This window comes from Carcharhinus amblyrhynchos, chromosome 1, assembly GCF_965287045.1.
Source record: "Carcharhinus amblyrhynchos chromosome 1, sCarAmb.v2.hapA, whole genome shotgun sequence".
Lineage (NCBI taxonomy): Eukaryota > Metazoa > Chordata > Chondrichthyes > Carcharhiniformes > Carcharhinidae > Carcharhinus > Carcharhinus amblyrhynchos.
In genome coordinates, this window is record NC_137324.1 from 113,610,286 (window position 1) to 113,753,274 (window position 142,989).

Below are 142,989 nucleotides of genomic sequence, written 5' to 3' on the forward strand. Positions count from 1 at the left end.
AGCATATGGCTCCAAGGTACATGCCGTCCTCCACCAGATAACAGGGACAGAGCTGCACAATATACGGGATCCCTCATGGAGGTAATATGCAACCAAATAGAGCCTAATTCATCATCCAAGGACCTCTAAGCAATGAAAGAATAACACAGGAAAGGGGGAACAAACACCAGGATACTGCCATCGGTACAAGATGTGGCTCTCGTACAGGATCCAGTAAGCAAAGGATTCATATAACTCACATAGCTATGCAACACAACCAACCTTCCTCCTCTCCAGTCATGCCAGAAGCACTGATCAGGCCCCTCTCATCACCCAAAAATTTAAACCATTTTCCACCACAGAAACCCTATCCACAAGGGGAAGAATCGTAGGGTAACTTGGGGAGAGAAACAACTCTCCTCCTCCCAACAAGATAAGGGAAACACTCTCGGATTAACTATAACAAATAAGCCAAAATCAAAATGCCAAACAGAAAGGAGCATCAGGATTATCCAATAGATGCCAGATGTGGTCTTTCAGTAAAAACTTTCACAGGAAAGATACCAGGAATAGCAGCACAACCTCACAAGAAACCATATACTGTGCCCTCCCCCAAGAGTGGCCAACTGTCAAGAAGTTCGACAGTCAGGAAGTCTCCGTGTAAGACCACTTAGAACGGGTGACCTACTCCTCCAACCAGCCTAATCCCCAAAGATAAATTCCCAACAACGCTGAACCAAAGCACCCAGACTCTCACTCAGGCCCTGCAACTAACAGGCTACTACATCCCCAGGAGAACCCAAGTCTCAAGAAGGGGAGCAGTCCAGAAATCCCAAAAAGGGGACTTCTCAGGTGAGGGCAACCAACTCGCCCTCCTAACATGCCCCCCACCTGCCACTAATGCTCTAACCTGCTAATAACACACCGGAATAAGGACCAACAAATTAAAAATACTCAAAACAATCTATCCCTAGGCATCCCAGACACGCTATTGAAGCCCTGCCATCAGTGGGATTTGAGCCATTTCCCTTCATCAGAGAAACTCTAACAGGATAACATGCCCATTGTGGATTCCGTGAGCCAATTAATCAAGTGACTACTGTCACTACCCTCACAGCCAAGTCAAAGTAGAAGACCAAGAATAGATAACCATGCCCAGGCGTGCACCAGAACATAACTCCCCACTCCAACAACACCAGAGATGCCAACAACAAAAAGTACCCATCTTTTCCAGGATACATGATATTTCTGTACCGTATTAGGAAACCAGCTCAAAATACTCTATAACCACAAAACAACTGAAACACAAAATGAATGTCCGTAAATTCCGCGAGGACTCATAGGCCCCTAATCACTCCCTCCATATTAAACCACTTGCCCACGTCCCTGCAATGATGCTACTCAACCATAATTGTAACAAAGGATATTAGGTGAAAAAATCCATCAATGTCTGCCAGGATTATAAAATGAGAAAATGGATAAAATTCACACAGCTCTGGTAAATGGATGTCCCTGAGTTCACCAGGATATCAGGATAATAAATGAAAATTCACTACCATGCTCACTCACAGGATTGCCCCTATCAATGTGATAAATCATGAAATGGGATCAATTAAGAGATGAATTTACGGGGATTACATTTAAGGATTACTCTAAACAGGAATACAGGCAAAATTTACCTTAAAGGTCAGTTACAGGATTGCCCCCATCAATAGGAAAAAGCACAGTACAGGATCAACACCAGGATATAATTATAGAGGGTACAACCTTTGATTAATGAATCCTGATTTTCACAAGATGACAAGTGACAGATTTCTTTGTTCATATATCATACATCCACGTCAGGATAAAAGACAATAACGTAAAATCACAATGGAACGAAGTTCAAGATTAATGATGAACTGCAAAATATTATAACCATTCACAGAGTTTGAAAAGGTCAAAGCTATGCCAGGATTGTTAAGCAACATCCAGGATCCATCCAAAGTTTCACCTAAGCTTTTGCACTTCCAGCATGTTGTCGTCCCAAAGCCCTGGTAAAGAGAAACCTAGGCCCTGGTAGAAGGAAAAGACTGTCATGTCCGGCCACCTCCTGCATATCTCAATTCACAGCGGTCAGGACAATGTTAGACCAGTGGTTGAAGCCTTTGACCTACTCCAGGGCTCAAAGATCAGATGCAATGTGCTCCATCGAACTCGCAAAACCCAGCTTTTAAATTGCAATTGTGAAAGCTTAGCCTCCCGTTCTCAAATTTGACTGGGGATTTATCCCTAGCTTCCCTTGGGGAAACTGGGTGCACAGATACTCTTTCTCCTCGAAACAGCCAGGATGTTCGACATAGCATGTAGTAGGATTTCCAAGGACTGACAGTAAGCTTCCACCAAGGAAACTGCCCTCTCAACTGTCAGGATTCTTTCTTTGCTTCATCCATTCTCTTTAGGATATCTTGCAGTTCATCAATGTGAGCACCAATATTCTGTGCCAGGGAGCCGAGATCACCATCCACAACTTCACTCACAACGGCGGTCATCATCTCGATGCCTATGGCATTGCTGAAGCGTAGGCCCACTCACCAATGAAACTGCCATTGTGAACTGGACCTCACCCTGCCCAACTGTAACCACCTCAATCAAACAAGCATTGTGAACTGGACCTCACCCTGGCCATCTCTAACCACTTCAATCAAACAAGCATTTTCTCGAGTTAACTTGACTCCCTGTCACTAAACTTTAGTCAGGTCTTCCAAGGACATACCATAGATTATATACATATGAGGAAATAATTATGGGTGCTACATCAGGATAAATAAAAGGATTGAAGATGAGTGGCATCAAAGCTTGTGAAAACACAGCCCCTCCTGTGCTTGCATTGCGTGACTCCTGAGATAAAATGAGTTTAAACTATACATAATGTAATGCTTGCATTAGGGGCGAGTAAAAAGACATGCTGGGATGGGTTAGTTGAAGCATCAATTCAAATAGCAAGTAAATAGTGCATCCTATCCAATAACATTACGCTGAATATATATTAACAATTTTCATCAAATTCAACAATGTATTGTTGCATAGTTTCATTCATGAACAAATTAAATCAAACCTTGGATCTCACTATTTTGGATAAATTAACTTAGTTTTAACTTGGTGTGACGATGCCGGCAATGGATTTTTAACTTGGTGTTTAGTGACAGAATCTTTTAATATTTTAAGCAGATGGTGTGTTTGTTTGCATGCTTAAGATGAACAAAAAATAGAAGCAGGAGTAAGCCACCAGGCCCTTCAAGCCTGCCATTCAATACCGATCATGGCTGATCTGTGCTGGTCTCCAGTCCTTCTCTGTGCCATTTCCCCATAGCCTTGTCTCTATTCCTCAATTTATCAAATATTTATCCATCTCCACCTTGAATACCCAGCCTTCATCACCCTTAGAGGTAGAGAATTCCAGAGATTCACCACGCTCTGTGAGAAGAAATTTCTACTCAGCTGTTTTAATTTCATTCAATGGATGTGGGCATTGCTGGCAGGGCCATTTATTGCCCATCCTTGAGGGCAGTTGAGAGTCAACCACATTGCTGTGGGTCTGGAATCACAGTTGGCCAGACCAGATAAAGATGGCAGATTTTCTTCCTTCAGGGACATTAATGAACTGGCCCTTTATCTTGTAGTTAAATCTTATAGCTAAAGTCATGACAAACCACAGCATAATAAAATGTGTTCAAAGACAATATCCCCCTCTTAAAATTCTAACTGTGCCTGTACCTTCTGGAAGGGTAACCTGAAAACTACTTTATTGGAAAGGAATCAGTTAATACATTCTTGGTAATTTTTTGCACACATCAAAATTCCACATTACAGTATACTTCACATGATGTGCATGGTCAACTTTTACAAGCAGCAACTTGTGTATCAGGCTGTTCAGTGAATGTTTTCAGTGTTTCACAGAAAAACAAAAGCCGAATTAAGGGATAGTGAAGAAAGGCCTTGTTAAAGAGAATGATGTGTGTGCTCATCAAAGCCAATGGGATGTCGATATAGAATCATAGACTTGTTACAATACAGATGGGAGCTATTTGGCTCAACATATCTGTCCAGCTTTGAGCAAGGGAACCTCGGCTAGTGCCACTTCCCTGTCCTTTCCCTGTAGCCCTGCAAATTTATTCTCTTGTGTTTATTCAATTCCTGTTTGAAAGCCCCCAAATTGGATCTGTTGCCATCAAACTCTTGGACAGTACATTTCAGATCATAATCATAACCACTCAAAGTAACATCTTTTCCTCATTACTATTGGTTGTTTTGCCATTCACCTTAAGTCAGAAATGGGGAGTTTTTCTTTCTGCTGTATGTAGAACCCTCTTGATTTGAACGCTTGTATCAAATCTCCTCTCAATCATCTCTAGTGAGAGCAGCCTTAGATTCTCTAACCTATCCACTTCACTGAACTCCTTCATCCCTGGAACCATTCAAATAAATCATGTCTGCACTTTCTCTGAAATCTTCACATCCTTCTAAATGTGCAGTGCCCACAATTGGACACATAGTCTAGTTGAGCTCGAACAGGAGTTTTATACAAGTTCATCAAAATGTCCTTGCTCCATTCCTATATTTATAAAGGAGAACAAACTTTCTCACATTACCCTTCAATGATTTATCTATCCCAGGTCTCTTTCCATTAGCATTTAGCAACAGAATTTTTTAAAAATCCATTTGTTCCTGAGATGTGGGGTTTGGTAGCCAGGCCAGCATTCACGGTCCATTTACTTGTCCTTGAGAAGGTGGTGGCGAACTGATTTCTTGAACCATTACATGTGGTGTAGGTATGCTTGCAGTGCTGTTAAGGAGGTCCAGGAATTTGAACCACTGACAGTGAGGAATGGAGATTTAGTTCTAAGTCAGGCTTGTGCGTGGCTTGAAAGGGAGCTTGCAGTTGATGTTGCCATGCATCTGTTGCCCTTGTCCTTCTAGAGGATAGTGGTTGTGGGTTTGGAAAGTGCTGTGTGAGAAGGTGCTCTTGTTGAGTACCTGCAGTGCATTTTGTAGATGATTGCCAGTGTGGTAGTCCGTTAGTTCTAGGGAGTTGGTGTTTAGGATGCCAACACGTAGGCTGCTTTTTCCTGGATGTTGTCAAACTTCTTGAGTATTATTGGAGCTGCACTCATCCAGCCAAGGAGAAATTATTTATCACACTCTTGGCTTGTGCTATTTATATTATAGACATGATCTTGGGAGGGTCAGGACATGAGTTACTTGCTGCAGGATTCCTAGCATCTGACCTCTTGTAGACACAGTAGTTATATGGCTAGTTTAGTTTCTGGTCAGTGGTAATCCCCAAAATGTTGGGGGTTACAAACTGAGTGATGTAATGCCATTGAATATAAGAGGCAATGATTATATTCCCTCTTGTTGCAAATGGTCATTGCCTGACACTTGAATAGTGTGTGAATATTACTTGCCAATTGTCAGTTCAAGTCTGGATGTTGCCCAGGTCTTTTGCATTTGGACATGGACTGCTTCAGTATGTGAGGAGTTGCATATAGTGCTGGACAATGTGCAATAATCAGTTTTGCTCAGGGCTCTTTGACGACATATTCTGCCAAATGTTGCTTTGGTGTCAAGGGCAGCCAGTCTCAACATTAAGAATTCTACAGGACAAGGGCAAAGTAGTTGAACATTCAACTGACAGAACAAGATAGGTATAGAATAAGTCTAAGCCTAGTTAGACAGTAAGCATGTCCAAAGAGACATGGCTAGAGTAGATCACTGAAATAGAAGTGGCAGAACACTGGAGGGATTAAGTGAGCAGGATGATCTTAGTTCATTGCAGTGGGAAAGGACTGGGAATTTGGGAGGTGAAGTATGGATGAAGACTTGGACTGATACTCTGAATAACTTGTGGTTTGAAGGGAGAAGACCGATTAATGGAAAATTTTATCTTAAGTGATAAAAGTGTGAAATCATTGGCTCACTTCAGTCTTAGGTTACAGACCGATTATCAATTTGTATATCAGTAAAAGGTATACAAATAAGGAAGTGCACAAAGAGGAGCTCTACGCTGAAGAGTCTGAGCCCCACAGTCCGAGTCACCTTACAGAAAGCCTTTCGTGCTTTTTTGCTTGGAGGTGTTTTCTGTATGGGTTCCTGCTGCACATCTCACACTTCCTTCGCTTGCCCAGAAACACTTTGTCGTCAGCTGGGGTAGAGATCCCTTCATGGAGGTCCCTTGAAAGAGTCGTCCTCCCCCTGAACATTGAGGACTTGGGGTGGAAAGTGTTGCAAGTTACAGTCCCATACAACTGTAGATTGCATTAGTTCACAAACTCCGAAGGAGCCTGCCTTTGACCATGCCTATGTAGTTTGTTGTAGACTGCATCCCTTTTTTAGTTTCTTAAAAAACATTTTGTTAGTTTTGTTGGCACTTCAGCTCCAAACTTAGCCCTGTTCAGACCCTACATGCATGGTGGGCACCACAGGGACTGGAGTGCCTTAGTGACCCTTTAATCACATTTTGATTTGATGTTTTAAGTTTCATTTGTGATTGTTGTGTTTGATAGTATATCTTTAAAGGGCTGTCCTGTGTTTTGTCCCTCAGTTTATTTGATTTTAATTAATTATTTGATTTGCCAGCAAAATAGGGAGAGGGGTACTACCATTAACAGTGAATATTTGGCAGAAAACAAACCTTGAATCAGTATTAAAGGTGTTCCTTTGCTTAATGTTAGGCCACAATCCTTTTCTGACACATACATAAACATAGAGGACTGCAGCCCCTGCCATTGTTGTTCTCCTCTCCATTGCCCAACCACCTATGGTCTCAAGTCATTTAGGCCCCATACTCTAAAATTCCTTTGCTAAAACCTATCCTTTCATCTATTAAACTGCTCCTTAAAATCCATCTCTAATGAAGTTTTTTCATCAATATTTCTAATATCTGCCTTTTTTGTCTTACTTTTGCTTTGGGAAGTTTTGAAAGCTACTTGGTAAATGTGAGTTGTTGCTATGGAGGACTTCAGTACAAAAACTAATCCAATTTGTTGGTCAAAGGCTCAATTGCAGCAGCATATAAATAATTGGGTTGAGAATTGATTAGCAGACAGGAAACAGAAGGAATAAATGGGTCTTTTTCAGTGGCAGGCAGTGACTATAAGAGGGGTTCCTTTATGGATCACTCTTTAGGTCCCAGCTGTTCACAATACACCAGCGATTTGGATAAGGAACCAAATGTAGTATTTCCAAGTTGGTTGACAACACCAGCATTGAATACAGGAGTTAGAACATCTTGTTGAAGTTGTACAAGACATTGGTAAGATCGTACTTGGAATACTGTGTGCAATTCTGATCCCCCTATTAAACTAGGAAGAGTGCAGAAAAGATTTACTAGGATGCTACCAGGACTTAATGGTTTGAGTTATAAGGAGATGCTGAATAGACTGGGACTTTTTTCTCTGGTCTGTAGGGATGACCTTATAGAGGTCTCTAAAATAATGAGGGGCATAGACAAGGTAGAGGAGTCTAAAACTAGAGGGCATAGGCTTAAGGTGAGAAGGGAGAGATACAAAAGTATCCAGAGGGGCAATTCTTTCACACACAGGGTGGTGTCTGGAACAAGCTGCCAGAAGTAATAGTAGAGGCAGATCCAATTTTATCTTGAGAAAACATTTAGATAGTTACATGAGTACGATGGGTATAGAGGGATATGGGCCAAATTTGAGCTATTAGTTTAGGGGTTTTTAAAAAAAAAAGGGTGGCATTGGACAAGTTGGACCAAAGGGCTGGTTTCCATGCCGTAAACCTCTATGACTGTATGGTGGGGAGGATGACAAGAGGCTTAAGGTGGCTAGAACAAGGAGTCAGTCTCAGAAAAAGAGGTAGTCCATTGAGGACTGAGATGGAGAGAAACTTTTTCACTCTGACCTGTGGACTTATCTACCACAGAAGGCTGTGCAGGCCAAGACCCTAAAATTGGAATTATAGAAACCCTGTAGTGCTGAAGAGGCCATTCAGAGTCTGCACTGACTGTGGCAGTATCTTAGCCAGGAACCCCTGCCCCTGCCCCCGCCTCATTATTGCACACCTTTCCCATGGCTAATGCATCTAGCCTACACGAGGGGCATTTAACATAGCCAATCTACCTAACCTGCGCATCTTTTGGACTGGGAGGAAACCAGAACACCCAGAGGAAACCCATGCAGGCACAGGGAGAAGGTGCAAATTTCACACAGTCACCAAAGGCCTGAATTGAACCCAGGTACTTGGAGCTGTGGAGCAGCAGTGCTAGCCACTATGTCACCCATCTAGAAAATATTTCTAGATTAATAAAGGATAGTTTTCTAGACTCAAAGTGGGGACATAGATGATTATTCATGATCATACAGAATGGCAGAGCAAGCTCAAAGGTCAAAATGACCTATTGCTACCCTTATTTTCAATGAATGAATAGCAGTTCATAGCAGAAATCGATTTTGGATTTTTATTTAAAAATATAAAATGTATCTGAACTAAATCATTAAGTTAAACCCCTAATAATTTTGTGTAACTTATAATTCAGTTACTTTATCTTTCCAGGCATTTGTTCCACGTGTATTTGTGATGTATTTGATCGGTGCAGTAGCTTTCTTTCTCTACATCACAAAAATTCCAGAAAGATATTTTCCAGGTGAGCATTCAGCTTGCAGAGGCTAAAGTTTGATTTTTCAATCACAATTAACATGAAAGCTAGCTACATAACCAGTCTCAGGCTGTGATTTGTTACAATATAACATCCTATACAAACTTTTAACACAATGTGATACTTAAAAGTTTCAGCCTCCCAAATTAGTCTAATATGTGAAAGAGAGTGATGTGTTAGAATTATAATAAACCGAATCAAAATACTAGTGTCAGATCCAAAAAACAGCAAGACTGCACATCCAGGAGTAATTAGTTTATTTATTTTGAGGATATTTTGGCATTCCTTTTACCCTTTCGCTTTGAACTATTTTCTTGATCTACTCTCCCTATTCAAAAGTTTAAAATAGTTTACCCAGTTGATAGGTTTAGTTTAAGACCTTCCTTGAAAGAGCATTTAAAAACAGAACAATTAGTATATTTACAATTTTTATGATTAAACACTTCAACATCCTAATACTACTTTGATCTAGTGATGCAGGCTATAAAATTTTGTCCCCATTGTAATATTCTTTGAATGGTGGAGCATAAATTAATATTTCTATATTTTACAGGGCAGCTCAACTACCTCGGTTCCAGCCACCAGTGCTGGCATATCCTTGTTGTACTGATGTTTTATTGGTGGCACCAAACTGGAGTCTACATCACACAGTACAGACACAACCAACCCTGTTCTCAACTAATGAATACCTAACTGCTACATAACTGTCTTGTAATTCGGTGAACAATTTCCTTAGAAGTGCCTGTTAAAGAATCTGTAGTACTGCACTAAGAAGGCTATGGGCAGGGGAACGACAAGTGTGTTAAAATTCTACTGCTGAATTTATTTGTTTATTAATCTGTATATATACAGACATTTTTGTTTAAAGAGAGCAGTCAGTTTCCAGACGTGTAATTACACACTGCAGATATTTTCCCGTAGCTTTTTTTAAAGATGTTTGAGGTATTTATATAAAGAGTTTACACTTTAATGTGTAATAGTCATCCTTTAAATAACATGTTCCTTATCCTGTTAGTAACATATTGTGGAACTTGAGACTCGAGTGATAAATGTCACATACTGGTCTCACTTAAGAACCTGCAACGGTGAACTGGGTGAGATTGCTATAATGATAATGAATCAAGTTATGCACATGCAGATTTGCATCGGCCAGATGCTGAAATCTCAAATGTTAGTGAGTGGATGGTCTTTTAACCTTGGCTCTGTGCTGTATTACACCTTTTACTGCCCCTGATTGCAAGCCCAAGTAGTCTTAAGACCATCTCCTAGGGAGTCACCTCACTCCATCACTACATTGTACATTTGCATTTGTTCTCCAGAAATAGAGGAAAAAATGTTTTTCTTTCCAATCTATGTACACTTGAGTTTGCTATTATTCTAAGTCCTATTCCTTCATGGACTGGAAGACAGATAAAAGGAGGGCAGAGTGTGTGCTGAAATTAAACTATAACATGTAATTAACTAGCCCAATATTAAAGTGCCCCCATAAAAATAAAATCAGGAGAGAATTGACAACTGTTTTATCTCCTTATCTAGACAATATCCTCCAGATCTATATTTAGGGATAGGATAGACAGAATTTAAACATGTGGCATTTAATCTTCATGAATACAAACAGCCATTTCTAAAATGTTTGATAAATCTACCTACACTTAATAGAAAGTGACATTAAATGAATTTTCATTTACTGAAGGATTCAACATTGATCAGGTTGTATCGATTACTGGGTTTGAAGACCACTGTCCTGATAGTGTAGCAAATGATCAGTTTTCTGAGTACCTTAAAAGTTGTCACATTGGTGACCAATTGGTCAGGTTGACCATTTCTCTGACGGGAATTGATATTTATTGTGGGAAGAGGGAGAACGTGTATTACTTCTACCTCGATAAGCTAGAGAGCAAGCAGGCAGCTAGATTTTCTTGTCAAAGTTCTCTGCTAAACAGCATATTAGAACAGATCAAGTGTAACTGATGGATAAAAGATTCTAGTAAATGTGAAAAGGGAAAAAAATAGTTCTATAAAAAATCCTGTTTGGTATTTGAACTAATTCTTCAAAGGTTGGAACAAGTACTCTGAGCAACACCAATACGTAATTTTTTATAAATCTGTGCTCCCTTCCCAGAACATCACAGGGTATAATAATCTAAGCTGATCCTTTGATACAAAATTAGTGGAGGGCTAAGTGCAATGTTTTTTGTGTTTTGTGCAAAGAAAATTTCTTATCTACCAGTAGAACCTGTGCTGTTTGAATATGATGGTACTTAGTGTAATTACATTTGATTCACACTTGTTTTTTTATTCATTTTTACTACTTGCCCTTAAAAGGACAAGCTAGTCCTGTGATGCAATGCTAAAGCTGTGTGCATTTAACAGACTGGAAAAGATTGTATAAATCCTGAAATTGTAAATTTATTTTTTAAAGGGATGTGGTTAGGAAGAATGAAGTTATTGAAGTTCAATATGACAAACTATATGGAGCTTTGTTCATTTTTCCCAGTGTTATAAATAAAAACATTTTCCAACACAATTGTTATTTCAGTATCTGCTTAATTACACGAGGTGCATTGAAAATTAATCTTGGGAGGTAGTAATGAAGCAAAACAGTGGGGATTTTTTTTCAAAAATCTCACCAAGGCCCATTTGCAGAATGCAAACATGTAAAAGAATAGATCAGGAAAATCCAAAATAATTGGGCAACAAAGCTCATTTTTAAAGTTTGTAAATTATGCAAGGAAGGTGGCACTAAGTGAAATAATTAACTTACAAAACAATCTCAAAAATATAAACCTTACCCAATTTTCCTTTTGGCTTCAATTGGAAATTGTTAGAATCCGTCATCAAGGAGGAAATAGCGAGGCATCTTGAGAGGAATTGCTTGACAGAGCAGACGCAGCACGGTTTCGTTAAAGGGAAGTCGTGTCTGACAAATTTACTGGAGTTCTATGAGGATGTGTCTAGGGCGGTGGATAGAGGAGAGCCGGTGGATGTGGTCTTTCTGGATTTTCAGAAGGCGTTTGACAAGGTACCTCACAGGAGGTTATTGCAGAAGGTCAGGGGACAGGGAGTTGGGGGTAGGGTGTTAGCGTGGATAGAGGATTGGTTGTCAAATAGGAGGCAGAGAGTGAGGGTCAATGGGTGCTATTCGAATTGGCGGATGGTGACTAGTGGAGTGCCTCAGGGGTCGGTGCTGAAGCCTCAGCTATTTACCATTCATATAGATGATCTGGAGGAGGAAACCGAGTGTATGGTGTCGAAATTTGCTGATGACACCAAGATTGGAGGAAAGGCAAATTGTGTGGAGAGTCTACAGAAGGATCTAGATAGGCTGGGCGAACGGGCCAGGAAATGGCAAATGGAATTTAATGTTGGCAAGTGAGAGGTGGTCCACTTTGGTAGGAATAATGGTAGGAAGGATTATCACTTACATGGCGACCTAGGGGTCCTTGTGCATGAGTCGCAAAAACCCAGCTTGCAGGTGCAGCAGGTGATCAGGAAGGTGAATGGGATGCTGGCCTTCATAGCGAGGGGGATTGAATATAAAAGTAGGGAGGTCTTGCTGCAGCTGTATAGGGCATTGGTGAGGCTGCAGCTGGAGTACTGTGTGCAGTTTTGGGCGCCATACTTACGCAAGGATATTTTGGCCTTGGAGGGAGTGCAGAGGAGGTTTACTAGGCTGATGCCGGAGTTGAGGGGGTTGAGCTATGAGGAGAGGCTGAATAAACTAGGCTTGTACTCGTTAGAGTTTAGAAGAATGAGGGGAGATCTCATTGAGACGTATATGATGATGAATGGGATGGATAGGATAGAGGTGGAGAGACTCTTCCTGCTCAGAAAGGATAATAGGACTAGGGGGCACAGCCTCAAGATAAAGGGGGGGCGGTTTAGAACGGAGTTGAGGAGGAACTTCTTCACTCAAAGGGTGGTGAATCTCTGGAATTTTCTGCCCGTTGAAGTGGTGGAGGCTACCTCGCTAAATATTTTTAAGACGCGGGTTGATGGATTTTTGATAAGAGAGGGGATTAAGGGTTATGGGGAGAGGGCGGGAATGTGGAACTGAGCCACGACAGATCAGCCATGATCTTATTGATTGGCGGGGCAGGCTCGAAGGGCTAGATGGCCTACTCCTGCTCCTATTTCTTATGTTCTTATGAAAGGGAAAGTCGTGCAGAATAGGAAATACTAAAAAATTGTTTTAAAAAAAGCAAACAAAACATTATAAAGACGTTGGCCTGAATTTTAGACTCCCCCCTGGCAAGTTTACAGACATAAAATATCATAGTTAGGCTTTCTGCTGTGTTCCTTTCCACTGCAACCTCAGCAATTTTAAGCTGGGGCAGGCAAGGTCTTAGAAGCCAATTACTTAAGGGACGTTTAACATCCAGCTGACAGGAGGAATTTTTTTTACTTTATTCCAATCCAATCAAATCACAGCCATTCAGAGTCATAACAAGTTGAGACATTCCCGATCCAAGCTGACAAGACAGGGCGCTCACCTCCTGTCTTGGGCTTGATCTACATGATCCAAGCTGATTGGAGTAGGTGTAGCTCCCCCTCCAAGGCTTGATCTTATTTGCATCTTAGCCAAAAGGCTGAAATGCCACTTGAAAAAATTGCTTCAAAATGAAGCTGAAATGTAACCTAATAACTTCAACCAAGTGCAGCATGTCGACACTACACTTGATCTTAGCCAAAAGGCCAATAAACTGACAGGAGGTATTCCTGAGGATGTCAAAAGCCCAAAAATTATCAGCTTCAGGATTTGGGCAGGGAAGTCAGTGTGCACCTCTGGCTACCCACTCTAAGGGGCTTCTGATAAAGGACCTCCTCATCTGAAAGCCCCAAAATTCATAGGCACCAGCAACGAGAAAGCTGCTGGCCAAGCAGATTGGTGAGCAGCTCTATAACGTGGGACCCCCTCCTGAGGGCAGAAGCCCTGTCTGCGGTCAATTAACACAATGGCAGGATCCTTGCTGACTCTGGATGGCAGGTCAGGAAATACCACCATTCCAAAAGTAAGGGAACAAACAAGGGTTAGCAAAGAGGCATGCACTAAGCACACAGCAAAAAGGATGAGAAATGTGGAGTGATTGAGAAAGAAATCAAAAACAATTAGGAAGACAAATATAAAATATTTTACAGGCACATCAAAAAAAGGCTGTGATAGGAATAAAATTAAGGGATATAACACAACAGGTAATGATAGATGGCAGAAATATTAAATAATTATTTGGCTTCCATATTTACCAGGGAGATTGAATGACAAGAGGAGTAAAGTAAGTGCATTTAAAACAAAAACAAACTACATCTCAAAGATGGTAAAGCTCTGGTCTGGGTGGACTGCATCTAAGGAAGAAATAGCAGAGGCATTACTAATTGTATTCATGTTGTTTGAAAAATGCTGACTGATGGATAGTTATGTAATTCCAATTGGGTCAGAAATATCCAGGGAATTATAGACCAGTCAGTTTAACATAACCACCCGAGTGACAGAAGGGGGAAGTGGTGTTCCACAAAGGTTAGTGCTGGGACCACTGCTCTACACAATTTATATAAACCTTCGTTCAAACATGGACAAAAGAGCTGAATTCCAGAGGTGAGGTGAGAGTGACAAGCTTTACATCAAGGCCACATTCAACCAAGTGTGGCATCAAGGAGCCCTAGCAAAACTGGAATCAACGGGTGTCAGGGCAAACTCTCCCCTGGTTGGAGTCATACCTGGTACATAGGAAAATGGTTGTGGAGGGTCAGTCATTTCAGAACCATAGAACCCTACAGTGCAGAAAGAGGCCCTTTGGCCCATCAAGTCTGCACTGAACACAATCCCTACCTATTATACCCACTAATCTCTCTAATCTCCGCTACCATGGACACTAAGGGGCAATTTCTTAGCATAGCCAATCTAACCTGCACATCTTTGGACTGTGGGAGGAAACCGAAGCACCTGGAGGAAACAAGGAGAATGTGCAAACTCCACACACACAGTGACCCGAGCCGAGAATCGAACCACTGTGCTACCGTGCCGCCCATGACATCTTTGCAGGAGTCCCTCAAGGTAGTGTCCTAGGCCCAACAATCTTCAGCTGTTTCAATGACTTTCCCTCCATCATAAGGTCAGAAGTGGAGTGTTCGCTGATGATTGCACAATGTTCAGCACCATTTGCAACTCCTCAGATACTGAAACAGTCCATGTTCCAATACAACATGATCTGGACAATATCCAGGTTTGGGCTGACAAGTGCCACACAAATACCAAGCAATGACCATCACCAGTAAGAGACATTCTAACCACCACCTCTTAACATTCAATGGTCTAACCATCACTGAATCCCCCACTAACAACATCCTTGGGGTTACCATTGACCAGAAACTCAACTGGACTCACCACATAAATACAGTTGCTACAAGAGCAAATCAGAGGCTAGGAATACTGCAGCAAGTAACTCACCTCCTGACTCCCCAGAACCTATCATCTACAATGCACATGTCAGGTGTATGCTGGAATACTCCCCACTTGCCTGGATGGGTGCAGCTCCAACAACTCAAGGAGCTTGACACCATCCAGGACAAAGCAGCCCACTTTATTGGCATCTGCAAAGCATCAAACCCTCCATCACCGACACTCAGTAGCAGCAGTGTGTCTATCTACAAGATTCACCGCAGCAATTCACCTTATACAGCACCTTCCAAACCCACAACCACTTCCATCTACAAGGACAAGGGCAGCAGATAAATGGGAACACCACCACCTGCAAGTTCCCGTCCAAGCCACTCACCATTCTGACTTGGAGTCGCTGGGTCAAAATGCTGGAATTCCCTCCCTAACGGCATTGTGGATCAACCCACAGCACTGCAGCAATTCAAGAAGACACCTCACCACTACTACCTTACGGGCAACTAGGGATGGGCAATAAGTGAATAAAAATAAACATTTCAATTCTGGAATCCTAAACAACTTTCTAAATTTGCAGATTACAACAAATTGGGGAAAAAAAAAATTGTAACAAATTACAGGAAGACATTAATAGGCCTGCAGATGGACAGATAAAAAATTGCAAACAAGGTTCAGCACAGGTAAATGTGAGGTAGAATTTGTTGGCAAGATAAAAAGTAGGGTGGTCACTTATATGGAAGGTGCAAGTGTAGGTGGGCTACAGCACAAAGGGACAATGCACCAATCTCAAAGTTCGGTCACATTAGCAAAGTCATTAAAAAACACAAGCACTAGACTTTATTTCTTGGAGCACAGAATTGAAAAGTAAGGATATTATGCTAAGCGTGAATCAAACCTTGCACTGCGTGTAGTTTTGGTTGCGTTAATAAAAGACATCAAGGGACTGCAAAGGGTGCAGAGAAGACTTACAAAGATGACACCAGAAAAGCATGATTATACAAATCAGGAAATATTTTGAAAATTGAATCTCTTTTCTCTTGAAAAAGGATTGAGGTGTGACTTAATAGAGGTCTTTAAAACTACAGAAGGTGGATTCCTCTTTTGGAGAGGCCATCAATATAAGATATTCACCAATAAATCCAATAAGGAATTCAGAAGAAATTTCCTCACCCAAATAGTGGTGTGTGTAACGTGTGTGTGTGTGCGTGTAGGGAGTGATTGAAAGAAATAAAATAAATGCATTTAAAATCTAGACAAGCATTTACGAGAAGGTTATCATGTTAAATTGTATCATGAGAAAATATGGTACAAGGTTTGACTGGAATATAGACACCAGAATGGACAGGACATGTGGCCTATTTCTGTGCTGCATATCTTCATATATACTTTGTATATAACAGCTGATAGATTACTATCCCTTTTGTGCCATCAGTTAAATTTCACTCCTGTTATTGTTCATTGGGCTTACAAGAAATTATGTTTGAAACAATTAAAGATTTCATTTCTGTGCAGGAACTAGGAGAGAGATTAAGCTGTACCAATACAGCTACTGCATTTGGTGGAATCAGGGAGATAAAGGAGGGAATGCAATGGTGTACAGTCTGAAATAAGTTAGCTCTACAATGGAATAATCTGCAATTATAGATGGAATTTAACGTGTGGAGGTGGCCAGTTTTCAGCATTGGACTGAGGTAAACACAGTAAGAAGTCTCACAACACCACGTTAAAGTCCAAATAAGCCTGTTGGACTTCACAGTAAGAAGTCTCACAACACCAGGTTGAAGTCCAGCAGGTTTATTTGGACTTTAACCTGGTGGTGGGAGACTTATTACTGTGTTAAGACATTAGTTAACAGAAAAAAATGCCCATCAACTATTATCCTCAGCACAGCAATTTGAAAAGTGATGAAATAGTCATGGGAATCTCAGCTGTGACTTAGAGGTTTGCATGCCTCAAAGAAGTGGGGGTTTCATGGCTACTGTGGGATATCAAACTGCTAAAGTGAGTATTCTTCAGGTGATACTCCTTTTTAAATATCTTAAGTTCCTGGATAAGAATTTTCATTTATCGTATACTTGTGTGGAATGAATATTCCGCTCATCTCCATTTCTAATGTTGAAGACAACATTCATATCCCCAAATGACTGTGCTTGGTATAAAATTTCCAGAAGTGCTTGTATAGAACTCTTGTGATAGCATCCCCACCTCTGGGCCTTAGGCTCTAGCCTCAAGTGCCATTTCAGGACATGATGGCAATGGAAGGTGTGTTCTTAACATGGCCAAACAGATTGATTATCAGCCTGCAAATCCTCCACTACACCAGAGGGGAGGCAGCAAGAGCAGGAGAGTTTCCTAGTCAGCCATCCCACAGAAGCAATGACAAATCACCACAGTACCTTCGTGCTTCACCAGACATAATCATAGATAAATCCAATGGAAGTTCATGTTTTTACAGTCCTCTTAAGGCATGCTATCTGGAAGATGAGTGTGTCAGGTTAAAAAATAATTCCAATTTTTCAATACAGTTATTATTTGCCATGAATGAAGAAATTGTTACATGTTAGAAAAATGATCATTATCTTTTGATTTCTATGAGGAATAGCATCTATATCAATTTAAAAAACCATTCTAATTTTTCAATATTGTTACTCTTTACTGAGAGCTAATAAATTGTAACATGTTAGAAATGTGACCACTATCATTTGTCTTCTATGTTCTTTGGCAAAATATTGTGGGTTTCTACATGTAACTGTTAGTTGGCTTCTCCAGATGAACATCAGGAAGTCTCCTCTGCTAGGAGACACATCAATACTTTTACTTTATTCCTAAAGGAGATGCAGAATGAAATTCAACATCGTGGGATGCAAATAAAAAAGGCAGTTGGATTGAGATGTTTGACACAACAGTAAAGACAGATGGAGTCTAATGAATAACCAATGTTACTGCTCATTTTGCAGACTATAAGTTGAATTTCATGATTATTTTTGCCTTCTTTACTTGATTCTCAAAACTTCACAATCACAACGGTGTCTTGAACTAAATAAAACTTACTTGCTTTCCTTAATACAAGTGAATCATTCAATCCATCATAATCATAACTTCAAGTGGAATTTATTGCTTCGTTGAAAAGCAAGTATCAATGAATATAAACAAAGGGAGTGTGGGAAACCAATCCCTCCAATCGTATCATTAAAATGAAGACTGAAAAACTGAAATTTGCAAAGAAAATAGTAAATATCAGAGCTCCCTATGTGTTAAAACAGTGGAAACAAAACCACTAAGCAGATTGTGATCAATATAAAATGACAGGTTTAACAAATCATAATTAAACTATTAATACAAAAAAGGAGACTTGCTCACTTTCAAGTCCAAGTCTGAAAAGTGCACTTTAACTGTATCACAGCAATAAAAATAGACTATGTGCTGGATATTTGATTTCCATTCACACAAAAGCAGCCTGGCTGAACACAAGCATTAAAACACAATTATATCACAAATAATACAGGGGCATTTCAACTCCAGCTTTAAGCATGAAAGTGTTGGCTTTTTAACTGAGACTGAATATTATGATCACTTGACCAATAACAAAACACATGGTTTGATAGTCAGAGGATTATGGGCAAATTCTACGAAGGAATTAATTCTTAAACCTTCCACCTCAGAAAAAGCAAATTACATAATTTACACAATCAAATCTAGTTCCACAGTTTGAAGATATCAAATCCCTTTCTAATGCCAATCTCAAATATTAATGGGTAGTTCTGCAAGTTCACATTGTTTTACAAATAAATCATTTTCACTTCCACTAAAATTTTCCAAGTTAATAAAAATAATCAGGACTTGTTGCAGCAAGTCATAGATTCTGTAAATGTGAAATCGAGAATGAAATGAATCAAATGCAGTCTATTTCCAGATACTGAGAAAAAATATTTTTAAGGAAAGTGTATCAGCTGGGATTTCCCCCTCTACAATGGCTCAGAGGTATTGCGCAGCATGGGGAAGCAGCCCAGTTCATAAGGCCTTGTGGTGGCAAATGAGCTTTGAACAAAGTAGATATGGAGTCTGTTCTATTGGAAGACTACTTATTTTTACTGTTTGGAAGGAAATGGTGCTGCACCAAATGGATCAAAGTCACCATGTTGCTGTGTCACACTATGTAATACTAGTTCAGTGAAGGGCACTGCACCAAAATCATCAGTTTTTAGCCCATCTCCTGTATGAAATGCCCCATGTACAGATGCTGGTCTGGATCTGTTGGCAACTGGATTGTGATCTCCTCGAAATTCACTTAAGCCTTGATATTGAGTGTTCTTTAGAAGCTCTTGTGGATGAAATGGCTTTGCACCAAATGGATCAAGCAGGCTTTCATCTGTAGGCAATGACTGGCATTTCTCCTTTCCATCAGGAAGCACCACACCAATATTCTCCTTAGAGTCAGAGATGTTAAGGAGCTCATTGCTACTTTGTGAATCACGCCTCCCTACTTTTTTATGCCTGCGTACCCGTTCTGGAGTTCTATAGATAGGTTTGGAAGATTTTCTTGTGGTTGTCGGTGTGCCATGATGGCGCTTGCCATTGCCACCTGAAGACTCTTGTTTAGTGCGCCGCTGTCGAGATGAAAGTTTCTGTAAACTGCGCTGCTTCATCTTGTGCTGTTGACTAGCTGTAATCTCTTCAAAAGGGACATGTCCAAACACATCCTCTTTGCTTTCCTTTCTGTACTGCATAGTCTGAAGTGGCTGGAATGGAGTGGAACCAAACATGTCCACATCATTTGGTGAAATAGGTGGTGTTTGTGTGAGAGTACCCTCACCATACTGAGCTGTCTGAGGTAATTTCTTAGTAAAAGGTGCATTACTGAATACATCAAACTCTTCAGGTTCCTTAAGGGTGACCGATTTGAAGGATGCCTTCTGAAAACTCTCTCTATTTTCCACTCTATTGCTGAGTTGTGCATGCTGATGCAACCCAACAAATGGCACAGCACCAAATATATCCACTTCATCCTGTAATGTTTTACTCCCTTTGACTCGAGGTGAATCCGGAGGGGTGATGAGCGCTGTTGCTGATTCTGCACTTGCAATGCTTTCAGCATCAGCACTGTACTCTAAACCTGGTTCTTTTATAGTATACACCTCTTTATTTTGTTCATAGTCTGAATCAGAGCTGTGCTTTTCTTCCTCATCTACTTCAGCTTCTTCATCAGAATCCATTAACAGAGGTCTCTGTCCAAAATTTTCTGCTTCTACATCAATGAATTCACCTTGTTCACTGTGGAACTCCTCCTCCTCCTGTTCCTCTTCTTCACTGCTCTGAGGAGTAGGTGGGTCAGACTCAAAATCACTGTCTGAGTCTTCTCCATTTTTCTGCTGCATGATTAAATTTGGGTCATTTCTTCTTCCTCCTTTGCTTTGGTCACTGAGTTGAAGAATGATATGACCTTGTTCATCAGCTTTAAATCCGCTCTCCAAAGGAATATTTGAAATTGTTGCATTTTCTTCACTTTTTCCATCTGATCCTAAGCAAGAATAAAAACAGAATCACAAAAAAAATTTTAAAACTGAAAAATTAGAAAAAAATTGATTGAAAACATCAAGATCACTAGTTTAAAAAAAAGTATTTCTATTTCTGGTAACAAAATTAAAATCCAGCTCAGTCAAAATAATTATTTTCCAACTGAAAGCTGTAAAGAAGCTGCTGAAAATGAGATTGGGCAGTTTTAGTCCTGTTTCTAGTGGACAAACTGGTCTTAATTTAGGAATTTTACAGAGGGACTAATTGAGATTCATTTGAAAATACAAAAATAAATTATAAGCAACCATAACATTTCCTTGCTTAGTCCGCAAACATGGAACTTCCTGTTCCTTGCTATTTTAACTCAGCATCTTGCTCTCATGCCCAAATATCTGGCATTAGTCTGTTGTAATATTCCAGGTGAAATAGCTCATCTTCCAATAAAGGCACATTACAGCCCTCAGGACTCAATATTGAAATCAACAACTTTAGACTGTGACCTTTTTCCTCCATCTTAACTCCCTTTTTTATATCCTATACATTTTTGTCTCAATGTAAAAACGCTCCTTTCTCCTCTCTGACCGGTCATTATCTCTCGCTCTTAAGATTGCAACAAAAGTAGAGCAATCTCCTCCAACCATAGTATGATATCCAACAGATTGTTCCCCTCTGTTCTGAAGAGCCAAATGGGCTTGAAACATTAATGCTGATTGCTCATCCTACAGATGCTGCCAGACCTGAGTTTCGTCATCCTAATGTTTGTTTGACATTTACTAACATTGACTATTTAGAAGTGAACAGTTTTCATATGCAATTTGCCAGTGCCTCCAAGCTCATTTCAGTTTCCACATTCAAGCTAAAATATCTGCACTCCTCATCACCTACTTTTTTTAAACTCTAGGCTGGAGGAGATCACAGAGATAGAAAATGGGCAAGGTAATTAAGGAATTTGAAGGTAGAAATGAAAATCTTCGAATAGCTTCCCTAGGACAAAGAGCACCACTGAAGCCTGGCGAGAATATAAAAGAATGAGTATGTGGCCCTCAGTGCAAATGTGGCCATGAGTCTCAGTAGACTGAATGACTTATATAGTAGGAACATGCAAGCCAATGGGGAGAAACAGTAAAGAGATCCAAACATGTAACAATACAGATTCAAGCTTCCAGAGAAAAGCGGGAAGAGGTACGACAGAAAATGGTGATTCTGGAGTGAAGGAAAGTGGTGTTAATGATGGATACTGGTATGGAAAGTAAACTTAACAGGAATATGCCAAGGTTATATATCCCTGGGCTAAACCCAAGATGGTAACAATGAACAAATATGCACTTGAAGCCAATGGCATATTGTTTGCAGAAACAGGGAATGCTTTTGGCTTTGCTGACAATAAAAGATACAAGAGTTTTGGCTCATCTGGGATTTCATGGCAAATCAGCAAAACATTTTTGAAGGGTAGGTTGATGACAACAATTTTGAAATATGTAGTGGCTGTCAAAGAATGGGAACAGAAAGAAAGCCTACAATTAGACAACGCTTTTCAGACCACAGCTTGTGCTTTTGCAGCCAATTACTCGAGTGTAGTCACTGTAGCAACATACGAAATATGGCAGCCAATTTGTACAGAGCAATGTTCTAGAAATAGTAATAAGATATTTATCAGGTTTTTTTGTGGCGTGTATGGGGTGTCAAGGAGGGGTGGAGGAACATGTCACGTCCTTTCAGGGTGGTTTGTCCACCCTTTGGCCCCAACTGACACTCAGCTCTCAGCTGTGGATCCCTGCAGCTGTTAGTATGCGACAGTGGTCATACCCTGGACAAGGCGGCTAAACCAAGTGAGGGTAGCCAACGGGTCTCAACCCTCGGTGAGATAGGGAGATGTCTATCCCAGCATGTGAAGACAGGCTCCGGCAGATTGAGCGGACGAGACCAATGGAAGGTCCAATGGTCAAGAAGGCAGTCTCTGCAAGAGTTGCCGAACGCGAAGAGCAGGACAAGACACTGAAGACGTCCTGGTCATCCACTGTGCCTAGTCCCACCTTTAGCCGTCTTGGCTCTCGTCTTGCCACTGGATCTAGATGGGATTTGGGAAGAGAGTGAGAGGCTGACACTGCGCAACTCTCCCTCACTTCAATCCAAATCAAGTGCTCAACTCGACACCATCATCATCATCATGTGACCTGTTCAACCATTGAAGTCCTGTGGCGATGGGCAAGTGACAAAGCAGCAGGTGTGCTGGGAGCTGTAGTCATGGACCTGCACACAGGCGGCTCAGGTCTAATGGTCATTTTCCGCTGACCAAAGCAGCAGTGAAACTCGGTGTCTACCTGGGCGACTGAGCAGTCCTCTTCAGGAATGCACTGCTCACCTCTGTAGAATGAATAAGGGGCTAGAAAATGTGCCCTAAACACTGCCTGCATTACTACACCCTGGCCATTTACCACAGCTGGCAGGGATCCCATCTTGCAGTCGAACAAACAAAGTAAAACACAAGGTGACACCACTCACCATTGGCACTTAGAACATGCGCATGCTTTTGGACAACCCTACAGCAGGCAGACCAAAGAGAAGAACAGCCTTAGTTGCCACAGAGCTCGCAAGGTACAACACTGACATTGCAGCCAAGTGAAACTCGTCTTTCCAACATAGGTCAGTTGACTGAAACTGGAGGTGGATACACTTTTTTCTGGACTGGCCACGGCAGCGACGAGCGTCGTAATGCTGAAGTTGGATTCGCCATCTGAAGTCACCTTGTTCGTAAACCTGATTGTCTGCTCAAGGGTGTGAACAACCGGCTTATGACATTACAGCTTCTGTTGCAGAACAGAAGTCAAGCCACCCTGATCAGCACCTATGCCCTAAAATGAACAACCCAGACAAGATGAAAGACAAGTTCTACAAAGAACTAAACACCCTACTATCAGCAGTGAGCAGTACCGACAAGCTGATCTTGCTTGGCGATTTCAATGCAAGAGTAGGGTATGACTCTGCAATCTGGCAGGGAGGAATGAAGTGGGCAAGTGTAACAGTAATGGTCCACTCTTAATGAAGACTGTGCAGCACACGACCTCCTCATCACCAACACAACCTTCCATCTGCCTACCCGTAACAAGACCTCTTAGATGCACCCCCGCTTTAAGCATTGGCATCTTATCGACTATGTCATTGACAGGAGAAAAGACAGGCAGGATGTCAGAGTGACCAAGGCCATGTGTGGTGCTGGCTGCTGGACAGATCACAGGCTCATTGTCTCCAAAATGAGGCTCAGCATCAGACCCAAGAGGCGACCACAAGGAAGGAAGCAAGGTTATGAAAAGAATCAACGTGGCCAAGCTAAAGAATCCCAGCACAGCTTCAACACTGGCTGAAGACTTAGAAATCAAGCTTGCTGGCATACACCTCGCAGGAAGTGCTGACGACAACTGGGAATGCTTCAGGGATGTTATCCATACATCTGCATTGAAGATGCTCGAGCCATCTACCTGCAAGTAGTATGACTGGTTCAATGAGAATGATGAGGAGATATAGGCTCTACTTGTTGAAAAGCACCGTCTTCATCGGGCCCGTCAGAATGACCCATCATCAGCTGCCAAGAAAAATGCTTTTACCAGTGCTCGCAGGACAGTCCAGAATAAACTGCGTAAAATGCAGGATGCCTGGCTGAGCTCCAAGGCAGATGAAATACAGGGATACGCTGACAGAAATGACTTGAAACGGTTTTATGAAGCCCTCAACACTCTTTATGGACCTCAGTCTCATGGGAGCTCCCCGCTTCTGAGTACAGATGGTACAACTCTCATTACAGAGGGCTCAGATCCTGCAGAGATGGGCTGACCACTTTGAAGCCGTCCTCAGCCAGCCGTCATCTATTAACGATGAGGCAATAGACAGGATTCCCCAGGTTGATATCAACAGCGCCATGGATGACCCACTGGTAGTAGCTGAAGTCACGGAAGCTGTCAGCCAGCTATCCAATGGCAAAGCCCCAGGGGCAGATGCCATACCCTGCAGAGATCTACAAAGCTGCTGTCCTGTACTTATCAAGAAGCTTAGCGAGTTGTTCCAGTCCTTTGGAAGCAAGGATCCACACCTCAGGAACTTAAAGATGCTTCCATTGTACACCTCTACAAGAGGCAGGGCAATCGGCAAGTATGCAACAAACACTGAGGAATCTCGCTGCTCTCCATCACAGGAAAAACCCTCGCAAGATCCTGCTAAATCGTCTGGTCAATCATCTGGAACTGGGCCTGCTTCCAGAATCACAGTGTAGCTTCCGCAAAGAATGTGGGACTATTGACATGATTTTTGCTGGGCGCCAAGTCCCATTTTTTTGCTTAGAGAATGAAGCAAGAGATTGCAAAGCATCATCTGAAAAGTAGCAATGGCCACCAAAAACAAAGTAGTAGTTATCCTTTTCTCTTATTTGTTGAAGCTCCTTGCTACTGAATTTCCTCTAGAGCAACAGTGATTGCACTTAAAAAGGCATCCACTGATTGCAATGTACTTTTAGGAATGACATGAGGAGAAATTTTTCAAAGGGTTGTGAATCTTTGGAAAATGATTGAAAGTTTATTTTCCCAACAGTCTGATTTATCCACATGATGAGTACATGAGCATACCAAGTAATTTTAGAGGCTCATTGCAATATTGCATTCCTACAGATGGAAGATCTTTGCAATAATATAAATCAGCCATATGGAAGGAGATAGAACTATATTTTCACTGTACAAACAAAAAGCATACACAAATTTTACAATCCACTTCCTACAAATTCCTCACCACCAGGAACAATTATAGATAAGTATACCATCCACCCCCCAATCCACTAGATGCTCACGCAGAGTGCAACTTCTTGGCAACAACCCATGCCCACCAAGTTGTCGATAAAATTATTTCAGCGAGTATACATCCTGAAGCATTACTTTTCAAACATGCATCAAATTATAATCTTGAACTCAACATGGTCTGACAACTACTAATCCATTTGAAAACATAAATCTGTATAAATCACTGTAAAAGAAATATGTATTTTAATATCTTCTGCAAATGCACAAAGCAGGATTATTACAAAATTTCAATCATGTACAATTTAAGAACAATTATTCATCTTGAACAGTGGGAAATGAGAACATCTTTAATCATGAATGATGATCCAAATGTTTTTTTAAAAATATATTTTTATGTTCTCTTCCTATATAGCAGATTAAAACTGATGAATGTGTTGTAACTTGTAATTACAAGCCTTCTGCTGATTTATCAGCAGGAATATTTGGACAAGCAACTTTGAGCTATATTTGAATTGGAAACATACTGTCAAGGTCAATCCAAAGCTTTTTCCACATGTTTCTTAGGAGGATTACCATATTGGTGAAAATGGGTTCCCTCAGTCTATTCTACTGTTATACTTTGAAGGTAAAAAGGCAGTAGCTGCTCAACAATGCAATTTCAAAAGACATTGAAAAAAATTGAAAGCCTTCTCTTATTCTCATTTCCTGCATGAACAAAATTAGGAAGCAATTAACACTAGTTAAAATGTATTGAAATCTGTTTTGAATTCAACACTTTTCATTGTATACTAATACATTTGAGGTTATTTTCATTGGAGAGAAGAAGGTTACGAGATGACCTAATTGAGGCATACAAGATGATCAAAGGAATGGATAGGGTGGACAGTGAGAGCCTTTTACCTCGGATGGTGATGGCTAACACAAGGGGACGTAGCTTTAAATTAAGGGGTGGTAATTATAGGACGGATGTCAGAGGTAGGTTCTTTACTCAGAGGGTAGTAAGGGCATGGAATGCCCTGCCTGCAGCAGTTGTGGACTCACCAACTTTAAGGGCATTCAAATGGTCAGTGGAATAGTTTATGTTTATGATTTTTTCTTTATGATAAGTATATTGAATAGTTTAGGTTAGAGGGTCCACTGGTCGGCGCAACATTGAGGGCCGAAGGGCCTGTACTGCGCTGTAATGTTCTATGTTCTATGTGACAATAATAAATCAAACAAAGAAATTCAAATAAATATTGAATCAAAGCAAAACAGTATGGAAATAGACTATCAAAAGATGAAATTAGATCTCACATCTGATCACGCTATTCATATTCTTGTTAATACAGAAAGTAGAAATAATGTTTTTAGGACAAAGAAAACAAGCACACTTTTCTTTTTAACCCAAGAACGATAGAATAATCAAGGGTGGCATGGTGGCACAGAGATTAGCATTGCTGCCTCACAGTGACAGGGGCCTAAGTTTGATTCTGGCCTTGTTTGACTGTGTAGAGTTTGCACATTTTACTTGTGTCTGCATGGGTTTCCTCTGGATGTTCAGTTTCCTCCCACAGTGCAAAGGTGTGCAGGGTTGATGGACTGGTCATGCTAAATTGCAATTAGTGTCCAAAGATGTGTAGGTAAGAGGGGATTAGCAATGTAAATACACCTTATTCAGATATCTTGAAGGTATGGGTAAAATGTCAACTAGCCACTTTCCCAAAAAAAAGATATTAACTATTAGGGAAATAAGCTGCAGTTTTAAGCATTATCCCAAAATACTTGCAAACATTTTTATTTTTCATAGAATCCTCACAATGCAGGAGGCCATTCAGTCCGTTGAGTCTACACTGACCACAATCCCTCCCAGTTCCAATCCCCACAACCCTATTCAGTTACTCTACTAACCCCCTGACATTCGGGTCAATTAAGCATGGCCAATCAACCTAACCTGCACGTCTTTGAAACTCTCCAGTGATTTCAACTTCCAAATGACCATTTCTTCAAACAACCGTTGTAGGAAATTATTTTAACAACCCAAAAATTCTCAAATGTGCTCCTCTGCAAATCAAAATCTTACCGATCTTTGTCCTATCTACTGCACTGGTGGCACTGTTTCCAATGCTGCAGAGGTCTGTGCTATATGAATATTGTGATTTATTTACACAATTTACAAAGAAATGCAATCCTTCATCAATTTAACTGTCTAAAGGAAGAAACACTTCAATCTATACTCACTATATTCTGTATCTGCCTGTACATGAAAGACTTGTTAAAGACTTAATAGAAAATATTCAAATAAAGACCCCTACCCTCCAAGTGAATACTAAAATCATCTGGATCTGAAGTAACACTGGTAAACTGTCATGTTGTCCCATACCAATTGCAATGTGGGGCCATATAAAAGTAATTGCTTATGCCTAAGTTCTCAGACAAGAAATTCTATTTGTATCTGTGCCATACAATCACTGAAGGGCAATAATAATATTGAGCTAGGAAATCTGTGAAGATGTAATCTTCACAGATTGTGAAGACAGGTTAACAATCAAATACTGCAGAGAGGTTGAGGATAAAAAGGAAAGGATAAGTAATAAGAAATAAGTATCAGGGTTAATCTGTCTCAGAAAGGCTTTGGTGAACTAATACTGAGATGTACAAATAGCATACATCAGTTAAGAACATGTCAACAGTATTTTTTTTAGAAACCAAAACTTTCAGGAACATTCATTTAAGGTTGAGCAGAATTACTGCAGACTTTCTAAAGTATTGACAATTATACTTCCCAAAATGCACACTATTTTGAAACAGTGAAGCTTTTCATTGCATACAGGTTAGTTGGATGTCAACAAAGAGGAGCAAAAATATGTAGCTCTGAATGACCCTTGTGTACCAGAGGGTATACAAGGAAAATAGCAATTCAAAAAATTATTTCTGAGGCAATGTCCAAGATAATGTTCTACAGCCCGAAGGATAAAACTATACACTATCTGAGTATGCAGACTTAGGGAATATAACAGGGAATATAAAGATTGCAATCTTGAATTGACTTAGTAGAATTTTCATTCTGTCATCTTCAGGATGAGAAGGAAACTCCATAATTTTCCACATGCTTAACAACCATAGTTTTACTTAGGAATTTTACCACCACTTCAAAACAGTCCATAATCATAATCACATACACCCTCTAGGAAGTTCAGACTTACCTGTTTCAGAAACAAATGGAATAGAGCCAAATAAGTCTTCCTTAACTGGAGTCTGTGGAAAAGAACGTGGCTCAATCTCTGTCTCTATGGATGTTCTCCTCTGTTCTGGTTTACCTTTGTGAAAGAAAGAAGACATTTCCTATCTGAAAGCAACACCCAACTTTGTATAGTGAACTGGGAGTACATATAGTGGTAGGAAAAATCACTGCATATTTAAATATCGCACAAGGTTGAAAAAAAGACGTCATTAATTTTAAAATTCTCTATCACTGAGCATGCAGCACTAATTAGCTGATACCGAACTAATCAACTGAATCAGCATTATTTAAAAACTAAATACGTGTAGATGTGTACATTCGCACCAAAATCTTTTGTTGATGGAAATATGACTGAAAATCTTTCCTCTAGCTTTCAGGCCAGAAACAGCAGATCTTCAATACTAGCAGCAACAGAAAAATAAAAGGTGCTGCCAACTCAAATGATTTTGCAACTTCCTTCACCATTCTAAAATTGGAAGGACAGCAATATAGTGCAATTTACATTCAAAAAAAATAAAATTACAACAATTTTCCACTTTAATCAAAGCACATCAATATACAGGAATTTTACAGGGATGATTTCCATGATTTTTTTTCCCCTAGGTAACTCCTTTTTCCCTTTGCACAGAGTTCAAGTGTCAGGACCTATTTTACTGCACCTGTGCCCCTTTACATTTCTCCAAGTTTCCCTGAGGCAGGCAGGTTTGGGTCAACAACTACTGCAATTGAATTGAAACAGATGGGTGCATTCTTGGCAGCCACCTCATCATCTTGAGATATTGCTGGTTGAGCACCTCAGTACAACGGGGCATGGGGGAAAGAGATCAAACATACAGCTCTGCTTTAATTTCCTGCCTGCACTTAGCCCTGCTGGAGGGTACAGCTGCACTGGTATTGCTTCAGAACCACTTTCATGACTTGGCACAGGAAATATCAATTCTCCAGTATAGTAATGGGTTCAAAGAAAGGCCCCAGGGAAAAAAAAGTATTTTCTTTTCCCCAAACTAGTGATCTGATCCGTCAAGGAAAAATAATGAACAGAGCTTAATTAATTCAGGTAATGCTACTTCGACATGGTTCAGTAAAATTAGGACCAAAAAGATGTCCAATCTTACCAAATCTGTCCAGACTTTGCACCATTCTGATGCCAATGCAAGTATAGTTCTCATTTGAAACAGTCATAACACCACTGTAATATTATTACTGACCAAAGTGTGGATCAATGTCAAATTCATTAAACAGAATATATCATAGACAGTGCTTTTGTTTTTAAATGTACTAGTGCACAGACAAGAAACTGTGTTAAGACTGCAAAGTATATTTTACTTGAGATTGAGTCACTTTCAAGTATATTTAAAAGATGAGGTGTAAACATTTTTCTTTGTATATTTAAGCTTTTTTCCTTGCATTATTTCAAATGGAAATTCAAACCATTTGCTAACTTCAGCAACATGTGATTTTATATTTTCATTGTACAAGTAGTGTTCGTTAATTACTATCCTTCTGGCCTTAAAATCAACTTTTTTAGAACAGCAATTTTACATGTGGGAATGGATAAAAGGGAAGCAGAAAAAGGAAACATGCATGGATCATTACCACTCGTACATGATCTAAGCTGATCAAATTCCCTATCAAGAAGCTCTTCCTCAGTTAACTTTGAGAAGTTGTCCTCTCCAAATGGATTCCATCCAGACATGTCAGGAGGGTTACTGATATTCTGTGGAGGATATCTGGGAAAACCATCCAATTCTAAAGATGTTGGTCTGTAAAGTGAAAAGAAATTACCTCTTCATCATAAACAAAGCAATATTGGACATCTTATGTGAACACTATATCTAACAAAGATGCAACAAATACTGAAAATTAAAATTTATATTTAATCAATCATAAAACAGGCAGAATTTTCCCCAGAAAGTTTCTAATTGTTATAACAGTGAGAAAACAGGAGTTTTTCACGCTAGTCTCTTAGGCGTGCTCTGCCTTGCAATCTTTTGACACTTAGTGCAATGAAAGCAACTCCATGTGAATCACACCATCATGGAGGCTCCAGGCACCTGACTCATCCAAAGTGGCCACAACCATGTGCCATTAACAAGGGAAGCTGCATTTAGACATTAATGATGTACGCACAGTCATGCTGGCTTTAGTGGAGAGGAATTAAACAGAAGGTGCATCAGAATTTAAATAAACCTCAATTATTAAAAGTACACAACATCAGGATAAAAAAAACTTAAATAATTCTATTCAGCGGAAGATGCATTTGTCAATTGCAATTTACACTTAGTTCAAACAGTTTCTTCATTTTTACAGCAAAATTAGACTGTAATATTCTAAAACTCATGCACTGATGGTGCTCTTCAAATCCTTTACGTTTTCCTTCTACAATACTGACCTAACTGATTTGTTGGTAGTTTCCATTGTCAGTCCAACCGACTGCACCGAGTTAGTGCCAGTAACCACAAAAGCCACACCATATGAGACATCACTATGGTGGCCAGAAGATTGATGGGATGTTGGAGACGTTGGAGATACAAATGCCATTGAAGTGGTTTGGCATTCATGTGTAGAGTGTGGAAAGTGTAGATGCTGGGGTACAGCAACTTGAGATTGTGTAAAAGCCTGCTGGATATAAACAGAAACACTGGTTAGATACATTTAAATGTATCTATAGTCAAACAAAAAGTACATTAATCTTTGGAATATTTTATCTTATTCAAAATAACATTTTTTTTTAAGGTCAATAACTCAGTAATAGTTACACCTTGAAATTTGCAATAAATCACAAAAAGCTTCAGGGCACGGCTGAGAAAACTGGTGGAAGTTGCAAGGGATAGCAAGGTGACCAAGAAGTCAGTCACCAAGAGGCAGTTTTTGAGAAGAAATATAACAAGATTTTCAGAAAATATTTCCGGACTTCAGGAGTATGAAAACTGAAGTTACTGTCACTCTTGGTGGAGCATGACAGGCTGTAAGCAGCATGCTAATTGTGAACATAAGACTGGAGAAGGGTGCAGAGATGAAGTCCTAAAATGTTGTAAAGGCCACTTTACCCATCAAGCTTGTCATCTCTGCAGTACATAATTTCACTCACCTTTGTTTTCAAAACTGCATCCCAAACTAAAACAACCGACGTCATCACTGCTGTCAATAGGTTAGTCAAGTCCTAACATTTCAAGTGGTTTAGTATTTTGTCCAAAAAATACTAGTGAAGAACCATACAATACTTTGCCACATTAAAGGCACTATATAAATACAAGTTGCTTTGAATTGATACAACAGAATAAAAATGATGAGAATCATCACAAGAATTAAGGGGAAGTTAATTTTTTTTTACACAAAGCTAATTAAAGGTTGCTTGCATTGATTCTGTGCTCCTACAGAGGATATGCTATTGATGCCCTCAGAATGCAATCAATTAGAAATCACAGAACAAACAAGAACTTTTATTCAGTTTTGTTAGAAAAACCTTTGAAAAAAAATTACACCTTAGTTGAATGGGATATAATTGGGTTTTCTAATGGTATACCAAGTTGATATACTGCTAAACAAACTTAATGGCATTAAAAAAGAATAATTTTATATTGGCTAAATGTTAATTTTTAAAGAACATTTGAAAATTTAGATATATTTTAGAAGTTTGTGATATTTTAGCTTCTTTCTTAATCCTAAATGTACATCCCAATCAATTACCTCATTATCTGTAAAATTTAAAACAAAAAGTAAAGATATTCAATGGTTTTTATATTCTGCTTTGCCAGTTGTGGAAGTACTCCAATGTGACTAGCCACTTAGTCAGATGGAAACAGCATTATCAGACACCTGGAGATCCTATTCATTTGGTGTCAAATTCAAATTGATGTCAGAAGAGTGAAGTCCACACCATGGAGATCACTAGATCTTAATTTTTTTTAAAAGAAGTCAGCAGTGGGCATTGTTGTTTGCTGCTGACATCTATGTTACAATGGATTTGAATGAATATTTGAAAAATAAAAATACAAAATGATATAGGGAAAGAACAAATTGCTCAATTTTACAGATGATACCAAACTGGGTTTGAGAGAAAAATTGGAGAAGACAGATCAGCAATCAGGATGAGGTAAGAGAGATAATTAAGTGGATAGAATTGCAGATGAAAGTTAATTCAGATGATTGTAAAGTTGAAGACCAAAGGAAGATATGATTAACATTAAGGATAAAATATGTATATTAAATGAGCACAAAATAATTGATGCTTAATATTAATAAATAACGCAGAGCACCAACCAATAAAGCAAATAAAATGATAGTAGGAAATGCAAGAAATACTCAGTTCAGGCAGCATTTGGTGTCACAGAAACAGTTATGTTTCAGATCGATGATCTCTTATCAAAAGTCAATCTGAAATATTAGCTCTTTTCCTCTTTTCACAGACAATATCTGGCCTGTTGAGTATTTCCAACACTTTATTTTTATTTCAGATTTCTAGCATGTTTATTTTGAAACCAATTGATCAAAACTATATAGAATATTACAATACATTATGGTTATGCATCAGAGTTCCTTAGGGTAGTTTATCTTCTAGTTGTATTAGTATGTGTCTCTTGCCTCCCAAATGCAACCCTCACCCTAAAAGAATGATTTCTTACCACAGCAGAGTACTGAGGCGTTTGTTGCTGTTGATAATACATTGGTTGCATCAGTAATTGTTGCTGTTGTAATTGCTGCTGTGTTGATTGCTGCAAAGCCTGTGAATACTGTCAAAGGTTTGAAAATAAATGTATAGAGCTGCAAAGAGCCATCATCACTGCTCTTTACTGAAACCATAAATACAACAATGGACTCAGCAGCTTAAGTATTACAAATCACACCTTAATGTAAGGCACAAAAAAGTAGTCATACTCATCAGAAAGTAAAAGCACACCCGCATTTATGACCAAATCTACCATCACTTCACTGGCATGTGTTAAGTTCTCTTGTGAAGCAGAATTTTAAAAAAGAATGTCAAAGGGAGTTTTTTTCCCCCCCCATCAGCAGAGAAAATAAAAGTGCCCCTCTTGGAATCATAGGAATAGTATTAGATCCTGATAGCAATATCCAACCACCTATGCCTTCAGACTTTGAAGAAAGCAAGCCATTAATATATTGCCAAAACTCATGTCAGTTATTCATGGACTGGTGAATGATAACGCTCTCAATGATCGTGAAATTAACAGATTTCTCTCAGGCTAAACCTGAAAAGAAAACATTACTTTAGATTCACCAAAATAATTGCAGGCTGTAGCACAATTAGTAAGCGACTAAATATGGACACTATAGAACAATGGCTTGGACACAAGTTCAGTTGCAAGTAAGAAAATCTTTGAAGAGAAAATGAATAAACCAACCAACAATGTAGGAATTTGCAAAAACATGTACATTCAGCATGCAGGAACTTAATCCTTTCAGCATCAACTGCTATTTTCAAGATTACATGAGTTAGACTGTTTGTTGAACCAGTGTCCCAGTGTTCTGCAGTGATATTTACACCCTAATATGTGGTGTAGCATGGAAATTATCTTTGAAGGTGATTAACAAATAATTAAACTTATCATTTAGAAAATGTTGTATTTAAATCTTTGATGACTACTACCTTCTGTGTCGGATTATTAACTATTTGTTGCTGCTGTTGCGACTGTTGAAGTTGATGTTTCAAGTCTCCCTGTTGTATCTGCTGCAGGACTCTATGCTGCTGTTGATTGGTCCCCTGAGCCATATGAATTAAATGTCCATTTTCAGCTAGTACAGCAACTGTGAGAGCGTACAAATTAATTATAAGTTAACAAAATCAAAGTGATAGATCATAAAGTTTTTTTTTTGAATTTCTGCAAAGAAATAACAGTGGATTTATTAACCAAATATGTATTGCAAAATGGCCAAATGTACTCACTGATTTTTTTTGGATACTTGCAATGCTTTGCATTCATCAAACATGGTGAGAGAGATTTTATGAATCAGCTACAAAACATTGCATTTTATATTGAACAACAACTTGCTTTCAGTTAATCCTTTCGTGACTAAAGTAGAATCAGCTATCAAATTAAGTAACAACTGATAAATTCAATGTTATACATTTATTCAATTCTACTTCACCATTGTGTTAGGAAAACAAAAGGCAGTTTCAAGAAATTTATAAGAACATAAGAAATAGGAGCAGGAGTAGGCCATCTAGCCCTTCGAGCCTGCCCCGCCATTCAATAAGATCATGGCTGATCTGAAGTGGATCAGTTCCACTTTCCCGCCATCTCCCCATAACCCTTAATTCCCCTGTCTATTAAAAACCTATCTACCCATGACTTAAATATATTTAGCGAGGTAGCCTCCACCACTTCAACCGGCAGAGAATTCCAGAGATTCACCACCCTTTGAGTGAAGAAGTTCCTCCTCAACTCTGATCTAATTTATATTTGTATTGACAAATATTAGAAATAAGGTATAATTTCTGTGCAAGGGTAAACCTATGGTTAGATTCCTGATTGACAAAGGTATTTATACATGCAAGGGTTTTGGTTTCAATTGAAACTGTGCTTACAGAGGTTACAGGGTGAAGAATAAATAAAAGCTAGCAGAAGCATGAGGTCATTGTTTAACAACCAGGTACCCTTTTAAACTAGAAAGGTTTTTTGCGTTTAATTTTAGCTGAATTCATTGGCAGTTGGTTTGAAAGGCTTGATGGGGAACATCCGTCTCAGCTTTGCTAGAAGAAAACCATACCATGGACACAAGAACACAAGAAATAGGAGTAGGCCATCAGGCCATTCAACACGATCATAGTTGATCTATTCCTGTCTCAACTACTTTTCTGTATCATTTCCCCATAGCCCTCTATTCATCAATCAAATATTTATCCACCTCCATGTTAACTATTTCTAATGGTCCAGCCTCCATCACCGCTTGGTTTTAAGTTCTTAAAGTTCATTAATTAGTGTCACAAGTAGGTTTACATTAACACTGCAATGAAGTTACTGTGAAAATCCCCTAGGTGACCACACTCCAGAGCCTGTTCAGGTATATTGACAGAGAATTTGGCCAATGCACCTACTTGTCAGTCCCCAAAGTCTTTTGGACTTTTTGGGACTGACAAATTCCAGATATTCACCACCCTCTGCAAGAAGAAATTTCTATGCATCTCAATTTTAAATGACAAGCCCTTTATCCTGTAGCTATGCCCCTCATCTGAGACTTTCCCATTAGTGAAAACACCTCACCATCAACCCTCCCAGGATCTTACATGTTTGAATAAGGTCACCCTTCACGCCTCAAAGGAATTAGCCTGGTGAATGTCCTTTGGACTGCCTTCAATGTTAGTTTTTTTTTTAGGCAAAGCAACCAAACTCATACACAGTATTCCAGGTGAAGTCTTACCAACATCCTGTCCAACTGCAACAAAACCTTCCTATTTTTAAATTCCAACCCCTTTGCAATAAAGGCATATTGCTGTTTGCCTTCTTCACTATTTGTTGGACCAGCCTGCTAGCTTTTTGTGATTCATGCACATATGGATCCCTCTGTACTTCACCTGCAGCCTCTCTCCATTTAGATAATAATCTGTCTTTCATTCCTCCTACCGAAGTGCATGATCTCATACATCCCCACATTAAACTCCATTTGCCAAGTTTTCGCCCAGACACCCAATTCAGCAATATCCCACTGCAGAATCACAATATTTTCATCACAACATACCCTTCCATCTCTCTTTGGATCTTGGGCAAATTTGAAAACCTTACGTTCTGTTCCTTTCTCCAGGTCTTCACCGTAAATAGGTAACATTTGCAGGCCAACAACTGATCCCTGCAGTACTCCATTAGTTATATCTTTCAACTCTGATAAGGATCCATTTATTTAAAAACTCTTTTCTACATGAGAGATTGATCAATAAGCTGAACTCCCCCACCTCCAACTTGAATATCCTAATTTTCCAAGCAACTGAACCCTCATCCCCACTCTTCAATCTCTGCTGCGCTCCTTGTGCTCTTTTCCCCTATGTAATCACCAGTCTCCTCATGCTCTTTTATCTTGTCTCTGCCACTTTCCGAACGCTCTTTTATGGTAAGTGTCAAGAAAGCTAAAGTCCAGCTAGTTAAACCAAAGCAATGAAAGGAAGCTTCCAAGAAGCCTGCAGTTAAAGGTACTGGGACAGAGAATGGTTCAGTAAAGACTGGCAGACCTGAGAAGAAAGCTGAGAAGTCAGAAAGAGCTCAGACATCGTTTTCCGGTTTGGGAGATATTATTATAGTTTGGGATTCATATTTGAAATAATCATGATAATCAGTGTCTGGAGCTCTGAGTTGGTGCAAGTCTTTGAAGGAGGTGTAAAACCTAAAACTGAAACTTTGATGGGAGCAGTGGAGAGAAAGAATTGTCTAAAAAAAAAAGAATTGTTTTTGAAAGTGGAATTTGAAATCACTTGTGTGGTAGCTGGAGTTCAGTGAGACAAGGTGATTCATGGTATAAGAATCATATGGGGGGGACTTTGAATCACAGTGACTACCTCTGAACTTTCTCCTCAAAGCAGTAGAACCAACTTGGCAGTGCAAATCTGTGCCCAGGGCAGTGCCAGGTCATGTCCCTCTCACCCACGGGCTATCCTCATCTTTATGTCCGCAATGGGATCCCCATGACTGATTCATATCTGAGTGAAACCGTTGATGACATACTGTCGCGGTTTGAATGTACAGCAGGGGGTCAATATCTGGTGGAGGTGGGGGGGTATTTAATATTTAACTATATTAAAATGAATGTAAATCAGGTTTACATCCGTTGCTGGCATGAACACGAATACGTTGCTGACAAAAATCAGAAGTTGCGATCTCGCCATTGAGATCCATGACTTCTGGGGTTTCACCGAATCTTGAGCTCCCGCCACCATTCCAGCGGACAGTGAATGCAGGCTCGAGACCACCCCCGATATCTCTAAATAGTGAGATTAATAGCAAAAAAGAATATGTGAAGGAAGCAAAGAAACTTTTTTCTTCACCCGAAACATTTTTGACTAATGGGAGGGTAAATCCCAGTGGATTAACTTTTGTATAAACTTTACGCTTGGTAAAAACTGGACAGATTACTAGACCCCTAACATCACACCCATCTGCGGCTCTGAAAACATTTTTTTTGACTTCTTGTTTATGAGATTAAATCTGTTGATGTGAAAATAAATTCAGGTAACATCAAGTATCTGGCCCCAAAGTGCACAATCATTTCATCATGATCTCACAGCAATTTTGGCAGGAGTCTTATGGTGGGGTCTGAGATAAACCAGCTGTGAAGAGACATATTGACTCAAAACGTCAACTCTGTTTCTCTTTCCACAGATGTTGTCAAACCTGCTAAATTTATATAGCATTTCTGTTTTTAATTTCAGAATAACCAAGTTTTGGCCTTCAGTCAGAAGCTGGGGTTTTCTGGCTCTGCCATGGCAGGTGCAATGAGGCAGCCCAAAAATCTGGGAAGATTCCACCCAGCAAATCAGATTACCCCATTACATGTGTCCAGTTTGTAAGATGAGGCAGTGTCTTCCCGCATTCTGAGGCCCTGTTTTTTCAGCCCTCGTTGGGATCCAGAATAGGCCAGGTTAGATTAGAAGGTACCATAATGGCAGGGGTGAAAATGGAGCTCACCTAGGAGGTCCAGGAACATGCTAAGACTACGTCTTATATTTTTTAAATGGTCCGTTATAGAAGAGATTTCAGGCATAGCTCTCAGCTTCTTCAGTTTGTAAGGATCCTGAATGTGCCTCCAACAGCCACTTGGCATTGCAAGACAAATTTGGGAACCTTCCTTGCCCGCAAAACGCCCAAGGTCAGAAGCAGAGGCATATCTAGAAGCTCAGGATGTGTTCCCATGTGATTTTCAGAAGCCTTGTCAATTATGGTTGGCTTCATTTACCAAAGGTCATTAATTTGTCTAATTTATAGATATGCCATATTGCCTTCCTAGACATAATACAAATCTCCACAAGGCCTCACTGGATTTAAACCATAAGACAAATTTCCTCAGAATAGTGTCTTCCCTCCAGGAATGTAAATCATGCATCTTCACTGGAGTGCCAAAATAATAAAATGTATATGTGCCATAGAACCAGAGGCAAAATATTCACAAATAAAAAAATCCATGCTACTTCCAATTACGAGTCACCAAATTTGTTAAAATTGGAATCTAATTTTTCAGTTACCTTTTTGTCCAGGATTTCCACAACCAGTTGTGATTACCCTTTTCACTGGAGTTACTGTGTTCTGAATTGGTAAAACACCTGTATTTACAGCACTGGTGTTAGCTTTTGGTCTTCTTCTTGGGGCTATTGATGTCTCCGTTGGTCCTACTGCCTCACTTAACCTGTGGAAATTAATATTATGGATACAAATAAGCTTCTAGTTATGAACTGTTTTCAGAATTTTTTGAAACCCAAGAGAATCAGCTTTCAAAACAAGTTTAGCAAATAATAAATCCCCAACTGATCAGAACTTGCACTAACAATATGTTTGAAAAACTTACTGCGTGCAAAGAACACAATTAGAAGTTCAACTAAGCTAGTACAAGCTTCTATTAAATGCCTGTACAGTTCTCGTTATGATCTCAATAAGTGTTGGGCGGACTTGAAACGGGAAGAGTTTCAGACCTCTCTTTTGGGTATGTTTACTCCCCTTGCCCTCGGCTTTCAATTCCACCAGAGAGGCCAAGTCAACTGCTCCCCATTCATGGGGAGGATGTCTATTCCTCACCGGTGAGAACCTTTTCTGGCGAGGTCATAAAGGCAGCGAGCTCGGATTTAGCACCAGGCTTGCTAAGCAGATGTTAAACAGCATTTAAATAAATTTAAATACATTAACCAGCCTCTCACCCATTTCCAGCGAGAATTTGACTGTGCCGGAAATCCAACGTTCGTAAAGTGGCGCCAGTTACGCTAATCGTTTTACGCCCCACTTTACCACTACAGTGCGCCCGAAAACGGGTGCAATGGGGTGATAAAATCGCTCAAGTGGTTTTTTTTTCAGGAACACAGAGAAAGCCACAATGTTCACAGCTTGAATCAAAAGAATTTTATTACACAAAATCAAGAACATGAATATTCATTACTACACTCTGTCTTAAATAGTAATGTTAATTGTATTAAAAGCACAACAAATACAATTATTTGCTCTCTAAACCCAATTTTCCTTTTGTACTCAGACTTGCATCCCAATAAACTCAAGGCAGATACTTATTTGGAATTGGAAGATTAACCACCTTGCCTGATTACACTTCAAAAAGTACACAAGTATTCAATTTTCTTGGACTTCCACTTATTTCTGACAAGGTTTCCCCTTCATATCTCCTCCAACTGTCCTTTTGTTGCAGACTCCCAATTCAACATCTCCATGGTGAGCAGCCCCACATCAAGAAAGCACTGCCGGGCTCATTAACCGGGGAGAGTGGGATTTCATCCCTTCAACAGGGCTGAAATCTCACCCTCTGGAGCTGCCAACCAATCTGGTTGGTTGGGACCTCGAATGGTTCCAGTAGTATCAGGAAGGCATTAGCATCAGCTGTGGGGACTGCAGCTAAAGTAGGAACCCAAGGCCTTGGATCCCCAAATCAGGTAAATCTAGGGCTTTGTAACAGAAGAACAGGGGCAGTTGTGGTGGGAAAAGAGGGTGGGTTTAAGAGAGGGAATGGCCACTTTAATCTGTTGAGGTTAAAAATCGGATTTCTGGCCCACGCTGCTGTTCCTTCCCACATATGCCTCCATCTCTTCAATCTCTCCCCCACCCACCCTCTGCTATCTTTTGTTCCCCCCTTCCAGCTCTTTCACCCTCCCCAATCTATATGCCCTCACCCTACCCTGTTCTCTCTCAGTCACACCTCCGCACATGTCTGGAGGCAAGAAGGGAATAGATACAGTGTCAGCAGCAGATGAACTGAGACAGGGGACATTATAGAAGTACAAATTTGTGGTCTTAGTGATGGTGTAAATATGCAGTTGGGAAGCTCATCCTGGAGTTACATAGAACACCAAAATTGTTAACAGTCTGGCAAACACATCATGGCATGGAAAGAGTATTAGATCGAAAGACTTGATAACAAGCCCAACAGAACCTTAACCAGTCATTTTAATATGGCTGGAAGGCTGTCAAATTCTGCGCCTAAACACTGTGTTATGGGAATGAATTCCAGGACAAGAAGAAATTTGTTGAACAACACAAAGAAAATAGGTAACAACAAATAATAATTTCATAGTTTTTACTTCACAACTAGCTATAATTCAAGATGACCTATACACATTAAAGTCAAAGTCAACTTCTTTTGAAAATATATTCATGTTCAAAACATGGGACTGGAATTAATTTGCTGATAGGTCTGTTTTTCACCATTTATCTTTCCCCAACACAATGCAAATTTCCACTTGGGTAGCAAGCCACAAGTTCCCTGACATTTGAACTGTAGGCAATTTGTGTATATTGGATACTCCACAGTAATTTTCATCATAAACGGATTATTAAAATACAACCTTCACATACTCAAACTGCTAGGATGGACAAAAATTGCATATAATCAAGACACCATAACTATCATCTGTAACGCAAGTAAGAGATTGAATGTATCCTCATTGCCCCAACTTATCGTAAAAGTGAATCTGATTAAACTGTTATAAATACCGATGAGATCAGGAATCTTTTCAGCTGTTGACAGTCCTGAATGATTTACCAAGATTACCTTGCTTTTGTTTGACTCTTCTTGGCAGCTGCCTCACTGACAGTCATGGGTTCAGGAAGTACAGTTGGGATAGGAACATTCTACAAAACAGAATTACAAAACATTTAATAACAAACTTTTCTTAAAGTCCTTTTGAGCCACAAAAAGCAATGTAGCATTCTGTTAATGATACAGGAGAGCATGAGTGAAAACACTCAAGGAGATTGGAGGTGCCTATTGCAATTAATAAAGAATTGAGTGCAAGAATGTAGCGAATGGTAGCACCCAAGGATCTGTACGGAAATCTCAGCTTTTCATTACATTGTATCAGCACTTAATTGAAGGAATAGCAACTAGCATACTGTAAGTATGCTGATAATACTAAGTTAGGTGGCACAGTAGTGTAGATGAGAAGAGAAAGTCGCAAATGAAGTTGCAAGCAGTTGGAGCTTAGTAAGGGGGAAAAAGTGTGAAGTCATCCATTCTGGACCAAAGGAAGGTAAATTGAGTAGTTTCTAAATGGTGAGATGCTAGAAACAGTGGAGGGGCACAGATTTAGGGAAATACAAAAAAAAAATTTAAAGGCTAACGTAATGTTATTATTTATCATGAGGCGGTTGTAAAATAAAAGGAATGGAGGATAAACTACAGTTGTAAAAAACTTTGACTATTCTGCATCTGGTGCAGTACATTTAGTTCTGGGTTTCAAACCTCAAAAAGAATAGGCCAGCCTTAGAGAGAGTGCAATGCAGATTCACCAGAATAATACTGAAGCTAAAAGAAATAAATTAAAAGCGGATTCAGATGTAATGGCTGAGAGTGCTTCTTCACATGCAGTGAAAGTTTGAAAGTCTCTCCTTTTCACAGTCATTCCCACACCCAAAAAAGCCCTTCAATTTCAAAACTGAGATTTTTGCTCAGGCAGTTGGATAAATTAGTTAAAATACAGGTCAGCCATTATCTGAGTGAATGGCAGAGTAGACTTGACAAATTGAGTCCTCTTTTTAGGTTCCCAAATGTGAAAGCTTTGGCCCATGATGCACTCTGAAAGGCTTAAGGGTAAAATTCTCTAGTCCCTTTGTCAATGCTGGACAGAGATGTTCTGGGCAACTCTGGGATAAATCCACCACTTGGGAAGGTATACTGTTGACAGAAAGTCCTAGCTTCAACCCCTTCAAGCCTTTGGCTGCAGTCACAATTTCAATATTGGGACTTTTGAATGTAGATGAGCAGCCTGAATCCATTCTGAAGAGTGAGCAGGTAGTAAAGGAAAATTTTTTTAGTGCAGTGAGTCAGGAGATTCAAGCAGTGTCCAATGCACGGGATCTGCGCTGGTGCCCTGACCCGATAGCATCTCCCAGTGCCAGATTTCCAGGGGCGTCAGACTGGGGGAGAGCCGTATGAATTATTCAAATCCCCATTTTGATATAATTTAAATACAGTTAGCGGAGTCCCGGGCCTGCTAGCCTCTTTCCCAATACTCCCCAGCCCACCAGGAGTATTTCATTCCAGCAGGGTTGACTTTCGGAAAATTGGCAGCCCGACCCCGCTAGAGTGGAGGAGGGAAATCGCACCCCCCGCCCCCCAAGAGCACCAGGTGCCAGGGTGCCCCCTTGGCATTAGCAACTTAACTGTGGCAGCCTGGGCTCCCTAGCACTGCCCAAGGGGCAAATTGACAATGACCAGGGCACCTTGGCACTGCCCATCAGGCAACGGACAGTGCCATAGGGGTCAGGCCTCCAGAGGTGATCTGTGGGGATAGAGGGTCCTGCTGCCACTCTACAGAGAAGATCTGTGGGGGTGGAAGTCCAGCAATTGGGGTGGGGGCAGGGAATCCACATTTGGCCCTTGCATGCATAGGCGGCCAGCTATCAGGCCACTGGGCCATGGGTGGGGTGCAGGGATCATGGGGCTGGCCAGCCATTGAGCTGGCCAGCAATCTCAGCACTGACAGATTAGCGCATGCGCAGTGAGCCGCTCAACACTAAGCTGCCAGCCTCTCCAGTGCGTCTATGTCCCATCCACTGAATTTCAGTATGATTCACACTGAGGTAATCTATAGCGCACAAAAGTGTGGGAGATTCACAATTTAACCAGCTGGTAAACTTTCAAATAAACAATGTTTGTTCAGGTAATGGCATGTAGACAAAAGACAAACCACATTTTTAAATCAACTGTCAACGAATGAATACACCATAAAAAAAAACATACACTTACATATATATTTGGCAGGGGACATTCCTTTCCAGCCAATTTAAAAGCAAAATTTGAAACTTGGTAAATGTCAGGTCTATTGTCTGGAGCTGGTTCAAGCATGTAGCCTTTAAATACAAAAGACAATTTTAAAAATGTACAAATGAAATGCATAGAATAATAATTTAGAGTATTAATACTTCTGCAACAAATCTTCCGTTATACACCTGACAAATAAAAATGGAGAAAGTTTGTGCTTTAAACAACAATTTAATGCAAACTACAGATTTGTAAAACACTGCTTCAAAAGAAATGGCAATCAAATGGCAAAATGTACCAGTCAGGTCAATTTTGCAGATTCTAAACAAGCACAAAAGCCAAAACCTAATCAAGATCTTAATTTTTTTACATTCTTTGCACAGTGTTTTTGTTGCATACTTTGCAATGTTTCTAGTAATATTTTATCAGATACATCTTTGCAATTTATAATCTCACGTGTGACTTTTCTAACTCAAATTTACTATTTGAAAGATCTCATCTTGAACGGACAGAAAAAAAACATGTTCTCACGATCCTTAATTGTTTTTAAACTTTTCTCTGGATAGTTAAGTAAAAATACAAATTTGTGCTCCTTGTACTGTCCTTCACTTACAAGTGCTGGGTAGTCTCTGAGTATTCCTGCTTGAAAACTTTTTCAGTACAAGTTGGAACTATTATCATTTCTATTCGCCACAGTCAAATGGCAGTAATGATACTTAGCCACTCATGATTTTCAGTGCTTGAAATAGACCATTATATTTTGGTTCTGAGAGTATTACACCTAAACTCTTTGTCATGTATTACATCATTGTTCTTTAATGATGTACAACTCAGCATGAATGGAACATTAAGCAGGAGGGTGGGAGTTGGGGGGAGATACTTTTGCACATAATTGAGTAGTGTATCTTTGTACATTTAAATGCATGTTGGTTCCATTTCAATTTGTCAGAAAAGCATGCATTTTTCTAACAACATACTAGATTTCAGTTTCTTTGGGTACGTTTTCTCAAACTGGGCCAAGCTCTGCCCAGTTCAGAAAAACGTCAATGGGAAAAGCGTGTGAATAATTGATTTCTAAAATATCAGTGTGTTTAAAACCACACTAACGCAATTATTTGGAGCCCACAGCAACTTTCTAAAAAAAATTGGTGTACATACGTATTAGGCAGTGCAATTTCTGAGAATATTTCGAGCTGTCAGGCACAGTAAAGCTTCCATCACAGATTGCAACTTGACTCTCTCCAAAGGGTAGAGTGAAGAAACAAAGTTTGTACAGCAGACATCCAAGAGCCTAAACAAAGTAATTGGCTATTTTAAGCAGATATTTTTGATCAAATGCTTTTTAAATAAAATTCAACAATCAATGCAAATTCAACAGGAAACTATTATACTGCTATAATAAAAGATTTTATGTAAAACTTCTGCATCAAATTAGTTTACAGCTCATTAATTCATGGCAAACCACAGATTCACTACCTTGGGAGGAGGGGAGAGAGAGACTAGAATAGCATTTTTAATTAGATCTGAAACAAAAGGTGATAAAATAAAATTGTGTATCATAGATATCTAATGGTTCAACAATCCTTTCACATGTAAAGATGATTTGCCATTAACCAAAATTTTAAACAACAGCAAACTGATAAACAAAAGTATACTAAAGGATTGCTGGATTTTATTTGTTTCCTTCATCTTAGCCACAGGCCAACCACAATTGGCAAAACACCCATTATCTCAACTTACTTTCAGAGAAGAAAAGCATTTTTATTCACTTACAAGTATTTACTTGCTTTTGTTTTTAAGAGGAGAGACAGCTTACATGCATATGTAAACCCAGTAACCTCCCTCAATAGAAAAGCAATCAGTTGGCTTCTCTACCACAAACACGCAAGTCGTTATTGGAGATGTATCGTTCAACGATTGTATAAAAGCGAATGACTAGAACATTGTAATGGCATAACAATTTTAATTTGACATATTGCCAATGTAAAGACATTTGCTACAAAGCAAGGATCTGCTTAAATCTTTTGCTAAGACTGCTTCTTTTGAAGATGGTTAAGTATTCTATACATTCTTAAAAAATATTAGCTGGTACTTTCCAATTGTTCAAGCCAGTGGAATTCTTTGGTCCCACCAGAAGCGCATGCCCACCCTCAGGTTTTCTGGCTTCAATAGGAAATCCTATTAACAGCAGCGGGATCAGAGAGAATCCCACCACCAGCAAATGGCACACCACCGAGAAACAAGTAGCTGGAAAGCCTGGAGAAACCCACCCATTGTTTCCACTCATGTTCATTTTTAAAAGAAAATCTGATGACAGAATGTTACTTGCTAAATTGCTGAAAATGTTGAACAGTTCTTCAAGCTGAAGAAATCTTCTGTGAAGCACGCATAGGAAAATAAATATCCAATTCTGAAAGCAATTAAGTGTAAAAGTTTAACCTTACTCCATTTCAAATATGAGGCCTAAGTTTGTATTATAGAAATAAATTGCCATACAGGAATTAGATACGCATGATCCAACATGAATTGTCCTTGGTTTAGATAATTACAGAACAAGTGCTGTAGTCTGAACAAAAATAATTCAGGTAACAGATTTTATTTTGTGCTAATAATTATAATTAATAAAAGGTAAATGCTAAATGCAGTTCCCATAATGCAGGAAATTTAAAACAAAAAATTCAGTTAAGAGTCAATGAACAGTTACAAGCATCTATTGCTAGAAGTGCCAAACAGATGAACCAGCCTGGCTACTTCCTCAAGTCCCTAACATCGTAGATGTCAACCTTCAGCCAATTTGATCTATTTGACTGATATCAAGAAATGGCTGAGCGAAGAATATGGGCCCTGACAATGTCCACTTATGCTCCAGAACTAGCCACACCTAGCTTCCAATACAACTATTACACTTGCATCCAACTGACGAAAAATAAAACTCGAAACATTAACTCTGGTCTAGTTCCACAGATACAGTCAGACTTGAGATTTTCCAGCATTTTCTGTTTTCGGTTCAGGTTCCAGTATGCACAGTAATTTGCTTTCATGACAATATGGAATATTGCCCAAGTATATCCTGTGCATCAAAAGTTGAACAAATCCAAACCAGCCAATTAATTATCGCTCCACTGGTCTACTCTCAATCATCAATAAAGTGATGGAAGATGTCGCTGATAACAGAAAGGCGATACTTATAATTTGCTCACTGATGCTTAATTTAGGCTCCATCAGAACCACAACTTTGAAATTTGTTTGAATAGCTATACCATTACTTATTTGTCCCAGAGATGACAGATTTCAAACAAAAGAATGATTGGCAACTTCTGAAAAAAAGATTGTCATTGGAAGAGATATAATTTAAGCTGATTCTCATAAATATAAAGAAAATGATGGAAGCTACCCAAAATTTTTAAAAATGTATTCCAGGTGAGAGGCACTCCTTATTGAAGCTAAGTTTTACAAATCTGCCGTTATCAAGAATTGTGTCAGGTACTAGAAATCTGCCAGCTTGCATTAAAAAATTGTCTCCAAAAGCATGTGATCAACAAAATATCGTAGTATCTTTGAGCAAACTGTGAAGCAGATCCCAACATTACAAAGATTTAATTCACAAAAAAAAAACAATTCTGCGATTTATTTTGTTAAAAAAAAATCATTTAATTAGGTAACATTCATATCATCACAACACCTCTACAGTTTTAATTCTGAGCATGTATTTGTGGTTGATCACAAGAAGGGACAGACATAAGGGCAGGAGCATGAAAGTAAGAAAATTAAAAGAAAGTAGAGAGAAGAAAAAGAATGAGAAGGACAGAAACAGAAAAAAGGGAGGCAAACAGAAATTGGACAGAAGATAGAACATGTATTTTTGTCTGTAATGCCAAAGAAATTAACTAGTTTAGCATCAAACCATTTTGATCTGACACTGACTTGGTGTTAGAATTGCACACTAGTTATGAAAGTTGCTTGCAACTCTGCAATATGCAAATTACTAGATGAAAAAACATTGTACCACTTGGGGGCAGTGCTGATCTTTGTAAATAACAAAGCACATTTGTGCCAAAAAGTGGAATGGGATACTCAAAAAAGTATCTCATCTTCAGCTAAAAAAAAGTTTTCACATAGAATAACTAGTGAGCACTTAAGCATTACATTCCCCACATGTGCCACAAAATAGTACATACAACACTTATGCCAGCTGGTTCTATTATACTTCTCCAATGCGTTAACCAGAGTAGCAGTGAGCACCAGCTTGTTGTTTCCATTAACGACGGTGAGATGCCAGCACTGGACTGGGGTAAACACAGTAAACTGGCTTTCAAAAGCTAGTGGCTTTTGCTACCAAATAAACCTGTTGGACTTTAACCTGGTGTTGTGAGACTTCTTACTGTTTCCGTTACCACCAGATCATACTTCTCTCCAGACTCCTCCATCCTCACCCTGAACTCACTCACATTTTTCCTCAGAAACTTGAGCTTGGAGAGAACCCAAGACCAATTTCCTGCTCTGAGCAACTTCTGTCCACCAAACAACTGATCCCCTAGTTTTCCTTCTTGGCAAAATGGCCTGTTTTCAACTACACAAGCTGCAACTGCTAGGGTGCAGCACCTTGTTCACAATTGTCTTACAAAACCAAGTACTTCTGAAGTCCTGAGATATGTTGAAAGTTTTGCTCACCCATATATCAGCCTTTGTCGTGATTGAGTTTCCTCCATAAAGATTAATCATTTCAGGGGCTCTGTAGGACAACGTTGTATACCTAAAAAGAAAAACTCAAATGTTCACTTCTGTGCAATCCTGTCCAACTGTATTTTTGTGACAGTTCATTTAAACAGTTGTTAAATTTGTTGCATTTGTATCAGTTACATCATCAAAACTTAGGCCAAACCACTTTCAGCTGCTTCATCAATGACCTTCTGTCCATCATAAGGTCAGGAGGAGGATGTTTACTGACGATTGCACCATTCACAACTCCTCGGATACTGAAGCAATCTGTGTCCAAAAGCAGCAAGACCTGGACAATTTTCAGGCTTGGGCTCAAGAGTGGCAAGTAACATTTGCACCACACAAGTGTCAGGCAATGATCATCTCCAAGAATCTAATCATCACCCCTTTACATTCAATAGCATAACCATTGCTTAATCCCCCACTATCAACATCGTGGGAGTTACCATTTACCAGAAGTGGCAATGGACTAACCACATAAATGGTTACGAGATCAGGTCAGAGGCCACATCCCACCGCTCCCCCCCCCCCGCCCCCCCCCCAAAAAAGCTTGCCGCCATCTACATAAGTCAGGGCTGTGATGGAATACTCTGCACTTGCCAGAATGAGTGTAGCTCCAATAACATTCAAGATCCTTGACATCATCCAGGAATAAGCAGACCACTTGATGGGCACCCCCATCCACAAACGTTCACTCCCTCCACCACCAACTTAGTGGCAGCAGTGTGTACCTTCAAGGCCCAATGCAGGAACTCATTAAGGCTCCCTCGACAGCACCTTCTATATCAACGATGACTACCATATAGGATAGCAGATACATGGGAACACCACCTCCTGGAAGTTCCCCACCAAGTCACTCAACATCCTGATATGGAAATATATTGCTGTTCCTTCACTGTTGAAGAGTCAAAAATCTGTGAATGTAGGCTGTAGGAGTCCAAGAAAGCAGTTCACAATCATTTCTCAAGGACAATTAGAGATGGATAACAAATGCTTGCCTAACCAATGACAGCCACATCCCATGAATGAATAATAAAAATAATGCACTTATTAAAAGAATATAATTAATATGGTTCATTCAAGAATAGTTTCTTTCGAGAAAGTAGCACAAAAGTGACAAAGAAAATGTTTAGGGCTTTGGACCACGTAGAGAAAACTCCAGTTGATTCAGAAATAATTCTAATCCCTAAATACCATTAGAATAAAAGCGAAATGCTGAAGATGTTGGAAATCTGAAATATAAACAGAAAATACAGGAAAAGCGGGTCTAGTGGCATCTTTGGAGCGAGAAACAAAGTTAACATTTTGAGTCCGTGTGACTGTTCTTTCAAGGTGAAGAGGTGTAGAAGTATGATAGATTATATAGTTGGAAAGGGAGGGTGCAGCAGAATAGAAGATTAGGGGTAGGTGGGAGCTAAGGAAAGATTGACAAAGATGCCATGGACACAAGACAAAGGGAGTATTAATGGTAGTATTAAAGACTAAAGAAGATACTGATTGTGGTAGAAAAGGTAAGGCAGCAGAACGCGCTAACACTGAACAAAGCTCAGTGAAAGCAAAACTAAAGAACACATCTCAGTTCTCACTTCTTAGGGCAAAAGTCCTTGCCCCACTTAATGGATCATTTCACCTGCCTCCGGTCATCTTTTCCTTCCACCTAGATTCCTCCCTCTGGCCCCCCATCTGCTCCTGACCTTTCCACTGAGAGAGGAAGCGAGTTCAGTGGGCAGGAACAAATTATTATGATGGATCTACCACGGAATTGCTCTTTGTGGATTTTGGGGAAGAGACAGAAGTGGGTCATGTGGGGTTGGGGAATTATGAGGTTGGAGAAGTAGGAGGTTGGAAGCTGTGAAAGGAAAATCTCCAGGGGAGATGAGGTCAGTGACAATCTTGAAAACAATGGTTTGACGTTCGGTGACAGTTAAGGGGGAGGTAGGTGAAAGTGTCTCAGAGTTGCCGCTCAACCTCTGCAAGATAAAGATCAGTAGTCAGTAGATCTGTTAACAAAGTCAAGGTTGGACTTGTGAGAATGAAGTGCAGCAAGTTCAGAAGGAGATAGGTTGGAGTGGGTAAGGAACAAAGAAATCAGGATGGCGGAGGTCAAAGCAACCGTTCTCAATAAAAAGGGCAAGGGCAGTAGGAAGGGGTCCAGGTATAGGGAGGAAACAAAAGGCGGGTGAATGGATCCACTGAATGAGGGAGGACTCCTGTTAAAAGATGAGCACAGAGATTAAGAGAGTTCTGCAACAAGGGTTAAATTATGCATATTAATTAGCAATATCGCATCTACAACTTTACTTTGTGTCACTACTGCTATCAAATGAGTGAATATTGGTGGATAAGAAAATCCAAAACTGATAACTTGATATTAGAGTTGTTACATTCGCAGCTGATGTTACTATTTGACTGTACGATTCCAGACAGGAACCTTAGCTCAAACGACTAACTTTTACTTTTTGTTTTAAGAAAATCTGAATGAACACAGTCACAGGACTGCCAATTAGCTTTTAAACAACAGAAAAATTAATACAATACTCCTCCACTCCTTCTTACCTTCACAAATGTACACTGATGTAAAGGGTAACATGGGTACAAACTATATTTTATGTTATAATGATCTTAATAAACACACAGACCCTTTAAGCCCATAGGCTAACTGAGGTTAGACAACCGAGGGAGATATGTCATTCAATCAATCTTTTGTGGGTTTCTCATCAAATTCCCCTCAGATAATGGTCATGCAAGTGATTCCAAACTCCACTGAAAAAATATGCTTTCATACAATGCTTTCCTTCTGCTATTTCAGCAAGGATCTGCCTCCACATTTCCCAACTCTCCCTTCAGTATTCTTTTGTCTTGGATTGCCATATGCATCCAAACCTCTACACAAAAACTTAGGTATTTAGTCCTCAACAGAATAGAATTGTTTCCAAAGGCTGGAGATATGGACAACATACTTTATGCCTTACAACAGCTTCCAATCTCTAGTTGTTCTCCAGCTAATGTCACTATCTGGCCTTTCCAGCTCTGCCTTTAACTTCAGTTGCCAATACCCAGTTCCAAATCTTGTTCCTCCAACTTCAAACTCCCAGGAAACTTCTCTTCATTCTCTAGTTGCCAGAACTAATTGTCCTTTTATTCCTCTGGAGCTTATTTTCATGCCTTTACTCCATTTGTAGAGCTTCCTTGCACATAGCAGAGCTGAGAGCTGTTCATTCTCTAGCTTTGTAGCTCCAACCACTGATTTGGGAATTTTAAATTGAACCAATGTATTTTCCACTTAAGATACCTCTGGTTGCTATGCAACATCTCATTCTTTCTTCAAGACTGCATTTACTTTTCACATTGTAAACTCTCTTTTCAGCACAATAGAAACATTTTGACTTAAAACCAAAAACTCCTATACATGCAAACACCTTTGTCTAACATGAATCATACATTTTCCTACACAGAAAAATTAAATTAAACCCACTTAAATCTAAACTGGATTTATAACATCCATCAACACAAATATATATCACTTTACAATCCCTCTCCTTTCTGATCGGGTTACACAAACATTTACTGGCATTTTCTTCAAGCACCACCTCCTGATAAAAACCTTGTCAAATTTTGACCTTTGTTTCGGTCCTCCCAAATATCTGGCCTGACCTTTCTTGGAGTGGCACTCAGAGTCAGACTGCCACCCTGTTCCTAGTTTCTTACTTCAAATTCAGTTGATTCTTTCTCATCTAATCTTCTGACTCTGGCCAGGCAAGAAAGATGTAGGGCAATGTGCTCCTGCAGCCCTCAGTCCAGGGTTAGATTTTCTGATAAGGAAGCCACACCCCTTTTTTAAAAATAAACAGCAATAGCTGCCATGAAGCAGGTATATTTAAAAGTCTAGACACTTTCAGAAGCCATGGAGAAGGTAGATTTGTAAAGTAAAAAGCTGGAAAGGGCAGGAGGTGGTCATGGTGGTGGTGGTGTCAACCATGGGGGAAGACAGAGGAGGCTCAATACTACAGTTAGTAGTGGTTTAATTCTAACTTTTCCTGGGTAATTATTACTATAAGACAGTTGGCACCATCCAAAGTTTAATGCACACTTCCAGATGGTTCCAATTGCAGGCCTATTGTCCAATGGAAGTTTTAATCGAGTAAAATAATTTTCTGGGCAATTGCCCAGAAATCTGGGACTTCAGGATCAGTTCGCAGAGTAGTTTTCTGGGTATTCCCAGTTACAATGCCCTGGGGCCTGGAGATTACAGATCTACATTTGTCAGAAAATGGGTGACCAGTTTTTAGACCACTGTCCAACTTCTGCTCAAATGTATGTCCCAATGGAGATCAGAATTGTGCCAAAATTATCCATGCAAAATTCACTAATTCCTTGGCAGTATAGCACTAGCAATGTAGCAACAAAATTGTTTGAGAAATTGTTAATTATTTGTTAATAACACACGGTGCAAGTTGTTTTTGAAAACAATAAAACGTGAAGAGTTCAAATGCAGTACCTACATTTTCGGAAGTCTCCCGCAGCTAAAACATATACTTATTTTAGCCATGCGAAAATTTATAGTTATTTGCAGTATCAATGCTTTTCCACTAAACATCATTTATACGTGTTCTATATTTATGGTACATAATGCCCAGTGACAACATTTGTTGAAAAAGTAAATAGTTTAAGATGATGGTTTCAAACATTTTAATCCTTGCAGCAAAGAATGAATAGTTCAAAATTACCAAGGTTTTTCATTTAGTCAACATGATTATGGCAAGATGGGATATTACATACACCAAGTATATGTAAGCTGGAACTGATGAACCAAAGGAGATGCTCCACACAGATTTTCCACTCCTCAAAAAATTCACTCAAAAATGCTTCAGGGCTATCAGTTAAGTATAAATTATGTTTTCCAGACTGATACCATATATACTAATGTAAAAGTCAATCTCATTTAAAAATAAAACCTATGACTTTTGGTCTAAAGCAATTTTTCATATAACTCGTGTAAAAGATGACCTTAGTTTTACAGGAATCAAACTGCATTGTGATTAATTACTTATCAGTAATTATTGCTGTTAATTAATCTAAAGGCACAAGCAGAAACCTTTAGATTTTCCCTCCACCAACTTTAAAGGCAATCTCCTAGCCAATCAACAAGTTGTGTACTGCATGATCTATTACAATGGTTTCAAGAAAAAGTAACAAGTACACAACTTAATTTAAACTGGAGCAAAAAAGTTGCAGTATGGATCAATAGTCACATTATTGCATACAAAACAATCCAACTTTAAGCACTCAAGAGAAATTAAGACATAGCACTTCAGAATTCAAGGCCAGTTCCAGGCACTAGATTTGTGAAAATTACAAAGAAAAATGTTTGCTCATTTAGGTATTGTTCATATCCTATTTGTCAATGATATAGAAAGCGATGTAAAATCAACCAACATTAACATGGCAAGTTAATGTTGTTCAGCCTTTGCATGTGTATATAAATAAACCTCTCAAAGGAAGTATCCAAAAGATAGGGACAATTAGATGCTGGAAGGTAAGATATCATTCAATAAAGGCAGAAATGCAAGAAATTACCCCAGCAACCATGTACCAATAGATCATGAAAATGTGGAAAGAATTTGATCCCAATATTGCTCATTTCTAAAATCTGGAATATCAAATGCACTCAATGATAACATGGACAATTACTTCAGGGACAATGATACTGGAGTTAGCAGTATCTGCCTACAATGATTATGAAGATGACAAGGAAGATCCTTATGATAACATTACATAATCAAGGCTGTTTGGATGAATTGTCAGGGAATTCAGATAGTGATCAGCTTGATTTCAAAGGATTTTAATGTGAAGTGTTAGAACATAAGAACATAAGAAATAGGAGCAGGAGTAGGCCATCTGGCCCTTCGAGCCTGCCCCGCCATTCAATAAGATCATGGCTGATCTGTCGTGGCTCAGTTCCACTTTCCCGCCTTCTCCCCATAACCCTTAATCCCCTCTCTTATCAAAAACCCATCAACCCGCTTCTTAAAAATATTTAGCGAGGCAGCCTCCACCACTTCAACGGGCAGAGAATTCCAGAGATTCACCACCCTTTGAGTGAAGAAGTTCCTCCTCAACTCCGTTCTAAACCGCCCCCCCTTTATCTTGAGGCTGTGCCCCCTAGTCCTACTGTCTTTTTTGAGCGGGAAGAGTCTCTCCACCTCTATCATCATCTATCCTATTCATCCCATTCACAGTGTTAGCTGTATTTATATTTTTTCAGATTAAATGTATATTGCCTGTGATTTTATTAAAATAAAATAAATATTGGCACATTTGCAGAAATTCCTTAATGTTGTTGATTTTTACTTTCGAGCCAAAATCAAGTATGCATGTTGATCCCTCAAAAAATATTAACTGTCTAAAATATTTTGGATGAAAATAAAATGGTCTCAAAAATTTGACTTTTCCATGAGTATTTCCATGTTATTACTATGCAAAACTACTTTGTTCATAGAGAAAGTGAACAGTTATTTAAGAAGGTATTCCCGCATCTTTCCTCAGGCCAAGGAAAGTGCTAAGTTGATGCAATTTGCACAGTTCACATTGTAAAATCATTAGAAGTGTACAAAGTCAACTTTGGCATCTAAACTAAGAACAAGTAGAGTTAAAAATGATATATATGTAGGCAGTCAAAAACAAATTACTGGTAACAGTGTTATGCTAAGAGTGTTGGAATGTTACTAAATTGAAAAACAATGTGCAAAGATTGTACAGACAAAATAAATGGAGCAATGACATAGGAAGATAACTGTGGAAGCTAGCTGCAAGAGGAGCAAAGGACAAGAATATCTGGATTCAGTCATCCTTACTTTGATCAACAGCAAAATACTATGGCAGCTTTCAGAATACTGAAAAATCAACCACAAATAAAACTTTCAAATAAGAATTCAACAAAACATCTTACTTCTTGATTTCATCCTCCACAGAACTGACACCATGTACTTGAGGATTGAGAATTTTGTGAGTTGCACTTCCAAAATCACACAGTACATAGTTTCCATTATCATTTAACAAAATATTTTCAACCTAAAAAATAAGATTGAAAGACAAGAAACTATTACAAAGTGACCACTGTTATTACAAGTAAATGTAATTCAAAGAGACAAACTGACAAGACCAGCTCAATTGTCAAAATGGATCTACCTTGTACTATTATAACATGAAAATATCTTCTTTCTATCTCCTATAACTTAGTGCAGATTGACAGGATAATTGTACAGCCAACATTCAAAACATAGCAGATGGATTAGAACTTTGCACTATTATCTGTGAAACTCAATAGTATTGCAAAAATATACAACAAATACTTCTACTTCACAATGATTCTTACCTTGAGATCCCTATGAATAATTGGGGTTTTGCACTGATGCAGCCTTGCAACTGCCTCACAGGTATCACAGAAAATTTGCAGAACTTCTATTTCAGAAAAACCTGTCTGTAGCCTCTGGTTCATTTTATTCACCACTTGTCCCGCTGTCAAATAAAGACCATGAAATGGTTTCTGCTTATGCTAAAACTAGTAGTTCCAATTTCAGAACAAAGAATCAAACATGTATACATGTAACGCACATAACTGCAGCATGGAAAGCTCTTTAGATGACCAAAAATTGCTGCATGGTAGTTGAATTTTAATTATTTAAGCACATCGATTATCATGTAAAATTCCTTTGCACTGAAGTCATAAGTTGGGAAATTTTCCCAATTCTGAAATGCTTGATTCTGACACCAGAATGAACTAAACTGGAAAGTATTTAATTTCCAATACTGGCACACTTTACTGAGCACAAGATTGCAATAAAATGGTAGTGTTTACTTAAGTGTCAAGGGCTGTATTTTACACAAAAAACATTATTTCTGTCCCAACTTCATTGAGCTTGTACAGTTCTCTAGCTTGTAGGTCCAAGCTAGTTAGGAGGTCTGACAATTCATCAAGTTTGAACATTAGTTTAAAAAAAAGTCAGTACATTAATTTGATGTTTACTTGCACTATTAAAAGTAGTGGCAACCCAAACAAAAATCCATGAGATTCTTAGGTTGTGGAGTCACATGGTTTCATGAGGTAGTTCAGTTCAAAGGGCACACCTAAAGTAACTGAAGAAAAATATAGTGAAACTCATAATTTGAGTGCATCATGAAGCTATTTCACAGACAGGCAGCTTAATAACTGCAAAATTCTGCAAATGCTGAAAATCTGAAAAACAGAAAATGCTGGATGAATTCAGCAGGTCTGGCCACACCTATGGACAGAAACAGAATGAGTGTTTTGAGTCTAAGAGAGCCTTCTGCAGAACTTAAAATAACACACTTACCTCGACAATATTCCATTAAAATAAGCACTTCCCAAACATTATCACTGATTGACGTAATGCCACAATCCAAGTAACCGACAATATTTTTATGCCCTGAGAGTTCTTTCTGAAAGAAAAACATAATAGGGTTAGTTACAGAAACATATTGGACCGTAACTTCCTTGGACTGACAATCAATGTCTGATTGCTACACCGGTGGGGCACAAGTCTGGGTCTTTACTATAGTTATTCAATATGGTAACCAAGAAGTTACAAGAAGTTTTAACTATCATCAGCTTTTCTAGGTAACCACATAGCTGAAACAATACAATGTTTGTGATTTAAACTGTATTTTCAGCTGGTTCCTAGCACAAAGTAATTGCCGAGAACTCTGCATTTCTGGGCAACTGCCATGCAAGTTGTTACCTGGGAAGTTGGGGGGCTGCCCAAAAAAAGCTTGTGCTTCTTTTGGGTAGCCCCCTCCACTCAAATTACACACTGGAAAGCTCAGAAGTTACAGACCATTGTATAGTGTTCATCCATGTTAATCATAGAGTCATAGATGTTTATAGCATAGAAACAGGCCCTTCGGCCCAACTTGTCCATGCTGCCCTTTCTTTTTTTTAAATCTTATATGCCAGTGGTTAATACTTTTTGCAGTACACACGGGCAAGCATAACAGATTAATATTCTTCTCATGACAACTGACACCATGGCTCAAAATCTAGCATAAAATGATAAGCTAACCTTTCTTTGATCTGTTTAAAGCTCTTTAATAAGGTCAGTTTGGCTACACTAACTCTGCCTATTAGTGACCACAGCATTACATGCTAATAATCTCATTTAAAGACTTAAAATGGTAAATGTGATAAATGAAAAATACCATAATAGTGCCAAAAGAAATACTATTTAAAATTGGAATGGATAACACGGTACTTCACCTTACATATGTTCAGTGCTAGATTTGATTGTATATTTTACACTGAAAAAATGTCAAAGGTATTCCATTCTCCAGCAATGTGACTCAAATTTTAGAGTGCTAAAGTAAACAAAAAATATGAATTTGAAATTTAGTACAGCACTACATCGGCACAGAAATCAATGAAGTGACAAATTGGATTTTTTTCTTCACTGTTCAAATAATCTTATTTTTGTGTGTGACTTGTATTACTGGAAATACAAATTGAAAAAGCATCATCATGGGATAATTGGTCAGCTCCAATGGTTTAACACCTTGCATTGCATTAAAATTCCAGCAACCTCTTAGCCTATGGGTAACGTACAGTGTGTAAGAGATAAAGTTCTGATATATTTTGGCAATCTCTTGTCTGTTAAATAGGGACAAGCTAAAGTGAATTTGTCCTCTTGATCATTGGATTAGAATAAAAACATTACACAAATGAGTGAATTTGACACTGGAGAAATTTATGAAGTATGCACTTATTTGATCCGATTCCAGAACCAGAGGTAACTACATGAGACTCAGATCCTACTCTGAAACTGGCCCATTTTAACACATTAGAATGTGAGACTGAGCTCATTGTCTCTAACACCTAAAATCTGGTTTTGTGTTAGAGAACGACAATGAAAATGTAGCCCAAAGGCAGGCTATTTAGCCCAACAAACCTATGGCAGTGTTTCTGCTTCACACAGCCCTTCTATTTCATTTTACCCTAGCAACAAATGCTTCTATTCTTTTTCCCCTCCTATGCTCACCAACTTCCCTAACTGCATTTATTCTATTCGCCTTAACCACTCCCTTTGGCAGCAAGTTCCACATTCTAATCAGTTTCTCAATAAAGAGGCTTCATCTGTCAGTTAAATAAGAGGGGATGGCTCAGGAACTTCAGCTATCATGACATAGACAATCCAATGAGGCACCTTAAAAGAATGGCAGGCTGGGCATTAGATCTGTTCTATAAAAGGAACCTATGGACTCGAAACATTAACTCTGTTTCTTGCGACAGACCTGCTAAGTTTATCCAGAATTTTCTGTTTTATTGCAGATTTCCAGCATCCACAGTATTTTCCTTTCATTACATCTGTCAGTTCTGATCAGTCTTCTGCCCTGGACACTTCTGTATCCATTGAAGTTTAGAAGAGTGAGAGATGATCTTATTGAAATATATAAAATCTTGTGGGGGACTTTACAGGGTGGATGCTGAAAAGATATTTTCCCTTATGGGAGAGACTGGAATTAGAAAGCACAGTTTACAAAGGGGTCTCCTTTTACAACAGAGATGTTGAGAATGAAGTAAGCCAAATGTCTGTGGAAAAAAACTTGGTTAAGAGTGACCATTGTATAGTAAGGTTTAGATTACTAACAGAGAAATGCAAGGAACAATCTAGAGTAGAATGTCTTAATTGGAAGGGGGATTTATGTCAATGATTCAGGAAGTGATCTAGCCAGGTTAAAATAAAACTAAAGATTGACAGGAAAAATTGTAACAGAATAATGAGTGAACTTTAAAGAAATGTTTCTAGCAATACTAGGCAATTTCCAAGAGGAGTGAAAGATAAGAGGACCAAAATCAGGGCTCTCTGGATGAAGATGATGATAAAAAATTTGAACAAACAAAAAAAAGTATGATGCACATTGGGTGAATTAGTCAAGTGAGACCCAAACCAAATGCAGTTACTTGTGTGGGGAAGTCAAAAGGAAAATAAGATTTCCCAAGAGAGAACATGAAAACAGAAAAGCAGTTAACATAAAAAAGAATTTGAAAATCTTCTAGCAGCATGTAAATACTAAGACAGTGAGAGGTGAGGTGAGGCTAATTAGGGACAAATAAAGTTGATAACTATGCAGAGGTGTAGGAGAGGACACAGAGTCAAAATAGACATATTGAGAACCAAGTTAATTCAGGAGATCCACCACAAAAGGTACATTATGACTGATAATTGAATTGCTTTTTGGATGAAATGACAAAAAAAATTATGGTGAAGATATGGATGTTGTCTATGTAGAATTTAAGAAAGTGTTCAACTAAGGATCATATAAAAGGTTGGTTAACAAAACTGAAGGATTTGGAATAGGAGGGTTAGTGGCAACTTCAAATTAAAAAATTGCTTAAGGATAGAAAACAGCAGTCCAGTAAATGTTTGTTTTCAAATGTCGGATGGTAGGCAGTGATGTTTCCCATGCTTAGAGATAAACGATTTGGACACTGGAATAGAGTAAAATTTTCAACATTTGCAGATGATACCAAAATCGGAGGTGTAGCAGACAGTAAGAATGAAAGCAACTGACTGCAATAGGACACAAAATGGCTAGCAGAGTAGGGAGATAACTGGCAGGTGGAATTTAATATAGACAAGTGTGAGGTGAAGCACTTTGGCAGAAGGGATAAGGAGGTAAGAAAAACAAAGGCAAAGTTCTAAAGAACTTGCAAGGACAAATTGACCTGGGGGTTCATGTGCATAGACCTTTGAAGATGGTAGGACAGAGAGGTTAGCAAATAAAATGGGATCTGGATTTCAGGGGTGAAGGTATGGCCCAGGACTCCCCCAAAAAAATTCTAAGTGCGGAATCTGCGTAAAAGCTGGAGTAACTCCCGCTGTCCTTTAAGCAGGATTTTAAAAATGAATGCCCCACACATTATGTGCAGAGTGTCTCAGGGAGATTCATACTGAAAATCGAGGGATTGGGACAATTCCCGCTGAAGAGGCTAGCAGCATAGAGCCGAGCAGACACTGCATACGCGCCGACCTGTCATGGCAGAGATTGGCACATGTGCAGTAGATCCACAAGTTGGCCTCCTGATAGCTGGACAGCTCAATCATGGCCAGCTCTGCTACCCGCCTCCCCCCGCCTAAATTGCTGCAGCTCCAAACCTCCAGCTCCCAAATCTCTCTGGGCCAACTGATGATATTAAAGTTAAGATTTTAATATTCAAATCAGGTCCACACCAGAACTCTTCCATTTGTCAAAAATGGAAACTATGGTGTCCAGCAGGGAGCCCGCTAAATGGCCTCCGCTGATGTCTCCCAGCCCAGAGAATCACCCCCATGGAGTACAAGAAATTTAAGCCCCCAAAAGAGAAAATGCTGGAAAATTTCAGCAGGTCTGGCAGCATCTATAAGGAGAGAAAAGAGCTGATGTTGTGTCCAGGCGACCCTTTGTCAAAGCTCCCTTGTGCTATGTCAAAGCACACTTATGCCACACTTGTATGAAGCTCTGGTTAGGCCTGGAGTAATGTATCCAGTTCTGGTCTCCACATTTAAGGAAGGGTGTGAAGGTCCTTTAAGAGTGCACGGGGGATTTACCAGAATGGTTCCAGAGATGAAAGATTTTAGCTACAAGGTTAGTTTGGAAAAGCTGAGGTTTTTCTGCTTAGAGCACAAGATTCAGGGGAGATTGAATAGTGGTGTACATGTTAAAAGACACAGAGCAAAGCTGTTTTCGTTAGCTGGTGGTACAAGGATCAGGAGACGCAGATTTACTGTTTTGAGTAATAAATGCAAGGGTGATGTGAAGAAGAGCTTTTTACCCAGCAAGTAGAAATGACCTGAAATTCTGCCTACAAGGATGGCAAAAGAGACTATAAGTGGGATTTTTGGGCTACACTTGCCCCAAGACCAGAAAATCCCATCCAACATCAACAAACCTTCCCATGGTCCACCTCTTGCCTGCTACAATTCCAGGTGGAACAGGAAAATTCACTCCATGAATAATTTCTAAAGGAAATTGCTTGAGGAACTGAGGGAAGTATCTCGATAGGGCTGTAGGTATAGTTCAGGGGAATGGGACTGAGTGGCAGAGGGCCATTACGGATTTGATTAACTGAATTTCCTTCAACTGCATCATAATGACCAAGACTCCAACAAAGATTTGATTAGTTTCATTTTAAAATTCTGCTCATTAACCTTGATACCAAAATTTTACTAAGAATCTCATAAAAAGTCTAAAGAGATTTTGTAAAAATGGAGATTTGAAAGTAGCCTTCTAGAATTCATTACACATTACATTTCTAATTCACAATTTATGAACATGAATCAAAATCTGCTTACCATAATAGTAACTTCCCTTTTGCAGATGTTCAGGTCATGTGCATCATTAACATACATGCGTTTCAGGGCGCAGCGTACTCCATTGTGAGTTCGAGCCAAGAATACCAAGGAGAATCCACCTATAACATTTTTTAAAATTGTAATGCAACTCAAAGCAATTCTAAAAAAAAAAGCACCTCACGCATTGCACAAATTTAAAAATTCTAACTCTAGTGTTCTGCTTTGATAACATCCACATAGGACCTAGGGGCTGGAGTAGGCAATTCAGCTCCTTGAGCCTGCTCTGCCACTCAATGAGATCATAGCTGATTTGGTTGTGGTCTCAATTCTACTTTCCTGTCTCTGACCTCTATACCAGCCACTCCCCCCACCCCTGCAAATCCCTAAACTTCCTGTCCACCAAAAGTCTGCTCAACTCTCCCCTAAATGCATTCAATGATCCAGCCTGCACTGCTATCTGGGGTACAGAACTCCACATACAAACAATTGGAGAAAAAAAATTCTAACCTCAGTCTTAAAAGGGATCTCATTCTTAAACTGTGTCTCCTAGATCTAGTTTCTCCCAAAAGGGGAGCATCCACATACTGATCTACCCTATCAAATCCCCTCAGGATCTTATATGTTTCAATAAGATCACTCTTTATTCTAAATTCCAATGGGTATGTGTCCAACCTGTTTAACCTTTCTTCATGGGGTAAACTCTTTATCCCAGGAGCCAGTCCGGTGAACCTCCTCTGATCTGCTTCTAATGCAATTACACATTTTTTTCAAATGAGAAAATCAAAACTCTACACAACTCTAGATGTGGTCTCACAAATGCCCGACAGCTACAAAAATGACTAAAAAAAGCAGAAAGTATTCCAAAAGGCTAGCTGACAGTAATATAAAGCAGATAGTAAGAATTGCCACATGTATTTAAATGGAAAATGATCAACCATAAAAGCTACTGTGTGTCGGCTGGGGAATTGATAATGGAAAACAAGGAAATGGCAGAGGCAAACAGATATTTTTAATCTGCGTTATTTGAGAAGCTTTAGAAATCTTCAAAGTTACCTGAAAATCAAAAAGCAAGAGAGAAGAAAAAACAATCATGACAGAAAAGATGCTGGGAAGGCCAAAAAGTCTGCATCCTAGGATAGTAAACATCTATATAGGGGATTCATTGTTTTAATTGCTTTTATTACTTTGCTTTACATAAAATTCAGAAAAATGAATAATAGAATCCATGAGCTTCTTTATCCAGGTTTATTAGAATTAGTAAAAACTTGGTCTACAATAGAAACAGTAGCTCCACAATTTTTCAGTTATTTTTCAAACAAGAAATACCTTGGATTTAAATAGGCTGAAACAGGTGGAGAGGTTAAAGATGGAATTCCAGAACTTGGTAGCTGAAGACAGGCTACAAATGGTTGACCAAAGGAAATTTTCAAGCGGCTAGAATTGGAGGACACTTTCAAAAGTTTATTATGGAGTTTTTCTTTCAGGATATATAATAAAAGCAGTCTGAATTCAAGTCTACAGCCTTAGCATGGGCTAGCGCTAAGTTTTGTTCTCATGTGGAGAGTCATAAGTTTAAGATAACTGCTCATATACCGACTGGGCCAAACAATTTGTGAGTTGCAATTTTCATGTAATTTCTATGGAACAATAGACCTCAATGATGGTCATACATTGGAGGATTCTTGGGGGGAAACAATATTCACGCAAGGGAATTTGAATAGAAATCAAGGATTGGTCAGTCATGCCTTTACTAACTAAGTCCTGAGCATAGCTGTTAGTCTGGACCTGCATACCGTCAATATAAGTAACCCTCTTAATGTCATCCTTGTCAATGTATCCATCACAGACATAAGCATTCACATGCATTGGTCGAAGTCACTGCCAAAAAACCTCTTCTCATCATATGAACGTCTTCCTGTGTGCAGAGTAGCACTGTGCAATCATTGCATAAAGTGAGATAGCCAAAAGAGATCTAGCAGCCTAAAATTACAATGGCAGATTTAGATGAGAACAAAATGAGGAGGCTTAGGTGGAGCATGAAGATCAGCCTAGGTTGATCAGGCTGAATACCCTATTTCTATGATCTGGCAAATGTTAACTACTTATAAAGTTACTCCCACCAGTATTTTCTGACCCTTGCCAGCTCCAATCGAACCTACTTCGTCATTCTTCCTCATGAAGGCCCTTATATCATCCTTTATTACCAAGGCTATCCCTACTCTAACATTTTGCTTGTCTTTTCAAAATGTTGTGTCCCCAAGAATATTTATTTCTTATGTAAACATACCTCTGTAATGGATGAGACCTAAACATACCTTTATTTGGACCACTAGTTTATCTTTCTCATCGCAGATGTTTCACGCATTCAAATAAAGAGCCTTTAATTTCATTTTGTTTACTACTATCCACAGATGGACCTTACAGATGTACATTTACTGTTAAAATCACTGTCCCTTCCTATCTCATACTGCTCATCTTTATCCACATCACCATACTGTTGTGTGACCTGGCCTTTTCTCAATCATCCCTCACCTGACCCCTCATCCATTAGTTTAAGGTACTATCCTAATTACACGATTCACCACAATTCCAGTCGTCCTCAACTTAAGTGAAGCCCAACTCAACAGAACATTTCTCTTCTCCAGAATACAGATGCCCCACAAATCCAAATTCCTCCATCTAACACAACTCTGAACCACATGTTTAATTCTCTAATCTGCTTGATTTTATGCCATTTGTAATGTGGCTCAGTAACAATCCAGGCAGGATTATCTTTGATGTTTTGCTTTAGATCTTCACTCCAACATTCCTCAGCAAAACATCTTTTCTAGTTCTACCTATATCAATCATTGGTTCAGTCGTGGACCACAACAACTGGAACCTCCTTCGTCAAGCTAATCTCCAGCAACAAGATATCCTTCATTCTCATACCAAGCAGTCAACATGACCTTCAGAGCTCCCAGTTAAGGCTGCAAAGAACAGTATTTATCCCCCAACTACGCTGTCCCCTACCGCTAATAATTGCCTTTTTATTTCCCCACTTGAATGGCATCCTGCATCAAATGCTTTGCTCTTCCACCCTGCGGTCTTTCTCATTCATGCAGGTAGCAAGAATCTCATTCATACCTACTGGTCAAGTCAATTGTTGAAGTACCTTGATCACCATCTGTTCGATCCCTTTAGCTCTCTGGCTCATTCAAATCGCCCCCTTACTACTGACCAATTTATTCTACTAAGGAGAAGGGGATGACTACCTCCTGTACAAAGTGTCCAGGTAATTCTCCTGCTCTTTGATGCTCCCTATTATCAGTAGCTCAGAGCTAAAATTGCTCAATCCACTGATATGCTTGTCCAGAATGGGAATGCATTCCACATGTTGCAGTCATAGACAGAGATAACTTCCACTGCCAGGCAATTTCTGTTAAACTAGTTTCTTAACATGCTTGCAGTTTTAAAGTTTTAAGTCAGAGGCTGTTCATCTAAGTTATAGCTTGCAGAAAAATCCACACTATCAAATACCTGACTTAGCACTTTTTCCTCCTCACATGCAAACTTCATTTCATTTTGTGCTTCCCTGAATTTTAATATCCCCAAAAATTACACTTTGTTACATGCCCCAATAATTTCTTGTTTACAGCATTGTCCAGAAATTACTATTGCAAAATGGGCCCATCAGCTCCCCCCACCAGCATTCGCTGACCCTTGCTTTTCCTAATCTTGATCTCCTCTAAAGATTATAACTCATGGTCTTCTGCCAAAATCTTTTCGCTATTGTCGGTTATGTCATTCTTTACTGTTGGGTATGATGACAGTAGTGCAATTGATATAGATATACACATATTCACGCATCATTTGTTTGAACAGAGGGGAGTACGGTAGGATGAGAGAAGAATTGGCGAATGTTGACTGGGGGAGCGCGTTGGAAAGTAGGTCTGCTGAGGAGCAGTGGAGGATCTTTAAGGAGATCTTTCTTGGTGCTCAGCAGAAATTTATTCCGATGATTAAAAAGGACCGTAGGAGGAGAGGTAATAAGCCGTGGATAACGAAGGAGGTGAAGGAAAGTGTTAAATTAAAAGCGGAGGCGTTTAGAGTAGCTAAGAGTAGTGGGCAAGAAGAGGATTGGGAGAGGTTTAAATGTCAACAAAGATTGACAAAGAAGTTGATAAAAGAAGGGTAGGAGAAACTATGAAGCTGGGCTAGCGCTTAATATAAAAAAGGATAGCAAGAGTTTTTATAAATATATAAAAAGGAAGAGGCTGGCTAGGGTGAAAGTTGGACCCTTAGAGGATGAGAGGGGGGACTTAGTGGTAGGGGATGGGGAAATGGCTGAGGTCTTGAATAACTTTTTTGTTTCAGTCTTCACGGAGGAGGACGTGAATAATTTGCCGGGTGTTAGCGATGGAAAGGTGGTAGGACTGGAGGGAGAGGCGGTGCTCGGCAGACTGGAGGGACTGATTGTGGACAAGTCCCCAGGACCGGATGGAATGCATCTGAGGGTTCTGAAAGAAATGGCAGAGGTGATAGTGGATGCCTTGGTGGTTATTTTCCAAACGTCGCTGGATTCCAGGGAAGTGCCGGAAGATTGGAAAACGGCTAACGTTACGCCGTTGTTTAAGAAGGGTGCCAGGCAAAAGGCAGGGAATTATAGGCCGGTTAGTTTAACGTCTGTTGTAGGTAAAATGTTAGAACCCGTCATTAAGGAGGAAATAGCGAGGCATCTTGAGGGGAATTGCTTGATAGAGCACGGTTTCGTTAAGGGGAAGTTGTGTCTGACAAATTTATTGGGGTTCTATGAGGATGTGTCTAGGGCGGTGGAAAGAGGAGAACGGTGGATGTGTCTTTCTTGATTTTCAGAAGGCGTTTGACAATGTACCTCACAAGAGGTTATTGCAGAAGGTAAGGGGGCATGGAGTTGGGGGTAGGGTGTTAGCGTGGATAGAGGATTGGTTGTCAAATAGGAGGCAGAGAGTGGGGGTCAATGGGTGCTATTCGGATTGGCGGTCGATGACTAGTGGAGTGCCCCAGGGTTCGGTGCTGGGGCCTCAGCTATTTACCATTTATACAGATGATCTGGAGGAGGGAACCGAGTGTATGGTGTCGAAATTTGCTGATGGCACCAAGATTGGTGGAATGGCAAATTGCGCGGAGGGTGTGGAGAGTCTGCAGAAGGATCTAGATAGGCTGGGTGAATGGGCCAGGAACTAGCAAATGGAATTTAATGTTGGCAAGTGCGAGGTGGTCCACTTTGGTAGGAATAATGGTAGGAAGGACTATTACTTACGTGGCGAAAAACTGCAGCAGGCGACGGTGCAGAGGGACCTCGGGGTCCTTGTGCATGAGTCACAAAAACCCAGCTTGCAGGTGCAGCAGGTGGTCAGGAAGGTGAATGGGATGCTGGCCTTCATAGCGAGGGGGATTGAATATAAAAGTAGGGAGGTCTTGCTGCAGCTGTATAGGGCATTGGTGAGGCCGCAGCTGGAGTACTGTGTGCAGTTCTGGGCGCCGCACTTATGCAAGGATATTTTGGCCTTGGACGGAGTGCAGAGGAGGTTTACTAGGCTGATAACGGAGTTGAGGGGGTTGAGCTATGAGGAGAGGCTGAATAAACTAGGCTTGTACTCGTTAGAGTTTAGAAGAATGAGGGGAGATCTCATTGAGACGTATAAGATGATGAATGGGATGGATAGGATAGAGGTGGAGAGGCTCTTCCCGCTCAGAAAGGACAGTAGGACTAGGGGGCACAGCCTCAAGATAAAGGGGGGGCGGTTTAGAACGGAGTTGAGGAGGAACTTCTTCACTCAAAGGGTGGTGAATCTCTGGAATTCTCTGCCCGTTGAAGTGGTGGAGGCTGCCTCGCTAAATATTTTTAAGACGCGGGTTGATGGGTTTTTGATAAGCAAGGGGATTAAGGGTTATAGGGAGAGGGCGGGGATGTGGAACTGAGCCACGACAGATCAGCCATGATCTTATTGAATGGCAGGGCAGGCTCGCGGGCTAGATGGCTTACTCCTGCTCCTATTTCTTATGTTTTGTTCGTGTTTGAGGGGAATGTTTAAAAATCAACTTTATTCTACAGACAGTATGTCTTTACGGAATGCAGCTCAAATTTTGGGAGAGCAGGATAATTACTCATTTTAGTCTTGCAAGCTTTTAATTAGAGCTAATGGACTTTTGTTTACTTAAGTTCTTCTGGGATTTCTGATCAGATGATTAACAGGGTCACGTCATAATGTGGTTTACGTGCAGGGCTGGGTTCGCAGCAGAAAAAAAAATTTCAGAGAGTGGCTAGTTGCAGCTGAAGCTGGGTTGAAGTTAGAAGGATTTTGCTGGTTTCTGGAACTTTATCTTTTGCTGAAAGAAAGTACACCTGGGTTTGTTTGCTGTACTTATTTAAAAGTAGATTTGATTTATGCATGAATGTGGCTTATTTGGAACTGGAAGAGTCATAAGCTAGAAAGTAGAATTGTTTTCTTTCACGTTTAAGTACTGTTCAACTGTTAATGGTTAAGTGGCTTCATTTGGTAGAGTGATATTTAAACTGTGTCATTAAATAAAGTTTGTTTTGCTATAAAAGATCCATACTTTGTCAATGGAATCACTCCTGGAGAGAAGCATCCTAGCCTCACATTATGCCAAAAAGAAAAATTGCTGGGGTCCAGTCTAGCTTCCTAATGTAACTTGGGTTCTGGTCTAGCACCCTAACACAGGGCTATCCCTCCACTTTTCCTATTCTGTTTGTCTTTTCAAAATGTTGTGTACCCTAGAATATTTATTTTGGAACCTTAATACACTCAAACACGTCTCTGGAATGGCAATTTTAGTTCCATCTATCTTATTGAGGATGTTTTGCACATTCAGCTTAAAAAGAAATTGATTTTACTGCCAGTATCCTGGAACTCACTCCCAAACAGCGTTGTAGGTGTACTGCAGTGAGTCAAGAAGGCAGTTCACCACCACCTTAAAGAATGAATATTAAATGCCAGCCTAGCCAGCAATGCCAACACCTCACAAATGCATTTTTAAAAACATGGACCTTACTTGCTGATTTCATTAACAAGGCTGTTAAACCCTCCAACATTTCCTGATTTTCCACTCAGCTTATCTTTACTCATTGTTACACTTTTCCATTGTCTGAACATGTTTCTTTGAATCTCAATCTCCTTGCACCCCAACCACTGTCAACCCACATCCTCACCGTCCTCCCACCTGCCCCCTAACACTGGTCCCAGTGACACATTTCTTGCCAGTTTAATCTATTCCCTTTCTTAAAATCCCATCATTTTAGTCAATTTTCCACCATTTCTATTCAAATAACTAGCCTTTAATTTTTATTGCTTTTATTATTCTCTGCTTGAACCTTATTCACTGATGCACTGTTACCACTAAATTATCCCTTTTTGCAAAACTTGCTAATCTTTATCTAAATCTCTTTGGATTTCTAAATTTTCCCATACTTGAATCTTCCATTACTTAATGCCATCAATAGCTCTAGTATTCAATTTATCAGGACTCCAATCGTCGTTGGTCTGCTTCACTCTATGTTAATTTACTCATGGTTCAGGCAGGAATTCGGAGATCACCATCTCTGAAGCTCTGCTCATCAGGAGAGAACTGATTGGTTAATTTGCTTGGTGAATTTTGGCCACAGTGGCCATGCACCAGAAGCATGCAAATTCTTGCATTTCCTCTAGAGCACATTTGGATATTTCACTGAGAGGCATAAGAGGACACTGACAATAAGGTCACCATCAACTGAGATGTTATGAAAACAAGGAATTCAGAGAAAATAATTTCCTTGCTAGGTCTATTCCAGATTGACAGCCAACATTCCTTGCTTAGGATCTGCAACATATACTAGAGATGCAAGAGATGGGGATTGTTAGGGAGATTACACAGTGTTTCAAACTATGAGGGATATTGATAATGTTAAATAAAGAGAAGGAATCTCGTACTAGTACAAGACACTGATTAAAAAAAATTGGCAAAAGGAAACCGGGGGGCGGGACAGTGGGAGTAAGAGGAGGAAAACAAGTTATGATGATCCAGAATTCACTGCTTGAACGCCTCTCTTGCTCTTTTCAGGTACCATGTCTTCAGAGTGTTGGTGACAGTGGACCTCCATGTTAATCTAGAGGAGTGAATCATCTTCATAATGGAAGCCAAACCAACAGTAACCTTCAAAAAGGAATTGATTATATGAACACATAGCTGCAAAACCTGGCTACAGTGAAAATTAGCATTTTCCTAATGCAAAAGTATTGCTTTATATTCCCATCCAGGAAATTCCACCCTTCCATGCCCAAACCATTCCCTTTGTCGGTCTCATATCATCACCATCCCACCTGTTGTGCCTTTGCTATCCCTGTCTCACACACTTTCCATCCTTTTCAAAGTAGTTTCCACTCCAAACCACCAAAGCACACTCTCCAACAAGGGTAACTTTGTTGTTAAGCTTCCCTTACAATCCATTTCTTCCATCAACACTCTTCACCCCAACCCTGCCATTAACTGGCTCTCCCATGCCATTCCCCAAATCCAGCCCAGGTAACTTTTTAGGATCCTCTTGCCCTTGCTTCTTTATTCCCATTACACAAACGTCCTGTGTTGCAACCTGGCATCTCTACTAATCCACCCGCACTTGCATTCCCCAATCTCAGCTAGGGCAATTCGTGGACTCCTCTTTTCACTGATGGTGCCTTTCCTCCTCTTCTCTCCTCAGCACAGCCCCACACCTGTTATTGCCAACAATTATGGCAGGGCCACATGCCTCACAAACTGCAGCTGACACCACTTCAGGAGGAGCTATGCCTTAAAGTAGCAACCACTTGCTAAAGATTACAGAAAGGTAGGGTTTTTTGAGGTGTCAGAGAGCTTGTGAATAGGCACAGCTTATCTAATCTCCAAGCCTACACCGATCGGACTCCATTTGCGAAAGGAGGAGGAAAGGGGACGGGGAGAGGGAATAACCAAATGGGAGAGTCATATCAGATGGGCTCCGGCCTTTTCCAGCTATAGAAGCTTCAACAGTGACTGGGGAACCAGGTTCGAATCCTGTCCAGCCAGTCAGACGAGAGACCTTAAAATCACTAAACAACAAACATTAGGCTGGATTCACAATGTCTGAATTTAGCTACTTTGTGACCATACTGCCTCATATGCTTTAGTCCTTCAAATCAACCCACTGACCAATCAGAAAGATACAAAAACTGAATTACTCTTATAGATACTTTGAAAAAGAAAAGTGCACAAAGCTATAACGAAACAGCGATGAGAGAGAGATTAATTGGATAGACATGTAAGATTGTATTGACAAAAGCAGTTTTCATTACTGACAATATGCTATCAATGCCAGTTTCTGCTGTTGACAAGGTATTTCAGGTAGTGGTTTCTCAGTCTAATGCCATATCCAAAACATAAGCCCAAATCTCACATTGTTAACAACACAATGCAGTCGTCCAGCAGTGTTAATAGTCACTGTGGTATCACTGATGTTAGAGATCAAGTGAATTGTTAAGAATCATGCATAAAAGCAAAATAGATCTAGTTCCTGAAATGTTCAATTCTGTTCTGCAAAGTATCTTTGTAACCTTTTTAGATTGACGTTGTTTTGTTATTCCGATTTTCTACCCCTTCTCCTTCAACTGAAGAGCAATTCTTTACTTGTAAGTTTGGACATTGCGTGCTTGCAGGAGGTACAACAGGAAAGCTGAGTTCTGATCTACGTACACATACGTAAGCACAAATATATCCACATATGCTTCGATAGCAGTTAGGTCGATAATGGTCGGCAACAGGAGATCTGGGTGAAATTTTGAAACCTCATCCCTAACTGCCTCAGCTAACATTCCTGTCTGTTTCATTTGTGTTCAAAATGGTTGTCACAGGGATAACATTAGCCAGACTAGCTTTTACTAATAATGGAAGTTGTTCGTTAACGTAGTAAAACTTGATGAGGCAGTCACACTGGTTTACACATGCCCTGAGCTCAAATATATTAATTTTAGATTATTTGAACAAAAGCAAAATTATTGAATGGTGAAAATTAAGAAATGTGAATTCACAAAAACAAAAATTACTCGGCATCTAGCAGAATAAAAATTAATATGGATTTTGAAGACTTACACTGCTTACTCCTCTCAAATTTATAACAAAAAAAAAGGAATAGGCCATTAAACGTGCTTGGCATTCAAGATGATCATGGTTGATCTTCCATCTCAGCTATACCTTCTTGTACACATGCTACCCAAAAATCTATCTCAGCCTTGAATATACTCAGCAACCCAGTATCGAAGCTAACCAAGGTCTTACGTGTTGTAGCAAGACTTCTTTACTCTTGTACTGCAACACAACTGTAATAATATTGCATTACATTTTGAATGACTGCTATTTGAATACATTTTATCACCAATTTTTGAAACAACTTGACTATTCTAACATCACTCTGTATCCTTTATATAGAAAAATTGATTTTTTGCTTTATTTTGTATAGTCAGTTCATTAAAGAGGAAGTACTACATTGCCAGAAGTGCAGACTTTTGGGCAAGGTAAAATGAAGTCATCTACCCTTTCAGTTAAGGCACCAAAGATCCCACTAGCACTAATTTACGCAGAGAAATTTTGGCCAACATTGATCTTTAAAATAGTTCGTTCGGTCAGTATCACATATGTTCATGGGGCTTTGTTGTGTGCAAATTGGACTTGACGCCCAAGAGCGCTGACCATATTTCAAGAAATGTCTCCTGTCCAAAGATGTGCAGGTACTGGATTGGCCAAACAAAATTGCCCTTTAGTGTCCAAAGATTTGGGGGGGGGGGGGGGGTGTATGTGCATATATATGTGTGTGTGTGTGTTTTTTTTTTGCTGGTAAGATGCTCCAAATGGCCTCCTTCTGTTCTGTAGGGAATCTATCATTCTATGATTGTAAAGTGCTTTGGAAAGGTAAGGTATATCATAAACATATACACCACAATTGCCTCTCATCAGCTTAATAACAAAAACAATTCTGTTTTTACTATTGGGAAACTTATTTGAAATCAATTTTTAGGCAAGTTTAATAATCCAAAGAAGGAAACTGTGACAATGTTGCATTATATAAACCATTGTATTAAACCTTAATTGGCCAAAACATATAACAAAGGAAATAATTTTCCAAAAACAAACAAACAAACAAACAGTCTTAAAAAACCCTCTGATCAACTACGGTATAAGGCAATTTCTTCAAGAGGAGGCACTCTCTGCCTTGTTTGCAGTTCTCTTGCTCAAACTCCTGACTTATTAACGGTCAAAAATAAATCTAAATATGCCAATGACACTTCCTATCATGTTCGTGAACACAACTTCCTACGATGTTTCTGAGCATACTAGCTATGAAGTCAGGAAGCTGAAGTCTGCAGTTATCTGCTTCCTGCAATAACTGCCAACTAAACACATCCTGCATCAACACAGGAGTGGTTTCTAATTCCAGGTATAGTTGAAAATATTTCAGCTAAATTATCCCAAGCTGCTTTACTGCCAAAAGAAGATAGTGTTGAATACTGTGCTCGATGTCAATTTTTAGTGAGTAAAAGAAGTAATATGGGGAGGAAGGGGAGGGTGAGACTTCTTGTTAACTGTGGCACAAAGTTATTGATGCTAATAATGAGGCCAAAATAAAGTGCCCTACACTGATCAGGGGCATGGCATGGCAGATCTCAATTAAACAAGATGTGTAGGCATGCTGGTTCTGAAATAACAATCAATCAATCAGAAAAAAGGAGAAGAAATATTCAGAAAAGACATTAACTTACAGCCACCTAAACAATTTGAATCAGGATAGATGAACATGAGAATTACCCCATTTGCTTTGCAGGATAAGGTGGGTTAATCATTAATGAAGCAAAAATTGAGAAGCTTACTGTTATGAAGATCATAAATTCAAGATAAAGTGATTGTTGAATGTGGAAGTTATTACTCATCAGTTCCAAGGCCGTCTTGCACAGCTTGATCTTGCCTGTACTTTTTCCACATTCACTGTATTCTAGCAGCATAAGGCACCATCTCACTTGTTTATTCAAACCACTATTCCAAACTTTCAGCTCTCTATCCAAAACAGTTCATTTGCTATAAGTGAGTGTATCCGACATGCTATGAGCTCATTATTATGCAAACAACCTTTATGACTTAATGAGCCAGATCTTCAAGTCAGTAGCAAAAGACTACATAGTTATGGCCCTACCTTTTTCTGTCCTTACAACCAGGTCTTCCTTCACAGTAGCAAAAGCAATCCCTTGACACAGCCACCCACAGAAAGCAATTGGATGCAGCAGCTGCGGACAAGCCGTGACTCTTTTCAATATATTAGCTGCCATGTTCACAAACATAGGAAATACAGACAGTTCTTAGACTTATGACACACTCGATTCCTGAAAACCTGGTCATAAGGCAAAACGGTGCAAATCGGAACCGATTTCCTCAAAGGAACAATATTACAAATGGGGTTGGATTCCTAAACCAAGGCCGGGAATCACTCATGGGGCACCCAGCAGTATTAAATGCTCTCAATTCTTTCCCCATCAAGTCACTGAGATGAGGGTTGATGCCTGCACGCCTTAGCACAAGTTCCTTGGTTAGTGTGGGAGATAAAATGAAGCTATTAAATCAGTGTCAGTTGCCTGTTTAACTTTGCAATTCCAAGCATATATTAGATGATGCGTTAAGCACTATTGTGACACTTGTGCTAAAAAAAACCTAACAGTGACTTACAGGTGAATTAACAGAATAAGATACTCATTTCTAACTTAATAAAGGTTTGTCCTAATAAAAATAGTGTGATATAGATGGGTGGCACAGATGGTCAATGTGTCTGCATGAACGTGTTGATATGACATCAAGGTCAAAACTCACATTGTAAAGTCGAAATGGGGTGCCAAATTATAAACGACACAAGTGCTGTTCATCAAAACTTGACCACTCCAAAGTGGAGGACTGCCTGTCAATCATGGCTCATCTTCCAACTCAATGTGAATTTTCCCACATTATCTCCAAATGATTTTAAAATCCAGAAATCCATCAATTTATGCCTTGAACAAACTCCAATGACTGAGCCTTCACAGCCCTCCGAGGAGAGGATTCCAAACATACATTATCCTTCGAGTAAAGAAATGCCTGTTTATCTCAGTCCTAAACAGCCTCCTTATTCTGAAACTTGTCCTCTGGTTCAAGATCCTCACAACACCATGTTAAAGTCCAACAGGTTTATTTGGTGGCAAATGTCACTAGCTTTCGGGGCTCTGCCCCTTTGTTAGGTGATGAAGGGGCAGAGCCCTGAAAGCGAATGGCATTTGCTACCAAATAAACCTGCTGGGCTTCAACCTGGTGTTGTGAGACTTCTTACTGTGTCTACCCCAGTCCAACTCCAGCATCTCCACATCAAGACCCTCAGCCAAGGGAATGATCTCCTAGAAACCCTGTCGGAATTTTGTATGCTTCAATGAGATTACCTACTATTCTTCCAAACTCTAGAGAACACAGGCGCAGTCTCCCCAATCTCTTCCAATAAGACAATCCAGTGATCCCAGCAATAGGTCAGGTGAACCTTTGTTGTGCTCCTTTCTATGGCAATTACATCCTTCCTTAGGAAAGGAGATCAACACTGCACAATACTGCAGATATGATCTCAGCATGGTGCTGTACAACTGCAGCAAGACATCTTTATCCCTGTACTCAAATCCTTTTGCAAAGGCCAATATAACAATTTGTCTTGCTAATTACTTGCTGCACCTGTACATTAGCTTTCAGTGACATATGAACAAGGACATCCAAGTTTCTTTGGACATAAACACTTCCCAATTTAAGAAATATGTATATTTTTCTTATCAAAATGGATAACTTATCTGCCATATTCCCATGTTTTAATATGTTCATATTTTGATAGGAAGATGTATCAAAACATGGGAAACACAGCAAATAAATTATCCATTTTGGAAAACATTTGTGTTTCTTAAACTGGGAAGTGCTCATGTCCAAAGAGACTTGGGTGTACTTGTTCAAATGTCACTGAAAGTTAACATGCAGATGCAGCAAGTAATTAGGAAGACAAATAGTTATGTTGGCCTTTGTTGCAAAAGGACTGAGTATAGGGTTGTTGGAATGGGGACAATGGCTGGCAGATCCTGTCAGGGGCGAGGTGGTTAGGCAGTCTGATGGAATATGTTGTTTGGTCTGGTAGGTGGTGATGGGGACCCTGGGAAAACAGTTGTACCTTGCTGCACCTAATTTTGAGATGCTGGGGTTCGAAGAAAATGTGTTGGCCATATAACTTCTAAATCTATTATTAAGTTGTTTTCCTTTAATCATTTTGAGCTCCAAATTATTAGCAAACTGAAGTGAAAAATATTTGTACCGGTGGGCATTTTGTTTCAAACTATGTGGTATTTTGAATCATTTGTCTGTAGCATAGCTAGAATTTCATAATGCAATACTTTAATTACCTACTTCAAGCCTTTTAAAAAATGAATTACAGAAAATTTTATTTTTGACTTGGGGGGGGATTTTATATAGAAGGACCACTGCTTTTCCTCAATATAATAACCTAAACTTGGGTGTACAAGGAACAATTTCAGAATCCAATGTTGATCCAAGACTTGGAATTATTGAGAACTGTGAGGAGGATAGTGATAAAATTCAAGGGGAAATAGACAGGATGGTTAAATGACACTTGATAACTGAAATTTAATGCAGAGGTGTGAAGTGAGGATTAAAATCAACACCAATCTTAGACTGAAAATGCAGTCAGACAATTAATCAGTGGATTCTGCGGAGATCAATGGAAAGAATAAAATAGGGCATATAACAGGCGGCCAATCAGCAAATTTTACCATCCAGCCTTCAAATAAGAAGCACTGAATGCAAAATAGAAGGTACGAAAGTGGGGTAAAGGCTGCAGCCAGAATTATGGAAAAGCCAATGACTCTCAACTGCCAAACTTCAGGAGTGATTTCAAGTCCTTAGTAGCATTTGTATAGTCAGGATAGAGACAGGAGTTGGACAGGTTGAATTGACCCAAGAGCTCTTTTAGAGTTACGGAGAGGCATATAAATGCAGCAAACAGCATTGGTAACTATTCACTACAATTCTTACAAATCACATACAGGGTAGTGGATAACGGGACTAGCTATTAAAGCCTTTAAATAGGAGGTGCTGGATGGCATACTGGCACATTCCAGCAGCGCTTACATCCCTGGGCCTACACCACAAATTAACAGCTGAACAATGAGAGAACAAATATCCAGCTAAATATCACAGAACAAGAAAGCATTAGACACCAAGGTCAGTGCCAATAGACATTTTAGGAGGGGCCCAGCAATGCAAATCAAAGTTTAAACTTCCCAGACAATTACATCATGTATGTTTGTTGGTCAGGACTTGAGATCTGAAGTACAATGCCAGCGAATCATAGAACCCTACAATGCAGAAAGAGGCCCTTTGGCCCATCAAGTCTGCACTAAACACAATCCCACCCAGGCCCTACCCCCATATCCTGACATATTATACCCACTAATCCCTCTAACCTACACATCCCTGGACACTAAGGGGCAATTTCTTAGCACGGCCAATCAACCTAACCCACACATCTTTGGACTGTGGGAGGAAACTGGAAGTACCTGGAGGAAACCCACGCAGACACGAGGAGAATGTGCAAACTCCACACAGACAGTGACCCGAGCCAGGAATCGAACCCAGGACTCTGGAGCTGTGAAGCAGCAGTGCTAACCACTGTACTACCGTGCCGAACATTTCAATATTCACCACAATCAATTTCAGAAAATCTGGTTCATTGTATCAACACTTAAAACATTCGAGGCAACAAAAAAAAAATCAACTATGGAGTAAACAATTTGTTGTAAATACTCCTTAAATATGTTGCTCTAGCAATGAAAAAGGAAATTTGTTATCTCAGAGTGGATCAGAGAAACTTGAGCTATACTTTTGAATAAAGTCAGACAGTGGCAACGCAAACAGTAAGACATATCTGGAGGAACCTTCCGGCCATTCACACTGGTGGAATTCTCTAGTCCCACTGCTGTGAATGATGATTTGGCTAAGTACCAAATTCTCCGTCCTCACTTGCAGCCGCAACAGGGTGTGAACGGCCAGAAGATTCCACCCATCATTTAAAAATCACAAGGAATGTTCTCCCCTTCCTCTTTTTACAACACTCTTCCCTCATAACCCCAGCGTTTTCAACAAAATGCAATTATTTATCCCAACTCTTAACTGATACGGTGGCACAGTGGTTAGCACTGCTGCCTCACAGTGCCAGGGACCTGGTTCGATTCCCAGCTTGGATACTTTGTGTGGGCACTGCATGTTCTCCCCATGTCTGCATGGATTTCCTCCAGGTGTTCCAGTTTTCCCCCACAGTCCAAAAGACATGTTGGTTAGGTACACTGGCCATGCTAAATTCTCCCTCCGTGAACCCAAATAGGCACCAGAGTGTGGTGACTAGGGGACTTTCACAGTAACTTAACTGCAGTGTAGATGTAAGCCTATTTGTGACACTAATTTTGGCTGAGATCAAGTGCAGTATCAACATGCTGTGCTTGGTTGAAGTCATTAGGTTACATTTTAGCTTCATTTGAAGCAATTTTTAAAACTGGCATCTCGGCCTTTTGGCTAAGATGCAAATGAGATCAAGCCTTGGAGGAGGAACTATGCCTACTCCAATCAGCTTAGATCATGTAGATCAAGCCCAAGATAGGAGGTGAAAGCCCCGTCTTGTCAGCTTGGATCGGGAATGTCTCAACTTGTTGAGACTCTGAATTGGACTAAAAACAAAAATTAAATAAACTTTAGAACTCTAACTGAAGAAGGTTCCTTGTGCTCTAATCCAAAACAGCCCAATTTCAAATCAGCATTAGCCGTTGATTACTCATGTTATAGTAGTCATGTGACATTGGCTTTTCCAACTTGAAATTGTTTGAAACCCCATGTGTAGAAAAAAAAATTGCAGCTGAATGAATAGCTAAGGTTAGCTATTGTCTGTTATGACTGCTGTTTCATTCAATGGTAGGGTTCAGAGATTGGCTTGGCGAGAACAACAGGTGACAAAAGATGGTACAATATCAAGAAGTCTTTGAATAATACATCAGAGAAACTGAAACTTATTTATTCAGTTTATCAGCATCTTAACAGACTTCAACAGGCAACAAATGTGGAAATAAGTTACAGAACTCAATGTGGCTCACTGGAAGGATTTTTAATGTGCTTTTAACAACTTAGTTCTCCAGACATAAGCTTGGGATACTTGCTGTCAACACTTTTCATTAACATTCTAGAGAAATTGTGCAGCATAACTTGATATCATGTTTAAATGAATAAAGTTAAGCTTCACTGCAGCTGGAATAAAAAGTAGAATTGAGGGCTACAGCAAATACTACTGAGCAAATATTTTGTGGATTAGATTGGGTTCATGTACATGCTACTCCAAAGAATGCAACTAAAAAACATACAAACAAGATCTTCAGTTATACTACACACTGGTCAGACTGTGTACAGAGTTTTGGATTTATGTTGCATATTTGTAATTATCCTGATAAATCAGATCCTGCTGGAAAGATGCCAGCAACAGTGATCCTAAAATTGATGAGTAACAGAGAAATGACAACTCTAAGAATAGAGATAAATCAAATAAAAGCAAGAGGGAAATTTCTGCCAGCGCACTATTAAATCAGATTGAAAAGGCAAACATATTATGGTGTTTAAAAACAAACCGGAAGAACAAAATAAATTTATAACTGAGATTAAGAAGATTTTCTTACTGAAATAAGACCATAAAACCAAAAGATATAGGAACAAAATTATGTCATTCGGCCCATCGAGTCTGCTCTGCCATTCAAGCATGGCTAAGTTTCTCAGTTCAATGGTCTCACCTTTTCCCCCGTAACCCTTGGTCCTTTTACCAATCAAGAACCTATCTCTGTCTTAAATGCACTCAATGACCTGGCCTGCGGCAATGAACTCCATAGATTCATCACCCTCTGGGCGAAGAAATTCAACCTCAGCTCAGTTCTAAAGGGTTGTTTGTCTCTTTACTCCGAGGCTGTGCCCTTGGGTCCTAGCCCCTCCCACAAATGGAAACATCTTCTCCATGTCCACTCTGTTCAGGCCTTTCATTATTCTGTAAGTTTTAATAAGATCACCCCTCATCCTTCTACACTCCATCAAGTACAGACCGAGTCCTCAAATGCTCCTCATACATCAAGCCTTTCATTCCCGGGATCATTCTTGTGAACCTCCTCTGGACCCTCTCCAAGACCAGCACATCCTTCCTTAGATAAGGGGCCCAAAGCTGCCCATAATATTCAAAGTGTGGTCTCACCAGAGCCTTATAAATTCTCAGCTGTAGATCCCTAATTTTGTGCTCCAGTCCTCGAAATAAATGATAGCATTGCATTTGCTTTCCTAACTACCAAAGCAATCTGCAAGTTAAACTTCAGAGAATCCTGAACTATGACTCCCAAGTCCCTCTGCACTCCTGATTTCTGAATTCCCTCCACATTTAGAAAATAGTCTATGCCCCTATTCTTCCTACCAAAGTGCATGACCTCTCACTCTCTCACATTGTACTCTATCTGCCTTCTTATCTTCCGTTGATTACAATGATAAGAGCAAGAGCAGAGCAATTGGTTGGGGAGTATTTTATTCGCATTCCTCCTTATTTTTAAAATACTGGCACAACTTATTGGTAAGGTTTTAACCACAGTAGTATATCTTATCAGCAGCAGTAAAATTTAATAAAGATAAATAAATATAAAGAAAAATCACATCTGTGCAGTGAAGAAAATGTACAACTTTCAGTTGTAGCTGGTACTAGTTTCCATAGTATTAGCGAATATATTTTTTCCCCCAATTGAAGCTGGTGACAATTGTATTAATATACGAATGATTAAGCATTTTCTGGAACTCATTAAGAAATATTCAATGCGTATCAAATGTCTTTCATCTTATTCAATGGGTCATGGTTAGTACACATGCTTGAATTCAGCCTTGTAGTCCACTGAGATGAAGGAGGGCCACTCATGCAGTCCACACTAACTTAGGTTGATTACTGCTTTAGACACTTGAATCGAACAAGAGTCTTCACCACAATCCAAAATGTGCAGGCTAGGTGGACTGGCCATGCTAAATTGCCCAAGATGTGTCCCAAGATGCATAGGTTAGATGGATGAGCAATGGGAAATGTGTGGGCTTATGGGGATAGGGCCTGGGAGTTTGTGCAGATGCAATGGGCTGAATGACCTATTTTGCACTGTGGTGATTCTTTGATTTGATTATTCTGAAACACCTACCTCCAAAGCTGATGCTCACCTGCAGATAAGTGACCCTAAAGAAGACAAGGGTTAGTCCCCTTTTGCACCACAGAGGAATTAACCTAGTTTGGTAAGTGGCATTTAGGTCCATTCAAAAAAAGAATAGTTTCCACCTGATCACCATAAAGAACCTATCAAAAAGATGATCACTGAAGATTTTCCTGAAATCTATGAAAGACCACAGAATCTTGGGAGGAGACTGTAGGTGAAAATATAACTAAGTGATTGCAGTCTTACTGCAGTGAAGCAACGTATATAGTTCTCCAAAACAGGAAAAAATTATATTGGAAACTCACTGATGCAAGAAAATACCAATTAGGAGTAGACTACTCAACCCTTCGAGCCTGAGATCACGTTTGATCTGGTTGTAACCTCAATTCCATCCTCCTGTGACCACAATAGCTTTTAAGCCGTTTGCTTATCAAGAATCTATCTACCTCTACCTGTAAAATATTAAAAGATTCTGCTTCTGCCATCTTTTGAGGAAGTAAGTTCCAAAGACTCTTGGCCCTCAGTGAAAAAAGTCTCCCAGAAGAGGAAACATCTTTTCCACATCCACCCTGTCAAGACTCCTCAGGATCTTGTATGTTTCAATCAAGTCGACTCACTGTTCAAAACTCCAGCAGACACAAGATTAGCTTGCCCAACGTTTACAATCCAGGTATTAGTCTAGTGAACCTTCATGGAACTGCTTCCGGCATTGACATCCTTCTTTAAATGAGATCAATACGCTACACGTTCCTCCCAATGTGATTCGCCGGGGTAGGGGTGGGGTGGGGTTCCACACAGAGTATGGTGGGTACTTGGAACACACTGCCAGAAGAGGTGGTGGAAGCAGTCACATTAGCAACATTCACGAGACATGGTATATCGTCTTTAATAATAGCCCCATTTTCCCTGTGATAGACCTTAAGCTAACTGATCTGTAGTTTCCAGCTTACTGCTTCCCTCCCCTTTTGAATAAAGGAGTTACATGCCCTATTTTCAAATCTAATGGAACCTTCCCCAAATCAAGGGAATTTTGGAAAATTTAAACCAATGCATCAATTATCGTGCGAGCCACTTCTTTTAGGATGAACTCTATTTGGACCTGGAACTTAACAGCCCACGGTAGCTCCAATAGTTTGTCATGTACCACTTCTCTGGTGACTCTAATTTTCCCCAAGTTCATCTCACCTTTGCACTCCCCATTCTACAGTTATTTCTGGAATGTTACTTGTATCACTTATGGTGAATAGAGGCGCAAAATAATGATTCAATTCATCTCCTCATTTTCCATTAGTTCCTCAGACTCACTTCCCGGTAAGACTAATGCCCACTTTGTTAACTCGTTTTTTTTTAAAAACATCTAAAGAAACTATTATCTGTCCTTATACTTCTAGTTATTCTTTGCTCGTAGTCTTAATTTTTCCTTCTTTTGGTTATTATTCTTATTTCAGAGTACATCATCAAGTAGAAGATACATCTGTACATTGATGCAAACAGCTTCTTGTTCAGGGATCATATGGATTGCGTGCTTCCATAAAAACAAACTACAACTAATGATGTCTCACAAAAGTACTTAACAGGAAACCGACAAAGCACAAGCTACCAACAAGAAAAGGAATTAGTCAAATCAAGGAGATATTTAAAAACAATTGTAGGAAGCAAAAATCAAAAATTAAGACTCCAGCGTCAAGAGATCACTGCTCCTGCAACCCTTTTTAAAAAGTTTCAGCCCCTGCAAGAAGCAAATATAGCATCATTCTCATGAAAGATGCAGGATGCAGAGCTTAATACTATTAATATGAGATGCTACAGAATCAGGTATTACTGGTGAAACAGTAACAAATCTGACATCAAATTTTTCAGTCCACTTCAAATTTGCAAATGTAGAAATTCTACACGAGTACAGAGCTTCTCATTTGTGATACTGAAAGCATGATCCGAATTTCCACAAATTTCAAATATGATAGCGAATGCTTAGAAACTGAAATGCTTGCACAACACATTCAAGCGAGTCACTTGCAAGGTCGCGCAATCAATAATTTCTTACAAAACCGCCACAAAACTTTCTGCATGCAATAGTCGAGTGTTAATCATGAAGATTCAAGAACTGTAGAAACAGACAAGAAAAATGAAATCTGAGCGCTATACTGAAAATGCACGCTTCCATAACATTTTTTGCAAAGGATTCTGCGAGCTTCAGTCAAACCATCGACTCAAATGAACCAAATTCAACATTTTTAAACTACCCACTACAAAGTTAAAATTCATCTTCCAAGCATGTTCTTAACTTTTTCAAAAATATGCAAATGAGTTTTCTAAAACCCAATGTTGAATATGTAAAACCGTTAAATGAACTTGCAGTAGTCAGAAAAATTATGAATATCCTCTTCCAATATACAGCACAGTATAAAATTTTGAAATATTAATTACATCCCTAATAAAATCAAAATAGAATTTGGGAATCTGTTCAAAACAGGTAAAAGTTCTTAAGGGAATCTTCTACCTATTTCCAGACTAGAGAATGTGGAAAAAAAAATTAACAAACCAGGAAAGAAAATTGTGGAAAACTAGCTCATGATCCTGCATTGTTCAGAAAAATGGAACTATGCCACATGGTAATTCAGTTCTGGCGGTGAAAATCACAAATCAAAGCCTCAATCATGTGCCTGCTGACAAAGAAACCTGAAAACCTTTCAAAACAAATTACATTTTTATCATAAAAAAAATTACAACATGACTTGCCAGTCTTCTCTACCTCAGAAAATACTTGTCATTTTTTTGGATTAATTGGTTAATACAACTAAAATGAATTTGAAACAATGTACTTTACTATAGATATTGAAAAAAATAAAATTGGAGTAGTTTTTCAGTGAGTCAGGCATCATTCCATGTACAATTCTTATATATTCTTGTAACATAAATTTGGAGCTTTTTCTTTTGTACAATATTGAATGCAACTAGATGTGATCATTGCATTTTACGACACAGAGCAGACAAGTAATTAAACATCTTGAAATGGCACGGTGGTATAGTGGTTAGCACTACTGCCTCAACGCCAGAGACCCAGGTTCAATTCCGGCCTGGGTCGCTGTCTGGGTGGAGTTTGCACATTCTCCCCGTATCTACATGGGATTCCTCCAACAGTCCGGAGATGTGTGGATTAGGTTGATTGGCCATGATAAATTGACCCTAGTGTCTTAGCAGGGTAAATATGTGGGGTTACAGGAATAAGGCCTAGGTGGGATATGGTTGGGCAGACTCACTGGGCTGAATAGCCTCCTTCTGCACTGTGTGGATTCTATTCTATTAGCAACAAGTAATTCAACACTAGTTGAACTAGTTAAATTATTGGCAACAATTGTTTCTTTCTTCGATTACAAATATCTTGCAAAATTGTTCATATAAAATTCAAAGCAAGGTCAGAATGTAATGGCTTAACGTAATGTAATGTAACAGATGTTTGCTGTTTGTTTAGAATATCATTGAATAAGGAGAAATTAAATTATGCCCAAACATCCTCATGTAATTTGGGACAGGGAAGGTGTTGAAGCAAGCAGATCTAGCAGTCCAGTAAAAGTGTCAAATGGACTTGAAATGTTAACTGTTTTTCTCTCCACAGATGCTACCAGACCTTATAAATTTTTCCAGCTTTTTGTTTTTGTTTCAGATTTCCAGCATCCGTAGGATGCTTTATTAGATCTAGGAGGAAATTAGCCAAACTTGTTGTCAGGACGTTCTTGCTCTAGGGACAATTGCCGAAGGTGGAAATGAGTCAATCACAGACTGTTGTTATAAAGAAAGGAGCAAAGTAGAAAGTGTATCCATGGCAGTGCAGAAAGCAGGGATCTATTTAAGCTGGCATTCACCAAGCTCCATGCTATCACTGTGGCTGGACAAGGAATGGGGATAGCCTGATCAGCTAACTGAACAGAGAGTGGGTAAGAACAGATCAACCATTAGAACATAAGAAATAGGAGCAGGAGTAGGCCATCTAGCCCTTCGAGCCTGCCCCACCATTCAATAAGATCATAGCTGATCTGAAGTGGCTCAGTTCCACTTTCCCACCTTCTCCCCATAACCCTTAATCCCCTTGCCTATCAAAAACCTATCTACCTGCGTCTTAAATATATTTAGCGAGGCAGCCTCCACCACTTCAACGGGCAGAGAATTCCAGAGATTCACCACCCTTTGAGTGAAGAAGTTTCTCCTCAACTCTGTTCTAAACTGCCCCCCCTTTATCCTGAGGCTGTGCCCTCTAGTTCTACTGTCCTTTCTGAGCGGGAAGAGCCTCTCCACCTCTATCCTATCCATCCCATTCTTCATCTTATACGTCTCAATGAGATCTCCCCTCATCCTTCTAAACTCTAACGAGTACAAGCCTAGTTTATTCAGCCTCTCCTCATAGCTCAACCCCCTCAACTCCGGTATCAGCCTAGTAAACCTCCTCTGCACTCCCTCCAAGGCCAAAATATCCTTGCGTAAGTGCGGCGACCAAAACTGCACACAGTACTCCAGCTGCGGCCTCACCAGTGTCCTATACAGCCGCAGCAAGACCTCCCTACTTTTATATTCAATCCCCCTCGCTATGAAGGCCAGCATCCCATTCGCCTTCCTGACCACCTGCTGCACCTGCAAGCTGGGTTTTTGCGACTCATGCACAAGGACCCCGAGGTCCCTCTGCACCGTAGCATGCTGCAGCTTTTCGCCAAGCAAGTAGTAGTCCTTCCTACCATTATTCCTACCAAAGTGGACAACTTCACACTTGCCAACATTAAATTCCATTTGCCAGTTCCTGGCCCATTCGCCCAACCTATCTAGATCCCTCTGCAGACTTCCCACACCCTCCGCACAATTTGCCGTTCCACCAATCTTGGTGTCATCAGCAAATTTCGACACCATACACTCGGTTCCCTCCTCCAGATCATCTATATAAATGGTAAATGGCTGAGGCCCCAGCACCAACCCCTGGGGCACTCCATGAGTCACCAACCGCCAATCCGAATTGCACTCATTGACACCCACTCTCTGCCTCCTATTTGACAGCCAATCCCCTATCCACGCTAACACCCCAACCACAACTCCATGCCCCCTAACCTTCTGTAACAACCTCTTGTGCGGCACCTTATCAAATGCCTTCTGAAAAATCAAGAAAGACACATCCACCGTTCTCCTCTTTCCACCGCACTAGACACATCCTCAGAATTCCAATAAATTTGTCAGACACAACTTCCCCTTAACGAAACCGTGCTGCGTCTGCTCTATCAAACAATTCCCCTCAAGATGCCTCGCTATTTTCTCCTTGATTACGGATTCAAGCATTTTACCTACAACAGACGTTAAACTAACCGGCCTATAATTCCCTGCCTTTTGCCTGCTACCCTTTTTAAACAACGGCGTAACATTAGCCGTTTTCCAATCTTCTGGCACTTCCCCGGAATCCAGCGAGGTTTGGAAAATAATCATCAAGGCATCCACTATCACCTCCACCATTTCTTTCAGAACCCGTGGGTGCATTCCATCCGGTCCTGGGAACTTGTCCACCATGCCTGTCTGTTTCTGAGGGAAACCAAGAAACTAAAGCACAGGATAAGTTGTCACTGGTGTAAGTATTACTGAACTGCCTACAACATAAATCAAATAATAAAGTGCAGTTGTTTTAGATCATTGATATCAGAGTAAACTTCTGAATTCTGGTGATAGGAACAGCCTACGACGGCAACTTCCAGGTGTTGTTGTTCTCATACATCTGCTGCCCATGTTCTTCGAGCTGGTAGCGGTCATGGGTTAGCTAGGTGCTGTTCAAGCAGTCTTGGTGAGTTACTGCGGTGCATCTTGTATATGATACATCACTGGTAATGTTGAGGTTCTTTAGTGATGTTGGAGCCACACTCATTCAAATAAGAGCAGAGTATTCCATCACACTCCTGTCAGATGATGTTATGGAATTGGAACTAAACAGTCTTAGTGATGGAGTGGATATGGGGTCGTAGGCTCCTCTCTGCATCAAATCCAACACTAAGGTCGGCAATAGTCTGGTTGCCAGAGATGGAAGCTGTAGCCAGTAAGTTAAGTTTGTTGTGGAACAAAAACAGTGGCTTTTTTGGTCCCAATATTTAGTTGGGAAAAAATTCTACTCATCCAGTTTTGGACATAAGAACATGACAATTCAGAGGCTGTAGAGGGGTCATGGAATAGAGTTGATTATCATCAGCTTGTAAGTGGAACTTGATATCGCAAGGAGTGAAATGTGGATGCAAAACAAGGTCAAGAATAGATCTTTGGGAAACTCCAAAGGTAATCCTGTATAATTAGGAAGAGAAGCCATTGCTAGTGATTTTCTGATTACAATCCAATAGATAAGAATGGAACCAAACATGGGCCGATCCATTAAGCTGTACAATAGAAGGGGAATACTAGAAGACAGTACAGTCAGTGATGCCAAAGGCTGCAAAAACAAAGCCAGGGACCCTGAATTGAAGGAATTCAGATACAGAATTGTGGAAAAGATAGGTATGATTTCTGGAGATGATGATATGTTCCAAGTATTTGAAATAGAAAAGGCAGATTTGGAGATCAGAGCATGATCACACGACTCCTGAATAACGTGCTAAATACATAGAAACTTCCTCATCACAATTAGCCTTAACACTTGATATTGGAGTAGTTCACATAACTATCTTTGTGACACTTCTGGTCTAAATCATGTTATTACTGATATGCATTCATTGAATATAACAAATCTCTCTAATCTTACTTCAGCAATCAAACGTCCAATACACACATCTCCATAATGCAGTCAGTTCTCAGAATATTATTAAGAACATAGGAACAGAAGTAGGACATTTAACCACAGTAACTACTTTCCTCCTTCAATGGAATCATGGCTGATCTAATACTAGCAATATTAAATCTCCTCTGCCTGTAATACTTTTGAGTACTGGATCTCTTTGACACTTTATGGAATATTTCCATTCAGTCTGCAAGTATGACTCCAAACTCCCAGTCATCTGTCACTTTAATTCTCATTTTGCTTTCACGTTGACCTGTGTTCTCAGCCTCCTGCATTATTCCAATGAAGCTCAACATAAACTAAAGCAACAGCACCTTAGCTTTTGACTAGGTACTCTTCAGTCTTCTGGACTCAGTTTAACAGTTTGTTCCATTGTTCTTTGCAGGTTTTGCTTTTGGTCCCATTTTTGGTATTAGACAGTAGTAGTCCATCATGCTGCCGTTCACACCTCCTCTAGAGGTATCCTTTCTTTATTTATTTGTACAATTATGACTCTCACTGGCCTTGCACCACAGCCACTTTGTCATTTTAATTTCTCCTCTCCCCAATTTCTCTTGCTTAAAAAAAAACTTACTGTATTTCTAACCTCAATATTGATGAAAGGTCATTGACTTGAAGTGTTAACCCTGCTTCCCTCTCCACATTTGCTGACAGGCCGTGCAGTATTTCCAGCATTTTCTGTTTTTAGTTCTAAAGTTTCTGTCTGAACTTAAAAAAAAATCAAATTTAAGTTTATTCCTTTAAAGATGGTAGATATACCAAGTTGTGCAAAGAGAGCCTAATAAGAATGGTACGGAACAGCACTTGGCAAGTTTTCTGTACCAAATGCTGAGAATGAGATCTTTCCGGGGCATTCACCACATTTCAAAAATCCTTAGTCATGAGAAGTGCTGAAATGTTTTGATGTAATATGGTAGGGTATAAATACAAATGTGGAGAATACTATAGCCTCAGATTTTACTTCCTTACAAGACTTCCCTATGGTGCCTGAAAACCACCTACAGCGCCTGACTTTTCACGTGCATTACTGTGAGATGAGTGTCACTGGCAAGGCCAGCAATTACTAATCATTTTTAACTACCCTTAATATGGTGGAGAGCTGCATTTCTGAACCACTGCAGTCCAAGTAGCATAGGTACACTCGGTGATAATAACGGAGGTGCTTCAGTGACAATGAAGGAACAGTGAGAAAGCTCCAAATCATAATGGTGTGTGACTTGAAAGCAACTTCCAGGTGATAGTGTTTCCAGGTTTGAAAGATGCTGACAAAAGGAGCCAATCAAGTAGGTTGACTTCGATGGTATTAAGCTTCTTCTGCAGTAATGCTGGAGTTGTATTCTCCCAAACAAGTGAGGAGTTTCTCATCATACAGCTGGCTTGTGCCTTGCAGATGGTGGAAAAAACTTTCAGGAATCAAATGGTCCGAGTCATTCCCCCAGAGTACTCAGCCTCTGATATGATTTTGTAGCCAAAATATTTGTGTGATTAGTTCAGTTAAGCTTTTAGTCAATGGTGACCTCCGCCCCCGCATTTGATAAGGATTCAGGATGATGCAACTAAATATCAAGAAATGGTGGCTAGATTTTCTCTTATCGAAGATGATCATTGCCCAGCAGTGTCAACTAATAATCCATCCATGTAACAGCCCAAACCTGATCGTTGTTCAGGTCTTGCTGCATGTTGGTATAGACTGTTTCATTATTTGTGTAATCATGAGGAAATACACTCATTTCTGACTTTATGATGGATGGAAGGGCATAGATAAAGCAGCTGAAAAGATGGTTGTACCTAGGACACTGCCGTGAGCCTCTCAGATCATAATCCTGGGATTGGAATGATTAGCCCCTTTGTTTGTGCTAGATATGAGCCCAGGCAGTGGCGTTTCCCCCAAATCTCTCAGATTTCAATTTTATCAGGGCTTCTTACCGTCACGCGTGCTACCTTGATGTCAGGGCCATCATAAGGCTCTGGAACACATCTTCAGAATTATGTCTAGGGTGCTGTCAGAACTTACAGCCTTTACTGTATCCTGTGCCTTCTGTCATTTCTTTATTGTGGCTTCACCAAGTTGACGGCATGTTTTTAGATATATCTGGTGCACTAAAACACATGGGATTGCAGATAATGTCTTAAGATGGATAGAAAGCTGATTCGCAGATAGGAAGCAAAGAGTTGGCATAAATGGGTCTTTTTCTGATCGGCAGTGACTAATGGAGTTCTGCAGGGATCTATGCTATGACCTCCAACTGTTCACATTATATATGAATCATTTGGAAGAGGGAACTGAATGTATTATTTCCAAATTTGCAGATGATACAGAATTTGGGTGGGAGGGTGATGAGATGCTTCAGCATGATTTGGACAGGTTGAGAGTGTGGGTACCTGCATGGCAGATGGAGCATAATGTGGATTGATGTGAAGTTATCCAATTCGGTAGCAATAACAGGAAGACAGATTATTACTTGAATAGGTGTAAATTGAGAGAGATGGACACTCAACAAGGCCTTGGAGTCCTCGTGCATTAGTCGATGAAAGTAAGCATGCAGGTACATCAGGCAGTAAAGAAGCCAAATGGTATGTTGGCCTTCATTATGAAAGGATTTGAATACAAGGATGTCTGCTGCAACTATATAGAGTGCTGATGAAGCCACACCTGAAGTATTGTGTGTAGTTCTGGTGTCCTTATCGGAGGAAGGATGTCCTTGCTATAAAGAGAGTGCAGCAAATGTTTACCAGGCTGATTCATGGGGTGGCAGGTCTATTGTATGAGGAGAGACTAAATCGGTTAGGATTATATTCACTGGTGTTTAGAAAAGTGAGAGGGGATCTCATAGAAACTTCTAAAATTCTAAGAGATTTAGACAGGACCGTTTCAGAAAGAATGTTCCCAATGGTGGGGGAGTCCAGAACTATGGGTCATAGTTTCAGGATAAGGGCAAATCTTTTAGAACTGAGGTGAGGAGAAATTTCTTCACCCAGAGAGTGGTGAATGTGTGGAATTCACTACCAACAAATGTAGCTGAGGTCAAAACATTGTATGATTCCAAGAAGAAATTAGGTGTAGCTCTTGGGGTTAAAGAAATCATGGGATATGGGAGGAGGTGGGAGGAAATAAAGAATATTGAATATGATCAGCCATGATTCAGATAAATGGCACAGCAGGCTTGAAGGGTCAAATGGCCTGCTCCTGCTTCTAGTTTATGTTCTCATATATGGTTCATTGCACAAGTTTTGGTCCACTGGCTTGGAGGTAATGCTGAGATATATACTGGGCAATTAGGTTACAGGTTGTGGTGGAATACAATTCTGCTGCTGATGCTGACCTAAAGCACTTCACGAATGCCAGTTTTCAGCTGTTGGATCTGCTCTGAATCTGTATCTTTTAACACAAAGTACAAAGCTATCAGGATTTCAAATTGCTTTCGGTGAGACCCACACTCCTGGGGAGGAGCAACTAACGGAGCAAGTAAGAGAATAACACCTTTTGCTGGAAAAGAAAGGCAAGCCTGACAACAACCCTCTTGTCTAAGGAGTTGCTTTTGCAATGACAGAACTCACCAATTACATAAATGGAACTCAAGCCACTTCATCTAAAGTTCAGTCATCATCAATACATCACTATCGTTCACTTACATCCCAAACTTCATCTCTGATGAAAATGTTAAGGAAATGTTTCATTTTAATGTTGGAGAAATCCTTATTGTCATCCCAAAAAGGGAAAAAAATAATTATTAGAAGTTTAAAGCCTGGGTTGGCTGTAACTCCAAAGTATAGCGTGAAACAACTGGGACAGGAAAAGCAAACTGAAATTTCTGCTGAAAAATGAGCTCAGTAAGGCCTCATTATAATCAATACCCTCTTCCTCCAGAAGGAGGAATACAAAACCATATTGTATAACCCCATATGTACAGAGGGATGCAAACAAATGTTCTAGTTGAAGATCAAGAGCCTCAGGACATTCCTGGGAATTAATAGATTCCTATCAGTCGTCCAACAAATTTCGAGGCTCACCTCGTCACTTACGTTGGAGCTACTGGGGACCTTCCACCACTGTCTGTACAGCCTGTTGTATGTCTATTTATGTTTATTGATGTCTCCTTTTACATCCACAGGCGATTTGTTGGCCAAAGGATCTGCCTTAATCTGGCGTACATACAATTCCCTAAATTTTCATCCCCTTTATTGTGGAGTTCCACTAGAGGTAGATAAAAACGAATAAGGCACTCACTGAGTGTGTTAAAATGGGCGGCACGGGCTTGTAGGGCCGAAGGGCCTGTTTCCTGTGCTGTTCTTTGTTCATATGAAGGCATCCTAGATTAAAACAGCAGCACTTTCTGGAGTATGTAACTGTTTGACTGAAAAACCCAAAATGGATTACCCATCAATGCATGCAGAAAACTTATTCCTGCTGAACAGATCAGTGCTTTTTCAAATTGGTGGCGATGATCATCTGCCTAGCACCAAGACACCAAACACCTGAGGATTAAAGGGTGAACCCGACTGAAGTTCAGAATTCCAAGTGCGGCTCATAACCAGTCTTGAAAATCTTCACACAAACTCTGAATTCCAGACTCAAACAAAATCAGCTGTACTAGATTCCTATGCACACTCCGTCGGTTTAAAGTACTATTGTCACCAGAACTTGTTCGACGAAAATTATGTTCAAATTTGTACCTCCTCGAACAAAAACAGGCAGCCTTCATAACTTGTCACCATGGGTGGTTCTGCTAAGCAAAGTCAGCAACATTCCAACAGCTCACAGCTAATATGCAAAGATAAATCTAGAAAATAGAAGTACATGTGGTGGGAAGAGCAAGCACAAGAAATCCAACAATATGCTGAGCATCACGTGATGCTTTTGAGGTCAAATGAAGAAAAGCCCGTTTGTTGAAAGAATCGTGGTTCACTTCTTAAGAAGTGACAATCAACACTGAAATGAAGATTTTTTGTAACAACTCATAAGAACATAAGAAATAGGAGCAGGAGTAGGCCATCTAGCCCCTCGAGCCTGCCCCGCCATTCAATAAGATCATGGCTGATCTGAAGTGGCTCAGATCCACTGTCCCACTTTCTCCGCATAACCCTTAATTCCCTTGCCTACCAAAAACCTATCTACCCGTGTCTTAAATATATTTAGCGAGGTAGCTCCACCACTTCAACGGGAAGAGAATTCCAGAGATTCACCACCCTTTGAGTGAAGAAGTTCTTCCTCAACTCCATTCTAAACTGCACCCCCCCTAATCTTGAGGCTGTGCCCTCTAGTCCTGCTGTCCTTTCTGAACGGGAAGAATCTCTCTACCTCTACCCTATCCATCCCCTTCATTATCTTATACGTCTCTATAAGATCCCCCCTCATCCTTCTAAACTCCAATGAGTACAAACCCAGTCTATTCAGCCTCTCTTCATAGTTCAACCCCCTCATCTCCGGTATCAGCCTAGTGAACCCCCCTCTGCACTCCTTCCAAGGTCAAAATATCCTTGTGCAAGTGCAGTGACCAAAACGGCACACAGTACTCCAGCTGCGGCCTTACCAGTGCCCTGAACAGCTGCAGCAAGACCTCTCTGCTTTTATATTCTATCCCTCTTGCTATAAAGGCCAGCATCCCATTTGCCTTCCTGATCACCTGCTGCACCTGCAGACTGGGTTTTTGCGACTCATGCACAAGGACCCCCAGGTCCCTTTGCACCGTAGCATGCTGCAGCTTTTCGCCTTTTAAATAGTAATCCCTCCTACTATTATTCCTGCCAAAGTGGATAACCTCACACTTGCTAACATTGTACTCCAACTGCCAGGTCCTCGCCCACTCGCTTAGCCTATCTAGATCCCTCTGCAGACTTTCCACACCCTCCACACAATTTGCTTTTCCACTTATCTTTGTGTCATCAGCAAATTTTGACACCCTACGCTCAGCCCCCTCCTCCAGATCATCTATATAAATGGTAAATAGTTGAGGCCCCAGCACCAATCCCTGCGGCACTCCACTAGTCACCAACCGCCAATCAGAATAGCACCCATCGATACCAACTCTCTGCCTCCTATTAGACAACTAATCCTCTATTCATGCTAACACCTTACCCCCAACTCCACGCCCCCTAACCTTCTGAAGCAACCTTTTGTGCGGCACCTTATCAAACGCCTTCTGAAAAAATCAAGAAACACCATATCCACCGGTTCCCCTCCGTCCACCGCACCAGTCACATCCTCACAGAATTCCAATAAATTCATCAGACACGACTTCCCCTTAACGAATCCGTGCTGCGTCTGCTCTATCAAACAATTCTTCTCAAGGTGCCTCGCTATTTCTTTCGAATATGAATCCACAGTGGCAGTTTTATCCTCAGTGCCGTGATAGAATCCGCGAGAGAATTGCAACAAGCAAACTTTATGAGCAAAGATTTCAGATGAAAAAGAACTCCCCCCCATCCCCCAACTTTGTAACTACCTTCAACAGGGAGAGAAGTCATGCAGTCGAAACTATCAAAGTATTTCCAAGACATGAAAATTCCTGAAATGCATTCTTCTGAATCACCTAGAATCTATGGCTAAGAAAATCCCGTTAGAAGTCTCACAACATCAGGTTAAAGTCCAACAGGTTTATTCGATAGCACAAATCACTAGCTTTTGCAGCACTGTCCCTTCATCAGGTGAGTGGGAATTCTATTCATAAACAGGGCATACAAAGACACAAACTCAAATTTACAAAATAATGGTTGGAATGTGAGTCTTTAAGGTATGGACAACGTGAGTGGAGAGAGGGTTAAGCACAGGTTAAAGAGATGTGTATTGTTTCCAACCAGGACAGTTAGTGAGATTTTGCAAGCCCAGGCAAATCGTAGGGATTACAGATATGAACATGAACCTAAGATCCCAGTTAAGGCCGTCCTCATGTGTGCGAATCTTGGCTATCAGTCTCTGCTCAGCGATTCTGACCTGTCGTGTGTTGTGAAGGCCGCTTTGGAGAATGCTTACCCGAAGATCAGAGGCCGATTGCCCGTGACTGCGGAAGTATTCCCCAACAGGAAGAGAACACTTTTACCTGGTGATTGTCGAGCAGTGTTCATTCGTCTGTTATCGTAGCATCTGCATGATCTCCCCAATGTCCAACGTCTTGGGGCATCCTTTTCTGCAGTGTATCAGGTAGACAACATTGGCCAAGTTGCAAGTGTTTTAAGGAAATCCTCCCAGAGATGAATGCAGTATCGGCTTTCCAGAGGAAACACCAACATGATCTTTGTTGCCAAACAAATTCATAACTAATGTTGAGAACAACACCAGGAACTCTTCCCTGCGTTTGTTGATCAGATCAAAGCATCAGTGAGGCTCAGTGGACTACACTGCAAAGATCTGGATGTCCAAAAGACTTCCTCACTTTCCTGCAATTGATCCGTAATATCACTACAACTCTCAAGAAGTAGTTCTGAAAAAAATATCCATACTGATACATAGCAAGGCAGTGTGACATCCAACATACTATTTGCAATCTACTGATCTAACAGTGGCTAGTCACTGCAAAGATCAATTGCCCTCTGGTGTCAGCATTAAAATCCTCAACTTCTGCGGTCTGTGCCAAATTTAAACTGACCACCACAGAATTAAATGTTTTACAGTTTGCAGACGGCTAACACATCATTGCCCACTCAGCATCAGACTTGAAAACCACTTGATCTCTTCAATTCTGCACAAAACTTCGATCGATTCTTGAAAGCTGACAAAACAAAAATCATCCAACACATGGTCAGCCAAATTTTCCACTTCCCAGATATGGTGAAGGAGAGACTCTGGGACTTGCTGAGCATTTCCCAACAACACGGCTCAATTTCCATACTGGCTGAGGTATTTGTGAAGTTTCACCTCAACCTTGTCTCTCGAAGATGTGGTGATCCTCAGGTTAAAATCACCAGGATTAAGCCCTCCCCTTCAAAGTGGGGAGCAGCCTATAGTTAGTTGGAACTATGGTGACTTTAACGTTACAATTTCTCTAGCGCTCGTGGATGCAGCAGAAAGCCACGGATGATTTCCATGTTCAGGGCACATTTTGTCTGGTAACCTTTGATGTGTTGATGCCACTTTGACCCCTCAGATCCAAGCTTTCCCCTTAAAGGCTCTACTCCTTGTCTACTTATAGAGTTGCCCCGTCTTTTCTTCAAAGTTTTATCCTATCTCTTCTTGATCCTGGAACTAATTTCAACAGAAGCTAGGCTGACTTTCAAACCATACAGAGATGTTGCATGAAAACTATTAGCTTTTAACAGACAGGTTTCTGAAGTACAGATTCTCTGTCCATCTCCCAACTGATTGCAAGGCACTATAAAATTCAGGCTAGTGCACGTACAGTAGAATTAACAGGTATGAAAATAAGCTCATTTCCTCTCATGCAATTAATTGTGCCCATTATTCCACCATCAGGATGCCAAGGTAAGTCCTCCTGTGCAAATAACCTACCACAGGGATTGTTTCTCACTCAAGCAGACTTTGTTAAATTTCATCTCATATCCATTCAACAGTAACCATATTTCAAAAGCATTTTGGTTTTTTTTAAACAGCAAGCTACATTCTTCGGTTGCAGAGAGAATGTAGGGTGCTGTATAAAAAGGCTCTTACAAATTAAACGCTTGTGCAAGACCAAAAGATCACTACAGCAGCATGCCCAAAATACATTACAGGTTTACCTAAGTTCTCGCTGCCATTTTATTCTTGGGAATATACGATTGATAATTCATTCAATTCTCATAACACTCACACAAAGCTCTCAGTCAAATGCGAGTTTTTTGACACAATGTATTTGCATCTATATTTTAGTGGGACATAACTAGGCAGAAATTGGAAAACTGTGAAGGCAGCTCCAAGTCTATGAATAGTGAGTAACAGAAGTCAAGCACAATTAGAAATCAGCCAAGTCAAGTTAATCCCTGGTACTGTCAAACTTTTGAATGGGTTTACTTTGCATTAAGTTGATCTTTCTCTATATTCTAGCTATGACTGTAACACAACATTCTGCACTCTCTCGTTTCATTCTCTATGAATGGTATATTTTGTCTGTATAGCACACAAGAAACAATACTTTTCACTGTATGTTAATACATGTGACAACAATAAGTCAAATCTAAAGAAGAAAAAACCCTAAAAAACATTTATTGCAGAAGAAAGTAAGAGCTATTCAAAGCTGACAATGTCAAAGATTGCAACTTTTTTAGGCTTGTGAAACAAAAAGTAAAATAAGGGGACTTTTTTCTCTTCCCCTTTCACAAAAATCCCAGACATTTTATATCACTAACTGATAATTTTCTGGTAAAGCTCTGCATTAGTCAGAGTTCAAAGTTTCTGAACAATTATGTGGATAATTTTCAGAAAAAAACATTGTCTTAACAAAAAGGGGAAGCTTATCTGATAAGCACAGATCAATAACTTTTGACATCAATATCATATCTTAAACACTGGAAAATCACCCCAAGACACCTCACAACAAAAACTAACAAATGAAAGATCAGTCAGGTAATCAAAATCTTAGTGTAAAAAGATGAGTTTTAAAAAGATCTGAGGGAATTAAACATATAGCTAAGAATTTAATCTATTGAGATAAATAGATACAATATGTATATTAGTTGAAGAAAGTTTAGTTATCAACTATGATTCGATCTTGGCTAAGATACAGGCAGCAAGATCTGGATGTGCAGCAAGTTATGGAAGGTGGATGATGGGAGGCTGGTCAGGCAAGCGTTACAATAATCAAGTCTGGAGATAAAGGCACAATTGAGTTTCAGCAGCAGCAAGTGCCAAAGGTCAGCAACATTATCAATGTAGAATTAGACAAACTTTGCATTAGAGAAAATTAGGCTGGAAGTTGTGGACCAAAAAATATAGTGAGTTGCGTTATAGCCTGGTTATTAACTACAGAACTAATCACTATACAATGCTCAGGAATCATTTTAATTTAAAAAACAAGTTTGTGTAGAACAAGAAAGCTATTTGTCAGATTACATGAAACTAGGTTATAATAAATAGTTCCTACTTAAATTTGTTCAAATAAATTTGATTCTGTGCAATTCGTGATCAAATAAATAGCTCCCTTGCACTTAGCTTTGACTGAGATACAATGTTACATCTACTATATTCCAATGGTCACTGTACGTACCATGCAAAGTGAGTTGTGAAATACTGTAACAATTCAGTTTTGCAACTACATTTCTTGCAAGTATATATCCTTTTGCCAGAATCGTACCAACACAAACACTGTCAACTTCCACTTGTCAGATAATTTTGGCACTTAATCACCAAAAGGGGGAATTCCCATAATACAAGCAAATTTAACACGCTTCAGACCCAACAGAAAGATACACATCCTGTCGTAGCACTTAGGTCTGTTTTACAGCAATGTTTACCCCTGTTATTATACAATAAAAGGCACACTGACTAACATGCTGCGCACACATACATTCTTCAGATGTACTTGCTAGGTTTGATTTGCACGTGCAGGACTGCAAGAGAGGAGAAAGAAAACTGAAATTTGTCACACTTACATTAAAACACACCGCTGGCTAAGGGATCAAAAGAAGACAACATTAAAATAAAACTCGACACAGAGCATGGGGCAAACGGGTAATAAAAAAAGGGAAGTGTCAAAAGTATCTACAGTTCACACATGACAGCACCACCCTATCCCAAATCTTACCTTTTTGGGGAAAAAAAGATACTACCTGACCCTTAAAAAGGGGATTTCGTAGATTAATATTGTTGAAAATAACGGGATAAAATCTGAAGGTGGAAATGTTGCAGGGTCCGGTCAGGGTTGTGAAGTGAGAGATAGGGGACTGAACTGGGGCAGATTCCGCTTCATCAAAGAGCCTTTTCCTCTCCCCCCCCCCCCCCCCAGCCACCCATACAAACGCCAATTTGCCCCCCATCCCACACACACCTTCGGCGAGCAGCTCCTCCACCGTCACCTGGTAACGGCCCACGCTGAACACTCTGCCCAGGTAGTTACTGGTGCTTCCCATCGAGCCGCCACCACCTCCTCCTCCTCCTCCAGCACCGACATAACCCGCTCCCTCAGGCTTCGAGATGCGGGAGAATTTCTTCATGGTCTCGCCCAGCGGATTAGCAGCCTTGCCGACTGGAGCGAAGCGCAACAAGCAGCCTGGCGTCCTCTGTTCCCCCCCACCGTTGGCGCTTGCAGAGTGGACTTGGAAAGGCGGCCAGGGGCAGAGGGGGGCGGGGGGAACCAGCGGCCGCGAAGCCACCCACCCAGCGGCTCGCGCAAAGAGACGCGGTCTCCTCCCAGGCGCTGACTAGCAACCTAACGACATCGCGTTCCGCCGGGCAATTCAAATGGTTCTAAATTCCGTTTCCAGATTCCATCCTGTTGAAGTTGGCACTTGGATAGGCCGAGACCCGCTCGAGACACAGAACGAATGCTTCGGCCCCGTGCCTGCTTCTATTTACCCAGCATACTCTGACCCCACAATCAACCCGAACAGGCCCAGCTCCCGCCCATACCCCGCACCCCATTGGCTGCGCCCCTGTCACTCCGCCCACCACTGCCAGCATCTCCGCTGCCGATTGGCTACTGCCGCTGTCCGTCAGCCAAAGCGTCGCGCGCTTTTTCCGCCGTCAAAGTTGGTCGTGACGCGGAAGAGTGCTGAAGGTTGTCTCTATGTGTGTGTGTTTTTCTCTCGTGTCCCGCAGGGGGGTTAAACCTAACAGCCTGAAAGTGCCAGAAAACAAAAAAAAAGTTTTACAACAGTTAATTCGGACGAAACGAACAGACAAACCTTCCTAAATACATAGGGTTTTGAAGAAAGTAAATATTTTGGAAACATGCTGGGTGTGCAATTCACTGGACACTCCTCGTAACTTTTTAATAACTTGTTTCTCAAGCTGTAATTTAAATCTAATTAGAAGAACCGAAATACTTGTTTTCTTCAAAACGCATAGTAAATTTTGAAGAAGTGCATTTCGGTGACTTTAAAATGTGAGTTTCAGGTGCAGATCAGATTTATTTTGAATGCCATGCATGTTTTAGCTTTGGGGATGGATTATCCAGCTGCCATAGAATAACATGCATGCAGTTACATATCTATCAGATTTACAGCTCTTGTTTTTCAAATTCTGTGGTGACTTTTTTATGTTCCATTTGTAACAGGACATTGCTACGTGATCAACATTCTTTTCAAAAATGGACACCTCATTGGGAGAAGTGGAATGAGATAGTCTGTGTTTTCGATTTTGGATTAGTGGCTTGTTTTTTAATGGTCTAGCGATAAATTAGATGCCATAAAGATCTACTTTTATTATTTTACATACTGTTTCACCTGAAGTGGGGTGGATCATAGACTGAACATAGAACACTACAGCACAAACAGGCCCTTCGGCCCACAAGTTGCGCCGATCACATCAATACCTACCAATCCATAGACCTATCTATAACCCCCAATCCCATATACTCATCCAGAAGTCTTTTAAAAGACCCCAGCGAGTTCGCCTCCATCACCACTGACAGCAGCCGATTCCATTCACTCACCACCCTCTGAGTGAAAAACTTTATCCCTAACATCACCTCTGTACTTGCTTCCCTGCACCTTAAATCTGTGTCCTCTCGTAGCGACCATTTCAACCCGGGGAAATAGCCTCTGAGAATCCACCCTATCTATTCCTCTCAACATTTTATAAACTTCTATCAGGTCGCCTCTCAACCTATGCCTTTCCAGGGAGAAGAGTCCCAGCTCCCTCAACCTATCTTCATAAGGCATGCCTCCCAATCCAGGCAACATCCTTGTAAATCTCCTCTGCACCCTTTCAATAGCTTCCACGTCCTTCCTATAGTGAGGCAACCAGAACTGCGCACAGTACTCCAAGTGGGGCCTGACAAGGGACTTATAAAGTTGCAGCATTACCTCCCGACTCCTAAACTCAATCCCTCGATTAATGAAGGCCAGTACACCATACGCCTTCTTGACCACATCCTCCACCTGCGAGGCCGATTTAAGAGTCCTGTGGACCCAGACCCCAAGATCCTTCTGCTCTTGAACACTGCTAAGACTCCTGCCCTTGATAGTGTACTCGTTCATCCCATTGGTCCTGCCAAAATGGACCACTACACATTTATCCGCATTGAAGTCCTTCTGCCACTTCTCTGCCCAGTCTTGCATCCTATTTATGTCCTGCTGCAACTTCTGACATCCTTCCAGACCATCCACAACACCACCGACCTTTGTGTCATCGGCGAACTTACTAACCCATCCCTGCACTTCCTCATCTAGGTCATTTATGAAAATGACAAACAGCAAGGGTCCTAGAACAGATCCCTGGGGCACTCCACTGGTGACCGACCTCCATGCAGAAAAAGACCCATCCACAACCACACTCCGCCTTCTGAAGGCAAGCCAGTTCTGGATCCACAAGGCCAAAGCCCCTTGGATCCCATGCCCTCTCACCTTCTCAAGAAGTCTTGCATGGGGGACCTTATCAAACGCCTTGCTGAGGTCCATGTACACCACATCCACTGCTCTTCCTTCGTCAATGTGTTCAGTCACATTTTCGAAGAACTCAACTAGGCTTGTAAGGCATGACCTGCCCTTGACAAAACCATGCTGACTATTTCTGATCATGCTAAACCTCTCCAAATGCTCATAAATCCTGTCCCTCAGAAGCCTCTCCATCAGCTTACCAACCACTGAGGTCAGACTCACCGGTCGGTAATTTCCCGGGCTATCCCTGTTCCCGTTCTTGAAAATAGGAACCACATCCGCAATCCTCCAATCCTCCGGAACCTCTCCCGCCTCCATCGACGACGCAAAGTTCATCGCCAGGGGCTCTGCAATCACCTCCCTCACCTCCCACAGTAACCTGGGGTACATCCCATCTGGTCCCGGCAACTTGTCTAGATAGAATTCAAAAGTTCTAACACATCCTCTTCCTTAATATCCACATACTCAATCTTTTCCATCTGCTGCAAACCTGTAGCAAAATCTCCCAGATCAGTTTCCACCGTGAATACTGAGGCAAAGTATTCATTAAGCACCTCTGCCATTTCTTCTGGTTCCACACAGACCTTTCCCCCTTCACCTTTTATAGGTCCTATCCCTTCTCTTCTCATCCTTTTACTTTTCACATATTTGTAGAAGGCCTTGGGATTCTCCTTAATCTTACCCGCCAAGGCCTTCTCATGACTCCTTCTGGCTCTCCTAATTTCCCTTTTAAGCTCCTTTCTACAATCCTTACACTCCTCTAGATCCTTAGACTGGTGACAGCACAAACTGGGAGGCCATTCAGCTTGTTGCACTCATGCCAGGTTTCTGCAAAAGCAATTCAGCTGGTGCAACTGCCTTTTTTCCATGTCTCTGAATTTTTTTTTCTATCCATGTTTCCAGCTGGTTAGAGGGAGTTCTCATGACTAATTCACATTGGATAATCTAACATTACATATTAATTAGATGAGCTACCTTTCCTTTTTCCATGAGGATGTGGGCTTAAAGAAAATAGTTGTTTTCTCAAAATGATTAGGGACCATCCTATCTTATTAGAAAATAAACTCCTTATTGTTTCAGTTTGAAATGGAAAATACACCACACATATATATAACTTTCTTTAAAATGTGACAATTCACTTTGTTTTCAAATGCATCACTTAAACATAATTAATTTCCAAATCCTCTCTGTGAAGAAACAAAATCAAAAATCCCAAGCACAACAGGTATAGTTTTTGGTGAATTTTTAGTATGAGTAGATCAAATCTCAAAATATGATCTGTAATTTCATCTCTGCCCTGCCATCAACAATTTTGAGGCAGGAAAAAGTATAAGTTCTATATAATCAACAGCTTGATTGCATTTACATCATTTAATACAGCAAAATATCTGAAAACATTTCACATGGCAGTGGGGGAATAGCGAGCATTAGAGAAGGTGACCAAATGCATGATCAACAGGATTGATTTTGAGGAGACTTTTTAAAGTAGTGAAAATAATGGAGCAAGTCTGATAGGTTTTGCAAAAAGAATTTGGGCGGCTAGCTGGGTAAATATGTGGTATTACAGGGAAAGAGTCTGGGTGTGATTGTGGTCAATGCAGACTAGATGGGCAAAATGGCCTCCTTCTGCACTGTTGGGATTCTGTACTGTGGCAGCATGTTGGCATGGTGGGTAGCACAGCTGCCTCACAACGCCAGGAACCTGGGTTCAATTCTGGCCTTGGGTAATTATGTAGAGTTTGCACATTCTCTCGCTGTGCCTGCGTGGGTTTCCTCCAGGTGCTCCGGCTTTCCCCCACAGTCCAAAGATGTGCAGATTAGGTTGATTGACCGTGGAAATTCCAAAGGAAGTTTTGGAAAATTGAAGCTCAGAATGTCAACGTTAAGATGAATGTTAAGTTCATTCAACTAGCACAGAATTTGATTACATTACTAAACAATAATCTCCAACTGAATGTTTGTCACCTGACCAATAAGATTAAATTACATTCTTACCTTCAAGCGTTTTTCAAATGGGAAGTGTTTTTATTATGTGAGAGATAGATAACATAGTAGTTTTCTTTGCAGTTCTTATCATTGCAGGGTAGTTATACAATGCCATTATCCATTGTCTTTATCACTTGAAACCAGGTGACTGAGAACCAGAAGTGACTTTAGGATCACAAGGAGTGTAACTCAGCTTCAGTGGGACAAAAATTGGGCAGTTATGGATTGGGTATCCATTACACATTTTGCTTGATTTTCCTTTCCATTGATTTAGTAAGAAGCATTACACAGGGTTACTTAGGATTATGCCACAGAAACAGCATTCAATCCAACCAGCCTGTACCAGTAGAATATTGGGACTCTAAGGGGCAAATTTGCGTGGCCAATCCACCTAACCTGCACATCTTTGGACTGTGAGAAGAAACCAGAGCACCCAAAGGAAACCCACGCAGGTATTGGAAGAACATGCTAATTCCACACAGCCAGCCACCCAAGGCTGGAATCAAACCCAGTTCCTTGATGCTGTGAGGCAGCAGTGCTAACCACTGTGCCACTGTTTTGTCCCTGAAAGTGAACTTTGCTAAACCAAAAGATGGTTACTCCAGGTCTCATGATTTGCAAGGTCATTGTAGTTTTTGGAAATTTTCAACAGCAATTACAGGATAAAAGCTTGTCGCTCATACTTGTGAAATCTCACACCTCTCGGCGGCACAGTAGCACAGTGGTTAGCACTGCTGCTTCACAGCTCCAGGAACCTGGGTTCGATTCCTGGCTTGGATCACTGTCTGTGTGAAGTTTGCACATTCTCCTTGTGTCTGTGTGGTTTTCCTCCGGGTGCTTCGGTTTCCTCCCACAGTCCAAAGATGTGTGGGTTAGGTTGATTGGCCATGCTAAAATTGCCCCTTAGTGTCCTGAGATGCATAGATTACAGGGATTATGGATGGATTTGGGGGTAGGGCCTGGGTGGGATTGTAGCCAATGCAGACTTGATGGGCCGAATGGCCTCTTTCTGTATTGTAGGGTTTCTATGATTCTGTCATTTGGCAGACACGTTACAATCAACAAGACGAGAGATCAGCAGACATGCTATTTCCTCAGCTTTGTCCTATAAACAAAGGAAGTGCCATCAAAAATCATTATGCATGTCGAGATGGTTATATATGATATATCTCCTAAGGTTAATAAATGGATTTTGACCAGCGGCCTAAACGCTGCTTGTTAGCCTGCAGTTGACTTATTAAATGAGCAACATCACATGACCCAAGCTTCTGACCCCAGTCTGCTGTTTAAACTCCAGCCTGAATGCATCAAAGCAGGACTCCAGGCTGACCAACAGCTTGCATCAAACCTAAGTCTCCTAGAAGACTGTTTTCTTTGAAAAATTTCTGCTATTGCCTCCTGAGCAGACCAAGTCTACATATACCAATCTTATCTTACTGTGTCACCATCAACTTTAAAGAAATACTGCAACTCCTGCTTCAGCAAGTTTCCACCCTAATTGCAAATCGTCTTTGAAGGAGTGCTCCCTGGACTCTTACAATCACGTGAACTGTTTTGTAATGTGTGTGTGTGTGTGTGTGTGTGTGTATTTAACCCTAACGAGAGTTTGCTCCAAAGTTGTTTTTCACTACCAATATGTTTAAGAAAATAAATTGAAAATTTTACATTTATCTTGCAGCATCATGTTCTCATTGATATCTCAAATGTTTCACGCAATTCTTTGAAGTTCAGTGCCCTGCTCCTACATAGTAGGCAATTTTACACATAACCTCAGAGCCCAGGGCTTTCTCCCTAAACCATTCTGGCTTCTACTTTAAGACACTCATTGAGGCTGAACTCCTGGATCCTTATATGGTTCAGTGTCTCTTTCATTTGGTGAAGCATCCGAAAGATGTTAGTGCAAGATTTTGCTGTAAGTCATTGACCTGAACGTTCAAAGGACCAGTGGCAAAATGAGAAAAAAATACATTTTTGTGCAATAGGTTGGCTTGAATTTGGAACACGCTGCCTGGAAGGCTGGGGGGTAACAAGTTTGGTAATTGCTTTCAAAAATTAATTCAATGAATGTTTAAAGGAGAAAACAGGCAGCACGGTAGCACAGTGCTTAGCACTGCTGCTTCATGGCTCGAGGGGCCTGGGTTCAATTCCTGGCTTGGGTCACCATCTGTGTGGAGTTTGCACATTCTCCTCGTGTCTGCGCAGGTTTCCTCCGGGTGCTCCAGTTTCCTCCCACAGTCCAAACTTGTGCAGTTTACGTTGATTGGTCATGCTAAAATTGCCCCTTAGTGTCCTGAGATGTGTAGGTTAGAAGGATTAAGGGGTGGATATGGGGGTAGGGCCTGGGTCGGATTGTGGTCAGTGCAGACTCGATGAGCCAAATGGCCTCTTCTGCACTGTAGGGTTTCTATGATCTATAATTTGAAAAGATTGAAAGAATGTGGGAAAAGAGTGAAGGGTGACACTGACATGAATTGCTCTTTAAAAGAGCTGGTGCAAACCCCCTGTTTCAAATGCCTTTGTTCTGTACTGTACTGTTCTATAATTCTAAGATAGAAATGAAATGAATGATCAGTCAATTTTTTTATACTGTTGATTGAAGAAACAATGGTAACCAAATGAGGTTGCTATTCTCCAAATAGTGGTAATGGTAAAAACTGGGTGGCATGGACAAATTAGGCCAAAGGCCCTGTTTCCATGCTGTCAACCTCAATTATTCTATGACTACAATGACCTCTTCACATGAAGCACGAGAATAAGCAGATAAAATATTAGTTTGTCTTGTCTGAAGAATGACACTTCCAAGAATGTTGCATTCCTTTGGAATTTTGCTGATATTTCCATGTAGATTATGGTTAAATATTGCAGGAGGTCTTGAATCAACAACCTCATGACACAGGTAACAGTGCCACAAATTAGTCAAATTGAATCTAAATATTTGGTCTTCACATGTAGTTTCTTCTTTTTTCATACACTATTTTGTTTAATTCCTATTATTTATAGCCTGGTTGAGTTGTTTTGTGCTATTTCCTGTTAAAAATAACACCCATGGAGTATTATAACATTGTAATTTATTGGTTCTGTACCTGAGTCACAATCTAACAATGTAAAACAATCTAACTGAGCAATCATAATACCTTATAATTGTTTTACATTGTATTCTATGTTTCTTCAAAAATTTATTTGTGTTTAGTTTAATAGTTCAAGTGGCTGAAAATGACATCTCAGACTACAAGGAAGGTTGGATGAACTAACTTTATTGGTGTACACAAAATTTCCATTACTTTTTCAAATACAAAATGTTTTAACATAGGCTGGGTTTCTTTACGTCATCTGATGAAAACGTTCCCCCCCCCACCCACCCCAAAATGAAATTCAATTTACTCTGTACATTATAACTAATGTATCTGCTCAGACCATCTTGTACTAAACAGACAGACCGATTTTGAATTTTCTCCTCAATTTTTTGCAATACACATTAAAATTAGATTGTGATTTTGCCTATTAAGTGCTTAATAAGCAGAAATTCATGTGAAACAGACAAATTTATCAAGAATCATTTTCACAACATTACATAAATCTCTTCCATTCAAAGTGACATTAAGATATTGGAGAGAACTGTGTAGAGCTTGAGTTTCAAACAGAGGAGCAGATATTGCAAACTACACTGTAGAATCATAGAAAAGTTACGATGCAGAAAGAGGTATCCAGCCCATTCTGTCTGTGTCAGCCAAAAAAAAAGGAAAGTGAAATTAGCTATCCATTCTAATCCCACTTTTCAGCACCTGGTTTATAGCACTTCAGATGTAGATCTAGGTACCTTTTAAATAAGTTGAGCATTTCAGCCTCAACTAACAACTTAGGCTGTGCTATTTGCTTAATGTTCCAGAGGAGAAAGAGAAAGACCAGGAGACTATGGCCTCAAGACTTATGACTCCCCAAAGACATGTCAGTACCACTATTTTTTCATTTCATCAAATAGTGGTGAATAAGGAAACTGCAGCTCAATATGGATTCTACCACAGAAGGGGAATTTTGAATGGCTGTTTCAGCAGAGTTCTGATGTCTTTCTGTTTTCAGTTGGGTCAACAGGATGGAAATCAACACTGGGACACAGACTTTGTCAATGCCTTCTCTTACTGTACAAGTTGAGCAGCGGATCTAACTGGAGAACATTCTAAATTGTTTCACTGTGATCATCCTGGCATGTAAGACACTATCATGTTATAACTACCTAGCTCATGGTTCATAGTAGCATTTTCAAGGTACCTTTTAGTTCTGGGATAATTAAGGTTTCGCTACAGAATGCAACTAAAGCAGCTTGAAAACCATTACACCTAAAAGGTTAGACTATGTTGACTTCAGAGGTTAACCCCCACCACCATATCCCCGTAGCCTTGCATATTTACCATGGCTAATCCAACTAACATACACATCTTTTGGACAATAAGGTGCAATTTAGCATAGCCAATCCATCTATCTTGCACATTTTTGGACTATAGGAAAAAACCGGAGCACCAGGAGGAAAACCACACAGACACAGGAAGAGCCTGTGAACTCCACACAGATAGTCATGCAAGGCCGGAATCGAACCTGAATCGTATAAGAGTTTAAATTTATCTGCGTGTTTGCTGGGGAGAGTGTTCTACAGGGGAGAAAAGCCATACCAAAAAGTACTGCTGTTACCAGGCTCCAGGCAGCAAAAGTGTTGTTGTTAACTGCTCTATGTGGTTCGAACTCATTAGAAGTCACAGGAACCATTTAAAAGCTCTGTGCAGTTTGGGCTTTTAAAAAGGCCTGGGAAGCTGAGGAAGTGGCAGAAGGTCACTGGCTCAACACTGGAAAGGGCTGGGGCTCAGAAAACCCCCTGGGAGCCATTTATAGCTTGGTATCGCTAGCGAGATTGGAATTTGATATATTCCATAGGCAGCACTAGCCCAGTGAAGCCAGCCAGATATTAAGAGCTAAAATTGCACCAGTTAATAGAGTCTGGAGTGCAGACTCAGTAATCCATGGGTACAGATTCCTGAGAGATCACGTTTAAACTTTGGGAGGCATGGAGTCATTGAAGCAGTCCAAGCCAGAGTGGCTTTGAAGGAATTCTGAGACTTGATCTTCAAAAGTGAAGAGTCTGGAACCACTCGTGAAGGACACAGTTTCAAAAAAGGTTAGCAGACTGAAAAGGGGTGACATTACCAAAATGATTCTAAGTGTCAATCAAGACTGAAAATGTGAGAAATTTGCATTTTTTTTAAGATCTGACTTAAAAATCGAATATTAACACAATTTGGCAAAAAAAACCTTGACAAACTTGAGATTCACCAGTAGGGGAGTAGACGGGACTTAAACCACCCAAAAGCCTGCTGATATCAGCAGAGTGGGCAATTGTGCATGTGCAGGTTTCTGTGCTCAGAGTAGCAGAGACTTGTCACCACCTCTATTGCTATAGCAGGCCTTCGTAACCTAAGCCCACCCACCACTGATCACTGTGCAGAGTGCACATTGGTCCACTGCTGGTTGTTGTGGAGAGTGGGCAGCACCCCTCCCCTTCCCCAAACAAATGGCCGTTCCCCAGTCTGACCCTCCACTAGTAGGACCCACTCCCTTGACATTGTTCTCTGCTCATGGGCACTACTTGTGTGTCTGGCTGGCAGGCTGGCATTGCCCAAGGGCCCCCGTCTGCCCCAACCTCCCAAAAGGGCCTCAATAGCCTCTGGTTCTATCTGCAAGGCCATCACATTTGGTGCCATTGATGGGGAACCATACGTGATCCTTGCTGAAGGGAATCTTCCCCAGTGAGGCCAGAGGCAGGTGAGCCCAGGCGATAGTGTCCCAGGCTCACTAATTCTATTTAAATTAGCTTTTAAATAAATTTAAGTAATATATTCAGCCTCCTGCCATTTCTGGGCACAAGACTGGATATCCAATGCTAGTAAGTTCATGAGGAGTGCAAACCTGATTTCTCAGCTGTCATGATCTTACAGGTTCACCCCGCCCATCAGAATGGCCCTATCAGAACACAAACTGTGTCACCGAGCAGATTATTGCTGAGCAAGTGTCACTTGATAGTACTGTTGACAGCACCTTCCATGACTTTATAATTCAATTTATATGGCTGTCCAGTTGAGGTCCTGGTCAATGGTAATTTATTTTGTATTGAGCAGTGGCATTTCTTATGTACCACTCTTAATTATTGTGCTGTTGAAATGAATAATTTAAAATGATTCTCAAGCAAACTTTAATCAACCTGCCAATGCTTCCACTTACTGTCTACGTTTAGGAATGGCAACCTAAGAAAATCTATATGTGGACTGGAATTATTCACCTATGGGACCTCCTGTCATTTGCCTGGAGGCAAGTGCTAGCAAAGGGATTGGCATCAGCTTGAGAACTAGCTGCATGTTTTGTATGTGTCTATATGCATTCCACTGTTAGCATGCAATTGTCCTGATGGGTTCTAATTTTTCTCTGCAGAAAATGTTGTATTGTTATTTAATCTCCAAATATTTCACAAATTCTTATCCCAGTTTTATTTACAAAACTGTTTATTTATCACATGCTGTAGTGTGATCTTACTGCCTCAGCATCATCAGTGGTAGCATTCCTAAGCTGCAAAAGCAGTTCTAGTTGTGTACCTGATCTATATCTATCGGCTAAGATCAAGCATCTGCGGATCAAGCCAGAGATGGGATGCAAAGCCTTATCTTGTCAGTTTGGTTCTTGTTTGTCTCTCTTATGGCAACCATGAATTGGGTTCAGTCAGAATTTGAATTTGCTTTTTGGAGCAAGCAAGAAATGGATTTGGTCTGCCTGATCTATCCTGAGCATTGGTTTTGTACTTTTAAGAATTTAAAGGAAGTAAAATAAAATTGAAAATTACATATGCCTTTGATGAAGCTGTGTGATGTTTAATGACAGTTGGCAGAGCTGCCGACACTTACTTTGTAAGCTGCAAAAGCAGTTATCCAACTGGTTGTCAGAATCTGTAGTTCCAATCAGATCAAGAGAGAACTTAGTTGTTTATCAATCCCTGCTCACTAACTACCCTCTGTTCATCACAATTTGTTCAGAATAACAAGGTAATTCAGCAGAAATTATACTGACATCCATTCCTCAACCATCACCACTGTACTTCTCAAATTTACTCTAAGGTTCTCTGAGGCATCTGATTCTGTGGAGGGCTGCTTGTGCTATGACAAAGGAACTACAGCAACTCTTCTGTAGTTATGTAAATGGTGTCACAGGATGAGCACATATGCATTGTTGTCTGCATTGCTGTTTGTGAAAGAATACAAATACTGCTTTTAAATTGTTAAGCCACAAAGCAACAAAATTCTCACCCCATGCCTCGAGCATTATTGAGGAGGTGTATGGTGTACCAGTCTATGATTTCTAATCTAACCTCCCCATCGAAGATTTGGTTGAAATATCCATCTATGACCTATGGATCATATGCAGATCATGTGCTTTAGTTTTCTATTCTAGTAAGTCTAGTGATTCATTGTTTATTTGTGCTGATGTGTTGTATGTTGCTGGGTTAGCCTTTTGGAATTTCATGGGTCAACAAAAAGCAAATATAACAAACTACAGCATTTCACATTGTGCCATCCACTCTGCCAACTCCTGCAGATGGCTGTTTATTATCATTCTTCATGATTTGTGCACATAAACATTTCCCAGATGTGATTTTATGCCATAAGATACTTCCCGTGTATCCAAAACAGCTACTTTTGCATACTTTCTGACAGTTTGAATGGAGTTCCACTCCAGCTTTCAGTTAATGCGTTATACATTAAACTGCAGTTGTACCTGGCTTGCTGGTACACACTATACAGAAATTATATTAATTGACAAAGTAACTTATAAACAGCTTCTCCCCATCAGTTGCTTCTATTAGCAATGTAACTTTCCAAAAGAATTGTTACACAGTCTTAAGTTTAGGGGAAAGAACGGGGCAGGAGAATTTTGAAATCAACTGAGATGTTTTCGTATAGAGTCATGGAACCTCTGCAATACAGAAGGAGGCCATTCAGCCCATCAAGTCTGCATCGACTTTCCAACAGAGCAACCCTGTCCCACGTTCTATCCCCATAGCCCCATGTATTTGCTCCACTAATTCACCTAACCTACATATCTTGGGAGACTAAGGGACAATTTAGCATGGTCAATTCACCTAACGTGCATAGCTTAGGATTGTTGGAGGTATTGTAGAACGTAAGTACTTTATATTCACACATTTAGAATGAAATCTTACTGGGTTTGAGGGAAGATGACTCCAAAGTAATCCTTCCCAGAGGGAAAAAAAGTCACCCAGTCTCCATTCCAAATTACCAACAAACATCGATGAATATATTGCTCAATATTTCTATAAGGAAATAAGGAAGAGGACAGTTCCTTGGGGAGGGGGAAATGGCTCTCTGCAGGAGACCTTATTGACCAAGGGTGGTCTTTGAGCATTTATCTTATATCCAGCTAGGCCAGGAGCACTGTGATGGTCCCAGATAGAATCCCTACAGGGATCTCTGCCACTTCTTCCATCCAGATTGGCAACTCAGCAAGGTGGCTGCGTAGATGCCAGTGATCCTGAATCTTTTCACTTCAGAATCCTTACAGATTGAATCAGGTAACATCTGTAACATGTTCCAGTTCACTATCCACTGCTGAGTCAGTGAGTTGATAGATGGTAGGAGAGATGAGTTTATTATGTTTTCCCTGACTTGAGAGAATCAGATGAGTGTACACCTGACTTTGCCAGAACAACAGAATTCCTTGTGGTGGAGGTGCCATCCATAATACATACCTGGTTTTCTGAGTGCTGCATCTAAATACTGAGATGTACTGAAATTGCAGCAGTATCCATTCCCTGAATGTATAGTTGTCAGCCCACCATGTTCAGCATATCATGCCAGCAAATGCCCACTATCCTGGCAGCACTTGAAATGTTTTTATTATATGCCTTTCCACTGTTCTTTCATTATGTAAGTCGTTACATCTAACTAGAAGATGACTGCTGAGCCACGAGGGTTCTCTACGTAAGAGCTGACTCATTTGTTCCACAACTCAACCACATGTGGCCAGTGTGAATAAAAGTGAGGGGCATGCTGCCACATGAAACATCATCAAGCAGACCATTTTGGTGCTGAATGCTTCCCCTGCCTGGAGCACCCCCACTGGAACATGTAGCACCCTGTTGTATCCTCCACAATCTCACCATCATCCCTTGCCACCAGAGATAGTGTGAGCATCTTACTAACTGGAGGAAGGTAGGGAGGAGGCAACCAGCACATTCCCTTTCTGGTCAAGCTGTCCATGGTCATCTCTTTCAATGAACCCAACTCCATTGTACAACATTAACAAACATTACCATCCCTCTTGGACACAATGTTGAAACAAAAACCACCTAAAATGGACATTGCAGATCAGCTTTATCTAGGGAACTATCCAATATTCCATACAAATGTCAATGATTGACCCATGTGCATTCTCTTAGTGCCTGTCTTCAGTGTCCCTTCACCTGTCCTAGTCCTCCCACATAGTGCTACCCAATGGTTTGCTGGTGGAAGGCTGCTGACTTTCAATAAAAGAGACTGCAAGTAACCTTGCAGAATGACCTTAAAGCTTTGAGTCTAGATGCCTGATTTCAGACTGCATCACCTCAGCATGCGTGGAAACAGTCTGAGTTGGCTGGTTGGCTCAAAAGGCAACCACATGTGGACTGCCAGAGCGCCAGTGGTGCAAGGATATGCCACTCCTCTGAATGTATGCAACATTCACTACAAGATGGGTGAATTGATAACACAAATAGAAATAGAATTAATATGATATTGTTGGCATCATAGGGATATGGCTGCGTAACCATGGCAGGGACCCAAATATTCAAGGGTATTTGACATTTCAGAAGGACAGGAAGTCAGGATAAGAAGGTGGAGTGACTATGTTAATAAAGGATGAGATCAGTCCTGGAGTGTGAAATGATTTTGGTTTAGAGAATCAAAATATATAATCAGATAAGAAATAGTGAAGAAAAGAAATCAAAGAAAGAAAGAGTGGTTCATGCCCAACACTAGGAGAGTATAATCAAGGAATAATGGGGGCCTGTAAAAACAAAGTAATGCAATAATCATGGGGTATTTTAATCTTTAACCAGAATGAATCAGATTGGCAGAGTAGCCTGGAGACTGTATTTGGGATAGTTTCTGAGAACAAGACTTTCTGGAGCCAACCAGGGAACAAGTTATTCTAATCTGGTAATGAGTAATGAGAGAGAATCAAAGTAAAGAATCCTCAGGGTAAGAGTGATTGTAACATGATAGAATTTCTCATTCAATTTGAAATTGAGAAGTTTGGGTCTGAAACTAATGTCTTGAAACTAAAGGCAAATACAAGGGCATTAAGACAATTGGTTAAAATGGACTTGGTGAAAAGGTAAGATGGTAGAAAATCAGTGGCAGACAATGAAGGAGGCATTTCATAACTCTCATTAAAGATATATTCACTGAGAAAGAAATATGCTTCAAGAAGGATGCACGTTCATAGCTAACAAAGGAAGCCGAAGATGCCCAGATGATTAGGACAATTTTAGGGTCAAGCAAAGGATCACTTAAGAAAAAGAGGGAGAAATTGGAATATGATAGAAACGTAACAAGAAATACCAAAACAAATAGTAAAAGCTGCTACTTTTATATAATAATGAAGAGAAATTTTGTTTGCTGAGAGAGTGATGCTAGGGAATTAATAGTGGGAAATAAGAAATGGCAATGACTTTGAACAAATATTTTGTATTTGTCTTCACAGTAGAAGACACAAGCAGCAATCCAAGAGTAATAGAAAATTAAGAGTCAAAAAGGAGGGACGAACTTAAAACAATGAGGATCTCAGAGGAAAAATATTAGTAAAACTAATAGGACTAAGGGATGACAGTCCCCTGGACCTAATGGCCATCATTCTAGAATCTTAAAGGAAATGGCTGCAGACATAGTTTGTAATCTTGGTTGTAATCTTCCAAAATTCCCCAGACTCTGGAAAAGTCCCAATGGATTAGAAAACCACAAATGTAGCACCACTATTCAAGAAAGGAGGGAGACAGAAAGCAGGCAACTATTGGCCAGTTAGTCTAGCACCTGTCATTGAGAAAATACTGGGATCCATTCTTAAGGACGTAGTAGCAGGACATTCAGAAAATCACAATACAATCATAATACAAACAGAATCAACATGGTTTTATGAAAGGGAAATTGTGTTGACAAATTTATTAGTTAATTTCGGAGGTAATGAGCAGGGTGGATAAAGGGGAATCTATAAATCTGGGCCTGGATTCTCTCAAAACAAAACTAAGTGCCCAATGGGCACGAAAATGAATGTATTTCTGGCCTGTTTTTTTGGGCGCACTTACCAAAACAAATGTCCAACAGGCTGCATAATGCAGAGTGCCCTGGCGTGATTCCCTCTGGTAAGTAGATAGAAGGCAGGGCCTATTCCTGCCCAAGAGGCCAGCAGCAAAGTACTGAGTGGACCACTGTGCATATGCCGATCTGTCAGTGCGGAGATAAGCACATGCGCAGTGCCCCCATCATCGGCCTCCCGATTGCTGGCCTGCTGTGCAAACTTCCTGATTGCCAACCTTCCAGACCCTCTATTGCTGGCCTACTGATCTTCCCCGGTCCAGCCCCAAACCCCTTCCAACCCCAATCTCCCCCACCCCCACCTTGATGGCCAGCCCCAACCCTCCCGCCCTCACCCTGATGACTAGCCCCGACCTGCTCCTCCCCATCCCGACGACCAGGGCCGTTAACCCATTCCACCCTCCCTCCCCCGTCAATGGCCCACCCTGATCACCCTCCTCCCTTTCACTCGCCCGCTTGCAGAATGGCAGTGGGATCCCCCCACATCAATTAAATGCCAGAAAGGCCCCCCAGTATTCCGTTCACATTTGGCCCCACCCCCTTGGCATTGCCCCATGCCCAGTGGGCAGTGCCAAGTTGTCTGGTGGGCAGTGTCAGTTTGCCCCTTGGGCAATGCCAAGGTGCCAAGCTGGCACTGCCCAAAGGACACACCCCATTGCCTCTGAACTCTTGGGGGGGCTCAATGGCCTTTCTCCAGACCAGTGGTGTGAGGCTGCCTGTTTCCCGTCAATGGGGAACAGTCGTAACCCCTGCTGAAAGAAACATTGCATCCCATCTTGGCCTTTTGGCTGGTATGAAGCATTAGACTGAGGGGGTCCAATGCTCAACCTATCAACTTGGATCTTGTTTGATCAAGCCCAAGATGGGGTGCAATGTCTTGTCTTGTCAGTTTGGATCTGGTTTGTCCCTCATGTAGGGACCATGATTGGACCTAATTTGAATTGGATTTTTGATTAAAATTAACGAATGGAAAGGTACCACAAGGAAAAAGAGGAATCTGGATGAGCTTGTATCACAAAATAGTAGCATGCAAGCATAGCAAGTAATTGGGAAGCGAATTGAGTCTTGGCCTTTATTACAAGGTTGATTGCATATAAAAATAGCGAAGTCTTGCTATAGCTGCTACAGCTTGACAGGGCATTGGTGAGACAATACTTAGAGTAATATGCACAATTTGGTCTTGCATTGGAAACAGTTCTGAGAAGGATACTAGTCTGATTCCTGGTATGAAAGCGTTAACTTCTGAGGAAAGGTTGAATAAGATGGGTCTATGCTCAATGGAGTTGAGAAGAATAAGAGAGAGATGACAAAGGTTTCTAGATTTTAAAGGCATAAAAAGAGTATAGGGAGAGTATGACATTGAGATAGAGGATAGCCATTATCATATTAAATGGTGGAACAGGCTCAAAGGACCAAATGACTTACTCCTCCTAGTTTTTATTTTATTGAAACATATTTGATTCTGAGGTAGTTTAACAGAGTAGATGTTGGGATGATGTTTCCTCTCACGGGGGAGTCAGGAGCCAGAGACACGGTTAATGAATAAGGAGTGTTCCATTTAAGAAGAGATGGTGCGGGGACTGGGAAATTTATTCCCTCAGAGGATCATTGCTCTTTGGAATTCTCTTCCACAGAGAGCAATGGAAATTGAGTTATTGAATATATTCAAGGCTTGAGTTAGGCAGAGTTTTGATGTGAGTTAAGGGTCAAGGGAAAGGTAAGAAAGTGGAGTTAAGGCCCCAGTGGGCAGGATTAAATTGCCATTCAAAGCAGCAGGATAACCTTGTTCCGCTGCAATGACTGAGACTTGGCTGAGTGCCAGATTCCCTGTTCTCGCATGCAGTGGTGGAAAGGCGTGAATGGATGGAGAATTTTGCCCAGTATCAGCCATGACCTATTGAATGGCTCGAATGGCCTACTTCTGCTTCTATTTCTTACAATCTTATGATCAATCAGGCTGGCCTCTGAACCAACTGGTGGCATTACAGGTTGCTGTCACATCAAGGTACAGGAAAATCCCATGACTTGATGACCAGTCCCTACTCATTCCAATGACTCAAAAAAGCAAAACCCCAGGCCCACACTTACAGAAAGATATTTTTTCTGATTATAATTTCATCAGAAAAACCCAATTCCCAGAGGAGGCCTCTTTATCACTTCTTACTTTCAACAAAAAAATTGCAAGGCGAGTTTTCAGAGTTACAGTTACTTTCTGGGTTGATTGATCCATTGGATCTGCTTGTATATCCAATTATATTTTGAAAGGTAAAATGCCATCAATTATTTTGTACTCCATCCAGCCACTGGATAAACCTCTTTGTTCTGGCTCATTGCATATAATATTTCGCTTTCTAATATTAGAAATGTTTTTACTGTCTACCCAATTATTATAAATGTAATATATAATTTGTTTATTCTCAGAGCTTCAGTTCATGCTTCATACTACAACAAATTTAATCAACAATAAAAGTATTAAATTATTTACCCAGGGCAAGAAGTATTTCTTTAGAGCCTTTACTTTGTGTTTTTCTCTAACGTTCACGGTTGCTTTATTACGTCATTTCATATGTTTCCCCATTATGTGTTTTGTTATCTAACCAAGACAGCAGAAGGCTTCTAGTGTCTTTACCAAATCAGTAACACTGTGGGTTGCTCCATCCAATTCTGCACTGCTTGTTGAGCATTTCTTAAAACAACAATCACTTGTGCTTTACCTGACCTCCTCCTTTATCTTAATCTGATATTCTTTTTGTTTTCTATGGTTTTGTTTGAACAAAAAGTACACTAAATGAATTGTTATCTCAAATAAACACGTCCTTCTTGAATATTACTTGTCATTCATTTACTGCTAACCTCTAGAATTGATCTTAACAAACAATTGAGTACCAGACATTCTCCAAATGCTTTCCAATTCAGTTATGCCATAAGCTACACAAAAAGCTACAAACAACTAGGTTAGATGAATTGGTTATTCAAACACATTTCTTTTTAGTCTTGAAGTCAACCAGTGACAATAATCTTGCTTTGGAGTCAGTCGGTCATATGTTCAAGTCCTTTTCCAGGGACTTGAGCTCAAAATCTAGGCAGACACTCCAATGCAGTTCTGAGGAAGTGCTGCGCTGTGACAAGCCTTTCAAATGTTCTCTCGGGTAAAAATGAATTTGAAGGGAAGGAAGTTGTTCATGATGTCCCTCATCTAAAAGCAGTTTGATCTGGTCATTTATTTTATTCTGTATATGGGACTTTGTGCACAGATTGCTGTGCTTTCTGACACTCACTACACTTCAAAAGTTCATCAGTTCCTGTTAAACACTTTCGGGGCTTCCTGACGTTGTAAAAAATGTTTTAAAATTTCTCATTTGTAATTTTGAACTGAGCCCAACCACAAGTCCACCACAGAACAATATGAACCACTACAGATTTTTCCCTATTGAATATTTCCTCAGAACAAGAATTTGAACTAAACATTCTGAACTAAAGTCAAGATTTTAGCAGTGCAGGGTTGAGGTTAATGTTGAGCAGAGGCTGGCAATATTGTGCAAGGAGAAACAGGAAGTCTTGTGATGATTTAAGATGTAGAGATGTTGAGGCTTAGCTCAAACTTCAATCGGATAAGCATCATGCTGTTTGTGTCAGGTTCACAGTGATGAGCATTCTTGAAAATTTAAGTGATTCTACATCGGATAACTTAAACAAATCTTCTCAAAAGGTGAAAAATAATTGTAATTTTTCACTGTGGATATGAAAAAAAACAATGGGTGAAATTTTACCAGCCCGCCTGCCACAGGAAATGGAGAGGTCAAGGGGCAGAGCATGGGGAAAGTCCATTGACCTCGGGCTGGATTTTAGACTTTTGGGACAAGTCTGAACCGTGCTGGGACCAGAGTCCTGGCGAATTGTGTAGATAGGACTGTAGATAGGGCTTTAAACTAATTGGGGGGGGGAGGGTGCGAGGGTAGGTGAAATTACAGGGTCTAAAGTAAAGGAGTGGGTACAGGTACGGGAAGAGGCCAAAGATGTCCCAATAATAAAGGGAGTAGGGTGCGTGAGTAAGGTTGGTGGCGTTCCTGCAAATAGGGTACAGGTGAGGGCTGGGATGAAGGCACCTTATCTGAATGCATGAAGCATTTGGAATAAAGTGAATGAGCTGGTGGCACAGATCAGCACAAATGGATATGATCTGGTGGCCATTACAGAGATGTGGCTGCAAGGTGACAGGGACTGGGAGCTGAATGTCCAGGGGTATCAAGTGTTTAGGAAGGATAGGCGGGAGGAAAAAGGGAGGGGGCGTAGTTCTGCTGATTAAGGATAGCATCAGGGTGGTAGTAAGGGAAGATATAGGAGCCATTGAGCAGAAGGTGGAATTGTTGTGGGTGGAGATTAGGAACAGCAAAGGGAGGAAGACGTTGGTGGGTGTCGTCTATAGGCCCCCAAATAATGATCTGGAGGTGGGGCGGGATATTAACGCGCAAATAAATGCGGCGTGCAGGAATGGGACAGCGATAATTATGGGGGATTTCAATCTACATATTGATTGGTCGACCCATGTTGGACGAGGTGGGCTTGAGGAAGAGTTCTTGGAATGCTGCTGGGATAGTTTCCTTGAACAGTGTGTGTTGGAGCCGACGAGGGAGCAAGCTATCTTGGGTCTGGTGTTATGTAATGAGGCGGGTAGAATTAGGGACCTTGTGGTGAAGGATCCTCTTGGGAAGAGTGATCATTGTATGATGGAGTTTCTGATGCAGATGGAGGAGGAGAAAGTGGGTTCCTGGACCTGTGTCCTTTGTTTGAACAGAGGGGAGTACAATAGGATGAGAGAGGAATTGGCGAATGTTGATTGGGGGAACACATTGGAAGGTAGGTCTGCTGAGGAACAGTGGAGGATCTTTAAGGAGATCTTTCTTGGTGCTCAGCAGAAGTTTATTCCGATGGTTAAAAAGGATCGTAGGAGGAGAGATAATCAGCCGTGGATAACGAAGGAGATAAAGGAGAGTATTAAATTAAAAGCGGATGCGTTTAGAGTGGCTAGGAGTAGTGGGCGAGAAGAGGATTGGGAGAGGTTTAAATATCGACAAAGAATGACGAAGAAGTTGATAAAGAAAGGAAGGATAAACTATGAAGCTGGGCTAGCGCTAAATATAAAAAAGGATAGTAAGAGTTTTTATAAATATATAAAAAGGAAGAGGCTGGCTAGGGTGAATGTTGGACCCTTAGAGGGTGAGAGGGGGGACTTAGTGGTGGGGGATGAGGAAATGGCTGAGGCCTTGAATAACTTTTTCGCTTCGGTCTTCACGGAGGAGGACGTGAATAGCTTGCCGGGTGTTAGCGACGGAAAGATGGTAGGAGTGGAGGGCTGAATGACATTGTTGTTACTAGAGAGGCAGTCCTCGACAGACTGGAGGGACTGATTGTGGACAAGTCCCCAGGACCGGATGGAATGCATCCAAGGGTTCTGAAAGAAATGGCAGAGGTGATAGTGGATGCCTTGATGATTATTTTCCAAACCTCGCTGGATTCTGGGGAAGTGCCAGAAGATTGGAAAACGGCTAATGTTACACCGTTGTTTAAGAAGGGTGCCAGGCAAAAGGCGGGGAATTATAGGCCGGTTAGTTTAACGTCTGTTGTAGGTAAAATGCTTGAATCCGTAATCAAGGAGAAAATAGCGAGGCATCTTGACGAGAATTGTTTGATAGAGCAGACTGAGCACGGTTTCGTTAAGGGGAAGTTGTGTCTGACGAATTTATTGGAATTCTATGAGGATGTGCCTAGTGCAGTGGATAGAGGAGAACCGGTGGATGTGGTGTTTCTTGATTTTCAGAAGGCGTTTGATAAGGTGCCGCACAAGACGTTGTTACAGAAGGTTAGGGGGCATGGAGTTGAGGGTAGGGTGTTAGCGTGGATAGGGGATTGGCTGTCAAATAGGAGGCAGAGAGTGGGGGTTAATGGGTGCTATTCGGATTGGCGGTTGGTGACTAGTGGAGTGCCCCAGGGGTCAGTGCTGGGGCCTCAGCTATTTACCATTTATATAGATGATCTGGAGGAGGGAACCGAGTGTATGGTGTCGAAATTTGCTGATGACACCAAGATTGGTGGAACGGCAAATTGTGCGGTGGGTGTGGAGAGTCTGCAGAAGGATCTAGATAGGCTGGGCAAATGGGCCAGGAACTGGCAAATGGAATTTAATGTTGGCAAGTGTGAGGTTGTCCACTTTGGTAGGAATAATGGTAGGAAGGGCTACTTACATGGCGAAAAGCTGCAGCATGCTACGGTGCAGAGGGACCTCGGGGTCCTTGTGTATGAGTCGCAAAAACCTAGCCTGCAGGTGCAGCCGGTGGTCAGGAAGGCGAATGGGATGCTGGCCTTCATAGCGAGGGGGATTGAATATAAAAGTAGGGAGGTCTTGCTGCAACTGTACAGGGCACTGGTGAGGCCGCAGCTGGAGTACTGTGTGCAGTTTTGGTCGCCGCACTTATGCAAGGATATTTTGGCCTTGGAGGGAGTGCAGAGGAGGTTCACTAGGCTGATACCGGAGTTGAGGGGGTTGAGCTATGAGGAGAGGCTGAATAAACTAGGCTTGCACTCATTAGAGTTTAGAAGAATGAGGGGAGATCTCATTGAGACGTATAAGATGAAGAATGGGATGGATAGGATAGAGGTGGAGAGGCTCTTCCTGCTCAGAAAGGACAGTAGGTCTAGAGGGCACAGCCTCAAGGTAAGTGGGGGGGGGCAGTTTAGAACGGAGTTGAGGAGGAACTTCTTCACTCAAAGGGTGGTGAATCTTTGGAATTCTCTGCCCGTTGAAGTGGTGGAGGCTGCCTCGCTAAATATATTTAAGATGCGGGTAGATAGGTTTTTGATAGGCAAGGGGATTAAGGGTTATGGGGAGAAGGCGGGAAAGTGGAACTGAGCCATGTCAGATCAGCCATGATCTTATTGAATGGCGGGGCAGGCTCGAAGGGCTAGATGGCCTACTCCTGCTCCTATTTCTTATGTTCTTATGTGAGGCTGTAAAATCCCACCCAATGATTCAAGTCAGATGAAGGATGGCTATTCTGTTCTATATTTTCTTCTCAATTAAATTTTTCATAATAAAACAGCTTACAGGCTAAAAATTGGATAGTGCTATTAATTGAGTACAGAGTGGCTATTTGCAACCTTTCTGCGCTGGTTCTGGTGAGGATGCACAGCATGCAAATCCATTGCTGCCACCTCATTTCCATGATTGCATCAAAGGACCAAGTGGCTCAAACACTGACTGTCTCTGCATGCTGCTAGCTGCTTCTGTGCTAAGCGGGGAGCCAAGCAGCATTGTGCCAATGGCACATGATGCAGTCGGTGTGGCAAAATGGCCAATGGCCTCAGCAACTAGGCCACACACAAAATTGGACAATCTAAGCTAAACAGAAGTCAATAGCCTCCACAGCCAGGCTTGATGGAGGTTTAAACACAGACGCAGGTCAGAGATGAGCAAGGATAAGTTTGGACTTTCCCTGAAGGCTGGGACCTGAAGTACTCAATCCTGCCCCCTATGATCATTGTTTGTGTATTCCCCAATTACGGCCAGACTCTGGCACCTCAGATACTTACCGTTACCTTATATGGAAAGGGAGCTATGTACACCCGTGCACCTGAGGATGGGTAGCAAGGGGGCTCTGGCACCTTCCATATATGTAATCAGCAATTCCATTGGGCACTGTGACCCCCTACCCAGTAACCTCATTGTCTAGAAGTCAGCAAACTTTCCAGAAGGGCACCAAGGGAGGGATAAGGAGAGACATCTGAAGACCACCCTCAACGAAGATTCAGTGTTGGTAGCAGAGATGCAACGAAGTAGCAGCAAAGACTCAAAACAAAGATTTGTACCTAGTGGACTGACCCGGCCAGCTCAATCTCATGGGTAATACCTAGGTCTCAGATAAATTAAGATAAAGTTGTCTATTTCAGTCAAAGGAGTGTTACAAGAAGTTTGGTATCACGAATATTGAAATAAAGACTGAAGTTTACTTTAAGTGCAATTGTAAATCAATTCTTGTTCTTTGTTTGTCTCACAAGCAAGAGCGCCCAAGTAAGGGAGTTACAGTACAAACTGGTTACAATGTCTAATTTCCAGACAACACCAGCTTTCTGGTTATAAAGGCAGTGTGTCCCCTTCCTAAAGGGACATTATACTTAATTACAGGAGGCTGCTGCTGAATACTATTGCTACAATTCATCTCTGGAAATGAAACACCAAAACAGAGAGGGATCTCCAGGCTCAAAAACAAATCTTGGTGACCTTAGCAGTTGAGGTGCACAGAGGATAGATACCATGGTTTGGTGGTAATTAAAGTTGATGAAGTCTACAGAGAGTCCTGGAATAAAAGCAAAATACTGTGGATGCTAGAATCTGAAATAAAAATAAAAAATGCTGGAAAATCTCGGCAGGTCTGACAGCATCTGTGGAGAGAAAATAAAGCCAACATTGAGTGTGGATGACCCTTCATCAGAGCTCTGTTGAAATGTTCATTCACTGAAATCTGCAGGCAGACCTGCAGCCTGAGTAGAGGAAGGATGGAGTTGTCAGTAACTGTGAAAGGGAGAAGAAGAGGAGGAAGAGAAGCAAGGCTGGGGGAAGTCGGTGTCTGGCCATGCTCAGCCTATACCTTAGCAATATTCTGCATAAATTCATATTCCCTCAGTGTAGCATTTGAGCTACTATGAGAGGCTGGCTGTTTTGTGTTGAGGGCTTATTGGTGGCCACGTGGTTCATGACACGGGTCCTCAACACAAACTGAGTCATCTGCATACAATGCGAGTCATGCTGCTACATGAATCGTTATCCAGCAGGTCACTGGGGTGATAAAGCAATAATTTCACTTCTTGAACCACATTGGAGGAGCCTGCAGTATTCACCAGAGCGTGTGTCATAATTTGTCATGCTGTGCAGCATCCTGTGCAACCTCACCATTATGATGGTGCAGCTCCTGTCGGTAAGAATACAGTGATCAGCTGAGGAGAAGAGGAGTAAGAGGAAGGGAAGTGGCAACCACCATGTTCCCTGACTATGGTTTCAGTGAACACAGCCCAATTCCCCACTCTACAACAATTAAGTTTACTATTCCTCTCCCACTAACTGTCATAGTATTGTCTTTCCACAATACTGAAATAAAACCCACCACAAAACAAATATGGTTTTATCAATCAGACAATGCAATATTACATACAAAAGTCAACTAATCATCCTAGTGCAATCCCTCAATACCTTAGTGCCTTTGCCTTGTGTTTTCTGTGTACCTTGCTCTTACTCCTATATATATTATGCCACCTTAATGGCTGAGGCATGACTAATGGAATGCTGATGACTTTCAATGGGTAGGACTGAAAATGCTCGGGAAGGGCAATCTTGAGCAGTTCTGGCCTGTGAAGCCAAAGTTTCACATTGCACAATTCAAAACATTCTGGGCTAGTTAAAATATGAATATATGAATTAGGCACAGGGGTAGGCCATTCAGCCCTTCAAGTCTGCGCCATCATTCAATAAGATAATGGCTGACCTGATTGCAACCTGAACCTGCCTACCTCAATTACTTTCTTCCCATAACCAGTCAAGAACCTGTTTAGTTCCTCTACAAAAATATTCAAGAACTCTGCTTCAACTGTCTTTTGAGAAAGCCAATTCCAGCACCTCATGATCCTTTGATATAAAAATTTCTCCTTATTTCAGTCATAGAATCGTACAATACTACAGTGCAGAAAGAGGCCATTTGGCCCATGGAGTCTGCACCGACCACAGTCCCACTCAGGCCCTACCCCCATATCCCTACATATTTTATCCACTAATCCCTCTAACCTATGCATCTCAGGACACTAAGGGACAATTTTATCATGGCAAATCAACCTAACCTGCACATCTTTGGAATAAGAGGTCTCATTATTTTTAAATAATCCCCTTATTTTTTAACAGTGACTCCTAGTTCTAGATTCTCCCACAAAAGGAAACCTTACCTCCACATCCACCTTACCAAGGTTCCTCAGCAGGATATTAAAAGTTTCAATCAAGTCACCACGTACCCTTCTAAGCCCCACTGAATGCATTTCTAACCTGTTTAACCTTTCGTCGCAAGATACCTGCCCATTACAAACAGGCAGCAACAGCAAGGTGGAGCAGCAATCCATACTATAAAGGAAGCTGAGACATCAACCACCGTGTAGACTTCATGAGTGGCACTAGAGTTGATCACTAGTTTGATGCTCATCCTGTGACACCTTTTACATAATTGTTGAGTGGCTGGGCACCTGTGCAAGGGGCTCAAAAGTGTGAGAGGTTTTCACAAGCTCAAGCTAGCCTGCACCTCTTAAAATTAATCTGCACCTCCTAAAGGGGAAATATATTTTAACTGAAGTAGGTGCTGGAAATCATTTTAGCAGTGAGTATTATTGAAATTTGTATAAGAGGGAGAATGATATAATTTAACAATCCTGATGTGGTTTATTTATTTCCTATTGTATTTTCAGTATCATAAGCTAATGGATCACTGAATAGTTTCTCTTTGATTGCCAATAGGTTAAGATTTACTTCTAACCAGAGGAATATCTAAATAAACTTGAGCAAAGTTTATTGCTGAAGACCAGTTACAGGCATCAGGTAAATCAACAGCAACAAATTCAGAAATTAGTTCACTCATTTCACTCAAAAGCTCTTGCACAGGATTCTATTTATACACTGTTTTCACTTCTGTTTTTCAAAGTCATTTCTTGAACACAAACTCCAGTTCATCTTTCTTTATTAGAGTCTAACTCAGTAACATGTGAATAAATATCTCAAGAGTAAATCTCACACACAGCTGCAGCAGATTTTGTTTTGTTCAAAAATGCAAAGCCAGAAAATTATTAACTATAGTATAGTTGTGCATGCCACAATTTCATGTAAACTACACGGAAGAAAATATTCCAGCCATAACAACTTTAAAAATGAGATAATCTGCAACCGTAGCTAGAAACTGGACAAAAATTGGACTTTTTGAAACTGTTGCTGAAGCATTGATAATGTTTCTTCTGCAATTAAAATTTCAGAAAATAAAGTTTCTCACTGGAAGATATTCTTTGCCTAACAATGCTAATCAATTGGAGCTTGCATTTTTTGTCTGAAATGTATGATTGCATTTGAGATATAATTATTGTGAACTTAGGACATGGAGTTAGAACCATAGAACCCTACAGTGCAGAAAGAGGCCCTTCGGCCCATCGCGTCTGCAGCAACCACAATCTCACCCAGGCCCTACCCCCATATCCCTACATATTTTACCCGCTAATCCCTCTAACCTAAGCATCTTAGGACGTTAAGGGGCAATTTTAGCGTGACCAATCAATCTAATCCACACATCTTTGGGCTGTGGGAGGAAACCGGAGGAAACCCACACAGACACGAGGAGAACGTGCAAACTCCACACAGACAGTGACCTGAGCTGGGAATCGAACCCAGGTCCCTGGAACGGTGAAGCAGCAGTGCTAACCACTGTGCTACCGTGCCGCCCCAAAGTTGATCTTTATACCCTCCCATTTGAACTTGTTCACCAGCATGGTATTGCTTTAAATAAATAGATTGCAATTAACGACAATAATATGTCTTTATCTAGTATCTTTAATGTGATAAATGTAATAGCCCCACAATACTTCACAGGAAAATGATCAAACCTAGTTTGACAGTAAGCTTCATAGGGAGGGATTAAGGTGTAAGAGATAAGTTTTAAAGGAGAATCCTAAGGGAGGAAAGATAGGTCGAAAGGCAGAAAGGTTTAGAAAGGGAATTTTTGAATTCCTTTGGGTTGAGGAGCTGAAGACATGACTGTAAAGATTGCACAACTGAAATGCGGAAGGCTGAAGAGACCACAAGTATAGATATCTCAAGGCTAGAGGAGTTTACAGTAATTGAGATAGATGAAGTCATAATGGATTTGTAAATAATGATGAGAATTCTAAAATTGAGATGTTACTTAGCTGGGAACCAATGGATTTCAGCTACAGCAGGTAAACAAACATCATCATATGTTGGGGCACAAGCAGAAGAGTTTAGAATAATGTAGGCAGGATAGAACATATCGCTGGCATGGAGTACATGGGAATAGTCAAGTTCAGAGATTACAAGGCTTAGATGATCTTTTGCTGCCATCACCAATCTGGAGGGGCTCTACAATAAGCACCTCAGAGGGTCCCACGAATAGTGGCCTGCAGTGCACTATACACGGACAGATGTTGCAAGGAAAAGAGTGCAAGGAACATCAACACTTCCCAGATGACAATGATGTGTTCCAGAATGTGTACGAGACCAAAAATACAAATGAGCCCTTTAAGGATGCCAGGATCATGGAGAAACTTGCATATGATGCCAGGAATAACTTGATCTATGCAGCATCTTTAAAACAATGATCACTTCATCACCAGACTTCCGTTGCCTTTCTAGGGTGTAGATCAAGCCTTACCATCCTCCCTTGATGAATTACCTCTAAACCTGCATCCTCTAACACCTAGAATGGAGCAGGGGATGAATCCTTCTCACACAAAATTTACGAGTGAGTGCTGGTGCCAAGGATGTCTTAGGGATATATGGACCTTCAAGTAACAGCCTGAATTACCCTATTATTTTGATCCAGCACCATTTTTGGAGTGTTAGATAGATGAGGGGCCAGTTCTGTCAGCATTTTAAGCCAGGTTCCGCAAATTGATCATCACAGAAGTAACAATTCACATGAACATTCAATATAAAAATGCACAAAAACATAACAAAATAATATCTATCCCTATCCCTTCTCTAGCCATCAAGTTGTGAGAAACATGGGGTATGTCACGACTGTTACATCTGATACTATGAGAGGTCCCAACACTTCTCAATAATTGTGAACAATTGCAGAAAACAAATTATACTATGCATATTTTTATAAATCAGGAAGAATGGATTAATCATCCTTTTAAAATAATTTTCTTTTCCACCACTTTGACTTGCAACACTAACATTAGAAGCTAAGATGGAGGCAGTTCTGCTCAATATCATGTCTTGTTATCTTGGATGACCATGATGGATATTCTCTGGAGGGATGAGACCTTGGGAGCTGCAGCCTACTTGGAGTCTCCTACACTGGGCTGCAGGAGCTTCCCTTTCGCCTTACTTGCAGGAGCTGTTGTGGGTGGTAGTGAAAGGAATGAGAAGTCACCACTAACCCTGGGAGATGTCTTGAAAGAAAGGTAGTTGTGACATGCTCCTCCTCTATCTCAGCGTGCAGTGGCACCTCTTTCTCTCCCTGAGGAGAAGTGGTAGCAAGCATGAGTGGTGTGTATTATTACCTGGGGGTTAGACATAGCTTTTATCTGTCCAGTTTTTCCTCGGTAACTATTCAGGTAAGTAAGTCAAAACCCTCCAATGTCTCTGACTCTAACCCAGTATTGGAGAGTTTTTACAGGAGGTTCCGGGCACAGGGGAAGTGCCTACTGGAAGTCAAAACATCCTGACTAATTCCCATGTTGCCAATGTGCCTGGAATTCTGAGGGGTTCTGTAGTGCATTTTGTGAGGTACGTCCAATGTACCACTATCCAGAGATTGGAATTCTGGGGTAGAGTTAACCTCTTCAAATTTTAGCTCTGTTTCGCTTTCACAAATGTTGCTAAACCTGCCGAGTGTTTCCAGCACTTTCTGTTTTTAACTCAAATTTTACTATTCTATTTTGGGCACCTGCCATCAGAATCAAATATTTCCAGGTCAGATAAAGTGTACATAATATGAATGTAGCACTTGATATGTAGAAATTCTGTTGTTGTTATTCCATCTCATGAAGTGGGGCAGTGTTGATCCTGTCCCAAATCCCAGGAGTGGAATTATTAGTTACTGGTTTGTTTGCCAGTAGCTGTGCTGGAGGGACACCAATCCCACCCAAGTGTTAAAACCTTTGAATGACATCTTTCCTGTCCAAGAAAGGGAACCACAAGCAAGAAAAGCTGAAAAGAAAATTAAGGTTTCGTAGACTCTTACCTGATGTTGGGTCCGGAAACCTTTTGGGATTGACTGCCATTCAATTACTTCCAGATGGAACTAATTTATAGCCTAGAAAATCACCTCAGCCTGTTATCCACAGGTCAAGGTATAATAAGACCAATATGACTCTTCAGAGCAACTTTATAAATAGTGTCAAGAGTCACCTTGTTTACTTGCAGGATGAATGGCTTCTTGGAAGCAATACAACTTTTTAATGTGTTTCTAAGCACGTGACAATCTTTATACAACTGCCCTGAAGAATAAACTGTTTATTTTGGGGATTACAGGATATGTGGAAGCAATCAAGTTTTTAAAATATGTTTAGAAGTACTTAACAATGTTTATGAAGTTGCTCCAAAATATTTATAAGCACATTAAAAAGTTAAATTTCGTTCAAGAACCCATAAAACCCCCCAATAAACAATTTAACCTCAGAACTTAAACTCTCAGCAGATATCCAAACTGAAAACAAAGGGGTGATTGGAAGTGTGAAAAATTGATTACCTTCTAAAAGTCTTCCCACCTTCTCATCGGTAAAACTTGATAGCTGCTGAATGTTAGCAGCCTCACTCAAAATTTGAAAACTCTCTGGAGATATGCTGTTAATGAGTCTACCAATTTATAACTTAACTCTTTAACAGAATTGGAAGTGATCAGGGCTGAGTCCCCCTCCCACCCTTGGGAAAATGGCAGAGGGCAGAAATGGATTTCCAGCCGACCCACTTATAGGCCATTTTTCTGCCATTCTGTTTCTGTTCCTGTTCAATTCAGTGTGGGAAACTCCTGGCCTCTGTATCTGAAAGTCATAATACAAGACACAAATTACATACCAAAACTAATGGGTAACCACATGGTTAATAAGAATGAAGAACCTAAAGTGATTCATATCAACAGAAAAGAAGTGTTAAGGAAACTTAATAAACCAAAGGCCAACAATTTTCCAGAACCTGATGGCTCACATTCTAGAATTCTAAAAGTAGATGCACTGATTGTAATTTTCCAAAATTCCCTAGATTCTAAAATAGTCCCAATGGATTGGAAATTAGCAAATGTAACTGTTAATCAAGAATGGAGGGAGATAGAAAACAAGGAACAACAAGAATCTGATGTAAGTTGTTGGGAAAATACTGAAATCAATTATAAAAGAAGTGTTAAAAAATGTAGTAGAAAAATTATAAAATGATCAGGCACAGTCAACTTGGTTTTACAAAATAGAAGTCATGTTTGACAAACGTATATGTTTTTTTGAGGCTGTAACTAGTAGGGCAGATAAAGGGGAGTCCTTAGATGGAGTATGCTAAAATACTTTTGATGAGGTTCCATTCAACAGGTTAATCTGCAAGATGAGGACCACATGGAATTGGGTATAATATATTGCCTGGATGGAGGATTGGTTAATGGACAGGAAGCAGAGAGTAGGGAAAAACAAAAGATTTTCAAATTGACATCGCAATTAGTGCAATGCAACAGAGATCAGTGCCGGGGTCTTAGCTCTTTATAATCTGTATTAATGACTTAGATGAAGAGATTCAGTGGAAATTTTACAGGCCTCCCCACTGACTAGATTTTCCAGTTCTACTAAAGTTAAAGGCCTTTTGAATGGCTCGCTGTATTTTCTGGCTCTGCTCCCATTACAATGGGGCCATTAACCACCACCCAGAGTGTAATGTAACCAAATTTTCTGATGATACAAAGCTAGATTGAAATGTATGTTGTGAGGAGGACACAAAGAGGCTGCTAGAGCTATAGACAGGTCAGGCGAGTGGGCAACAATTTAGCATTTAGAGTACAAGTGTGCTTTTATTCAATTTGGTAATAAGTATTGAAAAGCACTACAAAGAACAAAGAAAATTACAGCATAGGAACAGCCCCTGCAGCCCTCCAAGCCAGGACCAACCCTGCTGCCCGATTGAACTAAAACCTCCTACCCTTCCGGGAACCATATCCCTCTATTCCCATCCTATTCATACATTTGTCCAGACGGCCCTTAAAAGTCACTATTGTATCTGCTTCCACTACCTCCCCCGCTTCCAGTTCTAGGTACCCAATACCCTCTGTATAAGAAAGTTTGCCTCATACATCTCCTTTAAACTTTGCCCCTCGCACCTTAAACCTCTGCCCCCTGGTAATTGACTCTTCCACCCTGGGAAAAAGCTTCTGACTATCCACTCTCCCTATGCCCCTCATAATCTTGTCGACTTCTATCAGGTCACCCCCTCAATCTCCATTGTTCCAGTGAGAACAAAGCAAGTTTCTCCAATGTCTCCTCATATCTAATGCCCTCCATTCAAGGTAACATCCTGGTAAATCTTTGCTGTACCCTCTCCTAAGCCTCCACATCCTTCTGGTAGTGTGGTGATCAGAATTGAACACTATATTCCAAGGGTGGTCTCACTAAGGTTCTATAAAGCTGCAATATGACTTGCCAATTTTTAAACTCAGTGCCCTGGCTGATGAAGGCAAGCATGCCATATGCTTTCTTGACTACTTTCTCCTACAACCTACGTCGCTACTTTTAGTGGCCTGTGTACCTGTACACCCAGATCCCTCTGCCAATCAATACTCTTCAGGGTTCTGCCATTTACTATACATTTTCTACCTTTATTAGACTTTCCAAAATGCATTTCCTCACATTTGTCTGGATTAAACTCGATCTGCCATCTCTCCACCCAAGTCTCCAACCGATCTGTATCCTACTATGTCCTTGACAGTCCTCATCACTATCTGCAAAGCCACCAACCTTTGTGCCATCCACAAACTTACTAATCAAATCAGTTACACTTTCCTCCAAATCATTTATATATATTACAAACAGCAAAGGCCCCAGCACTGATCCCTGAGGAAAACCACTTGTCGCAGCATCCATTCAGAAACACATCCTTCCACTGCTACCCTTTGTTGTCTATGACTGAGCCAGTTCTGTATCCATCTTGCCAGCCCAGATCCTGTGCGACTTCATCTTCTATACCAGTCTGCCTTGTCAAAGGCCTTACTGAAATCCATGTAGTCCACATCCACTGCCCTACCTTCATCAATCATCTTCGTCACTTCCTCGAAAAACTTGATCAAGTTAGTGAGACACAACCTCCCCTTCACAAAACCATCTTACCTCTAGCTAAAACATCGACTTACTTCCAAGTGGGAGTAAATCTGTCTCAAAGAATCCTCTCCAATAATTTCTCTACTACTGACATGAGGCTCACCGGCCTGTAATTACCTGGATTATTCTTGTAACCCTTCTTAAACAAAGGACAATATTGGCTATTCTCGAATCTTTGGGGCCTCCCCTGTAGCCAGTGAGGATACAAAGATTTCTCTCAAGGCCCCAACAATTTCCTCCCTTGCCTCTCTTAGTATTCTGGGGTATATCCCATCAGGCCTTGGGGATTTGTCTACCTCAATGTTTCTCATGAACCCCAATACCTCCTCCTTTTTGATCTCAACATGACTCAAAACCATCTGCACACCATTCCCCAGATTCATCATCCACCAAGTTCTTCTCTTTGCTGAATAGTGACATCAAGTACTCATTTAATACCTCACCCATTTCCTCCGGCTCCAAGCATAGATATCCTCCCCCTGTCCTTGAGTGAGCAACCCTCTCCCTGGTTACCTTCTTGCTCTTTATATAAGTATAAAAAGCCTTGGGATTTTCCTTAATCCTGCTGGCCATTGACTTTTCATGACCCCTTTTAGCTTTCCTTACTCTTTGCTTAAGTTTCCTTCTACTTTCCTTGTATTCCACATTTGCTCTGTGTGTTCCCAGCCTCCTAGCCTTGACAAATGCTTCCTTTTTCTCCTTGACTAGGCTGACAATATCTCTTGTTATCCAAGGACCCTGAAACTTGCCATACTTACCCTCCATTCTTATGGAAATGTGCCGGTCCTGAACTCCTACCAACTTACATTTGAAAGCTTCCCACATGCCTGATATTGATTTTCCCCCAATCTATATTCTTCAGTTCCTGCCTAATATTGTTGTAATTAGTCTTCTTCAAATTTAGCACCTTCACTTGAGGACTACATTTATCTTTATCCATCAGTACCTTAAAGCTTACTGAATTGTTGTTACTGTTCCTGAACTGCTCCCCTACTGAAATGTCAACCACCTGGTCGAGCTCATTCCTCAATACCAGGTTCAGTATGGCCTCTTCCCTAGTTGGACTATATACATTCTGTTTCAAGAAGCCCTCCTGGATGCTCCTTACAAACTCGTGCCCCTAGCACTAAGCTAGTCCCAGTCAGTATAGGCAAAGTTAAAATCTCCCACCGCAACAATCCTGTTAATTGTTTCGGGTTGAATTCAGCAGAAATTTTTAAACTCAGATGTATATGAGTCTTTATAATATTCTACCCCAGAGAGTTGTAAATGCTCCATTGTTGAATATATTCTTGGCTGAGGTAGACAGGTTTTGGTCTTTCAGGGAATCCAGTAACATGGGGAGTAGGAGGGGAAGTAGAAATGGGACTGAAGACCAGCCATGATTGTACTGAATGGTGGAGAAGGCTCAAGGAGCTGAATAGGCTACCCTTAGTCCAATTTGTTTTTATGAAATATTCCATGACCTGATTCTGAAGTGGAGCAAGCAAGTGACAGAAAGACAGGGAATTAATTATTCTGGGCAACAGTGAGCACAATATAATTAGGTTCCGTGTAAGAATAGAAAGAGTAAAATGAAAGTTCAGGACAAAAATATCTATCTGGAAAAAGACATTCTACGGTGAATTAAAAAATAATCTTCAGTTAAATGCAGCAAAAAATCGGCAAACTGAACTGTACCTCAGGAATGGAAAAAAAATTCAGCTGGAGATAGAAAAGGACTGAATTAAACATATCCTGTTAAGGAAAACAAGGTGTCAAATTCTGGGTTATAGATGGTGAATAAGGAGATTAAAATGGCAACAATGCATTTTTACAGCCCTTTTAATACATAAAATCATCCCAAGGTGATTCACTGAGATGAATAGAAAGGGCACCAAGACATGCAAGGCAATATTTGGCAGTGTCCTGAAAACTTTCACAATGAATTGATTATTATTGTTGTGAGATTTTGTGCCCACATCACCAATTGCACTCATGGCTAACATGGTTGTAAAATTGTCCCGTGAAGTCAGAGACTTGGGGGAGAAGGGGAGGCATATAAGTATAAATGTAACTATATTTGGATAAAACTTGGTGGAAGTGTTGTATTAGGAAGTTCATGATTGAAAGGCTAAGATGGGACTTGGGTAACAGTATCACCCACACGATGATGTAAAAGGAGTCACATGACTAGCAGTAGTCTGGTGATAGTCTGAATGAAGATAGCTCAATCATGGAATCCTAAAATTCCACAATGCAGAAAGAGGCCATTTGGCCCATCGGGTCTGCACCGACCACAATCCCACCCAGTCTCTACCCCCATACATTTTACCCACTAATCCCTCTAACCTATACATCTTGGGACGCTAAGGGGCAATTTTAGCATGGTCAAGCAACCTAACCTGCACATCTTTGGACTGGGAGGAAACCAGAGCACCCAGAGGAAACCCACTCAGACAAGAGGAAAATGTGCAAACTCCACACAGACAGTAACCCAAGCCAGGAATCAAACCCGGGTCCCTGGAGCTTTAAGCAGCAGTGTTAACCACTGTGCTACTGTAGAAGCCTATTGTTGTATAATTCAAAATTGCTATGTAGTAATGACAGAAATTATGATGTAATTCTGTCATTACTGTATAAATGAACACATTCACTCATATTTGGGCTGACATCCTCAGTGAGGGCTGTTGCTTTTAAGGAACAAGCCCTGGGAGTAACAGTTCTCAGTTAATTTCTGATAAGAAGGCACAATGTTCAAATTTATGCCCCATCTGCAACTGATCTGCCAAAACAGAAGCAGAAACAGTGTCAAATCTTGCCTTTAGAATAGCCTTCTGTAATATGGTATGATAAAGTACTTGGAGAATTTCAAGTTAATTAGCACTAGTCAGAATGGATTTAAAAACATAAATATTAAGCAATGGAGTAATGTTGAACTTCTACAAGACCCTAGGACTGTTGGGTTAACTGTGTACACCCTTGGGAGTCCCATTAAAGGAAGGATATAGAAACAATGGTTAAACATAGACTCATTAGGATGTTACCAAGGATGAGGAGTCACACTCAGTAATAGTGACATCAGGATTTAGGGCTTTGTTTTCACTTAAGCTGAGAAAATTAACACTTGGAAAGGAATACAGGTGCTGGACATCTGAAACAAAAACAGGAAATGCTGGAAACACTCTGCAGGTCAGGCAACATCTGTGGCGAGGACTCTAGGCAAGTTCATGGGAATTGCATCAGAACATTAAGAAGTGACTAAACGTGAGTTTTCAGATAACAAAAACTTTTCAGGGAGCAATTATTTCCATTGATTGACAAGATGGTAATGAAGAGACAAAATTTAAAATGGGAGGGTTAGAAAAAAATCTTTACAGAGATAGGGATTAAACTTTACCTTAGGCTGTTGTTAGACAGGAGTCCATTAATACTTCATAAAAAATAGATCATTGTTTTAGAAAGAGGAACATCAAAGGCTTTGAAGAATACGCTGGAGAAGGGGATTAGACTAAGTGGCTTGTAGAGAAAAGCATTGGCACAGACTTGATAGGCCAGATGTGTCCCTGTGTTGCAACCTTTCAAAATTCTAGTGCAGTAATGTGGCATTTCTTGTTTCCTTCAAAAGCCTTACTGTGCTGCCTGAGTGAGATTATCAACTGTGCCAATTTTGGTTCAATACCCACTAGAAACTGGTTTGTGCTTGCCCAACCTCGAATCACAGAAGAACATATGCAGCCAGCTAATGGGCCTTTGTTTAAAATGTCGGGCAACTTTTCATCACAAACATTATGTAAATTGGCATTTGTGGTTCCATTTGGTTTAATTAGAATTTATCTGAACAGAGCTAGCTATAACAAAGTATTGAAAAACTGTGAGCTTGCTAGTTGATCTCCTGTGGTATGGCTTGCAAGCAAAATTTTTCTTTTAACTCTCCTATAACTGTACTGGACCTATCTCCTGCCCTTCCTTTCTTCTGCTTTCTCTCTGTTGGATCTGATTTGGGAAAGGAAATATATTCTCCAATTTCTTGATATAAGGGACTACCATTGCAAACATAGATTCTTAATAAAGTTAGTGAATACTTTAGGCAGTGAAGTCATATACTGAACAAGATAATGTAAAGTGGGACAGTTATCAGGCATAAATTTCCATGGTTGCAACCAGCACTCAATGGTACTAAATAAGAACACTTCATTGTTTGAACTGAATTCCAAACACTAATGGCTCATTGGGAAGTGTTGCAAGCCAGATTATTATCTCATTTGGACACGGAACAAGTTCCATAATCTACATACATTAGGTCAAATATTGCAGCAATTTGTGACAAGGAAATGATACATGAGTTCTTCACAAATTGCTAGATGAATTGTTTTGTTCTACCATTAGCTTCCACAGGACTGAAAACCTATAACACTGCATGAGCTTCCCCATTGAAATAACTGTCCATCAATTGATTTGTAGTTCTAACATTAAACTCAGTTCACAGGCTCAGAAGGAGGATGACGCTACAGAGCCTCACTATAGCGGGTAGTGAATTAATTTGCCAGGACCGTTAAGCTTTTTTATTTGTTTGGCAGTATTTTTGAGCCAAGTCTTGTCAGTGTAGCAAGATAATAATTTTCAGGGTACAAACCTATTTTGATATTCAGAACTGGGTGGCAAGGTGGCACAGTAGTTAGTAGCACCAGGAACCTGGGTTAAATTCCAACCTCAAATGACTGTGTGGAGTTTGCATGTTCTCCCCATATCTTCATGCATTTCTTCCAGGTGCTCCGATTTCCTCCCACAATCCAAAGATGTGCGGGTTAGGTTAATTGGCCATGGTAAATTGCCCCTTAGTGTCAGGAATTAGCAGGATAAATATGTGGGGTTACGAAGATCGGGCCTGGGTGGACTGTTTTCAGTGCAGACTCAATGGGCCGAATGGTCTTGTTCTGCACTGTAAGTATTCTGTGGAAATACAAAATAGTTTTTTTCTAATGAGTTACCTTACCTACTCCTGTTGAAGATATTTCATGTTTACAAAAATGAAACAGTAAATTCAAAAAATACCCCAAAATTGCAGAACTATTCATTTCCTGCTGAACATATATTGCTAGTTGGCAACATTTTTCCATTGAATGTTAACAAAGCATAAACACAGTTTCATCAGGCACAGCTCTGTAAACAAGTCATTTTCAAGCATGTGAGCCCCCAAATGATTTGTTTTGTTCCTTATTGTTATATAAATGTCAGCCATCCTTCCTGGTGACCTACATCCTGTCATTTGCTGCCTTACTTCCTTTTTAAGTCCATAGTGTACACTAAAGCAGCAAACTTGTCATATTCCCTGCTTCAATGCAGTCATTATTCAGTGGAATGTTTAGCTTCTTGATTAGTTGCAATAAGCTGCATTAAAAAAATAAGTTTCTACGTTCAACTCTTTAGAAGCAAAGTGGGGGGAGGGGGGAGGTGATTCTCCCCCCAAAAAGTTATAATTGTCTAATTAATGTAAAAACTGAAGTAAATCCCACGGTTTTTTTTAGCAGCAGTTTCAAAACGTATCTCCCACACTCCGTGCACTACAGAGTACCTCAGCGTGAATCACATTGAAATTTAGTGGGTGGAGCTTATTCCCACTGGAGAGGCTGGCAACATGACGCTGAGCGGGCCAATGCCCGTGCGCTGATCTGTCAGCTCCAAGAACATGGCATGCACAGTCGCTCCGCACTACCAGCCTCCTGATCACTGGCCAGCCCTGCAATCCCTGCTTTGCTGGCTTGCAGAGTTCCCCACGGGCCTACCATTGGCCCCCCCAGGCAGGTCCAGCCACCCCCACAGCCCCAATCTCTCAATTCCCCTCCCCACAGACCCATCCCCACCTGCAGCCCCAACCCCTCCAGCTGGCTGATCACCGCCCCCCCCCCCAACCAAATGTCCAGACGCGATCACGGCCCTCCCTCCCTCTGTCATTCAGCCCGAGTGCAGAGTGGCAGTGGGACACCCCCCATCCCCACAGATCTCATCCCCAGAGGCTCTGTCGCCATTAGGTCCCACCGCCTTGGCACTGCCCATTGCTCAATGGGCAGTGCCAAGGTGCCCCAAGATATTGGCACCTTGCCCCTTGGGCAGTGCCACGAGGCTAAGGCTGGCATTGCCAAGATGACAATGTCCAGGGGCACCCTATCAGCGCTCGTCCCTCTGAGGCGCCTTGATGGCACCCTTTCACTCCAATGGGATTGGGCCGCTAGCTCCCCACAACTGGGGAACTATAGTAAATCCCACTGGAGTGAACTACTCCTGGCATAAGAAGACACTAGTGAGTCCAGAGATGTTGCCCCAAGCCCACTAATGATGTTTAAGTTGTAGGGAAATTAGAATTTAAATAAATTATGTAGCTCCATGCTGATCTCTGGCATGAAGCTGACAGCACCAGACATTTAGCTGCCGGAGATTCAAGGAGGCTGTGATGCCTAGCAGGAAGCCCACGATATGGCCTCTGCTTGGGTCTCCCAGCCCATTACACTACAAAAGCACCACAGTGGGCTGGGAGAATCACCCTCAGTATCTTTACAAATTACATCTGTTTAGCCTGCACTTGTTGTTCCTGTCCTTAAGCCAGATAAGTTGGTCCGACTGTGGATCCTATCAGCTTACAGTTAACAGGGGCTCTAAGCTTGACAGATACGCTATGCCTCGGTCGAAGACTGTGCACCAGGCTAACTGGGAGCCAAACATTTTCAAAATGGGCCATGTGTATCTCCAACTTGAACTGGACAAGCTTTCCCAAAAGTGTGTAACACTTAATATACTCAAAGGTCTATTTGAGTATACTCGCTTGGCTTTTGGTGTCTCATCTGCACGTGTCATTTTTCAATGGGTTATGGAAAACGTACTCCAAGGATTACCTCAGGTAGTACCTGGATGATGTCTTGATTACAGGAACTTTGGAACATGAACACCTAGCAAACCTGAACGAGGTCTTATGGTGATTTTCAGAAGTTCAGTAACGCCTGAAAAGGTAAAAATGGATCTTCCAAGCAAGTGTTGTGACCTATTTGGGCTATTGAGTGGATGGCAAGGGCTTTCAATTGGTGAAGACAAGGTGAGGGCCATTAAGGAAGCACCAACTCCAAGGAACACTATGGAATTGAAATCCTTCTTGGGGTTAATGAATTATTATGAAAGTTCATTCCTAATTTAGCTTCTTTGCTGGTCCCCTGCATACCCTATTATTGAAATATCAAAGTGGTTTTTGGGGTGCTACAGATGGAGGTTTTCAACAGAGTTAAACAGTAACTTTTGTCCTCTAATTTATTGACTCATTTTGACACCAAAAAGAACCTCATCTTGACGTGCGCCGCCTTCCGTTATGGGGTTAAGGCAGAACTGGCACATCGCTAGAGAGATGAAATAGAGAAGCCTATTGCGTACATATCTAGGACCCCCTTGGACACTGAGCGGAGGTATTGCCGAAACAAGCTATAGGGATGAGCTATTGTCTTTGGCATTAAAATGCTCCACCAATACACCTTAATTTATTTTGTAAACCATGGAAGAGCTGCTTTTCTTGTTTTTGCATCAGAAAGGTATGTGCAACTGTTGCAGAGTATACATTCATTCCTTAAATATCAACCATTGCCTACCCACTGTCATAAGAACGTAGGAACATAAGAAATAGGAGCAGGAGTAGGCCATCTAGCCCCTCGAGCCTGCCCCGCCATTCAATAAGATCATGGCTGATCTGTCGTGGCTCAGTTCCACATTCCCGCCCTCTCCCCATAACCTTTAATCCCCTTGCCTATCAAGAACCTATCAACCCACGTCTTAAAAATATTGAGCAAGGCAGCCTCCACCACTTCAATGGGCAGAGAATTCCAAAGATTCACCACCCTTTGAGTGAAGAAGTTCCTCCTCAACTCCGTTCTAAACCGCCCCTCCCTTTATCTTGAGGCTGTGCCCTCTAGTCCTACTGTCCTTTGAGCGGGAAGAGCCTCTCCACCTCTATCCTATCCATCCCATTCAACATCTTATATGTCTCAATGAGGTCTCCCCTCATTCTTCTAAACTCTAACAAGTACAAGCCTAGTTTATTCAGCCTCTCCTCATAGCTCAACCCCCTCAACTCCGGAATCAGCCTAGTAAACCTCCTCTGCACTCCCTCCAAGGCCACAATATCCTTGCGTAAGTGTGGCGACCAAAACTGCACACAGTACTCCAGCTGCGGCCTCACCAGTGCCCTATACAGCTGCAGCAAGACCTCCCTACTTTTATATTCAATCCCCCTCGCTATGAAGGCCAGCATCCCATTCACCTTCCTGACCACCTGCTGCACCTGCAGGCTGGGTTTTTGCGACTCATGCACAAGGACCCCGAGGTCCCTCTGCACCGTCGCCTGCTGCAGTTTTTCGCCATGTAAGTAATAGTCCTTCCTACCATTATTCCTACCAAAGTGGACAACCTCACATTTGCCAACATTAAATTTCATTTGCCAGTTCCTGGCCCATTTGCCCAGCCTATCTAGATCCTTCTACAGACTCTCCACACCCTCCGCACAATTTGGATATCGAAGGAGGTGAAGGAAAGCGTTAAATTAAAAGCGGATGCGTTTAGAGTAGCTAAGATTAGTGGGCGAGAAGAGGATTGGGAGAGGTTTAAATGTCAACAAAGAATGACAAAGAAGTTGATAAAGAAGGGTAGGATAAACTATGAAGCTGGGCTAATGCTTAATATAAAAAAGGATAGCAAGAGTTTTTGTAAATACATATAAAGGAAGAGGCTGGCTAGGGTGAACGTTGGACCCTTAGAGGATGAGTCATGCTGTTCACTGAAGTGTCCCAACATACCTTAGCTAACTTGCACCTCATGCCTCTATAGTTTCCTTTGTTTAGATTTAGGATGGTAATTTCAAATTGGATTTCTTCACTTTCCATCCCAATGAAGAATTCTATCATATTATTGTGACTGTTCGTTAAAGGGCACCACACAACTAGATTTCCGATTAACCCCTCCTCATTGCATAATGCCAAATTGGGGTAGTATATTTTCTAGTTGGTTCGTCGTCATACTGGCCTAAAAAAAAATCTGGTGTTTATGTGGACATCATTAAGCAGGGGTTTGCATTGGGCTTAGCTGTGCCCGTTTATTATTCTAAGTCCTTATAGTTTATAGCTTATCACACACTTCAGCTATTTTAAAAGGCATTAAATCAATAAAGCATTGAGTTATTTTCTTGGGAATTAATTTAAAACAGCTATTTTGATCTGTGCCTTATTGATAATGAAGGCCAGGGTTTGCAGTTATTTTCATTCTAAAGAACTGTCATATTTGGAGCCTATTGCTTACTGTATGAAAACACTTGCTCCGCCCTTTCACCTCTAGAACGTGAGGCCAACACTTTCCAAGGCAAAAGCACTCTGAAAGGTTAGTCATGGCACGAATCAGTTCCAGCCTCCCAGATTGCCCGGATCCACCCTACCACTACAACAGGTCCACAGAAAATGCCATCAACCTGGCCCTACACTCAACCCTGGACAATAAAGACATCTATGCCAGACTCCTATTTGTTGACTACAGCTCAGCCTTCAACAATTATTCCTACAAAACTGATCTCCAAACTCTGTGGCGTGGGACTTGGCTTTTCCCTCTGCAACTTTCTAACCCAGAGACCGTAATCAGTAAGGATAGGTAACAACACCTCCTCCATGCTCAACCTCAATGCAGCATTAAAAGGCTGTGCCCTCAGCCCCCTACTATACTCCTTTACACCTATGACTGTGTAGCAAAATTCCCCTCCAATTTGATTTTCAAGTTTGCTGATGACACCACCGCTGTGGGTCAGATTTCAAACAATGATGAGACAGTACAGGAAAAAGATAGAGAATCTGGTGAAACTGGTGCAGCAAAAATAATTTCTCCCTCAATGGCAACAAAACGAAGGAGATAGTCATCAACTTCAGGAAGTGCAGTGGACGACATGCCCTTGTCTACATCAATGGGAACTAAGTGGAAATGATCGAGAGCTCGTGTCTAGGTGTCCAGATCACTAACGACCTGTCCTGGTCCCCCCATGCCGACTCTAGTTAAGAAAGCCCTCCAAAGCCTCTACTTTGTCAAGAGGCTAAGAAAATTTGGCATGTCTACTACGACATTCACCACCTTTCAGAGTGGCACCTTGGAAAGCATTCTTTCTGGTTGTGTCACTGTTTGGTATGGCTCCTGCTTTGTCCAAGACCACAGAAAACTACAAAGGATCATGAACAAAACCCAATCCATCATGCAAACCAGCCTCCCATCCATTGTCTTCATTTCCCACTTCCTCGGAAAAGCAGCCAACATAGTCAAGCACTCCACACACCCTGGACATACTCTCTTTCATATTCTTACATTGGGAAAAAAGGTCTGAGGACACGTACCAACCGACTCAAGAACAGCTTCTTCCCTACTGCCATCAGACTTTTGAATGGACCCACCTCATACTAAGTTGATCTTTCTCTACACCCTAACTATGATTGTAACACTCCATCCTGCACTCTCTTCTTTCCTTCTCTATGTACGGTATGCTTTCTCTGTATAGCATGCAAGAAAATACTTTTCACTGTATACTAATAGATGTGAAAATAATAAATCAAATGAAATCAGTAACAGGCTACAAGTTATTTGTGAAGTCTCAATAGGTATGAAATTATAAGCATAAAACTACTTTCAACTTTTGCTTTCTTGGGAATTAACTGCCACCTAGCATCCAGTGCTATTATTGATGAGGAGATCAAACATCAGGTCAGCACCAGCTCAGCCTTATACAAATGATGATAGCCTGTATTTGACAACAAAAAACTCCATCAGTCATTAGTGTACAGAGCAGTTGTTGTCATCACACTCCTGCGCTGCAGTGAGACCTGGACTGCATATCAGCAACAGATTATTATTGCTGAATATTACAATCGAAATTATGTCATTCAATGGACAGACTCTCAAACAAATGCTAGCATACTTCTTGAAAACAGCTCTGCAAGCATTCAGCCAAAACTCCTGAAAAAAATCAACTTCAATTTTGTATTCAGATGGCTAAAAAGCATCTCCCCTGCCAGTTTAAAGTTTATTTATCAATATCACAAGTAGGCTTACATTAATACTGCAATAAAGTTGCTGTGAAAATCCCCTCGTCACCACACTTTGACGCTTATACACTGGGTACACAAAGAGAATTTAGGATGTTCAATGCACTTAACCAGCACACCTTTCGGACTGTGGGAGGAAACCAGAGCACCCAGAAGAAACCAGTAGACACAGGGAGAAGGTGCAAACTCAGCACAGACAGCACCCAAACCAGGAATCAAACCTGTGTCCCTGATGCTGTGTCTCCCCAAGTCCTAATTTCTCCACTCTTAAATGGCCAAAGTTCTGGGAGAGATAAAGAAAACA

At 40.7% G+C, this 142,989-nt stretch overlaps 2 protein-coding genes across 8 annotated transcripts in view; one reads left to right on the plus strand and one right to left on the minus strand.

Moving 5' to 3' along the window:
• The window catches only part of paqr3a (progestin and adipoQ receptor family member IIIa), a 19,158-nt gene extending 7,993 nt beyond the window's left edge, over positions 1 to 11,165 (plus strand). For all 3 annotated transcript variants that reach the window (XM_080191210.1, XM_080191200.1, XM_080191220.1), the window contains 2 exons: positions 8,536 to 8,626; positions 9,192 to 11,165. In XM_080191210.1, the coding sequence (XP_080047336.1) occupies positions 8,536 to 8,626; positions 9,192 to 9,331 (231 nt within the window). In that variant the 3' untranslated portion in view covers positions 9,332 to 11,165. The remainder of the gene's footprint in view (positions 1 to 8,535; positions 8,627 to 9,191) is intronic.
• Positions 11,166 to 17,542: 6,377 nt separating this feature from the next.
• bmp2k (BMP2 inducible kinase) lies at positions 17,543 to 99,093 on the minus strand. Of its 5 annotated transcripts, XM_080191270.1 has the most exons (17): positions 98,566 to 98,604; positions 98,171 to 98,188; positions 61,526 to 61,644; positions 56,537 to 56,642; positions 55,558 to 55,700; positions 55,132 to 55,253; positions 48,135 to 48,216; positions 44,622 to 44,754; positions 43,449 to 43,552; positions 41,253 to 41,332; positions 38,734 to 38,894; positions 34,156 to 34,313; positions 33,173 to 33,280; positions 30,940 to 31,169; positions 30,153 to 30,310; positions 28,510 to 28,623; positions 17,543 to 20,547 (listed from the first exon to the last, which is right to left on the minus strand). In XM_080191270.1, exons 3-17 carry the CDS (start codon positions 61,580 to 61,582, stop codon positions 19,118 to 19,120), a joined length of 3,186 nt encoding a protein of 1,061 aa, XP_080047396.1. In that variant the 5' UTR covers positions 61,583 to 61,644; positions 98,171 to 98,188; positions 98,566 to 98,604; the 3' UTR covers positions 17,543 to 19,117. The 5 variants fall into 5 exon arrangements, with proteins under 5 accessions (XP_080047396.1, XP_080047367.1, XP_080047358.1 ...); XM_080191241.1 differs by lacking the exon at positions 98,171 to 98,188 and having other exon boundaries at positions 30,940 to 31,166; positions 98,566 to 99,093; XM_080191232.1 differs by lacking the exon at positions 98,171 to 98,188 and having other exon boundaries at positions 98,566 to 99,093.
• Positions 99,094 to 142,989: the final 43,896 nt, after the last annotated feature.

What these genes read in the sequence shown, in the direction of transcription:
- bmp2k (XM_080191232.1), bottom strand. Translation starts at nt 98,731, where the DNA reads ATGAAGAAATTCTCCCGCATCTCGAAGCCTGAGGGAGCGGGTTATGTC. An exon ending in GAAATTGCACTGCCTAATAC is followed by an intron (nt 43,553 to 44,621) that starts GTATGTACACCA and finishes TTGTATTTAAAG; the next exon opens with GCTACATGCTTGAACCAGCT. An exon ending in GTCCCCTGCCAAATATATAT is followed by an intron (nt 41,333 to 43,448) that starts GTAAGTGTATGT and finishes TCTGTTTTGTAG; the next exon opens with AATGTTCCTATCCCAACTGT.